The sequence below is a fragment of the Leucopleurus acutus genome, assembly GCF_964270905.1.
Source record: "Leucopleurus acutus genome assembly, chromosome: 14".
NCBI lineage: Eukaryota > Metazoa > Chordata > Mammalia > Artiodactyla > Delphinidae > Leucopleurus > Leucopleurus acutus.
This window is the reverse complement of record NC_139156.1, coordinates 34,467,023-34,596,404: the sequence shown is the minus strand read 5'-3', so window position 1 is coordinate 34,596,404 and position 129,382 is coordinate 34,467,023. Positions and strand designations below refer to the sequence as shown.

At 37.6% G+C, this 129,382-nt stretch overlaps 2 protein-coding genes across 3 annotated transcripts; one reads left to right on the top strand and one right to left on the bottom strand.

Moving 5' to 3' along the window:
* Positions 1-25,352: 25,352 nt before the first annotated feature.
* On the bottom strand, positions 25,353-26,129 carry FGFBP3 (fibroblast growth factor binding protein 3; the record flags this gene model as incomplete). The annotated part of the gene is made up of 1 exon (XM_082853928.1): positions 25,353-26,129. Exon 1 carries the CDS (start codon positions 26,121-26,123, stop codon positions 25,353-25,355), a length of 771 nt encoding a protein of 256 aa, XP_082710054.1. The 5' UTR covers positions 26,124-26,129.
* Positions 26,130-33,747: 7,618 nt separating this feature from the next.
* On the top strand, positions 33,748-129,051 carry BTAF1 (B-TFIID TATA-box binding protein associated factor 1). Of its 2 annotated transcripts, XM_082854206.1 has the most exons (38): positions 33,748-33,866; positions 45,892-46,015; positions 49,355-49,469; positions 51,199-51,345; positions 57,486-57,649; positions 60,367-60,503; positions 62,806-62,935; positions 63,212-63,280; positions 64,371-64,460; positions 65,155-65,250; positions 65,350-65,526; positions 66,227-66,367; positions 67,184-67,308; positions 70,023-70,143; positions 89,528-89,632; positions 90,740-90,889; positions 91,210-91,352; positions 91,618-91,792; positions 93,115-93,318; positions 98,546-98,972; positions 99,936-100,126; positions 101,825-101,978; positions 102,398-102,507; positions 103,892-104,093; positions 105,483-105,631; positions 112,742-112,894; positions 113,123-113,244; positions 113,334-113,501; positions 115,431-115,508; positions 115,640-115,769; positions 117,921-118,062; positions 118,209-118,339; positions 120,196-120,321; positions 121,773-121,925; positions 123,753-123,964; positions 125,217-125,376; positions 125,759-125,929; positions 127,404-129,051. In XM_082854206.1, the coding sequence occupies exons 1-38, from the start codon at positions 33,853-33,855 to the stop codon at positions 127,545-127,547; spliced, it is 5,550 nt and encodes a 1,849-aa protein (XP_082710332.1). In that variant the 5' UTR covers positions 33,748-33,852; the 3' UTR covers positions 127,548-129,051. The 2 variants fall into 2 exon arrangements, with proteins under 2 accessions (XP_082710332.1, XP_082710333.1); XM_082854207.1 differs by lacking the exons at positions 33,748-33,866; positions 45,892-46,015; positions 49,355-49,469; positions 51,199-51,345 and adding an exon at positions 51,911-51,980.
* The last annotated feature ends 331 nt before the right edge of the window (positions 129,052-129,382 follow it).

Here is a 129,382-nt window from a genome sequence, read left to right as displayed (position 1 = left end):
GTAGAAGAAAGATACCTGTTTTTTTTTTACCACTAGACCCATCACTTAGCACAGGCTGACACATAGTAATTCCTCAGTAAATTTTTGTTGAGTGAATAGTGATTAAGTGATTGGGCTCTAGATGGATCTGGATTTGAATTTTACCTTATCCCACACCAGTTTTACAGCCTTGAACATATTACATAACCTTTATAAGCCTTACAATACTTATCTCATAAGTTTATTGAGGGAACTAAATGATCTTCTATATGTGCCACTAAGTGCTGTACTTGGCAAAAACTGGTTATTGTAATTATATTATTATTTCCCTGAATCCCCAGGACCGGTGGTTGAGTTTTCTCACTTGTCGTGGAGATATAGAACATAGAATTTTAAAACAGCAAAATTTATTTGCCACTGGACTGCTCCCTTTGTTCCAATGAAACCTTAAGAAGCTCAAATATGAGGTATGTATGTCCCTAGGAGGCTGAGGATCTCAGTTTGAAAAAGACTGACAAAAGCACATAGACATTATGGCAACCTGGTTGGGGAAGGAAGACATACCCATAACCCAAGCCTGCATCATATTCCTACAGTACAGAAGAAACAAACTCCACTCAAATGAACTCATGATCAAAAGTCCAAAACAATCCACTGTGGGCATAAGTCAGTAGACACACCTTAGAGCTTTAGCACCCTCACGAACTTAATGTAGGATGATAACTATGGGATAAGAATATTTAAAATGATTGGCTGGGGGAGGAAAGCATAAAAACCATTAGTAAAGATGACACTGGAAAAGGCAAAGTAGATTTGAAAAGCTAACTCTTTTGGGGAACTAAAAAAATGTATAGTTAATGAAATTAAGAGCCCCGTGGACAGATTAAACCACAGATTGAGCATATATGAGGAGAGAATTGGTGAACTAGAAGATAAATCAGGAAGATACCCTGGTTATAGCAGAGGAAGGGATGGGAAATAGGAAAAGGCTAAGAAACATGGAGAATAGAATGAGAAGATCCAACATAAAGAATAGGGGAAGGAAGATATTTGGAGATTTTTCCAGAATTTTAAAGGAGGTATGGATCCTCAAGTTAGGAAAGTGTAACAAATATCTAGGAGAGTGAATAAAAACAAGTCTGTTTCTAGACATATAGTACAAAAGAAAAGAGAAAAATCTAAAAGGGACTAAGAAGAAAAGTTACCTGCAAAGGAATAACTACGCTGGTAGCAGGCTTTTCAATGGCAGCAATATAGGCCAGAAGACAATAAAATAAGTTGTAAGTGTTGAAAAGAATTGATGTTAAAAAAAAAAAAGAAAAAAGGATGTTAGCCTTGAAATCTATACAGAGACAAATTAGCATTCAAATGAGAGGATGAAAAACACATTTTCAGATTTTCCTGAAAGAACTCATAGGATTTATTCCAGAAAGAAGGCAGTTGAATCCAAAAGGAAGGAGTGGACTGCAAGAAGCGTGGTGAACAAAGGAATTGGTAAACGTGTTGGTAAACAGACTGAAATTATACTCGTGTAAAAAAAAGAGTAAGTACTAACTCATAAGGAATCATCTTCAAGATACAATAAATGAAAAAAGAGGTTGATGACTATGTATGATTTGGTACTCTATTTGTATAAAACAGGAAAAAGTACAATATACATTTGCTTCTTTATGCGTAAAACACCTCCGGGATACACACAAACTATTGGGAGGACACTTAGGTGCCAGGGTACAGAGGTGTTGAAGAGACTTTTCACTGTATAGTCTTTTATTCCTTTTGAATTTTATAGCAGGACTATTTTTTTATATTTATTTATTTATTTTTGGCTGCATTGAGTCTTCGTTGCTGTGCGCAGGCTTTCTCTAGTTGCGGCGAGCAGGGGCTACTCTTTGTTGTGGTGCACAGGCTTCTCATTGTGGTGGCTTCTCTTGTTGCGGAGCACGGGCTCTAGGTGCGCAGGCTTCAGTAGTTGTGGCGCACGGGCTCAGTTGTTGTGGCTCACGGGCTCTAGAGCAGAGGCTCATTAGTTGCGGTGCATGGGCTTAGTTGCTCCATGGCATGTGGGATCTTCTCGGACCAGGGCTCGAACCGTGTCCCCTGCATTGGCAGTTGGATTCTTAACCACTGAACCACCAGGGAAGTCCCTAGCAGGACTATTTTATCTATTTAAACAAAACTATAATAAAATAAGCATTGTCTATAAAAATACCGTAGGAGTAATAAATAGATAATGAGATTTTAAAAACAAGGTGGAATTTAAAGTACTACTTGACAATAATGTGGGAGATAGGAGAAACTTTAAAAGTGTTGATGAGCTTCAGAGTTTAAGTATGCATATTAAAATTTTAAGAATAATCACTAAAGGAGTAGAAATAGAACTGTAAAGATGAAAAAAGGTAAAAGAACACTCCAGCAAAAGTGGGGATCAGAGGTGACTCATGTACTTTTTTTCTCCCAAAAGGTATGAAAGAATCCTAAACAAGTCGGAAATTATCTGTAAAGGGGTAAGAACAGGCTGGACATTCCTGGAATGGTGGGGGCGGGGGCGTCAACGAGAGGACCAGACGTCAAGAATAGCATTAAGGCGCCAGTAAATAAGTGTAGTAATATTGGTGCAGGGATGGATTCATCTGACCAACTGAACAGAGTATAAATGGGATTTTTATATACACCAGAGGTAGCACTACAGATCATGTGGGAAGAAGGAGCTGTTCAATAAATTGTCAGGAAACAACTGGTTATGCATATGGGAAAAATTTGTATATCTGGATGCATACACAAAAATCACTTCCAGATGGATTTTATATGGGACTTAATATGAAAATCAAAAAAAAATTTTTTTTTTGAAAATCAAAATATTTTAAATGTTAAGAAAATACAGAAGAAGACTTTCTGATTTGGGGATAAGAAAGAGCTTTTAACTGAGCTTCAAAGAACACTTAACCCTAAAAGAAAAGATTGGTAAATTTGTATTAAAATTAAGAACATCAGTTCATCAAACGACCTTTGTAAAGAAAGTAAAGAGGCAGGTCACAAAGTGGGAGAAAATATTTGCAACACATTTAAAGGGCAAAGGATTCATATCCAGGATATATTAAACTAAGGGGGGAAATGAGTAAAAAAATAAACAGGCATTTCTCAAAATGGGAGACCCCAGTGACCACTAAGCATTCCAAAAAATGCTCAGCCGTATTGGTAATCAGGGAAATTCAAATTAGGTAACATGGTAATACCATTTTACACCTGCTGGAATTGACAAAAGTAAAAAACTTGAGACAATGCAAACTATTAGAGGATGTGGATCTCTTACACATTGCTGTGGGTCTAAGTGCTTTGGAAAACAATTTGACATTACCAGTAAAATGAAAGAGCCTAATTCTGGGTATATAAAGAGGAAGCAATAAAAGCAATGAAAATAATGTCACGTAGAAACAAAATAGGACTGGCACAAATAGGATACTATATGCTATTCTTGGATAGAAAAGTTCGATATTATAATGATTTTGGTTCTCCTTAAGTATATAAATTTGCCATGACCTAGTAACATACTGGATTGACATATACACACTACTATACATAAAATAGATAACTAATAAGAACCTACTGTACAGCACAGGGAACTCTACTCAGTACTCTGTAATGACCTATATGGCAATAGAATCTAAAAAAGAGTGGATATATGTATATGTATAACTGATTAACTTTGCTGTACAGCAGAAACTAACACAACTTTGTAAATCAACCATACTCCAATAAAAATTAATTTAAACAAAAAATACCAACCCTTTTGAGGGAAGAGGTGGGAACCTATGCAAACTGATTCTAAAGCTACTGTGGAAAAATAGATATACAAGGATTCTTATAAAAAGTTTCTGAGAAAAAAGTACTGAAGGGCTACTAGCCATATCACATATTAAAAAAATTTTTTTAACTATTAAACAGTAATACTGGCACATAAGCTAATTACTGGAATGGAATAGGGAGTCCAGAAATGGTCTCAGATCTACGGTAGGAAAGGTAGGATATTATGAGACTGTGGGGAAGATAATGGTCTTGCAACAACTGAGGAGCCATCAGGACAAAATTAAGTTGGACCCTTGTTTCATGCATCAGAATACTTCAGTTGAGTCAAGTATGTAATGATAGAAAGTGAAACTACAAAATTACAAGAAGAAAAACAGAACAATGTTACCAGTATTGGTATAGCAAAGACCTTTCTGATTATAACAAAACCCAGAAGCTTTGAACAGAGATTGATAAATCCAACTTCACACAAATTTTGTCTGCAAAGTTAAAAATGGCAAACTGTAAGGAATATTTGCAGCACGTAAACGAAGAATTTATTTTTTTAACATTAAAAGCTCTTCAGAATCAGGAATCAAAACACCAACAACCCAATAGAAAATGAGCAGTATACAGAGAACGAAATTTTTTAAAATGGCATTTAAAGAGGAGAAATGCAGCTTAACTATGTACCGTGGTGCCATTTTCCGCTTCTCCTCCTAAAAGAAAAGATGGAGTGATATTCAGAATATTTAACAGCCAGACACTGACCAGGCAGAAGAGACTGAAGACGCCTCTTCTGCCTGCTGTTAACCCTTTAGTTGAGGGATGGTGGGAGATTGTGGGGGAAGTAGGGCCTCTGGGCTGTCTCGGAGGCTCTAGATAGCAGGGAGGAGCGCTCAGGACTGGGGGCAGCAGGTAGTTACCAGCGGGCGCAGACGCATGCCGATATTTAACAGCCAGTACAGTCCCACTGGTGGAGGAAAACACCTCTCTTGCTTCATCGAGAAACAGCCTCTGGAAGGAAAACCGAGCAGTACTTGTCCAAATTTTAAATGGGGATACCCTCTGAGGAAGAGGACCTGTGGTAAGGAAATACATTACAGCATTATTTGGAAAGACAGTTATAAGCAGCACATCTCTCCATCAATAGGGGACTGGTTAAATAAATTACAGCGCATTTATACACCAGAAAGTCTGGAACCATGAAGAGAATGAGCCAGTCCTACATGTACTGATCGAGATAGATTATCGAGTGGAAAAAACAAAAGCAAGGTTCAGAACTGTGTATAGAGTCAGTTACCATTGTAAAATATAGAGAGGAAGTACCAACACACAGGCATAACTTGTGCTGAGGAAGAGATCCAGGTGGCAGGAGACATAGGCGTGGAATGAAAGCCAACTTTCTATTCTGTATCTGTTATACTTAGAATTTGGTACTTTGTGCACTCATTTAAAAATATTTGTCTAAAGATGAGATTTGAGTTAGGTAATATCTAAGAGGTTTTTTTAAGCTGTAAGTCTGGAAAAGTGTGACCAAAACTGAACTGAGAAATCCCCCAAGGGGGGTTGGGGGGGTGGGATGATTTGGGAGATTGGGATTGACATATATACACTACGATGTATAAATACATAACTAATGAGAACCTACTGTATAGCACAGGGAACTCTCCTCAGTGCTCTATGGTGACCTAAATGGGAAGGAAATCCAAAAGAGAGGGGATATATGTATACGTATAGCTGATTCACTTTGCTGTACAGCAGAAACACAACATTGTAAAGCAACTATACTCCAATAAAAATTAATTTTTTAAAAAAAGAAAGAAATCCCCCAAAGCTGCTGTGCCTTCAGTCTTCCTCTTCGTAGTGAAAGACCTCTCCGTCCGTCCAGTTGTTCAAGACAAAAACCTTGAAAGTCAGCGTCCTCTTTCCTTCACAGCCTACATCAGCTCACCTGGCCTTCCTGCTTTCACCCTTGTCCACTACCGACCCCTCTCCAACCCCACGCCCAGGTCCCTTAGTCTACTTTCAATTCAGGGGCCAGAGTGATCCTTTTGAAGCATAAGTCAACTATGTCACAAAACCCTGTAGTGACTCCCCATTTCACTTAGAGTAAAAAGTTTAAAATACCCAGGTTGACCCTACTCGATCTGCCACTGCACCCCTGTGATGCCATTTCTCACTCGACCCCTGGCCACTCCAGCCTTCTTAGCATGGGCATGCCCGCACCCTCAGGGCCTTTGCAGGGGCTGTTTCTGCAGCTAGAATGCTCTTCCCCAGCATTCTCTGTAATTCGTTCCCCACCTTCTTTCCTGGTTGTTCAGGTATCACCTTCTCAGGAAGGTTCTCCAGAACTACCTTATTTTATTTTATTATTTTTTTTTGCGGTACGCGGGCCTCTCACTGTTGTGGCCTCTCCCGTTGCGGAGCACAGGCTCCGGACGCGCAGGCTCAGCGGCCATGGCTCACGGGCCTAGCCGCTCCGCGGCATGTGGGATCCTCCCGGACCGGGGCACGAACCCGTGTCCCCCGCATTTGCAGGCGGACTCTCAACCACTGTGCCACCAGGGAAGCCCCAAAACTACCTTATCTTAAATGCCATTGCATACTCCCCATCTCCCTTAACTCACTCCCAGTCCTCCCTACCCTGCTCTATTTTTCCCTATTAAACTAAAAAGTTCTAAATTCATATAATTAACATATTTATTCTCGGTCTCTCCACACTAAAAGGTAAACTTCACAAGGGTGGAATCCACTGATGTAGCCCCAGTGCCTGGAACAGTGTCTGGCACATAGGTGGTGCTCGATAAACAATTGTTAAGTGAGTGAGTGGGCTTATATGATCTTCACTCTGTCCTTTTAAAGTCTACTCACCATTATATGGAGAAATGGTTAGTACTGGCATTACCAGCAGCAACAGTAAAAAGTTGTTTATATCAAATCCACTACCAGCAGTAACACCAATAATCATAGCTATCATTTTTTAAATTCACTACCAGTAATAATATCAATAATCACAGTTCTCAATTCACTATCAGTTGGATCAGTAATCACAATTACCATGTATTAAATGCCTGCATCATAAACCAGGTAATCCCACATGAAGGGAACTGGAGCTCCAGAGTTAAAGAAACTTCCCCAAAGCCAAGGCTGGTAAGTCTTTTCCGATTCCCTTTTGCCTGTTCTTAGCCCTCCTAAGTGGTGCTCTGCTCTTAGCGAGCAGTAAATCAGCCCTGGGGAGACAGGAGTCTTTCATATAGGCTCTTTGGGAGTGTCACTGGTTGCCTCTACCATATGGAGATTCAGGGTGGGTAGGTCTTTCCTGGGACGTCCAGTCTCAGATCAGGGGAATTAACGGCCGCGTGCCTGTCCTGGAGCCAGCACTCCTCCTCACCTCAAAAGATGTGCAGAATCTGTCAGAGGAGCTTTATGACTCTAAAGGCAGAAGACTGCACTACCATGCTTGGAGGCTTGACCCGAAAAGGAAGTTGATGAAAATCTAACTGCCTGCCTCAGTGCCTCACCTTTTGAAGCAGATGCTGGAAAGTATGCTTTTACTTAGAACTTCTAATCAGCTGAGTTGTAAACTGAACAATTGGAGGAACAGATGGATTCGGGATGGAGCTGTAATCTAGAGGTGGAAACTGATTTCTTTTGATAGTTTCAACCCTACATTTTTGGCAGGAGGAAATAGTGGGAACTCTTCTGGGGGAGTGTTCTGTCCCAGAAAGAGGAGAATGTTTCTGTTCTGACCACTGAATAAAGGGAGAATTAATCTAGGCAGAAATGACCTGCCTGAAGTTTAGTAGATTTCATTATAAAAAGGCTAGCAGATTCCAGTGGAAGCGAATGTAGGCAATTTGTATTTATAGACAGGGATGAAATAAACCAATCTGACGGAATTCTCTGCAAGCAGTTGTTTGGGAATAAGGTAGATCCATCTGCATGCAAAGAATTGTGAATGAATAAAGATCCATGGCTCAGTGGGCAGACGGGGCATAGGGGAGACCACCAGTCCAGATAATCAGACATTCACATTTCCCACTGTTTTGTTCTATTGTATCAAAATGTGAGAAGCTGCTTTCCAGGCTCCCACATACAAAGCTCTTTACTGGACTTTACTGAGGCATGATCCTGGCTGTTTTACTCAAACTGCCAACCTCAGAAGGAGCTTTGCTTGATGGCGTCTGACAGCTCAGCTGTGCCCCCAAGTAGATTTATGAGCTGAGAAAGATGGTCAAATTCACACCCTAAGCATTCCTGATAGAATTAGAAGGTCGGAGGTATGCCAGCATTTGTATACCACCCTGATGCAGCACACCATCTTTGTGTCTTCCCAGCCCTCCTGGGTGGGGTTTGGAGAGGAGAGCAGGAGGTGACACCCACAGTCCTCTCCCAGCTGGCAACACAGAGGGTCACCAGGAGATTCCAGATGATGTTATTTGGCATTTAACATGTTCTAATGGCAGCATCTCTCAGTCAGAAGGACTGAACTCTTTCAGGGCTGGATACCCGTCCACGACTCCCTCTGGAGAGAAAGAGCCAGTCTCTTCTCTGGGGTGGGAATGACTCCTCCAACCGTCCTGACAAGTACTGGGGGTGGGCCTTAAAACATCCATTTCAGTAATATTAATTACTGATTGTTGTGCTTGTAACAGTAAAGCACATTCACTGCAGAAAATCTGGGAAAGGCTGAAAGATACAGCTAAGTAAAAATCACCCATCATCCCATTACTTAGAAACAGCTTATCATTAACATTTTTGTGCATTTATTTACAATCTGTTTTCTATGCATATAGACAGGAAATTTGTTGGTTGTAACAAAGCCAGATCATATTGTTTAACCTGAATCTTTTAATATTATATGCAGAGCATTTTCCCATGTTGCTAAATATCTCCTTTTGGAAAAGCTTCTTTTTAATCACTGCATCCTGTTCTACCATATAAAGTATCTCAACTTAGGTTGCATTACCCAAAGTAATATGTTTTAATTCAGGGGACAATGTGCATGAACAAGTGTGTGACACACAAGCAAGATGCAGTATCAAGACTCTCCCCCCGAATTTGCACTACCTGATTCTAAAACATACTATAAGGCTATAATAATTAAAATATGTGCTATTATTATAAGAAGGGACAGTGAAAGTTATTGAAAGAGAATAAAAATGGTATTTCCAATCAATAGGGAAAGAATGAATTATATAAGGGTTCCTAATAGAAGTAATTAATTGTTTAGGAAAAATTAAAGTTAAATCTTTACATCATAGTCTAAAATAAATTCCATGTGGATCTAAAAGTCAAATATTTTTTTAAATAGAACTAAAAGATGATAAAGGTGAATATATAATCTCAAGATGAAGAAGCATAAAAGCAAAAGTTATAAATCAAAAGATTGAGATGTGATTACATTTTAAAATTTAAATTTGATATGTAAAAAATACATAGATACCAAAAAGAAATACAAAATAGATCAGAAATATGACAGGAAAAAAGTTCAACACTAGAACTAATAAGATGAATGAAAGTTAAAATAACATACCAGTTTTATCTATCAAATTGGCAACTTTTTTTTTTTAAGAATGATACTCTGTGGTGGAGGTGCTAAAAATGAGTATTTTTTTAAACTGCTGGTGGGAATGTGTATTGGTGTAACCCCTTTGTAGATTCATTTGTAAATCTGTAAATCATAAAACAGCATTTTCCAGGCTTCCTTTTCAGAGATTAAAAGAAATAAATACCACCTACTGTGTAGTGTTACATATCAGACTCCTTACCTAAATGATAACCATTAATTTTCGTAGCAGACCTATGAGGTTTTATCTATAATGATGCCCATTTTATAGATGAGAAAAATGGGGGTTAAATATTTGTCAGCTGGGGACTTCCCTGGTCGCGCAGTGGTTGAGAATCTGCCTGCCAGTGCAGGGGACATGGGTTCGAGCCCTGGTCTGGGTAGATCCCACATGACGCAGAGCAGCTAAGCCCGTGCGCCACAGCTACTGAGCCTGCACTCTGGAGCCCGTGAGCCACAAGTACTGAGCCCTCGTGCCACAACTACTGAAGCCCACGCGCCTAGAGCCCGTGCTCCACAACAAGAGAAGCCACCGCAATGAGAAGCCCGCGCACCGCAACGAAGAGTAGCCCCCACTTGCCGCAACTAGAGAAAGCCTGCGCGCAGCAACGAAGACCCAATACAGCCAAAATATAATTAATTAATTTTAAATATATATATATATATATATATTTGTCAGCTGTATGTATTTCATTGTTCTGACACTAATTCCCATGTGTTTTATTTTTTCTTTTGGTCTGATTAGACCCCAGTAGAGATAATAAAAGCATTATTCCCCACACCCCCAAATAAAGTTTAAAGGAAAATCCTTATGCATAGTCCTTCACCTGCCTTCTGAACTCTTCAGAGCTGCCCACTAGAGAGGGTGTGGGAGGAGTGATAACTCTGCACTGTGAGGCCCACTGACTGAAGAATCATCATCATCATAGCAGCCCACACTTGGGCCCCCAGTCATAAAGACAAGAAATAACTAGACGGTTATCTGTGTAGTTGAAATTCCACTGGAACCCTCTAAGGAATGGATGGAGGCTATGAGAAAACCCTGTGATTTAAGAAGTTTGGAAAATGCTTCTTGATTCCCCAGGACTCTTACCACCAAGGTATTCCATCCTGTCTCGTGGATAAGCCCTGATCACTCTATGGCATGTTTTGATATTGTATGCCTGCCACTGGATATTTTTTAAAGCATGTATTCAGGCTTCTTGTCATTTATTTCAGTATTAAAGTGTTGTTTGTGGTATGAAATGGGGTTTCAGAACAGTGCCCTAGTTCCTAGCCTTGTATCTATAGAAAATACATTCCATTTTTATGATTCAACTAAGGACTGTCATCTAGGAGTCATTTAGATTGTATTATCAAGTAGGAAGTTGTGTAACTCTTGTGTTAGGGGTTCTCAGTCCTGGTTGCCATTAGAATCACCTGGGAAGTTTAAAAAATGCTGCACGGTCCTCACTTCCAGATTCTGATTCAGTTTGCCAAGAGGGGACAATACAAGAATATTGGCATTTTTTAAAAAGATCCCAAGAAATTCTAATGTGCAGCCGGAGTTGAGAGCTGCAGTATTTGATCCCTTGTTCAGTTGCCTTTCCAACTGGGCTACTGGCTCCACGTAGACAGGGACCATGTCAGTCTTGTTCGTGACTGTCTTCCAGCATCCTGCCCAGTGCCGTGGACACATGTTTGAAATGAATGCAGTGCTATCCTTGGGAGTTCATTGATTCAAGGCCTGAGTGGCTTTTGGGAGGATGCTGGAGGCTCTGAGAACCAGTTTTTGCCAAGCTTGGAGGTAACTGGATGAAGCAGGTAAAGATAAGCACATGATGGGTGACCAGGGTATGTGGGGGGTTTACCAAGGGTTGGGGGCAGGCTCAGCTAGCCTTGAGTTTGAAATGACTGATTTAGTGTGAAAGGCAATTATCCCTTGAAGGACCCAGGACGTCAGCTGTGTGAGGACATTGAGATGTGGCGCCAGTTACGAGCTTGCAACAGAGACAGGAGTTGGCCAACCCTAGGGAGCTGTTGGGACACCCCTGTGTTCAGAACTGTGCTTCTGCTTTCCTTTAATTCCAAGCACGAAGTTGTGCTGTAAATCAGAGCTCTGGTGGCTACAGGCCCAGGGAAGATTGATGAGACTTGAGTAAGGGGGACAGATAAGAAAAAGGGGGGATTAATGCTAGCATGGAGCAGTTCTGAAGACTAGGAAGCTAGAGGGAAGAGATGCTGCTTTGGATTTTCTGCAAGTCGCTATTTGAAAGGATGAAGGGAGGCCCGAGGACTGGCTTCTTTAAAAGAGTGTGTTGTTCTGGCCCTGAAGCAAAGCCATAATGGCCATGCTGGTATAAAGGAGGGTGAAGCCAAAGTGTAATTTTTATATGTTTGTTTTAAAACATTATTTATTTAATTTGAGTAGGTATTATATTTACATGGTTCAAAAATATTAAAGTATAAAAAGATATTCAATAAAATCTCTCTTTTATCCCCATTCCCGTCACCCAATTCTCCCACGTTAGATAAATGCTATTATTTGTCTCTAGTGTACACTACCAGAGATTTTAATACATACACAAGCAAATATGAATGTATATATGTATATATTTTAACCCCCTTTTAAAATTCATATTATACACACTGTTGTGCATCTTCCTATTTTCACTCAACAATGTATCTTGTGCATCTCTGCATATTAGTACATGGAGAGCATCCTCAGTGTACTAATATGCACAATGCATGGCTTTTCATTTTGTAGGTGTGCCACAGTCTGTTTTACCAGTCTCCTACTGGTGGATATTGACAACGTTTCAAACATTTGCCATTACCAAAAAAAAAAAAAAAAAAGCTTCAGTGAACAACTATATGGTCATGTCATGTTTTGAATGTGAGTATACCTGTTTGATCAATTCCCAGAAGTGGAATTGCTGGTCAAAGGGTCAAAGGGAGTGATGGGGGATGCCCAAGGGTAGTTTAAAAAAGTAAAATGCACATAGTGAAAATCAAAAGGTAAGAAAAGGTATAGCATGAAGAGCAAGCCTCTCTCCCAAACCACTCCCTGCCACCCAGTTCCCTTCATTGAAGTAACCAGCATTATCACTTTTCCATATATGTATATGGGTTCCTTGTTTCTCTTTTCTTTTTTAACACAAATAGTAGTACACAAGACACCTTGCTTGCTTTTCTCTCTACAACATTTCTCCAAGATACTTCTAAGTCACTATCGTGTTCCCTCAATCCAAATTGAGGAATTTAGAATTTTCTAATCCTACTCCAGTGTGCTGCAGTTGTAATCATTCTTTTTTTTAATTTCTTTTCTCATCCAGCTAGAAGGCAGTTTAGCTCAAGTCTGAGATTCTCACACCGTTGAAAAAACTCTTAGAGGTTACATCTGTTTTTAAGACGTGTGTGATTTGGGAGTTGGTTTTATTTGCATCTCCATCTCTGTGAGCCATGGTATCAGGGAAGAAGGGTGATTCAAGGAGGTAAAACTTTAAATGAAGCCTCGCGTGTGCTCTGCACTCTCTGACTTTCTAAGTCCTGGTGGACACCTGTCATATCAGACTTGCCCTGTTCTACACATTGGTCTTCAGCATAACATATTGTTAGAAATAAGGATTTGGATCTGATATACCTTCTTGGATTTCAGAAGAGGGTAGTGAGGCCAAGAGAGTTTGAACAACTTATTTAAGTCCACCCAACTGGTAGGTGCAGGAACAGAACGAGGGTCTCCCAAGCAAGGTCCACATCCTTCTCTCCTCATGCCGGGACCCTCATCCACCTTCTCAGGACAGCTAGTGTCCTAAGTTGACAGCAGAGTGTTTAACCAGCTCCTCCAGATAACACCTGTGCATGTTATCACCACACCACCCAAACCTGAAGAACTTCCTAAAGAGTGGACACACTAGGCATTCCAGAAGAACCACTGGGAGGACTTCGGGGGAAGGAGGCAGTAGGTAGACATCTGACCTGTCCAGCAGCACACAGGGCTAGTTGGTGCAAGGCCAAGGAAGCACTAGACCCAAGAGCTCATAGGAACCACGAATCAAAGTGAAACACTCCTGGGTCTTGTCTGGGTAACAAGTTACCAAACGTGATTCTTACCAGAATCGCTTGGGCAATCTGCAGGTTAAAAATAGTCTCCCCCCTGATTCACTTTGTTATAAAGCAGAAACTAACACACCATTGTAAAGCAATTATACCCCAATAAAGATGTTAAAAAAAAAAAAAATAGTCTCCCCGGTGCTGCCCCAGATGGTCACTTTCGGAAGATCCAAGTGTGGTCCAGAAATCTGTATTTTTCATGAGCTCTGTGGGTTGTTTAAGTGGTTTAAGTGTAGGCACAGCTTGCCTACACTTACTTACAGGAATATTCTTTCGAGTGGCCTCCTCCTTAGGCTGTTCATGATTAATGTACTTAATGTACTTAATGTGATTAATTATTAATAATTTTGGCAGACGTTGTGCTTTTTTTAATAAAGGGGGGGAGCCATTTTCAAGATAGAAACGATAGTCCTTTAGCTGTTGCCTATGAAGCGACAATTACAGCATTTTTTCCCCAGTTTCAAAATGTTGCATTTTACCTTCTCTTTAAGGAAGGACCTGCCATTGTAAGTTTCAGACCCCAGTTAGTCCACCGGCATTCCTTAGGAGGGCCTGGTTTTCTTATACATCCGGAATTTGATTCACTTTTTCTCCAACTTCAATAGACATTTCCTGAATGTGTCCTAGAGACAGGCAGCGCAGAGGAGAAGATGGAAACAAGAACAATGACTAGCAACTACTACATGCCTGCTGAGCAAATGTTTTCCTTCAGAAAACTAAAAAACATCAGCTTCCCTCCCTTTGCTTTAGTAATTCCCCCAACTTTGCTATACATTGGGATTACCTGGGTTTTAAAATAATTTTATTTATTTTTTTAACATTTATTTATTTATTTATTTGGCTGCGCCCGGTCTTAGTTGCGGCACGCGGGATCTTCCTGGAGGCATGTGGGATTTTTAGTTGCAGCATGAGGACTTTTTAGTTGTGGCATGCATGCAGGATCTGGTTCCCCTACCAGGGAACAAACGCGGGCTCCCTGCGTTGGGAGCACGGAGTCGTACCCACTGGACCACCAGGGAAGTCCCTTAAAATAATTTTAAAAAACACTGTTGCCAGGCTCTCACCCCCAGACATTCTGATGTACGGGAGTGTGACCTGGGCCACAGGGATTTTAAAAAGCTCCCCAGGTGATTCTAATGTCCACGAAGTTAGGGAACCCCTGGCCTAACTTCTTTTCTCAGGTTTCAGCTCAGTATTTCTTCCTTCAGGAAGGCTTCCTGATTCCCCCTCTCTGACACCTCCACACACACCCATGACCCTGACCCAGTCGGGTGTCCCTGCAGCACCCTGGGCTCCTGCAGCACCTGGTACTCACTCTTTCATAATACTGGCCACCTTAATCAACGCTCTTCCTCAGGAATACTGGGAGATTCTGGAGGGCAAGACCGGTGTTCCACACACTCTTGAATCCCTGGCGCCTGGGGCATTGTGGGTTCTCTAAGTACTAGTTAAAGGAGTGATTTAATTTTCTATTGGACATTTCCTTTTACTCATTCTGTACATGCCAATTTACTTTTTCTGGTGATAATGTCATTTTGTATTGCCCACTTAATCACACTTTCTCTAATTTTCATGGTAATTGGATAGGTGATAAAAATAAAGGATTTACATTATTTTATGTTTTATATATTTTATAAAATAGTTTAGGAAATATTGCCAGCTGAAGCTATTTTTTAAATATGGTTTTTACAGAAAGAAGAATAAATTATCAGATTTGGTGGAGCATTATTTATGAAAATAATATATTCTTTTCATTTAGGTTTCTATAAACTTACAACCCAGTTCTATTATTTAAAAAAAAGTTTATATTTTATGAGAGGTGCTTTATAAGATTAGACAAGGGCAAATCAGGAAAAGTGTCTCTTTTTTGTTTGATTCATAGGGATTTAATGAAAGGGTGCGCGCACACGCACACACACATTTCTCAAGTTGTACCACGCTTTATTTCCAAAATTCAGACAAAGGAACAGATCTGCAAACACAGGCCCCCTGTCACATCACGAAAGGGGTCAGATTACTAGGCTAGTCGACGACGGGGGCCTTAAGAATCACGGTAATTGTCTCCACGTTCCTAGCCCATCATTTCTAGATTCTGCGACGACGTCCATAGACTTCTTAATGTCCCGCTTTGTAACCCCCGTCGGGCCGCGTGAATGGTGGGGAAGGTAACGTGACTGCAGAGCGCAGGGTCGGCCCCGGAGGGGCGCGAGCTTGGCCAGTGGGAAGGTTGGATGCGGAGCCGCGACATCACCCCACCGGCATCAGGCCATCGCCTCCATTCAGCGGCGGAATGTGGGCGGGCAGAGGATGCGCGGGCCCCTCGGCCTGCAGTTAACCCTGTGTGCGCCCGCGGTGGAGCATCACCCGGCGCGCGGAGCACCACCGGACGCACAAAACATCACCCGGGTCGCGGAGCACCGCCCGCTCCCGAGCACCGCGCGCAGTGCTATGGCTTGCCAAATTCATTTTCCTCTAAAATATACTTGTGTTCGTGGCTCTTTTTTTTTTTGCGGTACGCGGGCCTCTCACTGTTGTGGCCTCTCCCGTTGCGGAGCACAGGCTCCGGACGCGCAGGCTCAGCGGCCATGGCTCACGGGCCCAGCCGCTCCGTGGCATGTGGGATCTTCCCGGACCGGGGCACGAACTCGTGTCCCCTGCATCGGCAGGCGGACTCTCAACCACTGCGACACCAGGAAAACCCCGTGGCTATTTTAGTGTTGTCTTTTTTTTTTTTTTTTCAATCTTACATTTAATCACCACGGTTACATTCCTCAGGACCACATTTTCTCACTACAATTCAAATAATGTAGAAAACATTTTAAGGTAATCGTGGGGCCTGGGAAGCTTGCGTTGCACAGAGCCCACAGGAGAGAAGCGAGCAAGACAATGGCTCTGTCTCTCTTACTCTCTCTGTAACTTTATTATATTCCTAAGTAGAGGCGTCATCAGTTTCCAGTTGGTTTTCCTTCAGACTTTCTATTTAGGAAATATTCAAATCTACAGAAAAGTTGAAAATGTAATACAATAAGACAGATGAACATTCCTCTACCCTTCATCTACGTCCACCACTTGTTAGCATTTTGCAATTTAGCTTTATCATATATCTGCATAGAGAGATTTCTTTCTCCTGAATTACAAGAAAACTGCGCATCTCATAAGAGTTTGCCCTGAAATAATTCACATGCAGGAACTAGGCATAAGGACGTTTTTCTTCATAAACACAATACTGTTATCACACTTCGGATAATTAACTCTGCTTAAATATCATTTAAAATATAGGCCATATTTAAATGTTCTCAGTTTTTCCCAAAATGCCTTTTAACTAGATTTTTTTTTTTTTTTTTTTTTTTTTTTCCGGTATGTGGGCCTCTCACTGTTGTGGCCTCTCCCGTTGCGGAGCACAGGCTCCGGACGCGCAGGCTCAACGGCCATGGCTCACGGGCCCAGCCGCTCCACGGCATGTGGGATCTTCCCGGACCAGGGCATGAACCCGTGTCCCCTGCTTCAGCAGGCGGACTCTCAACCACTGCGCCACCAGGGAAGCCCTAACTAGATTTTTTTTAAAAAAATCCAGAATCCAATAAAGTTTCATGCATTGCATCTAGTTATGTTTTTTCTTTTTATAGTAATTTTGTTATATATTATTATTGTTGTTATTATTTTCAGCCTCCCTGGCATATTTCTGGAGTTTAAATTTGTGCACTGTGACCTACAGTGCAATATGGATCTTGAATATAGTTCCCTGTGCTATACAGTAGGACCTTGTTGTTTATCCATATTACACTTTATTTTTTAATCCCTTAGATCACTGAGAATGAGTACTAGTCAAGATTGTAATAGAAAATATCCAAATGGAACTCATAGCAGAAAAAAAGCTGAAGGGAAAAAGGAAACAGAACATTTTCAGAGTGATCTGTTTATTTTTTAAACCCTAAACTGTAGGACATGACCATATAAAATGTGCAAATATGACATTAGAAATTCTTTAATGAATATTTAACTACTTTTCAAAACAATGAAATCCGGCTAGAAAATTACTCTCATAAAATCTACAGCTCGAATAAGTAGATGAAGGTCTCGGCACCTCCAAAGTCTTTACTAAGTGGAGAAGTAATGACTAATCAAAGCAATGAAAAATTTAAAAGAATTATTCCTTTTAAATCACAAATCAAAACTTCAAATGCTACTCTGGACTATTAGCTGATAAAGAAAATTACATTTAAAATATAGGCCATGAAATCGGCAAACTAGATGAAAAAGAGGAGACCTCTGGAACGATTTTGGGGGGTTAGGATCCTGGCAAATGGCCCTCACATCCTTCCAGCATGAGGATGTTCCTAGCGCTACCCCCCAAAAAAGGTTAAGTTCAAGTAAATGATTATCCAAGTTTAATATTTCATTGTACATAAAAATTTCTTCAGATGGAGAAACTGACTTTTAAATTCTAAGCACAAATGCAAAGTATTCTGTAGCTCCTCTTACATGTTTCACAATTATGTCATAATTAGCTTTGACCAATGGAGGGACTTGTGAAAGGACACATTTAGATGCTCTATTAGAAGAACATGACTGTCACTTGTGCATTAAAAAAACAGACACACACAGACATGCAAACCCTAGAACTGAAAAAAAAAAAAGCTGAATAAACAATTAATAGTATTTCAATAGCTGATTCACTTTGTTATACAGCAGAAACTAACACAACACTGTAAAGCAATTATACTCCAATAAAGCTGTTAAAAATATTATTTCACAAGGACAACTAAACACCAATATAAAACATCCACATAATAGTCATAAAATAATAATACATATCCAGTATTCAGCTAGACATGATATTTTTCATGGCACTAACAGCACAACATTTACAGAAAATAACAGCAGATTTCTGGATTTGATTAAAATGATTTCAAAAGTTATAGCCAGAACAGTCCAAACTAATGTTTCATTAGTTTCACACCTGTTGTAAAAAGCACAGGTTTTCACTCAAGAATTGAAGAAACGAAAATAAAATGTCAACTGTAGGTATTGATTTAAAAGGTTGTTGGGGACTTCCCTGGCGGTCCAGTGGTTAAGGCTCCATGCTTCCACTGCAGGGGATGTGGGTTCAATCCCAGGTCAGGAAACTAAAATCCACCCCCCCACCTCTCCCCCTGCATGCCGCTCCAAGAGGACTAAATAAATAAATAAAATAGGCCTATACCATCTTAGTTAAGGGAAAGATGTGCAAACCAGAATTTTGGACAAAAATCCAGAAGCATTCTTGGTGTTCTACACCAGCACTGTCCAATAGAAATATAATGCCAGTCACATACGTGATTTATTTTTTAATTTAAGGGTTTTTTTTGCCTCACCATGTGGCATGCAGGATCTCAGTTCCCCAACTGGGATCGAACCTGTGCCCCCTGCAGTGGAAGCATGGAGTCTTAACTACTGGACCGCCAGGGAAGTCCCACATATATGTGATTTTAAATTTTCAAGTAGTTATATGAAAAAACATAAAAAGAAACAGGTAAAAGTAATTTTAATAATTTACTTTCTTCAACTTAATATCTCTAAAATATCACTTCCACATGCAAGCAATATTATAAAATTTTTTCATGTAACATCTTATATTTTTGTGTTGTAGGGGGAGGGGTACCAAGCTTTTGAGACCCAGTATGTATTTTATACTCTCAGCCCATCTCAATTCAGACTAGCCACATTTCAAATGCTCAGAACCTCATGTGTCTAATAGCTGCTATATTGGGCAGTGCAGTGCATAGTTTGACTTTATTTCAGGAGACAGGGTCTCAACTGTGCTAGTAGCAATGGCATTCTTTGGAACAATTCAAAGATTATATGCTCTATTTTCTGGATCTGCCCAGAGATGTCACATCTTGATGAAGTACACATTAAAATTGACCTTTCTGACACACAATGTGAGAGCCTATGAAATGGTGCTAAAGCAATGGGACTTAAGCTAGATAAGACAGAACATGTGTGAGATAAGTTAAGTGAAACAGATCTTCAAATGAAGAACAAATTGTAGTTGGTGATAGAAAATGAAATTAATTTAAAATGTGCTCTCTCCGTACTTATTTTTGGTATATCACTTGCTATTAATAAGGTTATCAAAAGCTTATAAGAACAACATATAGATTCAAGATTGCCTATTTCACTTTTAAAAAAATTTAAAATACTTTTTTAATTTTAGTGAAAATTGGTTATTTAAATTGAATGAAACCGCATGTGATATATGAACAAAAGTGACATTCTAATAAAACATAAGGAAATCAAAATGGAAAAGAATGTTTGCATGACTTTGAAGGAAAAGATTTATTCATAACTGATTCTAAACTAATTTCAATAGAGCCTATTTTCTGGCCTTTGTAGAGCAAGGTATCCTGTCAACTGAAGAGAGATTTGAACAAATTGGAAACTTTGAATTTAATATTGAATGGTTCTAGATATTGCTTTAAGAGATGAAACACTGAAGTATAAGTGATAGCAATTTATAGGATTAAATTAAAATGTTTTACAAATACATTAAATATTTTATGCTACTTTCTGTAATAATGTTAATTATCATTTGCAATTCCAACACCAGTGCTTGAATGTGATTTATAAAATTTCGGGTTCATTTCTGAATCTAAGAAATTCATTGACAAATTCAGTTGCTACTGCCTCAGCAGAATGAAGTTTCTCAAAATCAAAATGAATAAAAAGCCACCTAACAACTAAGATGACTCAAAAATTATTATGTAATTGGGCATTTCTGGAACAAATCTTGCCGTTATAATCCAAACAGCATAATTAGCAATTTTGCTGAAATGAAGACAAAAAATTACAATGTAATAACTTGTGAATTATATAAGTTACTATTATTCATCCATCGTTCACCGGCCCATCAAGAGGACCCCAGACACGCACCATGATCATTAAATTTCATTGTCTTTGACATTTTACCACTTTCAATCGTATAAGAATTATAGTTTTCATACGTATATATTTAAAATTCTGTTGTTCAAAGGTATAGCCAAGATAGGAGGATAGACTATATTCATTAGCTTGCGTTACGATTATTTAATATTTAGACATACCGTATGTGGACTTCCCTCCACTGGAACTCTTGCCACAGGCCCTGCAAATATTGGAGGAGGACCTAAAAAGGGAAATGCTACTTGGAGTGATGTCTCTGCCTAAATAATCGTAGTATTCCCACCCCTATTTCTACAGCTCTGAGAATCAATCCCTTACTCCCAAGGGGTCCCCTGGTACATTTCCAGAGAGACTCTAGTGGGACAGACCTTCTTTCAATGTGCTCCTGGGTTTAGTGCAACCCACCCCTCCCTGGGGACCTGGCACGCTTTCCTGGGGGTTAGGTGGGAAGTCAGTCTGAGCAACACCATGTAGTGCAGTGTGCCTTTGATCCCCACCAGCTGTTCCGCCTGGGAGGTTAATAAGCAGCCATTATTCCCCAACACATGCGGAGTTCAGACTTGGGAACAGGCCACCAACACAAGTTCACAAGCTCATTAACCCTTCTCACTCTTAGATCTGAGCTCTCACTTTCAATATTTAACAAGGGCCAGGAAGTCTATGAATTTCAATTAGGATCTAATGGCAAACTTTGAGATAAACAAGAGAATGGTAAACAAAGGGACTTTTATGTTATTGATATAGAATTTTGTGAAACTGCATTCGTTACCAAAATAACACACCAGTCATGTCTAAATGGTTTTCTAAGTTATTTTCAAAATTCAAGAAGATCATTGACATTAAACAATAGTTATTATTATTTTTTAACGGCAAATGAAACTTCATGACTATTAAAAGAGAAGGCCTCCTCTACTATTTTGAACAAATTTACCATTAAACAGTAGCCAAATTTCGAGGCTGCAGTCAAAGGGGCTCAGTCGAGGCCCCTTCCGGCCCATCCCCTCTTACATCCTACCAGCTGGTCTCATGAGGCTAATTATCCCTCCTGCAAATAACTTGACCTCTCCAGCCTTCAATCTGCCCCCAGCCTTCCTAAGGCAGCCCACCTGCTTCTAGGCATACGTGCTGTCCTCTTACACTGAGGTCCTTCATTCTCGGTGACTCAAAGTTTTTGTAACAGTGTAGGTGCCAGCCATTCACAGTTACTCAAAGTGATTTCACCCTCCAGATTTTCCTGAGGGTTTATGTTGTGGATTTTAACAGGGCTTTGCAGGAACATCCAAACCCATCTGAGAAGCTGGTTGCATACCCACATGGTGGAGACTGCTGGTGTGAGCTAAGGAATGAAAGACGTGACTGTCCTAATCAACTTCTTTCCTCTGGGCATACTGCAGGCAGTAAGTTTTCAAAATACTCCAATCCTCTGTGTGTGTGTGTGTGTGTGTGTGTGTGTGTGTGTGTGTGTGGTGTGTGTGTTCTGTTGTATAGTGTGTTCTTTTGCTTTGCTTTTTTAAAATTTAATCGAGAGCCCTTCCAAGCCTTAAGTAATAATAGGAAGGGAGAAAAGAGAGAAGGTAAAGAGCTACCTCTAAATGCTGGCAAACATTTCATCCTGTGGCACTCCCAAGGAATACTAACACATGATTAAACATAAACTGTGACATCTCACCCTCCTGGGGATCCCACACTGGCCATCTTCCCTTCACCTCTCTCCCCACATCTTAAAATCAATGCATAAGGGCCCTGTCCCTGTCTCGATTTGGAGAAGAATCGTTCTCATTGTGATCGTTATGCATGGGAACAAAAGAACATATGGATCAAAGGTTTAGGGTCCTCAGCCCCGCCACGATCACATGACCACCCAGCTCAGAGGCGGCAACAGTCAACTGAAGCGATGGTTGGAAGCTTCTGGCCTTCTATGGAGAGTCCCTGTGGTTACCTAGAAACAGTCCACTCACATCATTTACATTGTTTTGCACTGTGCTGCCAGCAGTCCTTGGGGAGATTCTATATTTAACCATTTCAAATTGTACCCTTAACCTCAATGAAAGCATCCTTTTTTTCTCTCTCTCTGAAACATACAACCCTGCACCCCTCCAGTCCCCAAATTCGTTTTGGTTTTCCTTTGGAATTTTAGAATCAGCTTGCCCAATTCTCACACCAAAAAATCCTTTTGGTAGTCTGTTGTTATCATGTTTAAATGTATAGATTATTTACAGATTGACATTTTTAAATGTTAAGGCTTCTTTAATCATAATCATAATCCACACATGTTTTCATTTACTCAAGTCTTTCTGTTCTGCCCTCAGAAGTATTTCTGTGTTCTTCACATAGCTCTTGTATATTTTTATTGAGTTTATTGAATTGGATTGCTATTATTAATGGTACCTTACATTATCTTTTTCTAACTGCTGTTGTCTGTATATAATGACCACCTAATAATTTTAATATGGCTGAAGCAGCTGTCTTGCTTTACAAAAGGGAAAGGAAGGCTCTGGTCTGCTTTTATGCCTGCTTTTAAAAATTGAAATGGGGGGGCTTCCCTGGTGGCGCAGTGGTTGAGAGTCCGCCTGCCAATGCAGGGGACACGGGTTCGTGCCCTGGTCCGGGAAAATCCCACATGCCGCGGAGCGGCTGGGCCCGTGAGCCATGGCCGCTGAGCCTGAGCGTCCAGCGCGTGTGCTCTGCAATGGGAGAGGCCACAACAGTGAGAGGCCCGCGTACCGGAAAAAAAAAAAAACAAAAAAAAAACAAAAAAAAAACAAAAAAAAAAATTGAAATGGGGAAGAGTTTGAATGTGGTGAGCCAGAGGTCACAGGAGGGACAAACTTGGGGTAAGTTCATTAAAGCTCTGCAGCTGTAAGCATCGGGCAGGAAGTAAGGAGAGATGCTCTTTGAAGTTGTAAGAAAACCATGGAGCTGGGAGGGCAGCTGTGGTCCCCAAGCCTCCAAGACCAGAAACATTCTCATCTCCTTTCAAGTCGCTGTCATCGAAGGACATCACACATACCCTCTTGCTTACGCGTCAGGGATACGAGCACTGTATTTTGTTCTCCTCATCAGATAATTCTCCCTTCTACAACTACACATTTCTTGCTTATTTCTTTCTATGTGGCTCCCAGCTGAGATGGAGAGTTTCTGATCACCATTTTGTGTAAGTGACCTGTAAGACTGAATCCCTTTGGATAATTCCCTGGCAGTCTACTGCAGGGGGGCCAAGTTCGTTCCCTGGTCGGGGAATTAAGATCCCTCAAACCTTGCATTCCTATCTTTAGGGGGTGGTCTCAAGCTACTCTGAGCTTCCTTTCCTTGGCCAAGATGAATTTTATCTAATGGTCAGTGTTACTCAGAATGTGATTCATAAACGTGGCATGAAACTATGGTCAATCTGAATGTTTTGCCAATTGTGTGAAGAATGTACAGAATAGGTAAAAGATAGTTTACATTTTCTAGGGGCTGGTCAGGAGGAAAAAGTTCAGGAGATCTTCAGTATCTGTAAGATTGTTGCATTTACCATTATTTTAAAGGAGAGGAGATGAGAAAAACAGAAGGTCAGCCAAAAACATTTATATCTGGTGGTGGCTTAAATGTCTCATGGGTTCAGCCCTGTAATATAAATGAATAAAGTCAATTTATAAGACGTGCAGCAGCAGTGGGAAAACCCAAGAAAATATATCTAATCTAAAGAGGTCAGCCAATATTCAGCATCAGCCAGTTGTTGCAATGTGGAAAGATGTGTCCAATATCATTAGATCTAATTTTACAAGAGAATTCAGAAATCTGGCTTTTTATATGAAATTATCTAATTTTTAAATGCTAGCAACAAATCCCAATTGGGAGGGAGGGAGGAAGAGTGGAAAAATGAGAGAACTGCATGCAGGCCAAACAGAGCAATGATAGGACCCAGGGTTTGTCAGTTTGTGATTTTTCCCTTATGCAGACTTGTTCTTGTCTTTCCCCAACAATTCAAGATGTTTTTAGGAACTAACTTCAAGGTATACTCAGAACTAGATCAAATGCAGTCAAAATTTCCATTGTCCTCCCAGTTCTTTAAATCTAGCCGTACAGTTTTTATTGAGCACCTAACACATGCAAAGTCTATCATTTCATCTTATTTAAAATGAAATATGTTAACAATTAATTACATGAGACAGAGAGATGACTTCCATAATGGTCCAAATGACTCTGAGATATGTACTTACATTTTAGCTTTTTTAAAAAATACGATCAAATACAAAGAGAATTGTTTTTTAAAACCTACTGGAGCACTCAACTCTTATAATTCACTTCTGAATTTGGAAGGTTAATAGGAAAGTTTCAGAACACTAGGCATCACTCTGTTTAAAAGCAGCACTTCTAAAAGAATTCAAAGGCAATCATTGCTGAAAACCTTTTCACTGGAGTCAGTTTTGAGCTCTGAATGGCTTCAGATCCATTGATCCCCTATAGGGATCATCTATGACAGGAGAGAGCACCCAAGTTCATACTAATTCCTAAAGAGAAAAAAAGTTGGTAATCTTGTCAGCTGAGTAGGTGAGATGGCACTGAAAATTCAACCTGGCTCAGGTTATCAGCTGCTCATGAGTATATTTTAATAGAAATGCGTTAAACAGTGTACATTGTATCCTGCTTCCCACACGAGAGTCACATCATTTTAGTCAATTTTTCCCACTCATTTTTTCAGCCTCTCTCTGTACCCATCTCTCTCCCCAGTCTACAGTTTTTACACATTTAGGGTATGCCTACTTCTGTTTCTACTAGTTCTTCTGCTCTTAAACAGGGTCGACTCTTTATAAATTTTAACTTCCCTGCTGTCTCAGACTCTCCATAGCCTTTATACTGTCATCCCAAGCCCCACCTCCACCCCCCAGACCCATTCTAGAACCTGGACTCTTCCCCACTCTCTATCCAGTATCTTGTGGCCTAGGATACCCTTAGCTTCCCCTCCCGGGCTGCGCACAGATCCCCTCCCTCCCTCTCCCCTTCCCTCCCCAGGCCCGCACCCTCAGCCATTCCAGAAATTGACAAAGAAGTTGCAGAGGGAATGCCACTTCTCAGCACAGTAGGTCTCGGTGAGCTTCGTGTTCTCGTCCAGCTCGTCGGGATCCGGCCGGGTCCCCAGAGATCGCTCCTCGTCTGGGTTCCATGCAGCCTTTCTCTTGCCTCCTTTGGTCTTCTTCTCAGAGGGCTTCCCTTTGGGCGGCGCGTTCGAGGGAGGCGGGGCCCCTACGGTGGGGCTGCGCGCGGTCTCTCGGGGCTGCCCCCGGCTCCTGGCCCGGAGCTTGGGATCCCGGGGAAAGCCCGCCCCAGTAGGGCTGACGAATGGGGATGCATGGGGCACCAGGCGCAGCTCCGCGCCCTGGCCCTTCTTGCCCGCGCACAGGCGGGCCTTGAGCGGCGCGGGGTCGTGGCAGGGCCGCCGCTTCCTGCGCAGCCCACCCAGCACCTGCTTCCAGTAGTGCGAGCGGCTGGCGGCATAGACCGGGCAGCGCCCCGGCTCCCCGCGGTAGGCACACTGGTGGCGCGCCCCGTCCGGGCCCTGGCAGCGCAGCGCTAGCTCGCTGCCCGCCGCGGGCCCTGGGGCGGGCGGCAGGAGATGCCAGCTGCACGCATGCCGCTCGGGGCTGACGAAGCGACCGGAGGAGCCGCCCGCGGGGCCCGGGGCTGACTCGACCGCGCTGCCGACCGCCCCCTGGTTTCTCCCGGCGCCCTCGAGGAGGTAGCCACCCAGCAGCAGCAGCAACGAGAGAGACGCTCGCAGCCTCAGAGGACTCATGGCTCGTGGTGTCTGCACTCAGGTCGGCTTTCCAGGTACCCCTGAGCGCTTCAGTGGTAGCAGGGCCAGGATAGCAGCATCCCTTAGACCTGGGGACAGAGGCAGAGACGGCTACTGACTGAGTCGGGCGCAGCCCTTGGCCCAAGCACAGGCACCCGCCAATCTTCCTCCCCAGACTTTCTGGGCCTCGGTTTTCAGTGGGCAGCAGCAGTTTGCGAGTGGCCCCTCTGAAGAGGTTTCCTGGGAAAAAGCCAATTACTGTCTAATCTTTTTGAAACTATTTGCGCATTGAGGTTTTTCTCCCCATTGCAAATATGATAGCAAAGCGATGCCCGATAATTACCACCTCCACCCCTTCCTCCACCCCTTCCTCCACCCCCTCCCTTCTCCACCCTCCAGTAAATTATCTACAATGTCATTTCAGATTATTCTTTGGAAAAACGCACTTTTACTGCACTTTGAACTTACCGAGTTCTGGGCGAGGTGGCGGAGCCTTGTTAAGATAGAGGGAATGACTGCAAGAAGGATTAGTCTGTTTTAGCCGGCTTCCAGTGAATGAACGTGTTATCGATGGAACGAAACAGGCCTCCCCGACTATGCCCCTCCCAGACTTCTCTCTCTCTCTCCCTGGGAGACTTCCCACCACCGTGCCACACACACACACACACACACACACACACGGACACACAGACACACAGATGTATGATAGAAGTGGCAATGTAACATGAAATATAAATCTTTTTTGCTTCCAGTGTTTAAAATAATCACGCGAATTTTAACAAATCATTCTTTTCTTTCCTTTTACATATTTTACTTGAATTTTATTTATTTTAATTGAATTATAGTTGATTTACAGTATTGTGTTAGTTTCAGATATACAGCAAAGTAACTCAGTCATACATATATATATCTATATTCCTTTTTTAAAAATTCTTTTCCATTATGGTTTATTACAAGATACTAAATATAGTTCCCTGTGCTCCACAGTAAATCTTTGTGTATCTATTTTATGTATAGGAGTGTGCATCTGTTAATCCCATACTCCTAATTTATCCCTCCCCCCCAAACCACTTGTTTTCAATGCTCTTTTAAAAATAGGCATTCATAACTATATTTGCAGTATTAGAAAAAAAGCTTGAATAGTGCTTCCTTCACCTACTTTTTATTGAGATATAGTTCATATACCATACAATTCACCCATTTAAAGTGTAAAATTCAATGGTTTTTAATATATTCACACATACGCGCAACTATCACCACAGTTAATCTTAGAACACTTTCATCACCACAAAAAGCAACTCTGTACCCTTTAGCTACTACACCCCCTCTCCTTTTACATATTTAATCATGTGAAGATAAAAGTTAAACAGAAAGATCTAAGTTTTAAGAGTTAAATATAATGAAATTAAACAAAACAACTGTCAATATCCTTAACTGGGCACGATTTACACTCTATTTTTTATATCATTCTGAGTTCTATATTTTTACCTACCATTTCTGATAGTTTTTCTCATCCTAATACTCTTAATCCTAATAACTGTTACTACTAATAAAAACGTAATATCCTCATTTATTGATGCATTATAATGTCCAGCATTTCATCCAGCGGTGAGCATTTGGTCTTTTGATTGTTTTTAGGTATTATAACTCAATTACAAACTTCTTACAAAAATTAGAAGTTTAAAAAATTATTTTGATTATAGTGTAATATTACCAATTCAAATGGTTAATCTTTAAGAATCAATGTGTTCTTGAATCTTAAGAATTTTACAGGTAAACAAAGCAATTTTTCTTTTACACTTTAGGATATTCCATTATCTTTTAAAAACTGTTCTCAGTAGTAAATGTGATCTTTTTTATTTCAAGAGTTTATACCTCTGACTATAATTGTTTAATACAAGTATTTTCCTAAAATATTCCCTCAGGACATCAAGAAGTCTCATTATATTTCCTAATGTCTTCTTGTGGGCAGTATTTTCTGTTACTGAACTCCCATTGGTATTGTATTTCAACAGTTACAATTTGATTACTACTATAAAAACCAAAATATTTTAGAATTAGAGTGTACTTAAATATGTTTTAGCACAGAGCAAATATACGGTAGTGTATATTGACCTAAGAAAGGATGTTTCTACTACTCTGGTGAAATCAGAGAGATTAAAGGACTTACCCAATGTCACACATCATTTAGTGGTAAAGCCACCTGACTTTCAATGATAAATGATCTTTACATTTCAGCTTTGTGTTTCACTATCACTTACAAAGTTAGTTATGTCTTAATTACACAAACTCAATTTATAGTGAAAAACAATTAGTACCAATGAAGTTAATAAACATTAACATAAATTTCATGAACAGAGTAGCTTATTAATACATTTCACAGATGGAAACCTTCTCTTTCCCAGAAAACCGTATTTGTATGAGCAAAGCACTATATACAGGCTTTTATCTGATGCTCTGGAATTACTTATAGCTATCGGCTACTGAACCAAATTGGAAGTTTTTCAGCTAAAGAGTGACATCTAGTGACATTTTTCACTAATTACAGTGAAAAAGTTTGCTACTGGAAAGTCATAATTATTAAAGGAGACATTCGAGACCATGCTTTCTGTCAGAAACATTGCCCCCAAAACAAACATAAGGGCACACAGATGTGCTATGCCATGTCAGAAAGGGGTAACGTCTTACTAGAAGTTACTTTTTATAAGTTGTGGTTAAATACACATAAAATAAATTGTACCATTTTTTTCTTTTTTGTATTTTGTTTTTAAAATTAACTTTTATTGGAGTATAGTTGATTTACAATGTTGTGTTAGTTTCTGCTGTACAGCAAAGTGAATCAGCTATACGTATACACATATCCCCTCTTTTTTGGATTTCCTTCCCATTTAGGTCACCACAGAGCACTGAGTAGAGTTCCCTGGGCTATACAGTAAGTTCTCATTAGTTATCTATTTTATACATAGTATCAGTAGTGTATAGATTTCAATGCCAATCTCCCAATTCATCCCACCCCCAAATTTACCATTTTAACCATTTTAGGTGTACAATTCAGTGACATTAAGTACATTCACACATGGTTGTGCAACCATCACCACCATCCAGCTCCAGAACTTTTTTCTTCTTCCAAAACTGAAACTCTGTACCCATTAAACAATTATTCCTCATTCCTACCTTCCTCCACCCCCTGGCAACCACCATTCTACTTTTTGTCTCCATGGACGGACTACTCTGGATACCTCATATAAGTGGAATCATACAGTATTTGTCCTTTTGTGACTAGCTTATTTCACTTAGTATAACTTCTTCAAGTCTCATCTATGTTGTAGCATGTGTCAAATTTTCCTTCCTTTTTAAGGCTGAATAATAATCCATTGCATGTATAGTGCAGTTTGTTTATGCATCCATCGGTTGATGAACACTTGGGTTGCTTCTACCTTTTGGCTATTTTGAATAATGCTGCTATGAATATGTGTGTATAAATATTTGAGTTTCTGCTTTCAGTTTTTTTAAATAATTAATTTATTTTTATTATTTATTGTTTTATTTTTGGCTGCGTTGAGTCTTTGTTGCTGTGCACAGGCTTTCTCTAGTTGCAGCAAGCGGGGGCTACTCTTTGTTGCAGTGCGCAGGCTTCTCATTGCGGTGGCTTCTCTTGTTGTGGAGCATGGGCTCTAGGCACGTGGGCTTCAGTAGTTGTGGCACGTGGGCTCAGTAGTTGTGGCTCGTGGGCTCAGTAGTTGTGGCTCGTGGGCTCTAGAGTGCAGGCTCAGTAGTTGTGGTGCACAGGTTTAGTTGCTCCGCGGCTGCTTTCAGTTCTTTTGGGCACATACCCAAAAGTGGAATTGCTGGATCATATGCTAATTTTATTTTTAACTTTTTGAGGAAACTCCATACTGTTTCCCATAGTGGCTGCACCATTTTACATTCCAACCAACAGTGCACAAGGGTCCCAATTTCTCCAGATCCTTGCCAATACTTGTTATTTACTTTTTTAAAAATATAATTTATTTATTTTTGGCTGCATTGGGTCTTCGTTGCTGCGTGTGGGCTTTCTCTAGTTGTGGCGAGTGGGGGCTACTCATCGTTGTGTTGTATAGGCTTCTCATTGAGGTGGCTTCTCTCCTTGCGGAGCATGAGCTCTAGGTGCGTAGGCTTCAGTAGTTGTGGCACGCGGGATCAGTAGTTGTGGCTCGTGGGCTCTAGGGCACAGGCTTAGTAGTTGTGGCGCATGGGCTTAGTTGCTCAACGGCATGTGGGATCTTCCCGGACCAGGGCTCAAACCCATGTCCCCTGCATTGGCAGGTGGATTCTTCACCACTGTGCCACCAGAGAAGCCCGTTATTTACTTTTTTTGTTTGCTCTCTTGCGCACGCGCGTGTGCGCTTTATAATAGCCACCCTACTGGGTATAGTTTTTTTTTTCTTTGTCTGTGTTGGGTCTTTGTTGCTGTGTGCGGGCTTTCTCTAGTTGCAGCGAACAGGGGCTACTCTTCGTTGCAGTGCACGGACTTCTCATTGTGGTGGCTTCTCTTGTTGTGGAGCACAGGCTGTAGGCGCGCAGGCTTCAGTAGCTGTGGCACACAGGCTCAGTGGTTGTGGTTCGCGGGCTCTAGAGCGCAGGCTCAGTAGTTGTGGCTCATGGGCTCTACAGCGCAGGTTCAGTAGTTGTGGCGCACGGGCTTAGTTGCTCCACGGCATGTGGGATCTTCCCGGACCAGGGCTCGAACCCGTGTCTCCTGCATTGGCAGGCGGATTCTTAACCACTGCGCCACCAGGGAAGTCCTGCCATTGATTTTTGAAGCCACCTTTCTGGTGATTAAAAAAAAATAATAATAGCTACAATTTATTTAGCACTTAGTATTTCTTAAGTGTATCATGTATCAACTCATTTGCTCCTTACAACAACTTTACAAAGTACAGGTTCATGATCCATTATTTACAATTCTGGAATTGAAAAAGGTCTGAATGATACTTTAAAAAAAATGCGTCTGGCAGCAAAACCTGACATAAACTGCCATGCATCTATTTAGAGTTTCTTATTTAGTCCTCTTAGTATGGCTATTCCTATGTTTTGCTGCAGAACTATAAATGTACTTGACCATGGGGTGCTGCCCTAGAAGCTGCTAGGGTGTGACATAATACGCACTGGATTACCTTTCAAAATCTAAAAAATTCTAAATTCAGAAAACCATCTCTAGCCAGGGTCTCAGATAAGGGTTGTGTACCAGTACTAATATTATCCCCATTTCATAGCTGAGGAAATTGAGACATAGAAGGTAAGTCATTTGCTTAAGGTTGCATAGTTAACAAAAAGAACACTCAATGTAGTTAATAATGTTTTTGAGTGCTTAAAGTTTCAGTCACTGGGTTAAATGCTTTATATTCATTATATCCTTACCACAACCCTATAAGGTGCTATTATTGTCCCCATTTCCCAGAAGCAATTGAAGCTTAGAAAGGTTATACAACTCCCTGGACACACAACTGTTAAGTGTGGTGAGGAAGGATTTAAAAACAAGTCAGTCTGACTTCAATATATTTGATTATTACACTATGCCTTACCAATCTGTAACACCAGCCTTTTCTTCTCTTCTATATGTCCTTTAGAACTATATATCTAATTACCTCTTGGATACTAAAGAGTAAGATTTTTTAAAATGTATATCAGATCATTTTACTCACATGTTTAAAACCCTCCTATGACTTCCTATTGCTTGACTAAAATCCAAATACCTTACAATGGCCCCTTTCTACCTCTCCCATCTTGTCTCCCAAGATAGCCAGCTTCTCTTAGGTTTTTACACTAGATGTATCCCCTATCTGGAAGGCTCCCCAGGTTTTCACATAGCTGGCTCCCTCTTGTCCTTCAGGCCTCAGATTAAGCTCCTTCTTTGTTTCCCCCTAATCACCCAGTCTGGGGTCTCTAATCACCCTCTCTATCCCATCATTCTGCTTTCCATAGCATACAAACATGATATTTTCTTGTTTATCTGTTCGCTCTCTTTCCTCCCATTAGAATGTAAGTTCAACTAGAGTGGGCACCTTATCTGTTTTTGGTTTCTTTAGACGCCCTAATCTCTAGTATAGAGTTTAGCATGTGGTAGGTACTTAATTTTGGCTGAATAAATGAATGTAGTGTACAATCAGTAAATGTACCTGCTTGTTAGTTTCAGTGGTGTTAGATGAACTGAGAAGGCAGATGGGAGGAGGCTGTGAAATATGAAGACATGTGAACATCAGCTTAATCAGATATTGTCTAATAGTATAAAACAGTGCCGAGGAGAGTGTCTGGCATAAAGCAGGGGCCAAATTAATATTTGTTTAAGAATGAACAGTAAATATTATTAGTAGCTTGGATCTTGGGCAAATTACTTAACCTTCCTGAGCTTAGTTTTCTCACCTGTAAATGAAGATTAAAACTTACTTTACAGGGTTGGCCTACAAATTATATGAGATAATGCATGCCAAATGCCTAACACATAGGTTCTTAAGTTAGTTTCTTTCCCTTTATGCTTTATAAACTCTTGTAAGCTTTTCTAGATACATGACCTCATTTTATTTCTATAGTACTTCTCATTAGCCTCATTTTATAGATGAAAAAGACTCAGGGTTGAGGCAAAGCCTCTACAGATAATAAGAAGCCAATGGATAAGTTTTATAAGCAGAGGAGTGACACGGTGAAAGCAGTGTTTCATGAAGATTAATCTGCTGGAGGCCTTTAAGATGGGCTCAGTTGAAGCTGGAGAAATATTACTTTGACTACTATCATAAAAATCAAGTTTAAGGTGATAAGGGCCTGCACTAGGTGACAGAAGAATGTTTAAAAGCCTAATAAATTAAGCGACTGAACAGCCACATAAGCAAATAAATAAATACATAAATAAATGGCTGAGAGTTTTCAAATATGGTTGAGAAAATCATGGTACCAACAACACAAGCAATTAAGAAATCAAACATGGCAAAATGGTTGACAGAATACCTTCCCTCCAATACCTAGGCAGAACATATGGCAGATAGATGGCAAACATTCGAGCCGTGTCTTCAGTGCCGTTGCAGATCTTTCTGGATTTCACCCCTCCCACTGGCATCGCCACCTGGACTAGAGCATGCTATGGTCCTGTGGATTCTGCTTTCTCTAGAAGCAGTCTGGTGAGATGGGGATCGGGGCAGTGAGGAATTAGAAGCAAAGGTTTTAACTCCCAGAACCTTGGCCAGATCGCTTCTTTTCCTTCTCTAGAAAATAAGTGGACTCATTTCTCCTCTCTCGCCTCGTATGAAGACTACCGACCCCCTCTAGATGAGCAAAGACAGCTTTTTTTGGCGGCCCGCACCGCCAGGCCGTAAGGGCTCATACTCCTACTCAGCGGCGGACCGGAGCCCCTGGCGGTGAGCTGGCGTCACTTCCGGCGCTCTGACGCTCAGTCCGGCGTGCCGACGCCTGCGTCAGCAAAGAGCGGGGTTGGGGGCAGCCGGTTTGAAGTCGTGCGGGTCGGAGGAGTGCTGCCTTTGCCGACGTCTCAGACCCCTGCTCCCGGGCCGCGGCAGGGACGAGCTCTGGTAGGCGGCGGGGCAGATGCCCGAGGGCCCGCGCCGGGACATCTTGCGCTGCACCGGCCGCTCCTATCTGCTCCGTGGCCTGGGCCTGCGCCGCTCCGCTCCCTGGAAACTAGCGCCTCGGCAGCGCGGCGCGTCGCTCGCGGGGAGCTCCGAACCGCCGGCGCCCGGCCATGGCGGTTTCCAGGTGGGTCTAGCTTCTCCCGAGCGGACGGGAAGGCGGCCCGGCGAGGCACGGTCTCCTCTCGGAGCCCCCACTCCTAGAAAGGAACGGTTCCTATTGTCACTGGGCTCGGGTGCCTTCCTCCCCAGACTCCGCGGTTCGCCCCTCGGTCTGCGGGGGTTTGGGCTCGGGTTACCCCTCGTAAATCGGTTCAAAAATGTCTTTTTTGTTGTTGAATAGACACTTTGGCGCGTTAGGGCTAGTTTTTCTCTTTCCTCACCATGTTTCTCTTCTCTGGTTTCTCTTCCCCCTTTCAGTTCTGGGAGAGTCTCTTCTCTTTCTGAGCATTTTAAGGCCGATCCCTAACCTCCATTTCACGGGAAAACTTGGTAGCAACTGTCGAAGTCAGGGAGAATTTGAGTTAATATTATCTACGTGGCCTTCTAATTATGTTAAAATTTTGCGTTTACGGCTTTAGGGATATGTTCTTTCCTGAGGACTTTTTCCTTACATTACAGTATAATTCTTCGCTTTGTTTGACAGTACACATTCAGTCGTCAGCATTGTAATCTTTAGCAAATTATTGTATTAGCATCATCTTCCTCACCTAAGGCGTGAAAGATGTATCGCGAGTCTTAAACTAGTTTGAAGCGATGCCCATCGATAGGAAACTGTAGAAAGGCCAGCAAGACATTTATTTGTATAGCTATAGAAGGAAAGTTCTCCTTTCCTCCAATATGAGAGAGTGGGGAGAGTACATTTTGTCAGAGGCTTGAAGTTAGTGGACGTGTGTGTGTAAGTAGGGGATAGTCCCTCTGATAGCAGTCAGGATTCGCCAAGTTTACTGTTAGTTTTCGTGAGAAATGGGTCCTTCTGCCACATAGACTGAAAGGGGAAAATGATGATAGTTCAGAAAACATAGTTTTTGTTCATTTTTCATAGTTAACACATTCCTGTTTTGCAAATGAAATGATAACCCATCCCTCACAGATTCCCTAGATAACTGATAAAAGAGTTCATGGGAGAAACCCATGGGAGTTGGGTGAAAGGGGTCCTAAGATACCTGTAGTGGGGCATCTAATTTTTATTTCATAGATTAGTTGAATCCGTTCAATATGAGGAAATTCTTATTTTGTGATATGTAAAATCGCCTCGAGAGTATACAAGTAGTATTTTCAATTTTTGCAAAGACAGAAAGGTGTACCATCTAATTTGTTACCCCCATATGACTATATAAATACATACATTATAAATACATTGATATACAAACTTAATATGGTATTCTGTTTATAAGGTGGTAAAACGTTTAAGGGAATGAGTAGCTCTTGAAATTTCGTTCCTGAGTAGACGGTATATGTTCACAGTATTGGTTATAGTTTTATAGAGACAAAATGAAAGATTAAAGAGCGCCTAATCTCCTTGGCCAATGTTAATCTATTTACAGAAGTTTAGAGCACCTAAACTTCTGAATGAATGAGTGAGTTTTGAAAGCAAGTGCTTTTTTTCTTGACATTGGATTTCAAAGGGTGGTGCTCTTTTTTTCTATAGATCTTTTTTATTTAGCTTGCCAAAATTCTATCAAATTCTGCTGTAAAAAGAAAGCCTGTCATGGTTTTATGAAAGAGCTAGTCCTGTGCTTATTTTGGTAATATAATAGGTTCACGGAAAACACTTTTGAGACACTTTCTGGTTTGGGGATACTGTCAGTCCTTGACTTTTTCATCTGAGGGTTCACTTTGGATAGCAAACTTTTAATTTCAAGCTGGTCTTCTCCATGCACTGAGCACCTGTCTTTATTAACTAAATTTCCTTTTGGTGTGGAATACAGACTCATTTTAATACTTTATTGTAGAAAAGGTGGAAGATGGTTCAAGAGATAAAAATCATATTTGCTAGAACCAAATCTAAAATATTTTTTGCACTGTTTATATCAATGTGTGTAACTGAAAAGAAACTGTAATGTTTTTAGAACCTTGTAAGTATTTCCAATAGAAGGGAAATATTAAGTTCAGATTGCAAGATCCAGAAATCTAGGAATAATATTTGACTTTGCTCTCCCTTCCTTTCCCCCAGTCTAGCTAGTCCCCACATCCAATCTTGTCAGTTCAACCTTTCTAATCTTTCTCTGGCCAGTCTTTTTCTTTCCATACTAATTACCACAGCCCTCCTCCATACCACCATCATCTCTAATCCGAGACACCTGTAACGGCAGCCACTCTGCTCTTCCTGCCTCCCATGGCATCTCTTTCTAATTTATTCTTCATTTCAGTTATATTATTGTTTGCTAATATGCTAATTTTAATATGGCCTTTTTTCTGCTAAAAACCCTTTAGTTTTCTGTTGCCTTAAGATAAAGGCCACATTCCGTAACCAACACATCTTAACAGATCATTTGTGATCTGGTTCCTACTTTACCTTTTTAAGCTTCATCTTGTCTCAGGTTCTCTGCATCTCTCTCTCTCTCTCTTCTCCACTCCCCTTCATTCTGAATCTTTGTTCTCACCTCCAAGTCTTTTTCTCTGGAACATTTTTCCTACCTCCCCCCTTCCCCCCAAGTCTGGCTAATTCCAACCTTAGTTTTTAGGTCTAAACCCTAAGCCTATACATATGTCACTTTGTTTGGGAGACCTTCTCTGGTTTTCCTTCATCTGAGCTCTTTGCACCAATGTGTACTCCTATCAGTCATATTTATCATACTTTGTAAGTGATTGTTTAATTGTTCTCTCCCCTGCTTGAGCATCAGTTCTGTGAGAGAAGGGAATGTCTTTGATCTTTCTATCTTCAGGAGAGTGCCTCGTTCCTGGTAGGTGCTCAATATATTTTTAAAAAAAAGGAATAAAAGAGTGCTTTTGTTTCTTGTTTTAATTCCTCTCATGATTTTTCTGTAATTTATATATAGTAGGGTATTTCTGGTGTTTTTCAATGAGTGCTTCTGAGTTTTACAGTTTTCCCTGAGGGAGAAAAACTTTATAGCTTTGACTGTTAGCCAGAATTATAATTTTAAAAATATAATAAACATTGTCAGAACTAGTTTTTTTTTTTTTTGCAGTATGCGGGCCTGTCACTGTTTCGGCCTCTCCCGTTGCGGAGCACAGGCTCCGGACGTGCAGACTCAGTGGCCATGGCTCATGGGCCCAGCCGCTCTGCGGCATGTGGGATCTTCCCAGACTGGGGCACGATCCCGTGTCCCCTGCATCGACAGGCGGACTCTCAACCACTGCGCCACCAGGGAAGCCCCAGAACTAGTTTTATAAGTTTATATAGCATGGTCTTTTATAATGTAAATTGGGTATAATGTAACCCTGCATTTTGTGTAATCAAAATTTTTAGACCCCACTTAGTTTTATAAAGGCCTAGTTTTAATGTACTTTGAATTATAAGAATGTAGCAGATCATGAAATGTATGGTCAACTCTTGATCCATGGATGAGTTAAATCTTGCCACAAACAAACACCCCCCCCAAAAAAAAAACCTTTGTGACTCTCTAAAATTGCAAATACAATTATAGCATTTGAAATTCCTGTAAAATGCAGTGAAATACTACTGAAAAATGTATGACTCCTTTAGACCCTAAATAAAAGAGAGCATACACATGTAGGAGAACAATGTTGCCCTTAAGATGTGAATACTGGAAGGTCAGCCAAGCTCACTCACTAGCTACTTGACTTGCTCCCATAAAATCAACCTCAGCAAAAAAACAAATTAGTATATATTACAGGCTTTCAGTGTTATTTGCAGACAGTTTGAATTATAATTGTTAAATCTTTGAATACTGTTTTATAGAGGCTCACAAGAGTCTCTCTCCCTGTATTATCTGTCATCTAGTTGGGGTTGAGTCACCAATAGTAAAGGCAACCTTAGAGGGATTGTTAAAACTTATGCTCATTACAGAAGGTGTAGGTGAAATGTGTGATGATGTTGGGTTCCATGGCTTAATACAGATTTTTTAAAAAGATTGTTTTTGATACCTTTGCCTGTTTATGCCACAATTGATTGACTGTTGTTATACATTGATTAGCTATTATGAACTTAGTTTTTCCTTGATCATATAGAGAAAATGTAAAAATATAATTTAGAGAATTTTTCCTGAGTGATCTCTGCTGTAAAGTTCATGTCTAAAATGTCGAGACGGTAATTATGACTTGACCGTTTTAGAAGTCGTGCCTTAAGTCTGTGACACATATTCTTTGCATTTAAAAATGATGCAGTGTTCAGAAAAGATTCAGGGGAAAAAAGGGAACATACCCTCTTCTGGAAGAAACAAATTGCTACATGTGAGCAGAACTTTGCTCAATTTTGATAATTCTCTCTGTGCATTGCTGATACTTCAGAGAAACATTGTTTCAATGGCCTGTTCTGCCAAGTAAAAGGAGGTTTCATGATGCGGGGGCAAATTACAGTGGGTCCTTGCTCTTGAAAATGGTAAAATAATCTTACCTATAGGACAGCACAGGTTGCTTATGTTTGCTAGGCCTATTCCTCCATCATTGCTAATTTCTATCCATTATAAGATTGACAGAAGGCACTGTTGTAAATTGTAATGTATCAAATATTTTGTTATTTAAAAAATGTAGGGACAAAAAGCTAGGAAAGGTGGAGGAGGCATTATATAAGTGTATCCATTTTAATCCCTGTGGTAAATTCCTCCCTGTTTTAGTTTATTTCTCAAAGTACTATACACATAACAAAATTCACTGTTTTAAAGTGTATAATTTCAAGTGAAGTTTTAAAACCACAGATATTTTTCCTGCAAAACCTAGATTTTGTCTTTAAGATAAAGTCATGCAAGAGGCGGAGATTAGAAAAAAATATGGCCCGAAGGACATAACGCAACTTGGTTGTCCTTTTTCAGCACTCATTTAACAAGTATTTACAGAGTGCTTTTTATGTTCTAGGTGCTTGGAGATACAGCAAAGAACAAAAATGGAGTTCCCATTCTCATGTAGTTTGTTTGTGTTCTAGAGTGGGAGTGGGGGGAATGTAAATTATCTAGCTGCACCTGCCCTTGCACCTGGCTTTGGTGTGGTTTCACATCTTCATATTTGTTCTTAGTGTCCTATGTGGTATTTCAAATTAATCTACTTTCTTGTTTAAAAAACATAACATTAACATAGTTTCAAATAACCCACAGTAGGAACTAGAAGGCATACATTTTAAAACATCAGTCTAGACAATTTCTTGGAAGTTGTTTCTTTTGACCATAACTTCCTTGCTTAATGATATTATGTAGGACTAAGTACAGTGTTCATATCATCTATTTATTTTCTTATTCCCTAAGTAACACAGAAAAGTTAAAACTTCAAATAGTAAATGTAAAAATGTATGACAAAATGGACAAACTTCACTGACCAATCCCTTTTAGTTAAGATTACAAAGCCATCTGCGTGAAGTATTCTGCCAGTAGACCTTCCATAAATTTTCAGAGTGATTAAATTTATTCTGAGAATATTGAGATTGGAAGTAGATTGAGGAAGTTATATCTTATACTTTTTTTTCATCCTCAAATTGCTTAGGAGTGGAAATGCAATATATATATGTTTATTAATGATGAAATAGTAATCTAGGACACATTTTATAGTGCAAAATGCATATGATTTCTTTTTATATTTTTACTTTATGAATTATCATAATGGGAACAGCTGAAGTTAGATCACGGTTGCCAGCATAACCTCTACAAACTCCCACGTACTTTCCTTTTTCTAGGCAGTCTTTTTTTTTAAACAACTTTTTTTTTTTTAAATTGAAGTATAATTAATTTTCAACATTATATTGGTTTCAGGGGTACAACGTCGTGATTCAGTATTTTATAGATTATACATCATTTAAAGTTATTATGTGCTGTACAATGTATCCTTGTTGCTTATTTATTTTGTACATAGTAGTTTGTGTCTCTTAATCCCACACACGTCTTCCCATTCCCTCTTCCCTCTAGGCAGTCTTTAGAGCAGTTTTCTGAAATCACAGGTTTGTAAAATAAACATGAATCATATCTTTTATAGTTATTTCTGTGAATTAAAATCCAAATTGAAAATGGGCCAGATTATCATCATCAGTAGATTCATAACCAGTGGATACTGTCAAATATAATTGCCTTATGTTTTATTAAAATTATTCGTCTACAGTCTTTGGTACCTTCCATTCGGCTTGACATCTGTTACCTCTTTCTCCTCCATCTGTCTATCCTTCGGCGAATGAAGAATGTCATTTTTTTCTATTAGCTGTTATGCAACATAAGGTTTAGCCAAAAGAAGTATCGTGGTAAGTACTGTGTTCCCTCAATCAGCCCTTCTTTTAACTTCGTTTTTCTTTTGATCACCTAGCCTTCAGACCTCTCCCTCATCAAGGGCCCTGTCTACCCTCCAACATAATTCTGACTCTGTCTCATGCCCTTTCCTGTCCCCTACCAGTTCATTATACCAGCCTTTTCCATTGTGGCCTGGCGCTGATGCTTACCCTGCTTGCCTCATAGCTGGCTATCTTGGAGTAACAGGTCAGATTGCCCTCTTGTGAGATCCTGGTCTGCACATCCCTTTGTTCTTCCTTTTGTGTGGCATCTAATCTGTTGTCCTGGAGAGAGGAATGGAGAACTCCAAAAGGGGCTTTGAGTCAAGAGGACTAAAGAAGCATTCTTGGGTCCCCATTCCTCTATTCAGGGAGGCAAATTTGGCTATCAAAAGGTGGGAGATGTGAGAATAAACAAGCCTGGAATTGGATGAGAGGGTGAGCTGATCTGCTACCCTCAGGGCAGTTGGCTGGTGAGGGAGCAGAGCTGACATGACATGGCATTGGGATAAAAGACTTCGAAGAAAGCAGGAGGAACTGTGTGGTTGTGAGGCAGAGTCAGCATTAGGTTAGAGAGGAGTCGAAGGTCTTTGAGCAGGATATGGTTCTAATGAAGCTGGGTAGCAGAGGACTAAAGGAAAGTTTAGGAAGGGTAGAAATTATTGAAGGAATACAGTGCCTACTGTGTGGTCTTTTTCCGCTTGCTCTTTGGAGCAAGTGTAACTGCCGTGATGTTCAGATTGCTAAAGTACTGCTGTGTTCATCTTTTCACTTAGTGAAACATTCATTGCCTTAGCATCACTTCTGTTATTTTTATAACTTGTTTTTATGTAATATAGCTATGACAGATTAAGGATATTTCTTGAAGGAAGCAAAAAAAATTGTAATATAACACCCTCTTTCTTTGCTTAAAAATGGTGCTTAAACCTGTCCCAAGAAACTTGAACTTTTCTTTATCTATAATTTTAATTACAGTAAATACCAAGTATTCAACAAATATTTGACTACTGTGCAAAGACACTGTGCATAGTATTGTGGGGGACAAAAAAGAATCATTGAAGAAGGTGAAGCCTAACGAGCATAAGATAACACGTGACAAATTAATGTATAATGCCAAAAAATGCATAATAAATGCCAAAATGGTTATTTAAGATGAGAATCCCTGTGGATTTTAGAAGAGGATATAATAGTATAGTAGTCTGAGATGGTTTCAAGAAGGTAAAGGACTTGAACTGAACCTTGAAGGGTGGGAGCTAGCTGAAGAACTGGACCAAGAAAGGCATTCCAAGTAGCGGAAACAGGGTAGACAAAATTGTGGAAACCAAAATGGACCCTGTTTGGGAGATACTTTTTTGTTTTTGATTGCTATCTGGTAGGTAAGGGTGAGCCATTGAAAGTTTTAGGGTAAGGTAATAATTTGGTCAAAGAGTGCTTTAGGAAGTAAATTTAGCAATGAGATCACATTAGTATTGAGTTATGCTCATCAGGCAGTTGAAAGTGTGGCACTGGAGCTCCCAGATGGGCTAGGTTTGGGGATTATTTTTACTGTGTTATAGTTTAAACAAATTACAGTTTCCTACAGGAGAAATGGGTGAGAGATGGGCAGCCAAGGATTGAATCTAGGAGAATGTTCATATTAAGAGTGTTAAAGACTAGGGAAACCACAGAAAGAATTAAGAGTTCAGAGAAGAACAGGGTAACAGAATGTTGTGAAAACTTAGGAAGGAAAATATTTTAAGAATGGGGTACTTGCTGAAATCACATGTCATAGAAGATTCATGAAAATTGGATTTACAAAAAAACACAACAACATTAGATTTAGAGCTTAGAAGTTCATTGGTGACCTTCAGGTGTGCTATTTTAGTAGTAAAGAAGGATAGAAACTTGATTTATAGGGATTAAGTTGGGTATGGTGAGGAGATAAAAGAAGTGATTTTAAGCACTTGTTCAAGATGCTTGGCAGCAAAAAGAAAGTGTTCTAGAAGATGGAAGTCAAGCAGTTTATCTTCTCATTAAAGATGGACCTCTGGATATTTGAAGATAGAAGGGAATAGATTACTAAGGCAGTGATTTAAGATATTGGAGAAAGGATAATTGAATGAGGGTAGAAGGAGATGGTAAAAAAAAAAATAGCGGGACTTTATGTAAGTCTTGAAGAAGAGTGAGGATTGTCTTTTCATCTGAAATTGAAAGAGGATAAGTGTAAAGCCCTTTAGAGGTAATGAGTAGAGAACAAGATAGTTCTCTTTCCATAATCTAGAGATCTAGTCAGTCCATTCCTTTTTAGGGAATAGGGAATGGCAACTGGGACTTGAGGAAAGTGGAAATGATTGGGGAAAACTATCAATTTTATTTTAACTTTTTACACATGGATTTATAAACAGGTTAGTATTGTCACTTCCTTAGAGTGTTCATTTTGCAGCCAGCTTTGCTTTTAGTCACAAAAGCAGAAACTCCATCATCAAAAAAGGGATTATGGGGACTTCCCTGGTGGTCCAGTGGTTAAGAATCCGTCTGCCAATGCAGGGGACACGGGTTCGATCCCTGGTCCGGAAGATCCCACATGCTGCAGGACAGCTAAGCCCGTGTGCTGCAACTACTGAGCCCGCGCACCATGACTACTGAAGCCCGTGTGCCTAGAGCTCTTGCTCTGCAACAAGAGACACCACTGCAATGAGGTGCCCACGCACCACAACGAAGAGTAGCCCTGCTTGCCGCAACTAGAGAAAGCCCGTGTGAAGCAACGAAGACCCAGCATAGCCAAAAAAAAAAAAAAAAGGGAATTATGAAGTAGTTTAAGTCTTTCCAGAGGTGCAGTCTAGGGAACTTTGCATCAAATAAGTCAAAGATATGACAAACACTGTGGTATATAAGGGAAGAAAAACCTATTAAAACAAATACAATGATGTGAAGCTATAAAATATGGCTAAATCTAGTTTAACCCTACAAAATAAGAGGTTAAGCAAAGTTAAGTGAGCTTATCTAAGTCTTCTAACAAGTGACAAAAGTAGTGCTTTGTCTCCTAACTTCCAGTCTAGTTTGTTTTTCCATTTTACCACTGTTTTCCTGTAAGAAAGTCCTGGGTTTATGTGAACTGTACACATACAAGAGAGCCCGATATTGTTATAAAGAATGCATGCATCATATGCAAATATAAGTCCACTGTTGCATAAATTTTACGTAAGACATAAATTTTATAATAAAACATTTAATCTTTGATAATTTTGCCTGCCATAGAATATAGATTTAAAATGAATATTTGCCTTGATAGAAAGTTGTTTATAGATCATTTAAAATTTCTTTTTGCAAATTTCATTGAGCAGAGGCATTCAAAATCAGAGTCATGGAAATAGGCATTTATTTGTTGTGAAGGTTCAGAGAGAGTTTCAGTAACTTTAACATCACAATCAGTTATAAAGATGAAAATACGTCAAAGAGCGTCCTTAGGGTTATGTATGGGATGTATAAGGGAAGTCATTTTATGGGGAAGGGATTTGGGGTCTGACTTAGTGTTAGAACTTTAAGAAAACCAGCTGTCAGAAAATTTTTTTTTTCTCCCTTTTGTCCCATTATCTGTGAGTCACTGTTCATCAAATCCTGTAGCAAGGCCTGAAGAATGAATGGGTAAAGACAAGTATTTAGATAGCCTTGAATGGATAAGGAGAAATATTGTGTCAAAAGGTGGGGTGTGTCTATGCACAGTGTATAAAATAAATTGATTTTTGCATGTTTTTTAGAAATAATTTCTGTAAAATCACTCTGTGTGCCATTCAGTATATTGGAAGCAAAAAATGTGTTGTATTACTCTTTTTTTCCCCTTTATTTCGCTGGCTTTAATTACCTCAGATATTTTTCTTGAAACATGTCCTTCTTATACATACCCTTAACTGAAAAATTTGAACGTCACCTCTTAGTGTTTTGTTCTGAAGCAGTTGAAAAGTTTTCATAGTACCCTTAGCCTTCTTGACTGAAAAAGATCTATTTTAGTTATATATATATATTTTTTTTTACCAGTTACAGTGATCTTGTGCTTATCAGTGACTGGCTAGTTTTATAAATACTACCCCTTCGAAAAGAAAAAGTAAGAAAAGGAAAAACCCTGCTTATTTCATTTGCCCCCTTATAGCTTTATATTTTCTCGTAAAAGGTTTTTAGAGCTTTGCTTTCTAAGTTTTTAGCTCTTTGTGAAAGAAAAATAATCCCAGAAGTAAAATACGAGTCTCTCTGCAGTTTATTAATACTTAATGCTCATGCTTAACTTTGGGACCTTGCTTGCTTTCCTTTCCTCATTAGATGACATTTAAAGGTGTATTCTCTAAATCTCCCCTCATATAGGATTGAGCACAATTAATATAACCTTGCCCCTTTTCACCCTTCATCTTGTTTGAAGTACCCATTTATTCTGGATATGAAGCCGCCTTCCTTTTATTATCTGTGGCATCCATTTGCCTCATTGAACCTGATGAGTACTGTGGTGGAAGGGCTAGATCTTCTACCATGTGGACTGCTGGTGGTAGTTACTGGTTTCTTTGCCTTTTTAAAATCTTAGGATTTTTCTGTATCTCAGAACAAGGGACACAGTTTTCCATTTCTCCCCACTTATTCCAGGTATAAGGCATTGTGGTTTTATTCCAAACTGTTCGTTGGATAAGTGGCAGAACTGGGATTTGAATCGTGGGGCTGTGGCTCTGGAATTTGTCCCATTATGCTATTTATCTTTACAAGCTCTTTCCTCAGAGATCTTATTGCTGTATCTGTCACTTCTATACGAATGACTCATATATCTATATATCTTTCGTCTCAAATTTCTCCTGAACGTCAGATCTCTATTTCAATTATCCTTTTTGGTCTCCCCCAGCTTTCCTGTTCCTGCCACTAATAAACTTGTCATCTTTTCTCAATAACATTTCTTCCACTAGTTATTCCCATATCTTTTAATGATATCTTCATTTCTAAAATTCAGAGTCTCAGAATCCTTTCATTTCCTTGACATTTCATGGAATTACTATATCGTGGTGTTTTACTTCTGCAGCGTTTTCCCCAACTTCTTTCTAGTCTTAGATTGTAGTTCAGGTGTGAAAGTTCTCTGAAAGTTTCCTTCCATTTTACTTCATGCTTCACACTGCTGCCAGACTAATCTCTCTAAAGCATAGCTCCAGTCCCATCACTTTCTTGACCCAAGACTTTCATGGCTGAGCTGTAATTCAAGGGTCTCCACAATATTAGCTGTATCTTCCACTGTTCTCTTAAGTGTACCCTGAATTACAACCAGGCTGTTTTACTCACTGCCCTAAATATAGTCTCCTTTTATTGCTGTTCCCTTCTTATTCCCTCTTCCAGATGTATCTCCCCCTTTTCCTTTTTACCACCTCATCACCAGTATTGAAATTTTTTTCTACCATTAAGGTCCAGCTCATACACCATTTCTTTTAGAAAGCCTTCTCAGTATTATACAGTTGGGGATGTAGTGTTTGTTGCCTCCATTCCCACTCCTCAAAGCACTTTGTATGTCTTTTCTGACATGTGTCTTATTGTATGTATCCATGCATGTACAATACTTGTATTGGACCCTATATTCTAGTTGTGTGTTTGCCTTACCCTTTCACTCCACCTCCATAGCAAGTTCCTTATGAGTAGAGGTTAGATTATCTCCTGGGACCCTACCATAAATCTTTCTTCATAGGTGCTTAATATGTACATTTACTGACTCAGACTTATACATATGAAGAAACATTTTAGAATAAGCATTATATTTTTGTTATTTTAGGCTTGATCGTCTTTTTATCTTACTGGATACTGGCACTACTCCAGTTACAAGAAAAGCTGCTGCACAGCAACTTGGAGAAGTGGTGAAGCTTCATCCCCACGAGCTAAATAATCTCTTATCTAAAGTAAGAACTCTTTTTTGTTTTCTTTTAGTATAATACAATTGTAGAAATTTATCCATGGGCAGGAACATAAAAGTAGAGAAAGAAATTGTCTTATTAGTGACACTTTGTGGTCTTCAAATTCCATTAAATATCTCAATATTTCTCCAGATATTTTAAAATTTTTGCTATTTTTGTTTGTCACAAGGTTTAAAATATTTTGTTTTTTGCATCAAGTTTGTTTGACAATATAGAACCTTTGGCCTGTGGCACAAATTTGAATCTGATCCAATTTGGTAACAAAGTAAGTTGTTAATCTAGTTTTTTAGTGGTCTGACTTGTTCTTAGCAGCTAATAATTATACTAGTTGGCAGTCTTCAAATGGATGAGTACTCATGGGTAATGGTGGAAATATATGAGAAGCTAGTTGTTACATTCTTAGTTATTAGCTCTTTGAAAGTGGAGCCTTTCTGCTTTGGTGGATAAGTATTTTCATAATCCTAGCCCATGTTCTTTCCCTAAGCAATGCTTTATTTTTACTGAACTCTGTGGGCTTGTAGAAGTGTGACTGTATGATAGTAAGTAGCAAATTCCATGAATTGAATTCTCTGGCATGCAAAGTAAAAACAGGAGTGCTTTGTATCTGTGTTTAGGGGGGTGGGAGCGGTGGATAGAGGATAAGGTGGGAAGCACTATGATAGCCCAGATATAGGAAGACTCAATATATCCCTGTTCCCACCAGTCTTATCTCATCCTTTCATTCTGATTTGTCCCTCCCTGCTTCCTATGAGTAGGAGTTCTAAGCCCTTTGTCATCATACACAAACCTGCACTCTATTGTTCCTATCATAGGGGCTAACAGCGATTCTCATTCCAGTGCACTCCCCACTTAGATACTATCAGAACTTTCTAACCAAGATGTCGATGAAGAGGTAGTGATTTGACATCTACAGGCTCCATATTCTCAGAATGGAGAAGGGTGCGTATGAGGCAATACCATACTCATGTGAAAGGTGTGGGGATAGAGAGGTATACCCATTTATTCTCATCCCAAGGGAAGAGATGGAGGACTGAATGAGCTGAAACTGGAAACAATGAACAAGACTAACTTGTGCTGAACTGAGAAAAGGTTTCCAGACTTCCAAGTTAGTTCTGGTCTTCTTAACTCAGACCCCACCATATGGCTGCCATCAAGTAATTCCAAAAGAGGCAAAGTTTGTTTTCAGCACCTTCTGACCTCCTATGCCCTCTCTGCCCTCGTGTTTTCCTATTGCCTTTGGTTTTATTTTTTTAAAAACAGCTTTATTGAAATACAATTTACATACCGTACAATTCACCCAGATAAAGTGTACAATTCAGTGATTTTTAGCATATTCACAGATATGTGCAACCATCACCACAATCTAATTTTAAAACATTTCTATCACCCCTAAAAGAAACTTCATGCCTATTACCAGTCACTCTCCATCACTCCCCCTCCCATAGCCAGTCCTAGGCAACCCCTAATCTACCCTCTGTCTATAGATTTGCTTATTTTGAACATTTTATATAAATGTGTGACCTTTTGTGATTGGTTTTTTCACTTAAAGTATTATTTTTAGGGTTCATTGATATTGTAGCATGTTTTGTTTTTCATTCTTTTTTATCGCCAAATATTGTTCCATTGTATGGATATGGATAATGCTGTATGGATATAGCACATTTTATTTATCTCTTCATCAGTTGATGGACATTTTGGTTGTTTCCACTTTTTGGCCTGTTACGAATAAAGCTGCTATGAAAATTTGTGTGCAAGTTTTTGTGTGGATGTATGTTTTCATACGTGGGTGTATACCAGAGAGCAGAATTGCTGGGTCATATGGTAACTGTGTTTATTTAACTTTATGAGGAACTGCCAGACTGCTTTCCAAACTGGCTCCACCATATTACATTCCCAACAGCATGTATGAGAGGTTGGATTTCTCCACATACTCGCCAACACTTAACTATTAACTGACTTTGTTTATATCCGTACCAGTGAGTATGAAGTGATATTGTAGTTTTGATTTGCATTTTTCTGATGACTAATGACATTGAACATCTTTTCATTTTTTTTATTGACCATTTCTATATCTTCTTTGGAGACCTGTCTGTTCAGATCCTTTGCCCATTTTTAAGTGGGATATGTGTTCTTTTATTAATGAGGTGTAGGAGTTCTTTATACATTTTAGATACAAGCCCCTTATCAGGTATGGGGTTTGCAAATATGTTCTTCTAGTCTGTGGATTGTCTTTTCACTTTCTTGATGGTATCCTTTGAAGCACAAAAGTTATTAATTTCAGTGAAGCCGAATTTATCTTTTTTTTCTTTTTTTAAATACATCGCTTGTGTGCTCTTGAGATCATATCTAAGAAACCTTTGCCTAATCCAAGTTTACAAAGGTTTATCCCCATGTTTTCTTCTAACAGTTTTATAGTTTTAGCTCTTATTTTTAGGCTTCTGGTCTATTTTGAGTTAGTTTTTGTGTCTTGTGTGAGATAGGGATTTTAAGTCATTATTTTGTTGCTCTAGTACCATTTGCTGAAAAAACCCCTTTTTTCCCATTGAATTGTCTTGGCACTGTTGTTGAAATCTGTTGACCATAGACACATAGTATTATTTTTGGACTCTAAATTCTATTCCATTGATCTATGTATCTGTCCTTCTGCCAGTACAATGCTATCTTGATTATTGTTGCTTTGTAGTAAGTTTTGAAATCAAGAAGTGTGAGGCTGCCAACTTTATTATTCTTTTTCAAAATTCTTTTGATGATTATGGGTCCCTTACATTTCCATATAAATTTTAGGATTAACTTGTCAATTTCTGAAAAAAAGCCAGCTGGGATTTTGATAGGAATTGTATTGAGTCTGTATTCAATTTAGAGGGTATTACTATCTTAACGATATTAAGTCTTCCAATCCATGGACATGAGATGTTTATTTAGGTCTTATTTAATTTCTTTCAGTAGTATTTTGAATTTTTTTGTAGTCTTCAATATACAAGTCTTGTACTTTTTTTGTTAAATTTATTAAGTATTTTATACTTTTTGATACTATTATAAATGAGATTATTTTCTTAATTTCATTTTCAGATTGTTGAAAGTGTACAGAAATACAGCTGATTTTTGTATATTGATGTTACATCTTGCTCTCTTGCTGAACTCATCTTTTCTACTAGTTTTATAACTCTTGTATTAAGTAATGGGACTTAATGAATAATATGCACTTTGCTTTTTACTATGTTAAAAACTATGTTATTTTTAAAATGCACTTAAGCATTCTGTTTTGGCCACTTTGAAAAAACAATATTTTTTGTTATATAACTATCTAATTTTTAATTTTTTAAGGTGTTGATATATTTAAGGAGTACAAATTGGGATACTCGGATTGCAGCAGGACAAGCTGTTGAAGCTATAGTGAAAAATGTACCTGAATGGAATCCAATGCCAAGAACCAAACAAGGTGCTTTTAAGTGGAAAAGTCGGTTGCAGTAAAAACTATACATTTTATATTTTAGTAATTTCACTTTTAAAGACTTAATTTTCATGCTTTTTAGGTGCAGTCTTGTCAGGAAATAATAATGAATACTGTGATTTTTCACCATGTTTTAAAAAACAGACAAACAAAATGTTTTCTCATATATGTTTTATTTATTTTTCTTTATTTTTTAAATTAATTTTTATTGGAGTATAGTTGCATTATCTCACATATATTTTAAATTATTCTACAGTATGCTTGATTTAGAGATTATTACTTCCCTCAAGGATTAATGTTCTAAAAAAAGAAATCAATACAATGTAAATATTTGAAACAGTCTATTTATTCTTGTTGCTGGGAAAATAGTGTAATTGTTTACTAAATTTAAGCACGATTATGTGTGGATATTTGGAGGGGTCAGTGTTTAGTGTTTTTTATGTGTCTTGTAGATGTCTTTTAGTGGAAATTACTTGTTTTCTGACTGCCTATTATATATGACATTTAAAAATGAATGTATGCTTTTACAAATAGATAAAGGTATACATTTTAATTAAGTGAGAATTTAATATGGTACAAATGCATTTCGTTTTCAAGTCACTTTGATAACATGACTTTTATCATATGTCTTAGCTCGTCTAAAATTTTTGCTTTAATTTGCCTCACCTATTATTTTGAGGGATTGTGTTAATTTGTCTTCTCTCATCAAAAGAAATATATAACCAGAAGAAGTTATAACTTGTTTTAGAAAAGAACCTTTTCCATTCCAGCCTATTACTCAAATTCTTTTCAAAACACATTTTTAAAAAAAAATTTTTTTTGTCCTTGCTGCGCAGCTTGTGGGATCTTAGTTCCCTGACCAGGGATTGAATTCACAACCCCTGGAGTGAAAGCGTGGAATCCTAACCACTGGACCACCAGAGAATCCCCCAAAAAACTTTAAAGTAGTTACAGTAGCATTAAAATATATAGTAAGGTTACTTGTTATCATTAGAAAACTTTAAGATATTCATAGCAGTTCCCTTTCAGTTTAGCAATTATACTTTAGTTTACAGATGAATTATATGCAAATGCCAGTTAAACGAACTATTAAGTCAGTGAACAATTACAGTACATTTAAAAATTTACAATGCCATAACCTTTTTGGGGGAATACAGAACATTTTATAGATAGTTTTAGACCCCAGTTGGATATTTAATTTTAGCAATTTGCCCGGAGATTGTAATTTGCTTTATATTATGAGAAAAGAGTCCTATTGATTGAGTACTTCCTTTATGTCCTAGATATTCCTCAGGTATAGGGAATGATGATGCTCACTAGTTTTATTTATGAGTATATTCTATGAATATGTTTATCTTCCAATTTATCACTATGATAAACTACCTTGGTATTTTTTAACTGTTTAACAGATTGCACGATTTTTAACATACGTATTTCAACATGGGGATGCATTTCTTCATATGACATTGTGCTTTCATAGTCAAAAAGTTATACACACACCCACTGACATTCTGATACTTTGTAGTAAGGGAGCCACCTACTAAATAATTTTTTCATAAATAATAGTTGATCATAAGTAAATTCACAGTAGCTTTTCTACTTCTTCCACATTTTACTTTTCTTAAAATACCCTCCCCCCTGCTCCCCCTGAAGTGATGCTATTTTCTTTCGTTCTATACTTTGGCTATATAATCAAATGTTTTTAAACCTCATCTAGAAACTACTTCAGAAGGTGCTATGGAAGATTCATCTACTACAGATCGATTGAATTTTGACAGATTTGATATATGTAGATTATTACAACATGGGGCATCACTTTTGGGATCTGCTGGTGCAGAATTTGAAGTACAAGATGAAAAATCAGGTATGTAGTAGTAGTCCTACAGAAAAAAGTCTGAAATGCATGCATTCAGACCAGTTTGTTACTTGGCGTGCTATGTTATCAGTCATGCAAAATCTAATAGATGTCATGAAATGCAAATTCACTGAAGTTTTCAGTTTGAGGTGTGGGGCATGCAGGTGGGGAAGGTAACCAGAAGCACTTTGTCTAAAGCTACTATAGGAATATTTTTCTTCCCTTAGTTGAATATGTACTATATATATATATATATATATATATATATATATATGCACCATTAATAGATACATATTAATATTTCAGTATTTCAATATAGAAATTGTAAAGTGGTACCCAAGAGCTTCAGTTGAATAGATTTTAAAAGCCAGGATTAGTACAGATTGTGGTAATGTTTTCACAATTCTGGAAATTTAAGAGGCTATGATAGTTTCCTTTTTATCATATGTTTTAAACATTTAAATAATTGGATCTACTTAGGCTGATGACCAAAGCAAAAACTAAAAATGAAAAATAAGTCTTAGATAGGTAATTGTCCCATTATCTTTAAACTTACAGAATCCATCTGGATATAAATAAATGTTTTGGCCATTCAAGATTGATGCCTTGAGTGGAAAAAACCTTGATGTTTTTAATGGATTTCTGTAAGTAAATAAGTTGCTTTTTTGACTAAAACCAAAACAGAACAGTGTTTTGTTTTGTTGCTAATTTATTATTAGTCAAAGCATATCTGTCTAAGTTAATGAAATGATCTTCAATTTGTTTATTTAAAAAAATGTCAAATACCCATTTTTTCTTTCCTAATATACTTTGTATTGAAGGATCTAGTGTCATTATTTATGGAGAGAATTAAGAGGAGAACTTGCTTAAGTTCCAGAAGAGCACAGTTTTTTTTTTTAATAAGGGAGGTAGAAGTCTTCAGAAACTTTCCAATTTGAAAAAGTTATCTCTAAGTTTACTAATTAGTAAGTTTACTAATCTTACTAGTGTACCCATGGACATGATGAGAGATCATTGGCCCTTATCTAAGGATAAAAGTCAGTGTCACTTTTGTCACTTAAAAAAAAGTACATGTTTGGGTCGTATCTTAAAGATTCTGATTTAATAGATCTGTGGAGAGTTTTGGGAAATTGTATATTAAAAGAAAAAGCCCCACAGGTGACTGATATGTAAGCAGGATTGGGAACCCCAGTTTTCTTGGAATTCAGTTTTTAATGCTGATAAGTCATAGCATGCTGAAGAGTGCTCATTAAAACCCTCTAATTAGGTTTTCTTTAAATATCTGCTCATCTGTGTTGGTCTCTACATATTTATAAATTACACATATTATGATTTGCATAGGTGCCAGTCTGAGTTTCCTTTGCAGTTGGTTATTTTCCCCAATAGTACTTTCCCTGGAATGAGAGGACCAATTTTGGGCTCTTTGTAAGTGTACTAAACTTATAATCCAGCAGCCTTCGTTTTGGATGCCTAGTGTTTTTCCCTCTGGGTAGAGTAGCCTTAAATTTTTTTTTTTAATGTAGCTTTAGAGAGATATAATTCATATACGATAGAAATCCCCATTTTAAAAGTGTCCAATTCAGTGGCTTTTAGTAGATTCACAATTGTGTGTAGTTAATTTTAGAACATTGTCTCAAGAAGAAATCCTGTATCCTTTAGCAACCACCCTACATCCTTCCCTTCTCTTCCCATCCCTAAGGACCATTAATTTACTTCCTGTAGCTATAGATTTGCCTACTATGGACATTTCATATAAATTGAATCATATAATATGTAGTCTTTTGTGACTGGCTTCTTTTTACTTAGCAGAATATTTCCAAGATTTATCCATATTGTAGTATATATATTAGTACTGTTTTCATTTTTTTCGTAAGTAGTAGTTACTACTGTTACAGGGTGTATCAGTTTTTAAATTGTGATAGAATATAGATAACATAAAATTTACCATCTTAATCATTTTTAACTGTACAGTTCAGTAGTATTAAGTACATTCATATTGTTGTACAGCCAATCTCCAGAACTCTTTTCATCTTGCAAAACCGAAACTTTATACCCATTAAACAGCAATTCCATTCCTTTTCCCCCTCACTCCCTGGCAACCACTGTTTTACTTTCTGTCTCTGAATTTGACTACTCGAGGTACTTCATATACATGGAATCATACAATATTTGTCCTTTCGTGACCGACTTATTTCACTTAACATAATCTTTCATGTTCACCTATGTTGTTGTATGTGTCAGAATTTCCTTCTGTTTTAGGGCTGAATAATATTCCAGTGTATGTTTATACCACATTTTGTTTATCCATTCATCCATCAGTGGACACTTGGGTTGCTTCTACCTTTTGCTTATTGTGAATAATGCTACTATGTACGTGGGTGTACAAATATCTGTTTGAATTCCTGCTTCCAGTTCTTTTGGATTTATGCCAAGAATTGGCATTATAGGATCATATGGTAATTCTGTTTTTGATTTTTTTTTTAGAACTGCCATACTGGCAGTTCCATGGTGGCTGTTCCATTTTACATTCCCATCAACAATCTATGAGGTTTCCATCTTCTCCACATAACCTTGTCAACGCTTGTTATTTTCTGGCTTTTTTGGCAGTAGCCATATTGGTAGGTGTGAAGTTATTTTATTTTCTGGCTGAATAACATTCCATTGTATGAATATCACATTTTGTTTATTCATTCATAGGCTGAAGACATTTGGGTTGTTTCCACTTTTTTGGCTATTATGCATAATGCTGCCAATAAATGTTCATGTAGAGATTTTTGTGTGGGTGTATGTTTTCATTTCTCCTATGTAGATACATAAGAGTGGACTTGGTGGGTCATATGGTAACTATGTTTTACCATTCGAGGAACTGCCAGACTGTTCTCCAAACTGGCTTCACCATTTCACATTCCTCTAGCAGGATACAAGGATTCCGATCTCTCCACATCCTTGCCAACGCTTGCTTGTTATTAACTGACTTTGACTATATCCATACCAGTGACTGTGAAGTGATATCTCATTGTAGTTTTGAATTGCATTTTTCTGATGACTAATGATGTTGAACATATTTTCATCTGTTTATTGACCATTTCTGTATCTTCTTTGGAGACCTGTCTATTCAGGTCCTTTGCCCATTCTTAAGTGGGATATTTGTTCTTTTATTAATGAGATATAAGAGGTCTTTATATATTCTTTGTACAAATCTCTTATCTGATATGTGATTTACAAATATTTCCTCCTATTCTGTGCATCTTTTCACTTTCCTGATGGTAACCTTTGAAGCATAAACGTTTTTAAGAAGTCCAATTTATCTTTTTCTTTTGTTTCTCGAGCTTTTTGATGTCATATGTAAGAAGCTATTGCCAAATCTAGGGTCATTTACCCCTGTGTTTTCTCTAAGAGTTTTATAGCTGTAACTCTTACTCTTAGGTATTTGATCTGTTTTGAGTTCATTTTTGTATGTTGTGAGGTTAAGGATCCAACATCATTCTTTACATGTGGCTGTCCTGTTGTCTCAACACCATTTGTTGAAAAGATTCTTCTTTCCCCACTGAATTTTCTTTGCACCCTTCATGAAAACCAGTTGGCGGTAGACATATAGTTTTATTACTGGACTCTCAGTTCTATTCAATTGATGTCTTTCTTTAGGCCAGTACCTCTTTGTCTTGGTCACCATTGCTTTCTGGTAATTTTTAAAATCAAGAAGGAGGGTGGGAGGGAGGGAGACGCAAGAGGGAAGAGATATGGGGATATATGTATATGTATAGCTGATTCACTTTGTTATAAAGCAGAAACTAACTGACTAAACAAATAAAAATTTAAAAAATAAAAAAATAAAATCAAGAAGTATGAGCCTTCAACTTTGTTGTTCTTTTTCAGGATTATTTTGGATATTCTCAGTCTCTTGCATTTCTATATGAATTATAGGATCAGTTTGTCAGTGTCTGCAGAAAGCCAGCTGATATTTTGATAGGAATTGTTTTGAATCAGTATATCAATTTGAGAAGTATTACTGTCTTACTATGAGGTATTATGATCTGTGAACATGGAATGTTTTTCCATTTGTTTAGATCTTTAATTTTTTTCACTAGTATTTTGTAGTTTTCAGAATATAAGTTTTAAGTTTTACTTTTGATGTTTTTGTTAGTAGAATTATTTTCTTAATTTTATATACAAGTTGTTTGTTTCTTTAAATCGTTTTCTTCCCCTCCCTGTTCTTTTTTTAAATTTTATTTTAAGAAGATGTTGGGGGTAGGAGTTTATTAATTAATTTATTTATTTTGCTGTGTTGGGTCTTTGTTTCTGTGCGAGGGCTGTCTCTAGTTGTGGCAAGCGGGGGCCACTCTTCATCGCGGTGCGCTGGCCTCTCACTTTCGTGGCCTCTCTTGTTGCGGAGCACAGGCTCCAGACGCGCAGGCTCAGTAGTTGTGGCTCACGGGCCTAGTTGCTCTGCGGCATGTAGGATCCTCCCAGACCAGGGCTTGAACCCATGTCCCCTGCATTAGCAGGCAGATTCTCAACCACTGTGCCACCAGGGAAGCCCCACCCCTCCCTTTCTTTAGGTGAGGGAACTTTGTATAGCTTTATCTTTGAATTCACTTATAAAACTATTATAATTTACCCTTTGCAAGTGTATGATTCTATTTTTTTTAATAGTTTCTGTTTCTCTAATGAGGTATTCTATCTTTTCATCATTGTGACAATATCCTCCTTTACATTTAGCATTGTTATATTAGCTGCTTAAAAAATCTTGTCTTCCACTTCCAACATCTGGGTCGTCTCAGTGTTGATCTCCATTAATTGTCTTCCTTTTGGGAATGGGTTACATTTTCTTGATTCTTTGTGTGTCAGTTAATTTTGGATTGTATTCCTCACATTATGAATGTTTATACCACAGGCTGGATTCTGTTATATTCTTCCAAAGAATGTTTTGATTTGTTTGGTTTAGTTAGTTGTTTTTGCTTACTTGTTTTAATAAGCATTTAATTTGGTGAAACTCAAACTCAGTCTCCTTTGTACTGGGCAACAACTCAAATCCCAATTCAATTTTTAGCTTTAGTTGGACTGTTTGGAGTCTGCCCTGTGCATGCATAGTTCAGAGGTCAGCCAGAGATTTGGCTGAGTTTACAGAATTTGGGCTTTCTCTCTGGTTCTCTCCTTTCTGGGTTTTTTCTCTCTACTTCCCAGTGGCTATAGTGATCTCTGACTCTCCTCTAATTCTGCAACAGACAGACTGGGTTTTTACACAACTTTTAAATGTAGGGCGTGGCTGCCCTACGTACCACGGACTGGGTCTACCTTTAGGCTAAAAACATTCAACAATGGGAAACTCACCTAATGCCATGTCCTTCTTCCAGGTATTGATAACTCCTCCAAGTATATGCCTACTTTTGATCTCTTTCCAGTGCCTTCAGGTGGTTGTTTATTATATTTTAGCTAGAATTTGTTATCTGTGGAGGAGTAGTCCAATAAGAACTTAATCAGCTATTATTGGAAGTTAATCATTATAGAATCATCTCTTGCAACTTAGCTAGTTTAAGCCCAAATTTTTATTTTTAAAATGATACCTTTTGATCTATTTTCCACTGAAATATTGGGAGATTTTTCTTGGGACATTCAAAATCTACTTTTATGCCTTTGTCTTTGTTATTTGGGCTATCAGGACTGTGTCATCTCAGAATACATAAAGGCCACACTTGGAATAAGCATGTATTTGTTGAGATCTTTTTCTGTAAAATAAAATCTAGATTTTTTTTTTAAAGCCTGGTTAGAGCTCTCAGAGAATGTATGAGATTAGCTATAAAATAATAAGATTGGTTTATTTTCATAGGAATAGATCTCATTATATATATACTTGATAATTGACAGTAGGGCAATGGGGTAATCTCAGTGAATTTTTGTTAGCTAGAGTGTTTTGTTAGCTAGAGTGTTTTGTTAGCTAGAACACTGTTTTCCAAGATCCAGTAAAATATTTACTCTATTAGGTAATAAAGTTTATGACATGTTCAGAGATTGTGAGTGTGGTTTGTTTTATTATCAAGAGAGGTATTCTAATGGTTAATTTTTTTTTAAATTTTAATTGAGTCTGATCTTCACGTATTAGAAAACTGCTTAACTGATTTGAAGAAAATGTATTTCTTCTTTGTTTAAAGGTGAAGTGGATCCTAAAGAGAGGATAGCACGCCAACGAAAACTATTACAGAAGAAACTTGGCCTTAATATGGGAGAAGCTATTGGAATGAGCACTGAAGAACTCTTTAATGATGAAGATTTGGATTATACCCCAACTTCAGCAGCGCTTGTAAACAAACAACCTGTAGGTAAAACCTCTGGTTGGTTGATTGCAAGTAATAATACAGGGGGTTTGCTTTATTTTGCTATGCAATTGGAATTTAAAAAAATGCGTTTTTTAATTCTACTCATTGTTGCTTAGTGTCACCATAATTTAGTGTCTTCATAAGTTGGATTTCTAGTGATAGATTCTAAGGAGACAGAAGTTGCCACCTACCTCATAGACATTGGACTATTAGATAAAAGGTATGGTACATCTTTTAGGAGACACTGGTGTTGAAAAATCCTAGTTGCATCAATTGCTCTTTCTTTGTTCTTCAATGAAGCACAAAAAAATATTTCAGAGGGTGGGAGATAGTAAGGGCTATCATAGTCAGATATGATGATACTAGAAATCTTTACAGCTATGATTCTTTTATTTGAGAAAGTAACAAACATGGTGAAAACTTTCAAACAATGCAGAAGGGCACACAATAGGAAGCAACGCTTTTTAAGTTATTTGTGCATTTTTCCTGAAATTTTCTCTGTATACATAAGTTCTTTTAAGCCATGTTCACCTTGTCTCACTTCATATGGCTTCATATATCAGTATATACAGATTGATCACATTCTTTTTTGACAGCTTCATGCTATTTATATGGCTGTACCATAATTTTGCTCTGTATTTTTCCTGTTCCTCTGTTTTTCCAGTTCCCAATGGATGCCTGTATGCTTCTTTTTTTTATACCATAGACTCTTTTTAAGCTCCAGTAAAAGCTGTGGCTCTTTCCTCAGAAAAATTCACATACATTTGAGATATTACCTTTCAGGGAGTTTAGCGCTCTTTCCTCCTGCCCCTGCAATATCCTTTTAGGGATCTGTGGGTCCCATTAAGAATTCCTGCTTTACATGAAACCCATATCTTCTCATTCCCTTGGCCTTTCCCTTTGCTTAAGAGGAGAAGGGTTCTATTTGCCTTTATACCAGTTGCCCTCTAAACCATTAGAATTTATAAACTAAATTTTTTGGCATTGAGGGGTATGTGATGATGGAACTTTTGCCGGCAAGGGGGCACAAAAGGCAGATTCTGGAGGGAAAAAGAAGAGTACAGAGGCAGAAAATATAATAACAACCAGGAAGTAATAGAAAGAAATGGGGTACAAAGGGATGCATAAGATATAAATAAAGAAGACAGGACTTTTCTGGTGGTGCAGTGGTTAGGAATCCGCCTGCCAATGCAGGGGACACGGGTTTGAGCCCTGGTCTGGGAAGATCCCACAAGCCGCATAGCAGCTAAGCCCGTGCGCCACAGCTACTGAGCCTGCACTCTAGAGCCCATCAGCCACACCTACTGAGCCCATGTGCCACAGCTACTGAAGCCCACGCACCTAGAGCCCGTGCTCTGCAACAAGAGAAGCCACTGCAATGAGAAGCCCATGCACTGCAACGAAGAGTAGCCCCCACTCACCACAGCTAGAGAAAGCCTGCGCGCAGCAACAAAGACCCAATGAAGCCAAAAATAAATGAATAAATAAATAAGTAAAATTTTAAAAAATAAGGAAGACAATAGAATAAAATAAAGGAAAACAAAAATGTAGTAATGTGATCACAGTGTGGTATTTCGACATGGTGTAGGGAAATGAATGGGTAGGTGTATTAGAGAAAATGGGCTATAGACAGAATAGTTGGATATGGGATGGCAGCAGCAAATTTGAGGTTTGCAGGATCCAAGTTTGGTTGCTTTAGATGTCGCGGACCTTTGGGAAGAGTTGCTGAGGTTAGTTGTTGCCATAGGGTCATCACTGCTGCATTGCCTTGTGTATATGCCAGTGGTCCCTGGACCAAGTCTGTAGCAGGGCACCCACACCAGTGAGCCTAATTGGTTGTAGAAGTGTAAATTTCAATTGAATCTTAATTGGTTAAGGGCAGAAAGGATTTTTAGTCTTGCACTCAAAGCATTTTTGTTCACATCCTTAATAATGTCTCCCATTAATGCAAAAGAGATCAAAAACAGTATGCAGTGAGTGATTAGAGGGAAAAAACATATAGGCTAAGTTAACTATAGGACGCTGGCCCAGTTACTAAAACTATATGGCTATAGTTATTTTTATTTTTTTCAGTAGAAGATGATTATCATTGTTTAAAAATTGACATTCTTTATTATAACTTTTGGATGGTAGTATGGTTTTTATTTTGTTTTTACCTGTGTTGGGTCTTTGTTGCTGTATGCGGCCTTTCTCTAGCTGTGGCGAGCAGGGGCTACTCTTCTTTGTGGTGCTTGGGCTTCTCATTGCGGTGCTTCTGTTGTTGCAGAGCATGGGCTCTATGCACGTGGGCTTCAGTAGTTGTGTCTCACATGCTTAGTTGCCCCACGGGCATGTGGGATATTCCCGGACCAGGGATCAAACCCATGTCCCCTGCATTGGCAGGCGGATTCTTAACCACTATGCCACCAGGGAAGTCCTAGTATGGTTATTTTGAAGTCTCACCTCTTCAAAGCCCTCACTGGGGTCAAGATCATACATTTTTGCCTTATCTGTGGCAAATGAGCATTTCCTGGCGATTGAAAGAATAGGGGAGAAGGAAGAAGAGAGTGAAATTATGGTACAGTCATACAGCAGAATAGCATGAAGCTGTCAAAGAAGAATGTAATCAATTTGTGTATGGTGAAATTTACAGACTTTAGTCCTCTTCTGAGGCTGAGACTATGGGTATATATTCTAACTTCAGAAGTTCAAATTCAGAATTCTTTTATTCTTTTAGACTCTCCAGGCAGCTGAATTGATTGACTCAGAGTTTCGAACAGGAATGAGCAATAGACAAAAGAACAAAGCTAAAAGAATGGCCAAGTTATTTGCAAAACAGAGATCCAGGGATGCAGTGGAAACTAATGAGAAGAGGTAATAATCTTTTTCTGCTTATTTAAAACAGTAATGTTGGTTAGCTTATCTGGGTCTGCTTGATTTCTAAAAACATTTTGATGACATTGTCTTTGGCTGTGGAGTACCATTTGGATTGTCTTTCTCAATTGTCAGAGAGTATTTACTATTATTAGTAGACTAGGGACTATTATTAGTTGTCCTAGGGACTAGGACAACTTTCCCAGAAAAATCTACGTATGCACATTTTTTTTTCTTAATAATTATGAGCCCTGAATGAGGATTGAAGATCTTCCAAGGGGAGTGCATTCCAGGTAGCAGGAACCAAGTGTAAATGCGTTAATCATGGAATATTCAAGAAACAGAAAGAAAGGCTGTATGACTGAGATGAATAGACAGAAGCAAGAGTAGTAGAGAATGAAGTCAGAGAGATGGCCTGAGGACTACAAGTTAAGAATACTACATTTATAAACTGGGTATTATATCACCTGTTCCCTGGCTGGGGGCTAATCCAAATAGTGGGTAATAATCCAGGCTTGTTTACCTAATTCTGTTGTAGGAAAGAACTCTGGGGGTAAAATCACTGTCCTCACTTTCTTAATGAGTTCATAAAAATGATACCTGTGTGGCTTGGAGTAGCATTTCTCAAGGAGTGGTTCAAAACAACCCCCTTCATAAACATTTTGAGAAGCTTGTTAAAATGTAGATTCTTGGGCCCCACTTAACTCTTAAATCAGAATCTTTAATGGTGTCCAAGAAATGTTTGAGGAAATGGTGCAATACATAAACACATGAGATCCTATGAAAATAAGCTTTTGTTGCAGATAACAGAACTTTTTGTTATTCTTTCCATTCATATAAAGCTAAAAAGTTAAGTGTTTACAGCATTTATTTAAAAGCTAGGCATATGGTGGGGTAAACAATAAACATCTACTTGGTATAAATTTTTACTTGGAGTTGTTTTTTTAAGCATAAAATCTTTATTGATCTTGTTAACTACAGGTTTTTTTTTTTTTTAAGTTAACAGCTCATTAGGATCGTGTAGTAACCTAGTAAGTGTTTTTACTGACTTCTATTCATTTAAGACTTTTACCCAAATATCTGAATATTGGAAATAATAGACCTTATTTTTCAGAGCCCATGACTCATTCATTACACAGATCTTTATTAAATACTTTTTATGTGCCAGATACTGTTCTACGCTCTCATGATACAGTAGTGAATAAAATAGGTAGGAACTCCTGTCTTCGTGGAGCTTACATTCTAGAGGGAAAGATAGATGAGGAATAAGATAAATAATTATTTTAATGGTAAGGGTTAATAAGGAAAAAAGAGGTAAAGCAAGGAACAAACAAGTGAATTGTATTGTGGGGAGGGTGTTTTAAATTTTAGATAGGATATGGTCAGGGAGAGATTCACAGAGGTTACTTTTCAGTAAAGATATGAAAGAAGTGAGGATGCTAGCCAGCCCTGGGAACATCTTAAAAAGACATTCCAAATAGAGGGAATAGCAAGGACAAAAGCCTGGAAGTAGAAACATGCTTAACAAGTTCAAAGACAGTAAAATGACCAACCAGTGTGACTAGATTGAATTAGAAATAATTAGAATAATAATAGTCTCCGATTTCTTTCATCACCTACAGAAAAAATGGTTGGCCAAGATTGCACTATTAAGGTGGAAGGTGGGGCCTGGTGGATATCTATAGAAAATAATGCTGTGTATACCTTAACAATGCTAATTCTTTCTTTCTGTTAATAATTCAATAAAGCAGTTACTTGTCTTCTCCTTTGTAATATTTTGTTATTAGTCTAGCCTCTGTTTTTGTTCTTTTAGTCATAAAATTTTCCTCACATTTTCTGCACACATTTTTCATCTTCTAATAGTCTTATCTCTATATTTTTCAAGAACTAGTAAGATTATAGTGTGTTGCTCAGTATATTAGTTTTTTTCAGGGTACAAAAGCCTAAAAAAAAAGTTATGCTGGGCCAGATTTAGGTTGTTAGGCCAAAAGAGTTTAAAATAAAAAGGAGAGGAGCTGGTTGTAGAGAGAAGGGGAAAAAAGAATACATTGTTAAATTTGAGATCCAGTCTGAAAGCAAGACGTCTTTGACCTTTTTACATTTATCAGTAAGAGTAGTAGGATAAAGTTTGCTCAAACATTTTTAAGCAGTTAATCTTAGTTATTTGATACATGAAATTGTAAGTAAACCATATAAGCAGAAAATGGCAAAACATTTGTTAAAATGATGGATTCTCTTACATTCATTGTGGTTAACATTATCCTTTATTAACTTTTTTTAAATGGTGACTTTTTTTTTTTAGCAATGATAGCACTGATGGGGAACCAGAAGAAAAGAGACGGAAAATAGCCAATGTTGTTATTAATCAGTCTGCAAATGATTCCAAAGTCCTGATTGATAATATTCCAGACAGTTCTGCCTTAATTGAAGAGGTACTATTGAAATGCCATAAAATGTCCTTTGAAATTATTTATAATTTTTTCATACTAATGTGTTAGTAGATGGTATATAATAATGTGTCACTTGAGAGAACTTTTATTATTAAAAATCTAAGTATCTTTACTTCATTAGTAAAAATTGTTAATTATTTAAAAATTTAAAAGCCTGACTATTATTATTAGTCCTACAAATAAATACACCGTATTACTTAAATTATTAGCATAAGATAGATCTTTTAAATTAGTAGTAATTCTGTTTTTCTTATTCAGACAAATGAATGGCCTTTGGAAAGCTTTTGCGAAGAACTTTGCAATGACCTTTTTAATCCCTCCTGGGAGGTAGGATTTCTTCATTACAGTTTCTCTCAGCTCTATTTTCTTGGCTAATGATAAGAACCATGTCAAGCACAATCTGTTTTGTCAGAGTTCCTGTTGTTGCCCTGTATCCTTCTCAGAACCACTGGTCAGGGCACTTCATATCACTCGCCTCTTAAATAGAAAGCTTTAGACTGATTTTCACCTTTTATACCCCTTTTGACATATTTCTTCGGTGAATTGTTCATTTCTTTTCATTCTTTTAGCTATGATATAAAGAGTTGCATGTCTTCCAGACAGTAAAAATTTCATCTGGAAGTGGACAATTTTGATTAAGACTAGTAGTTTCCAAGCAGTAGCTTAGCCTCAGAAATAGTTCTTCAAAGAAAATCTTGAACAGGTCTCATGTAAAAGAGATGAACGTGAAGTTCCTCTGGTTGAAATTGAGGGTTGGTAGTCTCAAACGATTCTGTCTCACTTCATTTGGCCTCTGAGTAATTTTAAAACACTGTTTTGGAATACCTTTAGCACTCTTTCTGCTCCTTGATGTACTTCTATTTAAAGCTATTCAAGTCTTAAATGGGGTCTTGAATAAGTGGGTGTAGTGTCAGTGGCATGTTTCCTCCCTTCCAGATGACACTGCAGAAGGCTACAGGGCTACAGTAAAGTATTAGTCATGAGACATTTTATTTGAATTGTCTTCCTTTGATGCTTAACACTGGTAGCTTTGGAACTTAGTATTGATGTATTTATTCCTAAAATATTGGTGTTTGCGCTATAAAGAACATTATATGATGCTTGTCTCTCCTTTCCTGTGGATGATGCTGAATGCAAGTAGAGGTTAGAGGAGTGACAGCCAGGTGGATTAATATCTCAGAAGGAATTTAGAATAGCTGTTTTCTTGCCTTGATTTTTAAAAAAATTCCACATAATCAAAATTGTGAAATAAATATATGTAATTCTTCTTGGACAATAGAAGAAAAACACATTCTTGTGAAGTACTGCTTAGTTCCAATTTCTTAAAAATCTAATATCCGTTTTTCATACTGAAGCAAAGGTAAACACTGTTTCTTAAGCATTTAACCTCTGATATTTGCTTCTTGGTTCTTATTAGGTTCGACATGGTGCAGGCACTGGACTTAGGGAAATCCTTAAAGCTCATGGGAAAAGTGGTGGTAAAATGGGAGACAGCACTTTAGAAGAGGTAAGTGTAAGTGTAGAAAATCAATAATTATCACCAAGTTTCAGTAGGTGGCCTCTTTTTCCAAGACAGGGAAGTAACAGAGCCATGAAGCAGAAATGAGAGGTAAATAATAAGAAACATGGAAAGGTGAACATAAGGAAAAAGATAAAAACGTTAGGAAGAGGTTTATTTATATTATTTATAGACAGGAAGAATGAGTTCAAGGGAAAGATATGTCTGGAGATATTGAGTGGAAAAATATGTAGAAGCATTAGTATTTGAGCAGGATATAAGGGATTAGAATGTAGAGTAAGGTGAATGAAAGGATAGTTTAAAGGTCAGTAAGTAATATGGTGTTAAAATGGAGACACTGGTAATAGGCTAGATAATAGATACATGATAGATATAATTAATATCAGAGCAGCCTTAAGTGGTTTCTTAATTTCTCTTGGAGTGCAAGTAAAATAATAGAATTCATGAATTTTAAAGATTTTGGTACAGTATATCTAATAATCATGGAAGAGAATGTGGTTAATATTAAAGATAGTAATTGGGACTATTCCATATTTTGGTTATTGTTCCTACAGCTAAAATAATCTGTCCCAGTATTTTGTTTCAGTTTACTATAGTATAATAGTTTAGTTTTAGTTTTTGGACCTAATATGTTTCCCTTAATATGTTTTAATACGTTATTAAAAAGTGATCATTTTAACAGATGATTCAACAGCATCAAGAGTGGTTGGAAGACTTGGTTATTAGACTCCTTTGTGTGTTTGCATTAGACAGATTTGGAGACTTTGTTTCTGATGAAGTAAGTATCGCCTAAGGGAGGCTTTACCCAATCAAATTTCAGATTCTTACAAAATAAGTTTTTTTGCAAATGTGAGTTATCTTACTTTCTCATTTGTAGGTTGTGGCACCAGTTCGTGAAACTTGTGCTCAGACATTAGGTGTGGTGTTAAAACACATGAATGAAACAGGAGTTCATAAGACTGTGGACGTGCTGCTTAAATTACTTACACAAGAACAATGGGAAGTTAGACATGGTGGTCTGCTAGGAATAAAATATGCTTTGGCAGTTCGTCAGGTAAACACTTCAGTTTTTGAAGCATGTATGGGAGAGTTTTTTCCCGCTCTTAGTTTATTTTCATTAATTAAATGAATTGGCCCTAGATTCTTAGTGTTACAGGTAAGCCAGTCCTTCAAGATTTGCCTTGTTGAGGTAGTATCATAGAGATAGGTGATGCTAATAAGAACAAATTAAAAGATAGGCTTGGAAACCTGTTTCTGTTTCATAGCAAGACCAGTTCTCGGCGAGATTCCTAGTGTATGATCACAGGAGTAGCCTCTGGGAGCTGCCTTTATTGGGGCGATTGAAAAGAGGGTAGTTTGGAGTAATGAGAAGCAGGAAGAGATGGCTTTCTTTCCCTCTTCTCTCGTATTCCCTTTGTTTGTCAGTGGTGTTGAATGAGAAATAGAAGTTAAGGTTCTAGCACAGGGGTGTGTATGTGTGTGTATTCACACTGGGAATTCATAGTCCCGCCTTGAAAACATGTTCTGATGTTTCAAGTCACAATGAATAATGAAGTACTTGATACTGTTGTGTTCTTTTTGAAATGAGATTAGTTACATAGGCATCTGTTGATGTTATTTTTCGTTTCCATTTACATGATTCTTTTTAAATAAATATTGGAATTTGTGCTTCCATATGTAAATTTAATAAAAGATGTTTAAGCACAATAATTGTACTATAGAAAATTAATCTGTTTTGATCTACTCTTTTACAGGATGTAATCAATACTTTATTGCCTAAAGTTTTAACTAGAATAATTGAAGGACTCCAGGATCTTGATGATGATGTGAGAGCTGTTGCTGCAGCATCATTAGTACCTGTGGTAGAAAGCCTTGTGTATCTTCAGACACAAAAAGTAAATATTTTTGCATTTTCTTCATGTAGAGCCTGTTTACACTTGAGGTGTAGCATGTTAGGAAAAACAGACTTTTTTCGCCATTCTCCATTTTTCTTATGACAAATAACCCTCTGATGCATGGAATCTCGATTATATATTATCCTTGGGAAGAGTGAACTGTGTCTATTTATCTTTCCCTTTCATGTACAGAATATGTAGGGAACTTCCTTGAGAAGGAAGGAACCATCCCTTCTTCATTTCATTCCCGGTTTTTAGGAATATGAGATTTTTGTTTGTTTTGATTTTGGTTTTGGCTTTTGGTTTTTTAATCTGGTTTCATCTTTGAAATGCCTCTTTTAAGATCTATCTGACTTCCTTTTGAATTATCAAAACTGGAACACATGTATTTGGGAGTGTGGCAAGCAGTACTTTGAAAGCTCAGAAACTAAATTTGTCCTTCCATGATGATTAGGAATGTATTAAATATATTAAATTACTTTACTCAGAGAGTCCTGACATGTGTGTCTACACTGTATTGGTTTCAAAGTTTAGTTTTTTACATAAAATAGAGTATTGGATAACTTATTTCCTGAATTCTCCATCCCATTATGAGCCTCATTAGAAAGGGCAGTGCCAAAGTAGAGTTGAGTGGCATTAAAAAGAGGGGTAGAGAATTGTTAAAGGCTTCTTAACTTTGCTCAAAACTGGCATTATCCAGGGTCATTGGGATTGTATATGTTGTTGAATCAGTAGTGACTCCTGAGATACAATTTGGCATGACTCGGGAATATTTCTTGCAAAATTAATAACTTTTCTTGATAACTAATCTTACAGGTACCCTTCATTATAAATACATTATGGGATGCTCTTCTGGAACTAGATGATCTAACAGCTTCAACAAATAGTATTATGACTCTTCTTTCATCCTTGTTAACTTATCCTCAGGTTCAACAATGCAGGTAATTATTTCTATTCAGTGGAATAAAGTAAAAAGTGTTTACATACATTTCCAGATAATTAAGCCTAAAAATACAATAGTCTAGCACCGTTTAGAACAGTACGGTAACTTGGGGATGCCAAAGACAGTTATTTCCAGGAGGACTTTTCTTCTTGACTGTCTAGCCACCAGCTCTTTTGGGGCGGGAACTTTGGTCATATTCTTGGGTTAGTTTATTTATATAATTCTTCGATTTGTTCATCCTGTAATAGTTAACTTTAGAAATACAATTATTACATATTATTTTCACCTCTAGCCCCAGACTATGGAATTTTAGCCTTTGTGACATTTAGTTAATAGAATTACTGTTGAACATCAGTTTTACTTTTTCCAAAATTTGCTACTCTGTAAACTTTTTCTTTGTGATGTTCACTTCAACTCTTGTTCTTGATTTCAGTAATCAGTCATCAGGAAGGGAATACATAATAATGTAATATAATGTCCAAAGTCAGAGTCTGGGTGAAGCCAAAACATAAACCAAAAATTTAAAGTGTTGTTTATTTTCCTATCCTGATATTTGAAATGAAGCTCAGCTAATTAATGTATTCCCTACCTTTTAGACTGGCTCCTGAATATTATTTTCTATTAATAGTATCCTTGGAGATAGAGAAGAAAATCGTATGCAACTTAAAAAAAAAAAATCACAGATGAGAAAGTTATTCTTCTTAGCCTAGTGAGAGTGTTCAATGAATGTTTGTGTGGTTATGATTATAAATGATTTCTGGTTCTGAGAGTGCATCTGTTTCCAATGAAAATCATCAATGTGTGAAAAATGTTTCAAATAATACTGACCTGCTGATAGTCCTTCAATGTTAAATTTAGGCTAGTAGGACAGCTCACAAATTGGAGTAGCAAAATAAATGCCTATAAAATGAAGAAAAAAGTTGAAGTGGTAGTGCATATATGGCGTTTCCTAATTTTCAGATGCTTTCATTGGTATAGGGATTAAATCAGTTAATCTATATGAAAGCCCTTCTCAAGCTTCAAAATGCAAGAGTTCTTAATTACTCTATATCAGGGGTTGGCAAACTTTTTTTGCCCAGATAGTGATGTTTTGGCTTTGTGGGCCATATGATCTCTGTCAAAACTACTCAACTCTGCCATTGTAGCACAAAAGTAGTCATAGATAATACATAAAGGAATGAACATGCCTGCGATCCAATAAAACTTTATTTAAAAAAACCAAGTAGAGTGGATTTGAACTGTGAGCCTTAGTTTGTTGGCACCAGCCCTAAATAAAGACTTTGGACTTTTAAAAAAAAGTAATCAAGTGGACAGTGTCTGGAAAGCTAGATAATGTAAACAAAAATGAAAAAATGTAGTGAAAATTCTGTTAATTCAATGAGAAATAATGTAGTTTTTTATTTTTTTTTTTCAAAATTGCCTTAGAAAATTTGCTTCATATGTTTTGATATTTGGCAGATACTTTCCAGCTTATGTAAGAAGAAATGCAGCATGTATTTGGAGCATGAACAGTTACACTATTAACAAGACCTGTTATAATGCTTTTATAATACATATTTGACTGTTTTATGTCCGTGTGTGCATGTGTTTTAAGTTATAATTTTATAAGTAAATTTACTAAATGTGTAAATAAACTTAAGAAGTGATGTTCATACAAACCTGCAAGTAATGAAAATAGCATTAAAAGATGGACGTCCTGAGAGGAACTAAAAGAACAGATAAATAGTTACAATGACATATTCTTTTTTCCTCATTTCTTTTTCTACAGAGGTATATATTTCAAGTGCTAGTTATAAATAATTTCCTAATTTGAGGTAACTTTTATAAATGACTCACGGATGTGACAGGAATCTTAGTCCAAGTTGTTAGCCTACACGTGGCTTTGCTTGCTTTCCCATTTAAAATCTAATCTGTGAGGGGCTTCCCTGGTGGCGCAGTGGTTAGGAGTCCGCCTGCCGATGCAGGGGACACGGGTTCGTGCCCTGGTCCGGGAAGATCCCACATGCCGCGGAGCGGCTGGGCCCGTGAGCCATGGCCGCTGAGCCTGCGAGTCCGGAGCCTGTGCTCCGCAACGGGAGAGGCCACAACAATGAGAGGCCCGCGTACAGCAAAAAAAAAAAAAAAAAAAAATCTAATCTGTGAGAAGGAAGATAATTTGAATTTTCCTAACTTAGTAATGCTAGATCAGGATAACAAATTTCAAATCTACTACCATACCATCTCTTGTTTCTTTTGATATGTGATAGAGATGGCCCCAAAGGGGGTTGTAAGTTATGTGCACCTATTGGTTACCCATTGGGGTTAGCCATGGGAAAGTAGTAAGGATTAGCAATCCTGATTTTGTGTAGGCTGACTACCAGCTAAGATACATGCCCCCATTTTCCTGAGTAAGAACAGACTGAGAATAAGTGCAGTTATATTGGAAAGTTCTAATTTGATAAAGGTTAATTCATGGCATTAGTGCCATAGAACAACCTAATGTTAATATTTCTCCTCTTCTTTATGACTGCATTTGCTCTGTCTGTACTGGTACTATGTAATAACGGTTTTGAATGAGGGTGTTAAGCGAATGTTCATATGAAAATTGTATTGTCTTTTTAGAATTTATTCATCAAAAATGATGCTAGGTCCACAAGGAATTGATACTTAGATAATGTATCAATAGAGCTTCAACTGAGAATGAGTAAGATTAATTTGTGTCTTCTTTATTAGTATTCAACAGTCACTCACAGTTTTAGTTCCACGAGTCTGGCCTTTTTTGCATCACACTATATCATCAGTTCGAAGAGCAGCATTGGAAACTCTGTTCACTTTATTATCAACTCAAGACCAGGTAAGAACTAATAACCATAGTAATTTTGAAATTTATATAAATTAATTTTGTAAAATAAATATGATCACCAGGTTACCCTTGCTTCACATAAAGATCAGGAGAATGCTAGGCCTAGTAAAATTGTATGGTGACTCTGTAGACACATAAGAATGTAATCACCATAAGGGCAGAAATATTTTAATATTTTGTTGTAGGTTGTATTCCCAGCACTTGGAATATTGCTTAACACATGGATGGCCCTCAGTGAGTATTTGTCGAATGAAAGATTGAATATTCCCTTCCTGTCAGAGACTTCTTGTTTATTCTTTTCTTGCTCTGTGTGGTTGACAGTTGGATGATTGGCAAAACTCATCCCAGGTTAGAAGGCTACATTTGAAGCTCTGCGGTATGACTCTAAAGACTGATAATAAAATTGCTAGGCACTTACCTTCTCTTAAGGATTACTCAATCTTAAGAGCATGATATTTCAAAGGATAGTATACTTCAGGAATAACACAATGAAATGCCTACAGAGAACCTTCAGGTAATATCACTGTGTGAATGGAATCTGTTAATGAGCTGAGGCGTCCTTGCCCTGTCTGTAAAAGGCTTCACATTCCTATTTTAAAAATAGCCCTAAAGGTCAAACAAAATACTAGAATTTAGGGAAACACCATAAGGAATCTATTCTTCTATCATGCTGTTATTTATAGATAGTACAGTTTGAGACGGTGGTCTTCAAAAAGCAGTGATTAATTTTTTAGACAATATCGTAGGGGTAAGTGTCTCTTTTGTGTTCACTAACCATGCATTCATATGTGAATTAGGAATATTCCATGTAGACCTACTTTAATCTACAACATGATGTTGTGTTGCACTACCATGAATCAATGTTTGTAAAGTTTCGTTTTACATTATCTTTTTTGTCTAATTACAGTCTTCTAAGGAAAAACTATCAGGTCTGTTTTATAATCCTTAGTTGATCAGGCATGGGTTCATATGACAAAACCGGCATGGGTTGTTCTGAGTTTTCACTTCATTTTTGTTTCACTTTTGTGAGTTTTGCCTAAATGTTTTTGATGTAAATATTCTTAAATTCACTTTCGGTAGACCTCTTGAAGTTATCAAATTTCTTCCCTTCATGTTGTTGTTGTTGTTGTTGTTTGGAGCAGTTTTAAGTTTATAGAAAAAGAGCGAAAAGTACATAGTTCCCATATGCCCCTACCCATATGCACACAGTTTCCCCTTTAGCTAAGATCTTGCATTAGTGTAGTACATTTGTTACAGTTGATAAACCAATATTGATATATTATTAACAAAGTCTACAGTTTACATTAAGGTTCACTCTTTGTATTGTAGATTCTATGGGTTTTGATAAATGTACAGTGTTATGTGTCCACCATTAGAGTAACACAGAGAATAGTTTCACTGCCCTAAAAAATGCCTGTGCCCCACCTATGCATTTCTACTTTTCCTCTCTTCAGAGCCTTAGCAACCACTGATCCTTTTACTGTCTTCATGGTTTTGCCTTTTGCAGAATGTCATATAGTTGGAGTCATGTAGTAAGTAGCCTTTTAAGAGAGGCTTTTTTTCATTTAGCAATACAGAATTAAGGTTCCTCCATATTTTTTTTGTGACTTGATAGCTCATTTTTTTTTATCACGGAATAATGTTCCATTGTATGGATGTAACACAGTTCATATATTCACCTATTGAAGGATATTTTTGTTTCTTTCTGTTTGGACCATTATGAACAAAGTTTTAAACATTCACGTGCAAGTTTTTGTGTGGGCATAGTTTTCAGTGAAATACCAAGGTACACAATTGCTGGATCATATAGTAAGAGTATGTTTAATTTTATAAGAAAGTGTCTTCCAAAAGTGGCTGCACCAGTTTACATTTCCACCAGCAGTGTGAGAGTTTGTGTTCCTCTACATCATCTCCCAGCATTTGATGTTGTCAGTGTTGTGGATTTTAGCCTTTCTAATAAGTGTGTAGTGGTATCTCACTATAGTTTTAATTTGCAGTTCCCTAATGATATATGATGTTAAACATCTTTTCATATGCTTTTTACCATCTATATTTCTTCTTTAATGAAGTGTTCAGATCTTTTCCCCATTTTAAATTGGGTTGTTTTCTTACTGTTGAATTTTAAGATTTCTTTGTATATTTTGTATATGAGTTCCTCATTGTTCTTTTAAGCCTTTCTGTTCTTTATAAGGTGATTAAGCCACCTGCAGTCTCTTTTAAACTTAACTTTTGTGGCATTATTTCTTTAGTAATGTCAACTTTATTTACATTATTAGGAAATCAGGTATTTCATATAAATCAGTTTTCTAAATAGTTGAAACATACTTTTTTGCCACCAAAAATAGTTACCCATTAAAATCATTGACAAACACTGGTTATCATCTTAAAGTATATTAAACATAAGTTAATTTTTTTTTTGCGGTACGTGGGCCTCTCACTGCTGTGGCCTCTCCCGTTGTGGAGCACAGGCTCCGGACGCGCAGGCTCAGCGGCCATGGCTCACGGGCCCAGCTGCTCCGCGGCATGTGGGGTCCTCCCGGACCGGGGCACGAACCCGTGTCCCCTGCATCGGCAGGCGGACTCTCAACCACTGCGCCACCAGGGAAGCCCATAAGTTAATATTTTTTGATGAAAGAGTCACCAAGATGATTTATTGGTCAATAGTGTGCTTGCTTATTACGGTATACCGTGGGAATATTGAGATACATGAGTCACACTGCTTCTTTTTCAGTTGCTTTTTCCTAGGTGTTTTTTTTTTTTCCTCTCTCAGCTGTCAATTGTGATTTCTCACTTTTGTCCATCTTAAAATCTGGCTCCTCCTCTCATGTTTCAAAATTTTTTGATTCCAAAATTGCTCCAAATCCCCTTCAAAATTGTTTTAGCCCTTCAGTGATTGGTTTGTTTGTTTTTTTAATAAATTTATTATTTATTTTTGGCTGCGTTGGGTCTTCGTTGCTACGTACAGGCTTTCTCTAGTTGAAGCAAGTGGGGGCTACTCTTGGTTGCAGTGCACGGGCTTCTCATTGCGGTGGCTTCTCTTGTTGCGCAGCACAGGTTCTATGAGCGTGGGCTCAGTGGTTGTGGTGCATGGGCTTAGTTGCTCCGCAGCATGTGGGGTATTCCTGGACCAGGGCTCAAACCCGTGTCCCCCGCATTGGCAGGCAGATACTTAACCACTGCGCCACCAGGGAAGTCCTCAATGATTGTTGATATTGGCTATTAAAATTATGTGGTTGTGAAAACATCTCTACGGTGTTCTGTGATGTTGATTTCTTTTTATTCGGGGCTTTATTTATTTATTTATTTAGGTCCTTTGACCAAATTTGAATTTGCCTTTACTGGCTTGTAAATGAATGCTTTGGCCTTAGCATGTGTAGAAGATTGATGATGATGACTGTCATTTCTTATACCAGAACTCTATTGTGTTTGTATGTGATTTGTGGTACGTCAGCCATCACTTATGCATAGGCCCTCAATATTTGTTAAATAAATTTATATAAAATTCAGTGCAGGGTGTTACGGGAAATTATCAATAAGAAAAAAATCCTACATGGTTCTTACTTTGAAAAAATTTATGATATGATTGTGATAAGACTCTTATGTAATAAGTTTAATAAACCTCTGCAAATAAATAATGGAAGACCAGAATATGATAGGTGTCAGGAAGCAGCATTGAAGGCTAGATTAAGTGCTGAAAGATCAGGAGGATTTGGGTGATAAGGTTAAAAAAAGTCATCTTCCCTTACTTCTTCCTATTTAACATCTAGTATCTTTAATACATACTTCTATAAGCATCTCATTTTTCTGAAAAATATGTCAGTTTCAAATTAGGCACGTTATACAGACTGTATTGAACAAAAGAGCTTTTCCAAAGAGTCTCCTCCTTTTAGACATTTAAATCTATCCTGCTTCCATATCTTCCGTCCAGTTATTCTGATATGTGCATAATCCTTTATTTTTCTAGGTTTTAATGTTTATTGTATTTCCTATGTCCTTTTGTGTTTGTTATCTATGCCTCTTCTTTTTCTCTTCTTAAAAAAATTTTAATGGTGTCACTAATGAAATTTCCCATTGTTACTATCTATCCTGTATCTTCAGAGTGTCTTTTTACTGAAAGCATTGCTGTCAGTGAAACTTAATATTGATGCATGTAGATTATTTTGTGCTTCGTCACTGCCCCGAGCCTTGCTCTCCAGTAGCCTCACCATTGGAGGCTGTAGTTATGGTGCATATCACCCACTCTTAGTACATTCCACTTTTTGGCCCCCACATATATCCTTTACTATTTTGTTTGATTTTTTGTTCTGTTTTTTCCCAAAATAATACTATAAAGCCAAACCCTTTCAGATTACTTTTCTTACTACCACCACCTCTTTTTCATTTTTTTAATTTTGGGAAATTATTTAAATAGAAAAAAGAGGGAATTATAAAACAACATTCATCTATCCACTATCCACACTTGGCATTTGTTATAATTCTTACTTGCTTCAAGTTTTTTTCATGAAAAATATAAAGAATAAATGGTAACCCCCTTAGAACATCACCTATTTTCTAATTTACCCATTTTCTTTCTTCTGTATATTTATAAAAAAATATTATTGTCCTTTCCCTAATAGTTGGCTCTTTAAGGTTTGGAATCAGTCTTTGTATATTTAGTTTCTACACAGTCATAGTATTTCTAAAAGGGGAGAATTTGAGTTAAGTCTCAGGATAATTTGGGGGACCATAGCCTCATTTACTTGCAAACTTGTTAGTAATTTGTCATTGCCTACTACATTAGAATTAAATTCCTTTCTTTCTTGTTCTTCTGTTATTTGGCTCTTGTCAGCCTTTTCCTCTGCTCTTCCCTAATATTGTCCACGTCTACCCCTGTATCCCAGTTGTAACCATGTTACGTTCTTTTGATGAGAGTATCTTTGTACATGGCTCATCACCAACACTACCTGCCCCCAGCCACACACACATTTTCTCTCCTAAATATTCGCTTCGTTTCTTCCTCACTGTAACTTTCCTTCAGGAAACAGGTCAGATTTCTAGGGCCATAAAGTTATTCTGACTTATACAACTCACTATGATTTTTCTTTATCTAAAACATTATTTAAATAACGTCATTATGCAGTGAAGAGCATTTATTTAATGGTTATGGTTAATCTTGTGATTTTGGCAACATTATTTGCTTTCTGAGAAGATAGCAGAGTAAACCATGTATGATGCTTTTATCTGTTATTGTGTTCCTCCCATGGCGTTACCTGATAGTTACTATAGATTGATTAATAGCTATGCACAGACTCTTGTAATGCAAGCCCATGGTCTCTTACCAGCAATTTTGAAATCCAGCACTTTTGTAATTTGGGTCAACTTATAAAACTACTTATTTGGCAGAAAAACCTGACCATTCTGAATAAGTCTTTATCCTACTTAATGTGCCTATTCACAAATTTTGCTGCAGAAATATTAATATATTTTATTCAGATGCTGCCTCAGACTCTATTGAGGATATTACATAACATATGGTATATACAACCTCATTACTGTTCTAAAATTTGAAAATATTCTGAATTTTAAAACATATTTGGCTCCAGGGAATTTGGACTACAGATGTTAGGCCTGTTGTGACAATAAAATATACCTTCATATAGCTTGCCTTACTTTTTTCTGAGCTGCATTCTATCACTGTTGTTTCCTCTTCAGTGGTTTAATGAAAAGATCCCTTAACTAAACAGAGAATCTGGGTTCTAACCTTAGCTCTACCATTTGTTAGCTTTATGACCTTGATCAAGTTTATTTAACCCTCTGGTGATAATCTCTATTGATCCTTTTTCAGAGTAATATATTGACCAAGTAAGATAATGTATATGAAAGTGCCTTAATTCTGTACAAATACAAATTATTAATAGTACAGACATAACAATAATAATTAACACACTTCTTGGAAATCTTTCCTAACAATTTCAAAATCTTATTTGTATTCTAGGGTGTAAGAATGATACGTAATTGTAGTAATAATAATCCAGGCTATTATTGAGAGCTTAACTTTATGCTGTGAATTTCAGTAAGCACTATAAATGGGGTGGCTATTGCCATTCCTATTTTGCAGATGAGGGAACTGATGATCAAAAATTAAGAAACCTTCCCAAGCTCATAGCTACACATCTCATAGTAAGCGACTCAACTCAGATTTAGATCCAATTCTTGCTGACTTTCAGCTTCTAGTTTTAGAAGACAAAATGGAATGTGTCTCTTGAATTACCTTCCCATTTCTGAATATGAAGTCACCTTAAGTCCAAGGTGAAAAAAACTTCAGAGCTAATTTACTAGTTAGCTCTGTTTTGGTTTCAGTTCCTAGTTTCTCAACCTATTCCCCTCAATAATTCCAAGGTAATTTGGTGTGGCCAAACCTCACTGTAGCTCAGTGCATCAGTACCTCATAAAGACTGATGCCTCTGTTCCATTGGAAGTATTTTGATTATCTTTAGTAATTTTGTGTTTTGTTTTGCTTTGTAAAACCAGAAGACTTTATAAGGAAGATATCCTAAATCTTAAAATTTATCCGATCATAAGTGTGTATACATAGCACAGGGAGATCAGCTCGATGCTTTGTGACGACCTGGAGGGGTGGGATAAGGAGGGTGGGAGGGAGGCTCAAGAGGGAGGGGGTATGGGGATGTATGTATACACACAGCTGATTCACTTTTGTTGTACAGCAGAAACTAACACAACATTGTAAAGCAGTTATACTCCAGTAAAGATGGGAAAAGAAAAGTGCATATGCAGATATACTCATCTCTAAAATGTTTTTGTGTAGAATCACAGTTAATATAGTTATTTATGAAATGATAAACTCTCATTTCTTTTATTTATTTATTTGGCTGTGCCATGCAGCTTGCGGGATCTTAGTTCCCTGATGACTGATCAAATCCGGGCCCCCGGCAGTGGAAGCTCAGAGTTCTAACCACTGGACTACCAGGGAAATCTCATTTCTTTTACACTTCCATGTGACATACCTTGGCATCTGTGAAAATAAATTGTTTAATCCCTGTGCCTTTATCTCTGTTGTTAACATAAGAAAGTATTGGCAAGCCTGGCTTCTCAGGGAGTATGAAATAAGAACTCTTAAGCAAACCAAATTAATTTCGTTTGGTAATGACTTAAAATCAAGATGTAACTTTTTTTTTTTGCTGAACTAGGAGCTTGACAAAGTGAAGTAATTGATCACTTGCTTTTCCTTTTTTTAAAAAATTATTTTTTATTAGAGTATAGTTGATTTACAATGTTGTGTTAGTTTCTGCTGTACAGCAAAGTGAATCAGTTATACATACCCATATATTCACTCTTTTTTAGATTCTCTTCTCATATGAGTCATTACGTGTTTTTCCTTTCTATAGACTATTTATTCATGCGAGTTTATCTATGAATGTATATGTCTATCAGCGAACTACTTTACTGGAATGTCTAGATTAATTAGTCTTGATAACCACTATCTGTTTTAACCAGAACTCGAATTCACGATCTAGGAAAATATGCTTCTGGACATTAATCTCTAGTTTAGCCATGTTTTGTTGACTGGGTCAACTTTTCCATTCCATTTGCATCAGTTACTTTGTGAGTCAATCCAGAATTTCAATACATACAGTATTGATTTTTGTTTGAAAGGCAAACATTAGCATGACGCTTATATTTAGCATGAAGACATACATGAGATTGAGTTGGAATCTGGGGCATATTTAGTCCAGGATGTAAGAAAATTTAACATATGCATATGTAGAGAAGGAAAGAAAGACCAAAAGAATAGAGCTGACTAAGACTTTGGCATTTGAGAACATTAGCATAATTAGGTATTGACCAGGTTTTATAAAGGTATGAGAAGAGGAGAGCAAAGTTTATATATTTAGTTGACTTTCAATAAATATTGGTTGGACAAATAAATAAAACAAGGCATTATAAATTGTCTATATATAGAATTGGGTTTGTTTTTGTTTTTGGCAGTGGGCCAAAATAGGATTTCAGACCAAATTAGTGGAAGAACACAGAACTCAGTATGATTCATCACTTTGTTGTAGCTTCTTTCCAGATTTTCTTCCCTGCAACCCCAGATCATTTGATATGGAGATAGAAATGATGATGCATTTGCCTGCAGGCAGGAATCAGGTGTTCATGGTAATGATAATCAGATTGCTGCTCTTTTTTCCACATCTGCCCACTTTGTGGGTGTGCTTGGGGGAAGATAAAAGAGGGGGCATAGCAAAATGGTACTGGCAAGATCTTATCCCACCTAAGATGCCAATTTTGCCAGTTAGGGATTTATTGCCAACTACAGTTGTGGAAAATTTTGCATATTACCAACTATTCCCTGTGACTTTGGACCATTCCCCTAAGCAAGGTAGATTTATTCAACAGATATTTTAGTGCCAACCGTGTGCCTACAATTTTCTAGATACTTATTGGTAAGAGACAAGGTCTCTGCCCTTCTGTTGAACTTAAGACAGGAAACTAAGCAAGACAGGAGAAGACAACTAGACAAGCCCTTATAATTATATAATGGTCATTTCATAAAACTATCAATACATAATGAGGTAAGTATCTGGTAGGGGAAGAAGACAGTGCTACTGGATCTCCACTAGCTAAAAGTGAAGTTGAAACTGAGACCTGAAGGATGAGTGGAATTTAACCAGGTGAAGAGCAGGGTAACAGAGGAAGGAACATGTGTTAAACTCTGGGAGTAGGAGTGAGCATGACGGCACTAAAGAGGAAGTGAAAGGAAATTGGTCCGGCTGAAGGATAGAGTGTAAGGGAGTATAGATGGCTAGAAGTTTAACCTTGATTTTCTGGTACAGTGACGTGTCTGATAGGCTTATTTTTGTTTGTCATCAGCTTTCCTTATTAGTTCCGTGAAGGCAGAACACAGGAGGGAACACCAATCTGAATAAAGGAGCTGGAACGAGACTGCCCCATTCTCATCAAATTAAATAACTGTCCTTCATTCCCCTGAGTAATTCCCATAAATGCCCTCCCCTCCATCTGACCCTCACTATAGAAATGTTGGGGACCACATTTAGCACTAACATAAAGCGCTAGCGCTAATATCATATTAATTATTTAACACAAAACAAAAGAATATTTTTAAAAGCCCTCTTAAAACATGAATTTACTTATAACTTGAGTTGTAGTAGTCCAGGTTATAGTTGATTTAAACCTGGTGAAGTAAACAGTCTGTGGTAGGAATTTTTCTGTATTTTAGATTGCACTCTGCTAGACTAATACTAAAGTCATCAGAACTTTCCAGACTTTGCCTAAGATTAGGAGGGAAATTTTTGGCTAGTAGACTCCTAGTTAGTAGCATACTAGAAGTCTATTGACTATTTTTTTAAATTTTGGAATGGAAAATCCCAAGGTGGATAATGTCTGAAGGACTGAAAGTACTACACCCCTCACTGTACCCTTCTCCCCAACCAATTTAATAAACTATAAATAAAAACAACATTAGGTTACCTGCCTAAATCATTGTCTACTGGAAGACAGGCACAAAATTAATGAAAGCAGGTGGACGAACTTTCAGATTTGCAAGAGGCAAGTTGACTCTGGATGGGCCAAATTGTACTTAGTGATATTTTGAGAAAATACTAATAGTGAGCTAAAGCATGTAACTTTTTGCAACCATATCTAAAAGGAGATGCTTGCACAGTTGTTTAGATGGACTGAATTTGGCCTATGGCTGTTTTCCCAACTTGTATTTTGTATCTTGTATTTTCTTCTAGGCAGACTTTATGTTTTGCTACTGGAGAATATGTGTTTTTTAAAATACTGGTTCCTGTGATAATGGTGATCTGCGTATGCTGGGTCGGGTTTTTTTTGTTTGGTTAGGTTTTTGGTTTCCCTTTATTTTTTTAATTTATTTTTTAAAATTGATTTATTTATTTTTGGCTGCGTTGGGTCTTCGTTTCTGTGCGAGGGCTTTCTCTAGTTGTCGCAAGTGGGGGCCACTCTTCATCGTGGCGCGCGGGCCTCTCACTATTGTGGCCTCTCTTGTTGCGGAGCACAGGCTCCAGAGGCGCAGGCTCAGTAGTTGTGGCTCACGGGCCTAGTTGCTCCGCGGCATGTGGGATCTTCCCAGACCAGGGCTCGAACCCGTGTCCCCTGCATTAGCAGGCAGATTCTCAACCACTGCGCCACCAGGGAAGCCCTCTCTATTTTTTAAATTTTATTTTTCTGTTTATTTATTGACTTCACTTTTTAGAGCAAAATTAAACAGAGTGCCCATCCATATACCCCCTACCCTCCCCCAAACACACCTTCTCCTACCATCAGCATCTCACACCAGAATGGTACATTTGTTACCGTCAGTAAACGAACGTTGACATTATCATTATCAGCTAGTCCATAGTTTATATTAGGCTTCACTATTTTTTTTTGGCTGCGCCACGCAGCTTGCAGGATCTTAGTTTCCCAACCAGGGATTGAACCCTGGCCCTTGGCGGTGAAAGTGCGGAGTCCTAACCACTGGACTGCCAGGGAATTCCCTAGGCTTCACCCTTGATGTTGCACGTTCATTGTGCTGAATTTGACAAATGTGACATCTCTCCGTCATTATTGTATCATACAGAATAGTTTCTCTACCCTAGAAATACTCTACCCTGTGCTCTTTCATCCCTTTCTTCCCCTGGTTGTTTTTAATAATTATAAAGTAGAATTTACTACAGTAAGAAAGATTATAGCCTGAGAAGGCTACTACAATTTATATTATAGTCATTGTTTGTAAATATAGGGGAAAACTCTTCCTCTATAGGTGTGGCTTTGGGATCTACAAGCAACTATTTGGATTTCCAGTGATGGGGTTAGGGGAGAATTAAGAGAGTTGGTAAATATGGTGGGGAGAAATGAGAAGAAATTATGGGAGAGTAATATCAAATTATTTGGTTATTGCTGTTACAGCTTTCCTAATTCTGTTAAGATTGTCCCTAATTCTCTCTGCTGAGAAAAGAAAGAGAACTTTTCTTCTTTCCAATTTCCCTTTCCCTTTCAATGGAAAGTAGTTAAGGCATAGCAAATCAGTGAGTAGGGTCCCCCAGCTGTTGATTTTGCAGTCTGTTTTAAACTTCTTTCAAACCATTTTGAGAAACATATTAAAAAGATAGGACCAGGGTTGTTAGTTTTCCACTGGCTAGAAAATTATAGGTAGCTTTCTGAGTTATACATTATCCCTAGATCTTCTCGCTTTCTGGAACTTCAGTTAAATTTTTCAAATTTCTCTTCAGTCTCTTCCAGACAACACAGTTTTTGCTTTAAAAAAAAAAAATTGTGGAAGGAGGTAGTGTTAAGTACTGTGAACTAGTTAATAGAATTTTTAGCTCTCAACAAGCTTGTAATTTTGAACAATAGACAACATGTGAGATTCCTTTTCTTAGAATTTTAGGCACACAATAGATATTTAATTAAGCACTATTTGATTGCTTGATTTGGGTTGGCTTTTGAATTGCTGAGAAATTCCTTAGATTAAGGTTCTAAACCTGGGCTTAAGGAAATCCCTGAACCCCCTGAAACTGAAAGCAAAATGTTACACCTAAGTGTGTATATAAGTGTATTTTTCTCAGAAAAGGTTGCGTATAGTTTTTTGTTGTTGTTGTTTTTCAAAGATATCTGTATTATCAGTGTCTGTTTTCTCCATACTTTTCTTTTCACAGACACACACACACACACTGTATTTTATTTCTACAAGAGATAAATAGACTGACATCAAGCATTGTAAATGGATGACCACAACAAAAGCAACAATGATTGCAATTACCAAACACGAAACACACTCATACTATGTCATAATATTGACATTCAGTCCAGTAATCCTCCACTGTAACAGCTCCTTTACTTTACAGTGAAAATTGATTTGTATATTTTTTGCCTCTGAGTCCTTGTGGGATTTTTTTTTTATTCAAACAGAAAGTCACAAAAATTATAATCATCCTCATCAGTTCACTCAGTCCCATGTAATTTTTTTTATCTTGATCTTTTGTTAGCACTTTTATGAGTTCATCAGTTTTCCATTAGAGTTCTGAAAATGCTTATTCATCCAGTTTAGCAGTATAGTCAATTACCAGAAACCTGTACTTGTCAGAGTCTTTTCCATGAATCCTTGAAGACGAAACCCTTTTATAGGAACATACTTGCAAAAGCATCAGAGTACACCCAGAACTGTCTGTAAATAACAAAAGACTTAAAAATGACCACAGTTAAAGATTTGATGAAAGTTCATAATAATGCAATTGACAAGGAAATTTAGTTATTTCTGAGATATACATTTTAAAGTAATAACTACAATTATGACTTATAACATTATACCAGAACGTATAAGATTTTTAGAAATTTCAAGTAATACCTGAAAAATTTATATTAACATATGTCCATACAAATAACCCAAAGAAAGTTTAGTATTAGTTGTTTTTTGTTTGTTTTTTTATACTGCAGGTTCTTATTATTCATCAATTTTATACACATCAGTGTATACATGTCAATCGCAATCGCCCAATTCAGCACACCACCATCCTCACCCCACCGTGGTTTTCACCCCTTGGTGTCCATACGTCTGTTCTCTACATGTGTGTCTCAACTTCTGCCCTGCAAACCGGTTCATCAGTACCATTTTTCTGGGTTCCACATACATGCGTTAATATACGATATTTGTTTTTCTCTTTCTGACTTACTTCATTCTGTATGACAGTCTCTAGATCCATCCACGTCTCAACAAATGACTCGATTTCGTTCCTTTTTATGGCTGAGTAATTCCATTGTATATATGTACCACAACTTCTTTATCCATTCGTCTGTCGATGGGCATTTAGGTTGCTTCTATGACCTGGCTATTGTAAATAGTGCTGCAGTGAACATTGGGCTGCATGTGTCTTTTTGAATTATGGTTTTCTCTGGGTATATGCCCAGTAGTGGGATTGCTGGATCATATGGTAATTCTATTTTTAATTTTTTAAGGAACCTCCATACTGTTCTCCATAGTGGCTGTATCAATTTACATTCCCACCAACAGTGCAAGAAGGTTCCCTTTTCTCCACACCCTCTCCAGCATTTGTTGTTTGTGGATTTTCTGATGATGCCCATTCTAACTGGTGTGAGGTGATACCTCATTGTAGTTTTGATTTGCATTTCTCTAATAATTAGTGATGTTGAGCAGCTTTTCATGTGCTTCTTGGCCATCTGTATGCCTTCTTTGGAGAAATGTCTATTTAGGTCTTATGCCCCTTTTTGGATTGGGTTGTTTGTTTCTTTAATATTGAGCTGCATGAGCTGTTTTTATATTTTGGAGATTAATCCTTTGTCCATTGATTCATTTGCAAATATTTTCTCCCATTCTGAGGGTTGTCTTTTCATCTTGTTTATAGTTTCCTTGGCTGTGCAAAATCTTTTATGTTTCATTAGGTCCCATTTGTTTATTTTTGTTTTTACCTCCATTATTCTAGGAGGTGGAACAAAAAAGATCTTGCTTGATTTATGTCAAAGAATGTTCTTCCTATGTTTTCCTCTAAGAGTTTTATAGTGTCCGGTCTTACATTTAGGTCTGGAATCCATTTTGAGTTTCTTTTTGTGTGTGGTGTTAGGGAGTGTTCTAATTTCATTCTTTTACATGTAGCTGTCCAGTTTTCCCAGCACCACTTATTGAAGAGACTGTCTTTTCTCCATTGTATATCCTTGCCTCCTTTGCCATACATTAGTTGACCATAGGTGGGTGGGTTTATCTCTGGGCTTTCTATCTTGTTCCATTGATCTATGTTTCAGTTTTTGTGCCAGTACCATATTGTCTTGATTACTGTAGCTTTGTAGTATAGTCTGAAGTCACAGAGTCAGATTCCTACAGCTCCATTTTTTTGTTTGTTTTTTGTTGTTGTTGTGTTTTTTTTGTGGTATGCGGGCCTCTCACTGTTGTGGCCTCTCCCGTTGCGGAGCACAGGCTCCGGGCGTGCAGGCTCAGCGGCTATGGCTCACGGGCCTAGCCACTCCGCGGCATGTGGGATCTTCCCGGACTGGGGCACAAACCCGTGTCCCCTGCATCAGCAGGCAGACTCTCAACCACTGCGCCACCAGTGAAGCCCTCCAGCTCCGTTTTTTTCCCTAAAGACTGCTTTGGCTATGCAGGGTCTTTTGTGTCTCCATACAGATTTTAAGGTAATTTGTTCTAGTTCCATAAAAAATGCCATTGGTAATTTGATAGGGATTGCATTGAATCTGTAGACTGCTTTGGGTAGTACAGTCATTTTCACAATTTTGGTTCTTTCAATCCAAGAACATGGTATATCTCTCCATCTGTTGGTATCATCTTTAATTTCTTTCATCAGTGTCTTACAGTTTTCTGCATACAGGTCTTTTGTCTCCCTAGGTAGGTTTATTCCTAGGTATTTTATTCTTTTTGTTGCAGTGGTAAATGGGAGTGTTTCCTTAATTTCTCTTTCAGATTTTTCATCATTAATGTATAGGAATGCAAGAAATTTCTATGCATTAATTTTGTATCCTGCAACTTTACCAAATTCATTGATTAGCTCTAGTAGTTTTCTCGTGGCATTTTTAGGGTTCTCTATATATAGTATCATGTCATCTGCAAACAGTGACAGTTTTACTTCTTCTTTTCCAATTTGTATTTCTTTTTCTTCTCTGATTGCCATGGCTAGGACTTCCAAAACTATGTTGAATAATAGTGGTGAGAATGGACATCCTTGTCTAGTTCCTGATCTTAGAGGAAATGCTTTCAGTTTTTCACCATTGAGAATGATGTTTGCTGTGGGTTTGTCATATATGGCCTTTATTATGTTGAGGTAGGTTCCCTCTATGCCCAGTTTCTGGAGAGTTTTTATCATAATTGGGTGTTGAATTTTGTCAAAAGCTTTTTCTGCATCTATTGAGATGATGATATGGTTTTTCTTCTTCAATTTGTTAATATGGTGTATCACATTGATTGATTTGAGTATATTGAAGAATCCTTGCATCCCTGGCATAAATTGCACTTGATCGTGGTGTATGATTCTTTTAATGTGTTGTTGGATTCTGTTTGCTAGTATTTTGTTGTGTAATTTTGCATCTATGTTCATCAGTGATATTGGTCTGTAATTTTCTTTTTTTGTAGTATCTTTGTCTGGTTTTGGTATCAGGTTGATGGTGGCCTCATAGAATGAGTTTGGGAGTGTTCCTTCCTCTGCAATTTTTTGGAAGAGTTTGAGAGGGATGGATGTTAGCTCTTCTCTAAATGTTTGATAGAATTCACCTGTGAAGCCATCTGGTCCTGACCTTTTGTTTGTTGGAAGATTTTTAATCAGTTTCAATTTCATTACTTGTGATCGGTCTGTTCATATTTTCTGTTTCTTCCTGGTTCAGTCTCGAAAGGTTATGCCTTTCTAAGAATTTGTCCATTTCTTCCAGGTTGTCCGTTTTATTGGCATAGAGTTGCTTGTAGTAGTCTCTTAGGATGCTTTGTATTTCTGCAGTGTCTGTTGTAACTTCTCCTTTTTCATTTCTAATTTTATTGATTTGAGTCCTCTCCCTCTTTTTCTTGATGAGTCTGGTTAATGGTTTATCAATTTTGTTTATCTTTTCAAAGAACCAGCTTTTAGTTTTATTGATCTTTGCTATTGTTTTCTTTGTTTCTACTTCATTTATTTCTGCTCTGATCTTTATGATTTCTTTGCTTCTGCTAACTTTGGGTTTTGTTTGTTCTTCTTTCTCTAGCTCCTTTAGTTGTAAGGTTAGATTGTTTACTTGAGATTTTTCTTGTTTCTTAAGGTAGGCTTGTATAGCTATAAACTTCCCTCTTAGAACTGAATTTGCTGTATCCAGAGGTTTTGGATCATCGTGTTTTCATTGTCATTTGTCTCTAGGTATTTTTTGATTTCCTCTTTGATTTCTTCAGTCACCTCTTGGTTATTTAGTAACGCATTGTTTAGCCCTCACGTGTTTGTGTTTTTTACGTTTTTTCCCCTGTAATTTATTTCTAATCTCATAGTGTTGTGGCCAGAAAAGATGTTTGATATGATTTCAGTTTTCTGAAATTTACTGAGGCTTGATTTGTGACCCAAGATGTGATCTATCCTGGAGAATGCTCCATGCGCACTTGAGAAGAAAGTGTAATCTGCTGTTTTTGGATGGAATGTCCTATAAATATCAATTAAATCTATCTGGTCTATTGTGTCATTTAAAGCTTATGTTTCCTTATTTATTTTCATTTTGGATGATCTGTCCATTGGTGTAAGTGAGGTGTTAAAGTCCCCCACTATTATTGTGTTACTGTCGATTTCGTCTTTTAGAGCTGTTAGCAGTTGCCTTATGTATTGAGGTGCTCCTGTATTGGGTGCATATATATTTATAATTGTTATATCTTCTTCTTGGATTGATCCCTTGATCATTATGTGTCATTCCTTGTCCCTTGTAACATTCTTTATTTTAAAGTCTATTTTATCTGATATGAGTATAGCTACTCCAGCTTTCTTTTGATTTTCATTTGCATGGAATATCTTTTTCCATCCCCTCACTTTCAGTCTGTATGTGTCCTTAGTTCTGAAGTGGGGCTCTTGTAGACAGCATATATATGGGTCTTGTTTTTGTATCCATTCAGCAAGCCTGTGTCTTTTGGTTGGAGCATTTAATCCATTCACGTTTAAGGTAATTATTGACATGTATGTTCCTATGACCATTTTATTAATTGTTTTGGGTTTGTTTTTGTAGGTTTTTTTCTTTTGTGTTTCCCACTTAGAGAAGTTCCTTTATCATTTGTTGTGGAGCTGGTTTGGTGGTGCTGAATTTTCTTAGCTTTTGCTTGTCTGTAAAGCTTTTGATTTCTCCATCAAATCTGAATGAGATCCTTGCTGGGTAGAGTAATCTTGGTTGTAGGTTCTTCCCTTTCATCACTTTAAGTATATCATGCTACTCCCTTCTGGCTTGTAGAGTTTCTGCTGAGAAATCAGCTGTTAACGTTATGGGAGTTTCCTTGTATGTTATTTGTCGTTCTTCCCTTGCTGCTTTCAGTTATTTTTCTTTGTCTTTAATTTTTGCCAATTTGCTTACTATGTGTCTCGGCGTGTTTCTCCTTGGGTTTATCCTATATGGGACTCTCTATGCTTCCTGGGCTTCGGTGGCTGTTTCCTTTCCCATGTTAGGGAAGTTTTCGACTATAATCTCTTCAAATATTTTCTCAGGTCCTTTCTCTCTCTCTTCTCCTTCTGGGACCCCTATAATGTGAATGTTGTTGCGTTTAATGTTGTCCCAGAGGTCTCTTAGGCTGTCTTCATTTCTTTTCATTCTTTTTTCTTCAGTCTGTTCCGTATCAGTGAATTCCACCATTCTGTCTTCCAGGTCACTTATCCGTCCTTCTGCCTGTTGATTCCTTCTAGTGTAGTTTTCATTTCAGTTATTGTATTGTTCATCTCTGTTCATTTGTTCTTTAATTCTTCTAGGTCTTTATTAAACATTTCTTGCATCTTCTCGATCTTTGCCTCCATTCTTTTTCTGAGGTCCTGGATCATCTTCACTATCATTATTCTGAATTCTTTCTCCAGAACGTTGCCTATCTCCACTTCATTTAGTTGTTTTTCTGGGGTTTTATCTTTTTCCTTCATCTGGTATATAGCCCTCTGCCTTTTCATCTTGTCTATCTTTCTGTGAATGTGGTTTCTGTTCCACAGGCTATAGGATTGTAGCTCTTCTTGCTTCTGCTGTCTGCCCTCTGGCAGATGAGGCTATGTAAGAGCCTTGATGGGAGGGACTGGTGGTGGGTAGAGCTGACTGTTGCTCTGGTGGGCAGAGCTCAGTAAAACTTTAATCCCCTTGACTGTTGATGGGTGGGGCTGGGTTCCCTCCCTCTTGGTTGTTTGGCCTAAGGCAACCCAACACTGGAGCCTACCTGGGCTCTTTGGTGGGGCTAATGACAGACTCTGGGAGGGCTCATGCCAAGGAGTACTTCCTAGAACTTCTGCTGCCAGTGTCCTTGTCCCCATGGTGAGCCACAGCCAACCCCCGCCTCTGCAGGAGACCCTCCAACACTAGCAGGTAGGTCTGGTTCAGTCTCCCCTGGGGTCACTGCTCCTTCCCCTGGGTCCCGATGCGCACACTACTTTGTGTGTGTCCTCCAAGAGTGGAGTCTCTGTTTCCCCCAGTCCTGTCGAAGTCCTGCAATCAGTTCCCACTAGCCTTCAAAGTCTGATTCTCTAGGAATTCCTCCTCCTGTTGCTGGACCCCCAGGTTGGGAAGCCTGATGTGGGGCTCAGAACCTTCACTCCAGTGGCTGGACTTCTGTGGTATAAGTGTTCTCCAGTCTGTGAGTCACCCACCCACCATTTATGGGATTTGATTTTACTGTGATTGCACCCCCCTACTGTCTCATTGTGGCTTCTCCTTTGTCTTTGGATGTGGGGTATCTTTTTTGGTGAGTTCCAGTGTCTTCCTGTCGATGATTGTCCAGCAGCTAGTTGTGATTCTGGTGTTCTCGCAAGAGGGAGTGAGAGCACATCCTTCTACTCCGCCATCTTGGTTCCTCCTCTGTGTATAGTTTCACCAGATTTTCAAAGGGTCCCTAACCCAAAATAGATTAAAAACATTGGCCTTGGGGCTTCCCTGGTGGTGCAGTGGTTGGGAATACGCCTGCCAGTGCAGGGGACACAGGTTTGTGCCCGGTCCGGGAAGATCCCACATGCCGCGGAGCAGCTAGGCCCGTGAGCCACAACTGCTGAGCCTGCGCATCTGGAGCTTGTGCTCCACATCGGGAGAGGTCGCGGCAGTGAGGGACCGGCACACCGCGATGAAGAGTGGCCCCCGCTCACCGCAACTGGAGAAAGCCCTTACACAGAAACGAAGACCCAACACAGCCAAAAATAAATACACACACAAAAAAAGAACAGTTTACTTAATTTTGTTGTGAACTCAAAGTTGAATTTTCTAGGTTAGATATCATCTTACAGTTCATTACTTGCATTAATGGTGAGCACATAGAACTTAAACTGTTTATTTAGCACAGCAGCAGTAATCTGATCATTTGTCAAATTTCCCTGACTGAGCAGTGATATATAATGTAACCAAAGAGTTGTTGCTGGTTAGAGCTTGCTCCCGTATAGAGGATGATTTCAATTTATTAGAAGCACAATTTAGTGTTGTTAATCATAATCAGACTTTCTCCAGCTTCCTAGCGATTGTGTGCCATTTAACTTCTCCAAACCATTGGAACAATAAATGCGGTATTGTTGCTCCAGAATCTTGTCAAAATTTATCACCAGTTGAACATTATTGATGAAGTCATACAGTCTTTTCATGGTAGTACTTCTGTTATTTGACTTACAGCTTTTTAAATAAGCTAACACCAAAGAATTATATGCTATAATTTTGATTTTGTTTTTGTTTTTAGAACTCTTCATCTTGGCTTATACCTATCCTTCCTGATATGCTTCGACACATTTTTCAGTTTTGTGTTTTAGAAAGCAGCCAGGAAATTCTGGACCTCATTCACAAGGTATATGGTGAATATATCTGTACTCCTTTCCCAGTATCTTGGTAGATGTAAAAAAATTTTCATAACTCTGTACTGTTGTTGATCAGGGATTTTAAGAAATTAGAAATCATCCAAGAGATTTGAATAGTCTGGAGATCTGCAAAATGAGACAAGGAAATAGGCTTCTTATGGAATATAGTAAAGTCCTGGTTAGCCCTGCTGCTTGTGTGACCTACCTGGCAAACGTTTTAAGCGCTTTCTTTGTAGCCTCAATACAGAAAATAAAATGAAGGAAAGGCTGCTTTTCTCCATCCCTCATTTTGCTGTTTATCAGCATGCTTATTGATCCTGCAGAGTATCTTTGGGATTTATTGGTCATATATAGAGTCTGATTGTCATAGTTTAGACTTGTACTTTTTTATTACTTAGCAAAATTGGTCATATGTGTTGGAACCTTTAAAGAATAGACATTTGATGTATTTAATAATATTTATGGGAGGAAATGGCACTGTTGTACCTTTAAAACCTGGTTAGTCTTGAATCACTGACCTCTGAGGTGGCTCATTGTTAACAGCCTTGGGTTAACATTGGTATTATTTCTACATGCTGGCCCTAGCCCATTTAATGCTAGGCATCAAAAAAGGTGCTTTATTGAGTAAGATCATGAATCAAGACTTATACTTTTCTTAATTTATACTAGGATATTACTACCTCTGAATTTAGCAGAGGTTATTTATAGGAGCTATTATATATTGAAGCGGTGTTGAATATAGGACTGCATATTGAGCTTTATGATACATACAAAGGATTTCAGAGACTTACTGAGATTTTGATAACTTATTTTTATGGGTATCTTTTTTTTTTAAGTGATTTTCATAAAATACTGAGGAAAATACTTTGTACTCCTTTTTTAAAAAACTTTCTCGTGTATTACTTTTTTTTAGTATATGAACCTACCTACCCAAAAACAGTATTTAAAAATAAGCCTCTATATTGAATTTTAAAATTAATCTCTGTGCTATTTCCTACTTTTTTTTTTTTTGATTCAGTATCCCTAAAAGTAAGTATTAGGTTTTTTTAGGCCTTGCTAGAAAAATTTCACTTTCTTGTTCCCTTTTCATTCTGCAGGTTTGGATGGAATTGTTGAGCAAGGCTTCGGTTCAGTATGTGGTAGCAGCTGCTTGTCCATGGATGGGTGCTTGGCTTTGCTTAATGATGCAGCCTTCTCATTTACCTATTGATTTAAACATGCTGCTGGAAGTAAAAGCTAGAGCCAAGGTAAGTGTAGAGGGACATAATGTATTTGTATGTTCAACTCATAATTATTATTATTTTTTTCAACTCATAATTATTAATACAGTAACCATGTAAGAAATCTGTATTGCTTTATTATAAGCATGATACCATTATTGTAACATAAGGAAAAATTATATCATTAGAACCTTGACAAAATGCATAGCAATTTTTATCCATTAAAATTTTGTGAAAAGAACTGTATTTTACTGGGATTATAACAAATGAGAGTGTTTTTGATGTTGTCTATTAAATTTTAATGGTTAATCTTTAATTATTGTTTTCTTCCCCCTTATTCCCTCTAGGAAAAAACAGGTGGTAAGGTGCGTCAAGGCCAAAGCCAGAGTAAAGAAGTACTTCAGGAGTACATTGCAGGTGCAGACACCATCATGGAAGACCCTGCCACCAGGGATTTTGTTGTTATGCGGGCTAGAATGATGGCAGCCAAGTAAGTATACATAAACTCAAAAGTCATTTAACCAAAAGATTCCTCTGATGTGTCTGTCAGTCTTTCCTCCATCACACTAGTTACAGAGTAGGAAAAAAATTAAAGCGTAAGAAAAAGTTTCTAATTTTTTTGAAGTTTTAAAAGTAAGATTTATATATTTTTATGAAGATAAGATAGGAGTTATGTCTTCCTTGGGAAAAGTTATAGCTTCAATAGGGGAAACTTCAAGCAATTCTATAGTAACTTCTTTTTTTCTCCCTCTTAGGTTGTTAGGAGCACTTTGTTGTTGTATTTGTGATCCAGGTGTAAATGTGGTAACCCAAGAAATTAAACCAGCTGAATCCCTTGGCCAGTTACTACTCTTCCATTTGAACTCCAAATCTGCCTTACAGAGAATTAGTGTAGCTTTGGTAATCTGTGAATGGGCTGCTTTACAGAAGGTAAGATTTTGCCCAAAAATAAATGAAGACAATTTAAACCAGTTTCCTTAGCTGTTAGGATTATTTTCATTATATTTTACAAACAGAAAAGTGAAAATTTTCTCTGTATAAAGATCCAACATTTATAGAAAAGTATTCAAATTATATTGCAATATTGTTTCTCATTTGCCTTTAACCCTAGACTTTTTTCTTAGAACCCCCAGTCTTGTACTTGAGAACTACAAAAGATAAGAGGCTTTGAGTGATAGAAATCCATTTTTATGACTAGTAGCAAGGGCAGATTTTTGGTCACAGGAAGAATAAAATCTCCACATTTAAACCCAAATCTTTATGTTTCCAAATAAGCCATTCCCTTACAGCCCCTTTAAGACGTATGATTTTGTGTAAGACTTGCTTCTGTAAATCAGAGAAACTTCCTGCTGGCTTTGTTTATTCCATTGACTGGAATTCTGGAAATTTAACTGTCTGCACTTGCTGTGAGAGCTGCTTGTTACTGCCTCTTAGCAGTTTGTCAGAGCTGTGTCTAAAAGTAATTGAGCCATGCTCTATTGCAACTGAAACCCCAGCTTTGCCTCTGGAAAGAAGCAAGGCTCATCTGTTTTTAGGCAGGACTCGGTGTACTGGAGAGGCAGTGATGCTGTGTTTTTGTGCCTCTCAGACTCAGCAGCAAGTGTTGACAGTTCGGTTTCTGGACCCTCACAGAGCTTCTCTGGACTTACTCTGTGAAGCCCAGGCTGATCACCCAGATCCCACAGAACCCCTCATGGCTCACCACTGAGGTCATTCCCCCTCTGGTTGGGGCAGGCAACAACCAGAGAGAGTGGGAAGGGTTAGTTAAATTTGGGGGCAGGTAAGTAGCCTTTAAATTATATATCCATTTCTACAGTATGGCATGTGAAGCTATGGGTTCAACTGTTAAGAAATCTAATGAGTTTTTAAATAACATTTTTAGTGCATGCTAAGTGTTCTTTTCTGACTGATTTCTTTTTACAGTTGTATATTTTAAAATCTGTGGTATATAATATATATGTAAACTTGGAATAAATTCAGAATAAAGTAAGAGTAATTAAGTGGAAAGTTTAATGGAATTGTAATAGTTCCATGTGCATGTGCTATAGTCATTCATATTAAAATTTTAGAGTAGTTTGGGTGTGATACCTTTTCTCTGTGCAACTAATAACTATGTTGTTCTGGGAGATAAGAGAATATAGGTTCAAAATCAATAGAAATTTAGACTTGGTAGTTTGCAAGTGAAGATTTATGCATTTCTGGAATTATGTTTACATATTTGCCCTGAATATTTGTTGTCTGTTATATTTTAGGAGTGTAGAGCTGTTACCCTAGCTGTGCAGCCACGTTTACTTGATATCCTTTCAGAACATTTATATTATGATGAAATTGCCGTTCCATTCACACGAATGCAGAATGAGTGTAAACAGCTTATTTCATCATTAGCTGATGCACATATTGAAGTTGGTAATAGAGTAAACAACAATGTTTTTACAATTGATCAAGCTAATGACCTGGTGAGTAAAGAAGTAACCTTAATTTTAGAGCATGAAATAAGGATAAGAACTTTGTCATGTCATGTTTACCACAAAAACACTAATTTGTTGAATCTATTTATGGCTTGGTAGCCTGTCATCACTACCCTTTAGAAAGGTTATTTCATTGTATTGACTTTTCTTGAAATAAGAGAATGGGGAAGGGATTTTTTTTTTTTTATCTCAGCTTTGACAAACCAATATACCTTTATTAGAAAAAACTGTTACATTTTTGTCACTTCTCAGTTTTGCTTAAGACTGGCAGAGTACAGAAAAAATTGATTCTCTAAGTTCTTGAGTACTTCTCCTCCCTTTTGCCAACTTACAATGAAAATATTCAAACATAAGAGAATTACACAATGAAGTCTCATATACTTACCAACTAGATTACACAGTTAACATTTTACTAAATTTGCTTTATCACATATATATGCAACTCTCTACCCCTCTATTCAACCATTAATCCTTCTTAATTTTTGGTGCATTTTTAAGTAAGTTACAGATAGATATCAGTACACTTAAACTAAAATTCAGTTTTTATGTTTTTTTCTCTTTTTTTGTGTCATTAACTAAAATTGAGTTTTTATGTTTTTTTGTTCTTCTTTGAGGTAAAACTTATGTACTATGAATTGTACAAATCTCCAATGGAACATATGATAAATTTTAACAGAAGCAAATACCTATGAAACCCAAACCTCTATCAAGATACAGACAGTGCCATAACACTTCCCAGTCAATCCCCTGCCCTCAAATAACCATTGTTCTGGTTTTTCCTTCACCATAGATTACTTTTGCCTGTTCTAGAATTTCATATACATGGAATCATACACTCTGTGCTGTTTGGTGTAAGGATATTTTTCAGCATGATGTTTTGTAAAATACATGTTGTTATATGTATCACTAATTCATTCTTTTTATTGCTGAGTTTTCTTTCATTGTATAAATATACCACAATTAGTGTAAGCCCTTCTCTGCTTGATGAACATTTGGGCTACTCCAAGTTCTTAGCTCAGAGCTGCTATAAACATTTTTGTACAAGTTTTTTAAAGACATATTTTCATTTCTCTTGGGTAAATACATAGGAGTAGAATTGCTGGGTCATAGGGTGAGGTGTTTATTTAGTTTTATAAAAAATTGCACTTCTCCCAAAGTGGCTGTATCATTTTACCTTCTAATCAGCAATATATGAGAGTTCTGCTTGCTCTACATCATTACCAACATTTGATGATGGTCACTCCTTGTAATTTTTGCCTTTCTGGTGGTTGTGTGATAGTGTCATTGTGGTTTTAACTTGTGTTTCCTTGATGACTAGTATGTTTAACACTTTTTTATGTCTTATTGGCCATTTGTTGATCTTCCTTTCTGAAATGTCTGTTTAAATCTTTTGTCTGTTTTTAATTAGGTTGTCTTTTTATTATTGAGTTGTAGGAGTTCTTTATATATCCTGGATACCAATCCTTTGTCAGATAGATGCTTTCCAAATATTTTCTCCCACTGTGTGGCTTGCCTTTTCATTTTGTTAATGGTGTCTTTGGATGAGCAGATATTTTTAAGTTTGATAAAGTCTAGTTTATCAGTTGTTTTCTTTTATGGTTATTGTGTTCTGTGACCTAAGGTACCTTTTCTTATCTCCAAGTGGTGAAGTTATTCACACACATTTTCTTATAAAGCATTGTAGTTTTAGTTTTTGTTCAGTCATCCATATTTATGTTTATATATAGTGTGAAGTAGAGATTGTGTTTTGTTTTTCATATAGATACCTAATTTTTCTATCATCATTTATTGAAAAGATTTTTCTTTGGCCATGGAATTTCTTTGACACCTTTGTCAAAAATTAATTGAAATGTAAGTGTGTGTCTGTATATGGGCTCTATTTGTTCAGTCTATTTGTCTGTTATGCTAGCACCAGTGTCTTGATTACTGTATCTTTGTACTTAGTAAGTCTTTGAGGTTAGGTGGTGTAAATGAGTTCTTCCTTTTATGAGTTAAAGAACCAGAAACTCAGCTGCTTCACTTGTGTTGATTGCTGTGAAAGAGCGTGCTTCATTTCTTATCCCCCTTTCTTATTGAAAAAATAATATAGATGAAATTTTTTTTGTTCTCACCTGTGAAAAAAAGCTAAAATTCCTTCAATTTTTTTTCTGAGTTTTTCTGATTGTTGTTTTTCTATAATTTCTCCTTTTTGCTTCCCCTCCCCCATATTTTGCCTTCCTGGAATAAAACCTCAAATTTTCTTTAAGGTCTGGGTTCCCTTCTTACTGTTTCTGACATTTCTTTCTAAAGCTATTACATGGACTCTTAAAGCTTTTCTTATTCAAACCTCTCACTCCCCAATGAAACTCCTATTCTGTTTCATCAGCTTCCTTAGTCCAGTGGTTTTGACCTGGGATATCAGAGTCTCTAGAAGAGCATATTTGAGGGAAGAGCAATTTTAAAAGATTAGTCTTGGCCTTGGCTAAGAGCCACTGCTATTTGTAACTTTCTTTGCATCCCTATTTTATTCTTACCTGCAAAATATAGGCGTTTCCTGAAGGTCTTCCTTTGTCTGTCACCATTCTCACAATTTAGTTCTTAACCATGTACTGTGCTATCTTCTCTTGATCTTTTATGTTCTTCAATTAGGCATTTTTGCTTGGATATCTCACTATCATTTCAAACTTAACCAAAATTGGGATTTATTTTTTAACAGAAAATAGCCCTTTTTAAGCACAGTCTCAAATCTTGTTAACATTTCCTTTCAGAAAGTTTCATATGTTTATCCTTTCTCTGTTTCCATCACCACAGCCCAGTCAAAGGCCTTAGTACTTTATGACTAGGTCCTGACTCATCTCTAAGGCTCCAGGCAGTCTCTGGTTCATGCCATCCTGCATGCTGTGCCACACTAATAAAATTCTTAGTGCCACTCCGAACACATCCCTCCCCTACTTAAAAACATGATTTTCTTTTTCCTTGATTTTAGTTTTTTTCTTACTTTCAACACCTTCTCTAAATTCCCCATCTCTTTTCTCCTCATTATTCTCAAACTTCCTCCACTTAAGCCTAGTTATTCTCTTGCAGAAGTACACCACCCTCACCCACTTTCTTTGCTTCACTCATTCTCACTTTGGTGTCTGAGCTCCTCTTTCCTTTGCCAGAAATTCCCTACCCTCCAGCCTCTGCTCATCCCAAGTTCATCTCTTGACATTCCTTCATCGCCTTGTGCTCAGGCCGTGGTAAGCTGTTGTCAGTTCCTTGGACAGTGCCTCACTTCGCACTCCCTACCTCACTCTGTTTGCCAAGATGTCCCCATAACTCCAGACTTATCCATTGTTTAAGAACCTAGCATAAGTGTTAACTGCCTCTGGCAAGCCTTCTCTACTTTTGTCCCCTCTAAGAAGAGTTAAGCTATCCTTGTGCTACCACAGCAACTTGCACTTACCTTAGTTTCATGTTACATTGTCTTGTTTACTTATGTATCTGTCTCCCACATTATTCTCAACATTTTTTGAGTCTATGAAGACATTGATACTCATCTCTTAGTATTACTCATTAAATATTTGTTGAGTGAATGAATTTGGGGTAATTGGAAAGCTTTTCCTAAATTGCCTAGAATCATTGAAAATTGACAGAAGCATAGTGTATTTAGGACAATGTTTTTAAACTTTTAGTAATGAAACCTGTTTCAAATAATCTTATGCAAAGCTTGAACACATAAAATAGACAAAGCAAAGTGGAAAGTATAAGCTAGAAGTGGTATGTGATCATGTTCCTTTGTAGAGAACAGATCAAGATGAAGCAGATACAGCTCAATTTAAAGTCTTTGGTATTTTATAATGATAAAAGAAGATCTTATTTCTGTGCCTATTTTGATTTTTATAATAGAGGTTGGCATTATCAGTCTTGTCCATAAGGGAATTGATTATTTCTAAGTCTGAAAAATTGGGTTCTCCATTAAAAAAAAAGGTAGGTTCTTTAATGTTACAGGCTTTTCTGACCAACATTGATCAGATTGGATTTATGGAGCCTCTTTATGATTGCAGTTACCTGTCAAACAAGAAGACTATTTTTGTTATGTAATCCATCACACAGTCTTTAAATGGTAATTTAAAAAATGTGTGCACAGAAACTTGTACATAAATGTTCATAGCAACATTATTCGTAATAGCTAAAAGGTGGAACCAACCCATCCAGTCATCAACTAATGAATGGAAAAATGCAACTGATATATCCATATAGTGTAATATTATTTGGCAAAAAAAGGAATGAAGTAATTATACATGCTACAACATCAGTGAACCTTGGAAGAATTATGCTAAATGAAAGAATCTAGTCACAAAAGATTACACATTATATTAGTCCATCTATATGAAATGTCCAGAATAGGCAAATCTATCAAGATAGAAAGTAGATAAGTGGTTACATGGGGGTGATGAAAATGTTCTAAAATTGTGGTGATGGTTGTACAACTCTGAATATAATAAAAACCATTGAATTGTACACTTTAAATGAGTGTATTGTATGTGAATTATATCTCATAAAGTTGTTTTAAGAAGATGTATTGAACAGTCTTTTAACGGGGCTTGTAAAGTAGTCTGATGCCACAGTCTTACAGCTTTAAGCAGCTCTTGGTAATTAAATAATTAATGACTATTGTACCATCCTCTCTTAACTGTTGGTTTATATTTGCTTACAGCGTTCTCATTTCACCAAAGTACTATGTGGGTATTGTGTGTGATTTTTCACTCAAACTTATTAGATATAATAAGTCTCTCAAGAAACTGTCTTTCTTAAACAATATAATACTAATGTTAAATTAAGTCAGATTAAAATAAAGTTTAGGGCTTCCCTGGTGGCGCAGTGGTTGAGAGTCCACCTGCCGATGCAGGGGATGTGGGTTCGTGCCCCAGTCCGGGAGGATCCCACATGCCGTGGAGTGGCTGGGCCCGTGAGCCATGGCTACTGAGCCTACGCGTCCGGAGCCTATGCTCCACAACGGGAGAGGCCACAACAGTGAGAGGCCCGCGTACCACAAAAAAATAAATAAATAAAAAATAAAATAAAGTTTACTTGGAAGGTTTTAGACATTTATTTAGTTTACTGAATAGTAAAATAGTACTAGATATCATGGAACTTAAAATTGAAACAGAAAGTTTGTTGTCTGCCCTTTAGGAGTTTACAGGCTATTTGGGGTTGATGTCCTTAATGATTTTTGATTTCTCTTTTTTAATAGGTCACTGCTGTTTTTAATGAAGTCACATCATCTTTCGATTTAAATCCTCAAGTGTTACAGCAGTTAGATAGTAAACGACAGCAGGTCCAAATGACAGTTACAGAGACCAACCAGGAGTGGCAAGTGTTGCAGTTGAGAGTGCATACTTTTGCTGCATGTGCAGTTGTAAGCTTGCAGCAACTTCCGGAGAAATTAAATCCTATTATAAAACCATTAATGGAGACAATTAAAAAAGAAGAGAATACTCTAGTGCAGAACTATGCGGCTCAGTGCATAGCCAAACTACTACAGCAGTGCACAAGAAGGACGCCCTGTCCCAATTCAAAAATTATTAAAAATCTCTGTAGCTCACTTTGTGTGGACCCATATCTAACTCCTTCTGTCACGTGTCCAGTACCAACACAAAGTGGCCAGGAAAATTCTAAAGGTATATATCTAAAGTTTTATTTGGGGTAGAGAAAGAATTAACCATTTAAATTTGTTTATAGTCACTTACAGGTATAATTTAAGCACAAATCCAGTTTATGGTGGAGCTTTTTCCCATTTTGAGAGAATTTGCACATATTGCTAATAAAATCACAACCTCTTAACTTAAATAAGTTATTCATAAAAGACCTGATATATAAAATGACTAAATTTTATGAGACAGGTGTTAACCCTTAACTTCTCTTTCAAGACCATAATTATAGGGTTTACTGTTAACAGAGCTAGAAAACTTAATTATATCCAGTGGTGAATAAACGTTCTTCCTGTAAAATTCTGGTTTCTCTAATTTAGTACATGTCTTATGAGATAAGTGAGCTCTGTTACCTTTGGCAAATAATGCTTAAACAGCTTTTCTATTTTCATCCAGAAAATTTATATGGAAAGTAACTGCTCTTTGTAGGCTAATCTCAAGGACCAATGTTTCTTCACATACCTTAGTCCTAAATTCCCCCCATCCCTGTCCCTGAGAGCTATGTGAGGCAGCAATATTTTGCAGTGGTTGGTGTTTCTGAATTCATGGTAACTATGGACTTTTTTTTTTTTAAAGAAAACTTACTTGCATTGTTTTTTAATGTTTCTTTTTATGCCTAGAAACATTCATTTTTAAAGAATTAATGTACTTTTAACTGAAGGTACATTCATTCTTGCATGTAATATTTCTTGTTGTTAATATGATGCTGCAAATTTGGTTGTATTAAGTATGGTCCTGTGCAAATATTAAAACATTCAATGTTATAAATTACTGATTTTTGTTACCATTTCATTGTCTAAAGAAAATATCATTGGCCTATAAAAATTGAGGCTTAAAAGACAATTTTAAAATGTGTTGTATCTCTTTTGGAGCAGGAAACATTTGGTCACCTATATTATGCTTTAAAAGTTATTTAACTTTTTTCCTTAATAGGATCCAACTCCGAAAAAGATGGAATGCATCATACTGTCACCAAGCACAGGGGTATAATTACACTCTATAGGCATCAAAAAGCTGCTTTTGCTATCACAAGTAGGCGAGGTCCTACCCCCAAAGCAGTAAAAGCTCAAATAGCAGATCTACCTGCAGGAGGTGGTGGAAATATCCTTGTTGAACTTGATGAGGTAAATAGTTTTTTTCTTTGAATACTCTGATTTTAAAACAAGTATCTTACAGATTGAGAGCTAAATTGTCATATCAGCTTCTAGAATCGTTATTTTAATATTTTTAAGTGAAAGAACTGGGGCTAATAACTTTTTGGAGTACTGCAGCAACAGGGTCCAGAAAAACGGAAAACTTCTTCAAATTTCTCATGCCTCTTATTATTTTTACCAGCTTAACTTGATGATTATCTTCCTAGGCAAGAAACCTTCTCAGTAGTGGGTACATAAGTCATTCTTGAATATAAACTAATTCCTATAACAGTGACTACAGAGATGTTAAGTAATAGTGAAAGCTAACTTTTCTCAGTCCTATCAATGTCAGGAATTGCTGTTGATATTCAGAGGATAAGTTTATACATGTCAAAGTTTTACCTGACTTTTAGTCAACTTGGAATTTATTAACTATGTGATGTGAGGTAGGAATCTAAATTTATTTGCCCACATGGACAGCCAGTTTATCCCACCGTTGAATCTTTTCCTCCCTGGTTTATAATGGCACCTCTGTTTTATGTCATGCTTTGTATATATAAGGATCTCCTTGGGCTCTCTATTCTGTTTCATTGGTCTACTTATTCTACAGTACAGTCTTCTTTAAAGATGATTTTAAAAAGTGTTTGGTTTTGGAAAATCTTACAGTCACATTGTTAACAATGGAATGAATGCTCTAGGTAGCTCTTTTGGTTGCAAGACATAGGAACTTAACCTGAGTTCAGCAATAAACTATCAATGCTAAAAGACATGTGTTTAATATATTTCTATAAAGTATAGGCCTATTTTAAGTTTCTTTTTTTAAACCAAAATCTTAGCTTATTGTGTATATTTCTTTTAAAATATTCTGTGAATGAAGGTTTTTTCACTATCTATATTCTTCCCATAATTTTAATCAAAAATTTACTGTGGTTTTAATATTTATACTTACATGGTTTACATAGTTCCTTCATTTAAAAATATATATGTATCTTTCTGGGGGGACAGTTTCTTTTCTATTTAATTATTATTAAATTACTGGGCTTCCCTGGTGGCGCAGTGGTTGAGAGTCTGCCTGCCAATGCAGGGGACACGCGTTCGTGCCCCGGTCCAGAAGGATCCCGCATGCCGCGGAGCGGCTGGGGCTGTGGGCCATGGCCGCTGAGCCTGCACGTCCGGAGCCTGTGCTCCGCAACAGGAGAGGCCACAACAGTGAGAGGCCCGCATACCACAAAAAAAAAAAAAAAAAAAATTACTGCTAAGTAAGAGGTTATTAATCTTGTGGTTAAATTAAATAGATGTTCATATTCTATCCCTTAAGCAAATATAAATAAGGGCCCATCATTTTATCTCCTTTTCCTCTCTCTACCTGTTTCTTTGGAGTGGAGAGAAGAAAAAAACATGTTACTTAGAACTGTCTCTAGAAACAGCACATATTTATCTATTCCTTATCTCCAACCCCCCGAAAGTATTTTACTTTGGATGTGAAAATCTAGTTTGGGATTTTATGCCCATGTAAGTTTAATTATTGAGAAATGTTTATAGTTATGGTAAATATGTCCAGTAATTGCTTAATTAGTTAATGGTAACACTGTGAATTCTTAGGTAGTGACTTTTAAATTATCTTAATAACATTTCAAATGCATTATACTTTTTTCTCAAATTTCGTTTTCAACTAACATTTAATTTTAGGCCCAGAAGCCTTACCTGGTACAACGGAGAGGAGCTGAATTTGCCTTGACAACTATAGTGAAGCATTTTGGTGGTGAAATGGCAGTGAAGTTGCCACATCTCTGGGATGCTATGGTTGGTCCATTGAGGAATACAATCGACATAAATAATTTTGGTGTGTACATATTTTTCCGAGTTGCATTTTAAACAGATTTCAGTATATATCCATTACGTATGTCCTTATAAAATAACAATGCCTATACCTGTTTATCCCAGGCCAGCTGGTAAGTTTTTAAATGGAAGGTTGGTAAAAACATTTATTTTCATGTCATTTTGCATACTTTTTGCTTTTTACTTTTTCTATTACATATTTAGAAACAGATATTTGAAATGGATCATTATGTTAAACACCTTTAGTTGCTTTAGGTGTAGTACCTCAGCAGTTAAATTAAGGACATGGTATTTCATTTTACATTATAAAGCAAAATAGACTCTCCCACAGTACCTGGGGGAGTGCTAAAACTTTTTGTGGGCTCTAGATTTTAAAGAATTATTTGCAAGGTAATATGCACTTAAATCAATATGTTTTAATAGATGGAAAGTCCCTCCTGGAAAAGGGAGATGGCCCTGCCCAAGAACTGGTGAATTCTCTGCAAGTTTTTGAAACAGCAGCAGTGTCAATGGATTCTGAGCTTCATCCCTTGGTAACTAACTAATGCAAGTGTAGTTTTTTTTCTAGTAAAACAAGTAGTCTTATTAGACTTAAGGCTTGAATGAAAAGTGCAACTTTGATGTCATCCCTTATAATTGCATTTTCTTTTATATGCTATATCTAGATTCCTTCTTTCCTGACAACTCAACTCTTATGGGCTTTGAGGCAGAGCTGGGTGCATGAATGATAGAAAACCCACTCTGGGAGCTTAGAATACAGGGCAGTAGGGACAGGGCTCTGATGACGCAGAAGCCAGGTATAAACAGGAAAGAAAGCCGCATCCCTATTCATCTATACCATCTTAACAATATAGTCTAGGAAAGGAAGAGTACAGGTAATAAAACCTCTTTCCAAGATAAATGTAATGGTAGAAGGAAGTTACCTCTCAGAGATGAAACTAGTCAGTGGCAAAGATAGAACCTGGGTTTATTTTTTGACTGTTAAAATATCTCTTACCAAAAAATTGGAACAGAGGGAGGAGGAACATAGACTAGAGAATTAATTGTCTGGTTTTTCCATTGAAGAAAGTATTACTCTTTCCGTATAACTGCAATAGGAAGCTCTCTGCAGTTTATAACATTGTGAAGGGTGCTATCTCCAATTCTCTATTCACATCTAATATAAGAGGGAGAATCTAGGAGAGAGTAGAGAAGAGTGAAATTTTTCTGTTTATATAGTAATAAAGCATATTCTTGTTAAATTTTGCGGATTTATCATTAGTAGAGAAGGGCAGAATCCTTTATATGCTCACCCTCCGTGATCAACAGCATGCATTCAGCTGAGCTGTAAGGCTAGTGTGTTGAGCAAGTACCTGGATCTCATGAGCATTAATCCTGGCTTCCATGCAGCAGACATTTAATAATGGGATATGTTGTGGTCTTGTGATCATATTGCCTTTGGTAAGCCAGGAAGTTAAAGTGGAAAATACCTACCAAAGTATAGTGCCCAGAACAAAATCGAGATCACTCAACCCCGTGAATAAAAAAGTATGTACCTAAAACTAAGCCATATTGGGAGGGGGCTGATGATGTGTGGTGTCATTTTCCCACCCTCAGTAGGAGATTTTTGCAAGTCCCTTTGATGCGTTCCCTGCTAATTTTGGAAAGAATTGAGAGTTCCCTGATGCGTAAGAGGATAGTGAACAGGGGAGACGTTCTGCACCTTTCTATTCTTTTTAAAAGCATTATAATAACAACTTAGATTTAAATTTTTATTGAGGATGTTTTGACAGTAATGGTTTGAGGTAATTGGAGATATTCCTGGATTTAGAGTTACTTAGAATATTGAGAACCTCTGAGTATGGGCCGTTATAGTTATATTTTGAACAGTAGATTCCCTAATGAGTGTTCTGATTATCTTAAACTTTTTGTTTTTAGTTGGTACAGCATTTGCCTCATCTTTATATGTGCCTTCAGTACCCCAGCACTGCAGTGAGGCACATGGCTGCTCGTTGTATAGGCGTCATGAGCAAAATAGGTACCATGGAAACAATGAATATTTTTTTGGAGAAGGTTCTTCCATGGCTGGGAGCAATTGATGACAATATCAAACAAGAGGGTGCAATTGAAGCACTTGCCTGTATCCTTTTTTATTTTGACAAACTATTCAGAAATTATATTCATTTTATTTAAGGATGACTAAAATAAAATTTATGCAAATGTGCACAGGGAATTCCCTGGTGGTCCAGTGGTTAGGACTCCGTGCTTTCACTGCTGAGGGGCATGGGTTCGATCTCTGGTCAGGGAACTAAGATCCCGCAAGCTGCGCAGTGCAGCAAAAACAAAACAAAACAGAACAAAAACAAATACGCACATAACCTGCCTTGTTCCAAAAAGAAACCTACTTTTTTAGATTTTATTTTGAAGTGTATTTTTATTACATTATAATACATTATAAATATATTTACATTTGATTATGAAAATATTCACACAGAAAGTCTGAAGAATTACTATTAATTTTAAGAGATCTTTTTACAGGCAAAAATTTTATGTACCTCATGAACTATTTATCTAGTAACTAATCTGTTTATTTGGTTTATAATCAATTTTTTTTAATATTAATCAGATATAGGTAGTTCTTATAAACATTATGTTCGCTTTGTTCATTACTTGGGTAGAAAATGACTAAGTATATACTAAATAACTAGAAATATACAGGCAAGCTTATTTATTTATTATTATTATCATTTTTTGCGGTACACGGGCCTCTCACTGTTGAGACCTCTCCTGTTGTGGAGCACAGGCTCTGGACGCGCAGGCTCAGCGGCCATGGCTCACGGGCCCAGCCGCTCCACGGCATGTGGGATCTTCCCGGTCCGGGGCACGAACCCACGTCCCCTGCATCGGCAGGCACACTCTCAACCACTGCGCCACCAGGGAAGCCCTACAAGCAAGCTTTTACCAAGGGTATGGCATCCACTGACATTCTTTTCTCGAAATAACCCGAAAGATATTTCGGTATAAGAGCAAGAAAGACGGGTGGAGATTAAATCAGTTAGAAACTCTGGCTCAGAAATGCTAAAGATTACAGGAGGACTGAACTCACTGGGCCTGCTATGTCCAGTTTAAGATTGTTGAGATATTGGTGGGAAATTTGGAATTAATCTTTGACGCTGAGTTGTGCTCCCTTGCTTGCAATTGTAACTCAATTTTGGTATGGGAATTCTAGAAACTTGTAGGAATTTCTCTATGGAAAAAAGTCTTATTAATAAAGTTACCTCCAACCTTCCTCATGATGAAAATGATGAAAAACATCATTTTATCTTCTTAATCATGAGAAAGTTACATAATGTTCACAAAGGAGTAACATTGTACAAATGCTGTTATAGTTGAATCATAGACCTTGAGGGACAGTCAGTTCTTCATAATACAGGTGAGAAAATGAGGAACTGTTTTAGAAGTCATGGTCTTAGTTTGTGAAAACATCTACCTTGGAACCAGTTGGAAATTTCCTTAATAACTTACTCAGGTGTAATGGAACAACTGGATGTTGGTATTGTTCCATATATTGTCCTTTTAGTCGTGCCTGTGTTGGGAAGAATGAGTGATCAGACGGACAGTGTAAGATTCATGGCTACACAGTGCTTTGCAACACTAATTAGACTCATGCCACTTGAGGTAAGTTGAAGATACTTGGTTTATGGACTTAATGTTTTCAGTAACTTCATAGTAATTGTAACCCTTTTTAAAGAACATGTCAGGTTTAAAAAAAGATTTGAATATGTTTATGTTATAAGTGTTAAGAATTTTATGCTTTAATGGGTAATTTTTTTTTTAATACAGTGTTTTAAATAAAACTATGGTTCTGGGACTTCCCTGGCAGTCTAGTGGTTAAGACCCCACTGCAGGGGGCATGGGTTCTATTGGGGAACTAGGATCCCACATGCCACACGACACGGCCAAAAATTTAAAAAACAAACAAACAAAAACTATGGTTCCTAAAAGAATGATAATTCATTGATGCTATTCTAGAAATAGAATTGTTCCTAAGTATCCCTGGTAACATCTATGTAAAGATTCTGTTCTGAAGTTTATGTGAAAGGTAAATTTGAAAGATGGTAATTGAAAGTGTAAAAAGCAAATGATGTCTCTGTTGGATTATGGAGAAAGCAGACTAGAAGGCTGAAGTTGGAGAATTTTGGAGTATATTCATGCTACAGAAATAACATATGTGGCCAGTGTGGGAAACAGAAGTGGCTTGAAGCAAGGGGAAAGCCAGGACCCTTCCGCTTAGCCACTTACATATTTTTATGGGATTTTTGTAATTCAGGAAGTAAGTATATATGCAGTTCATCCGTGGTGTAGTATGTCAGTAGCTCCTTTTGGATGTGTTATCCTTTTGGGTGTGTTTAGAGTATTACTGGCCAATAATACTCTATTTCATGGAGACACCACATTTTGTTTATCCATTCACCAGTTGATGGACATTTGGCTTATTACCAGCTTTTGGCTATTATAAGTAATGCTGCTATGAACGTGCACTTTATGCACTTATAAAGTCTTTGTGTGGATGTATGCTTTTATTTCTTTCCTTTAATTTATTTGTTTTATTTATTTATTTTTGGCTGCGTTGGGTCTTTGTTGCTGTGCGCAGGCTTTCTTTAGTTGCGGCGAGTGAGGGGCTACTCTTCGTTGCGGTGCACGGGCTTCTTGTTGCAGTGGCTTCTCTTGTTGCAGAGGACAGGCTGTAGGCACACAGGCTTCAGTAGTTGTGGTGCACGGGCTTAGTTGCTCTGCAGCATGTGGGATCTCCCTGGTCCAGGGCTCGAACCTGTGTCCCCTGCATTGACAGGTGTATTCTTAACCACTGCGTCACCAGGGAAGCCCCAGAACATGGATTGTTAACCACTGGACCGCCAGAGAAGTCCCTGCTTTTATTTCTTTTGAGCAGATATTTAGGAGTGGAATTACTGGATCATATCATGTTTAACTTTTTAAGAAACTGCCAAACTATTTTTCCCAGAGTAACTCTACCATTTTATATTTCCACCAGCAAAATATGAGCATAAGTTGGATGATAGCCTCTCTGAAAAAAAAAAATTGGCTATATCTGGTAAAGTTGAAGATTCCCATCCTAATGACCCATCAAATCTATGCTAGGTATATATCCTAGAGAAATTCAGAATACATCCAAGACACACCTTCAAGAATATTATTTATACCATTATTTATAGTAGTCTTAAAACCACTCAGATATTCATTATCTGTAGAGTAGGTATGTTAACTGTGGATTATTATACTGCAATAAGAATGAACAAAGTACAGATACATACGACAATTAGTGAATCCTTAACGTAAGATTCTATTTTTATGACGTTCAAAAATAGGCAAAAGTACATGGGATGCATACTTAGGTGATAAAGGTATAAAGAAAGGTAAAAAAGAAATTGCCATGAAAAGTCAGTAAGATGATTACCTCTTGAGGAAAGGAGAGTGGGTTATCACTGGGGGGAGCTTACAGGACCTTGTAGGATGATGGCAGGGCTGTTTTCTTTTTTTTTTTTTTAACATCTTTATTGGGGTATAATTGCTTTACAATGGTGTGCTAGTTTCTGCCCCATAACAAAGTGAATCAGTCATACATAAACATATGTTCCCTTATGTCTTCCCTCCTGCGTCTCCCTCCCTCCCACCTTCCCTATCCCACCCCTCCAGCCTGTCACAAAGCACCGAGCCAATATCCCTGTGCCATGCGGCTGCTTCCCACTAGCTATCTACCTTACTACGTTTGTTACTGTGTATATGCCCATGACTCTCTCTCGCCCTGTCACAGCTCACCCTTCCCCCTCCCCATAACCTCAAGTCCGTTCTCTCGGAGGTCTGCGTCTTTATTCCTGCTTTACCCCTAGGTTCTTCATGACATTTTTTTTCTTAAATTCCATATATATGTGTTAGCATACAGTATTTGTCTTTTTCTTTCTGACTTACTTCACTCTGTATGACAGACTCTAGGTCTATCCACCTCATTACAAATAGCTCAATTTCGTTTCTTTTTATGGCTGAGTAATATTCCATTGTATATATGTGCCACATCTTCTTTATCCATTCATCCGATGATGGGCACTTAGATTGTTTCCATCTCCGGGCTATTGTAAATAGAGCTGCAATGAACATTTTGGTACATAACTCTTTTTGAATTTTGGTTTTCTCAGGGTATATGCCCAGTAGTGGGATTGCTGGGTCATATGGTAGTTCTATTTGTAGTTTTTTAAGGAACCTCCATACTGTTCTCCATAGTGGCTGAACCAATTCACATTCCCACCAGCAGTGCAAGAGGGTTCCCTTTTCTCCACACCCTCTCCAGCATTTATTGTTTCTAGATTTTTTGATGATGGCCATTCTGACTGGTGTGAGATGATATCTTATTGTAGTTTTGATTTGCATTTCTCTAATGATGAATGATGTTGAGCATTCTTTCATGTGTTTGTTGGCAGTCTGTATATCTTCTTTGGAGAAATGTCTATTTAGGTCTTCTGCCCATTTTTGGATTGGGTTGTTTGTTTTCTTGTTATTGAGCTGCATGAGCTGCTTGTAAATTTTGGAGATGAATCCTTTGTCGGTTGCTTCATTTGCAAATATTTTCTCCCATTCTGAGGGTTGTCTTTTGGTCTTGTTTATGGTTTCCTTTGCTGTGCAAAAGCTTTGAGGTTTCATTAGGTCCCATTTGTTTATTTTTGTTTTTATTTCCATTACTCTAGGAGGTGGGTCAGAAAGGATCTTGCTGTGATTTATGTCATAGAGTGTTCTGCCTATGTTTTCCTCTAAGAGTTTGATAGTTTCTGGCCTTACATTTAGGTCTTTAATCCATTTTGAGCTTATTTTTGTGTATGGTGTTAGGGAGTGATCTAATCTCATACTTTTACATGTGCCTGTCCAGTTTTCCCAGCACCACTTATTGAAGAGGCTGTCCTTTCTCCACTGTACATTACTGCCACCTTTATCAAAGATAAGGTGTCCATATGTGCATGGGTTTATCTCTGGGCTTTCTATCCTGTTCCATTGATCTATCTTTCTGTTTTTGTGCCAGTACCATACCGTCTTGATAACTGTTGCTTTGTAGTATAGTCTGAAGTCAGGGAGCCTCATTCCTCCAGTTCCTTCTTTCGTTCTCAAGATTGCTTTGGCTATTTGGGGTCTTTTGTGTTTCCATACAAATTGCAAAATTTTTTGTTCTAGTTCTGTGAAAAATCAGGGCTGTTTTCTTAATCAGGCAGTAGTTAGAGAGCTGTTTGTTTTCTAATTTATTGATCTGTACCTTTGTTTATATATTTCTCTGCATGAATATTTTTTCCACAATATGTTAAAATAACCACCGTGACTAAAAAAATACTAGACTACTGTATCAAAAGACCCAAGTGACATTTCCTGAATTGTTTCCATCCTCTGCTTCCTAGGTCTTATTCATATCCTTTAACTTTTGGGCCTTGCATCATCTTATCTGTAAACTAAGTTGATTATGCTTTGTCCCCTTGGTCTTTTTTGGCATTGAAATCAATGAGTGATGAGAAACCATCATGTGTTCTTTGAGCAAAGGAGTAGATGATGAAAGCAGTGTTTTAGGAAAATCAGTTTAATAGCTGTTTGAATGTGGATTAGAATGTAAGTGCCCCCAGAGCCCAGATCCACTGTGAGGTGATAAAGAGTCTAAACTACTTGTTTTTTAAGGGAGAATAACAGTACTTGATAAGAAGTTGGCAAAGAAAAGAGATTTTGAACTTTAGAGATTGAGAAAAGATTGATAAGATTCCCTTTGATAGATGTGAAAATTACAAGGATGTGATGCATATTTTGCTTCCAGCCATGATAAAACAGATTTATCCTCCTACCTTAACTTAGAAAACCAGACAAAATGAATCAAACAATGGATTTCAGACATTGAACAACAAGGGAACAAATGAAATGCCCTAGCTTACTGCCTGGAGTGAGTTTCCAGACCATAGGACAGGGAAGTGAAACCTAAACAGAGGCTAGCAGAGTCAGAGTGCAGGGAGGACAAGATGGGTAGAATTTGCAAGGCAGAGTACCTGAGAGGAAGTAGCTGCACAGAGAGGAAGCTCCAGAGGTCCACACAAAGGCTAAGTATTCATTCATCTGGGCATATGTATGAGAATATGTTTGAGACTGGGGGGAAAAAATCAGAAAGGAGTAGGTGGAACAATTCCCAGAGCTCACACAGGGTCAAGAATAGGTATTTCCCCCAAGCTGAGTCAGAGGACCTACCATATCGGGCACTGAGTACAGTCCTTAGAAGTATATTGCCTGAGTAGTAGGACCAAATTAACCCTTGACAGAAGACTGATTTGAACCCACCTTAATAAAGGTTAAAAGCAAGCCTGAAAAGGATCAAATTGGTTTCAGGTAATTTAACTATATCCCCAAAAGAAAAAACTGTTTAACCCCCAAAAGTTCAGCACCCAACAGCGTAAAACTTAGGACGTTTAGCATCCATCAGAAAATTAGCCAGAGGGAGTTCCCTGGTGGCCTAGTGGTTAGGATTCCAGGCTTTCATTGCCATGGCCAGGTTTCAATCCCTGCTCAGGGAACTGAGATCCTGCCCCCCAAAAAAAGTTAACCAGGAGAAAAGTCAGTCAATAGAAGCAGACCCTGAAATGACCCAGATAATAGAATTAGTATACAAGGACATTAAAATATGCTCCATATGTTCAAGAAGGTAGAGGGAAAGCATGAGTGTGATGAGGAGCAAAATGGAAGACATAAGAACAACCCAAATTGAACTTCTTGAGTTGAAAGATATAATTACAAATAAAAACACACTGGATAGGATTAATAGCAGATTAGATGCTATGAGTTTGAAGATGCAGCAATAGAAACAAGAATGTCATGCAAGTTAATTCCTGTTTCACTTTATCTTGATTTGCTCTGTCCCATCTTCATAGGAAGAATCATGTACTTTTCAGTCAAGGATTCAGGGAATATAAACCAGTGGTTTTGATAGAAGCTTTAATTCCTTGCACTATTAGTAACTCTTGCTGCTTTTATAGGAATTGGGGTGAGGAAGATACTCAAAGGAAGGGTTCCTGGCACTAAACAGTATTTATGAATCCTAATCGTTGTTAGGAAATGTCCCTATTGTATGGCCTTATATCTGGTTGTCATTTATTAAAAGGTCCATGAGGATAAATGTTTGAAGATTTGTTACTTAAAAAGCACTGTGCAGAAAGGCTTCATTTTGATGGTTGTCATTATGGTATTAGATGTGTTAAAATGTTAGTTTCTATCTTAATTGACAAAGTTGTTAATTCTAAAACCTTTTGAGGGAATTCCCTGATGGTCCAGTGGTTAGAACTCCACGCTTCCACTGCAGGGGGCACAGGTTTGATCCCTGGTTGGGGAACTAAGATCCCTCAAGCCCTGCAGCGCAGCAAAAAAAAAAAAAAACCTTCTGAAAATATAACATGCAATCATCTTAAGACTCAGTGTATACACCTCACTCCTGATACTATTTCTGGTATTATAAGGAACTTATATTTTAATTGAATTTAATTGAAGTTCTTTTCTGAGAATTTTACATTTCTTAACTTTCACTTTACATTTCTTTTTTCTTTTTTTTTTGTGATACGCGGGCCTCTCTCACTGTTGTGGCCTCTCCCGTTGTGGAGCACGGGCTCCGGATGCGCAGGCTCAGCGGCCATGGCTCACGGGCCCAGCCGCTCACGGGCCCAGCCATGGCTCACGGGCCCAGCCGCTCGTGCCCACGGACCGGGGCACGAACCCGTGTCCCCCACATTGGCAGGCGGACTCTCAACCACTGCGCCACCAGGGAAGCCCTCAAGGACATTCTTAAGTGAAACCAACTTTAAAAAAAAGCTGGTGTTGACCACCTAGAGGGGTGGGATAGGGAGGGAGGGAGGGAGGGAGACGTAAGAGGGAAGAGATATGGGAACATATGTATATGTATAACTGATTCACTTTGTTATAAAGCAGAAACTAACACACCATTGTAAAGCAATTATACTTCAATACAGATGTAAAAAAAAAAACCTACAGCAAAAAAAAAATTATATAGTTAAAAAAAAAAAAAAGCTGGTGGATGGCTGTGAGGAATACTGCAGTGCCTACCAGTACACTTGGTGACATTGCCTTGATTCTTTCTGAGGCACAAGCAGTTTTGCCCATTATTTTTGTGCATCAGAGCAAATGTCAACACAGTGAAAAAAGTAATGTCTTTCTTTTGTTATGAAATAGTTGACGTCAATAACCCTTTGAAAAGGTCTTAGAAATCCTGAGAGGTCTGCAGACCACATTTTGAGAACCAATACCCTGGGGTATCATAACACTAAAATTGAGAAGCTCCAGTAACAGGATTTCACTTAAAATAAACTGTACAATTTTATTTGCCTCTTTATCAAGTAATGCCGTGGTACTGGAAAAAATAAATTGTAGCTGTGTTCTTTAAAATATCTCAAATGTGTTTATTTAGTAGTCTCATTATAGCACTTTTAATACCTGTCAAATTCTTAAATATTTGTCTTCCAGTCTTTAAAATCATACTATTTTTGAATTGCTTTTTTCTCTGCATTTTTATATATATACATATATATGTTTTATTTTTGGTATTTTTTATAATTGAAGTATAGTTGGTTTACAATATTGTGTTATCTCTGCATTTGTATTTTGATAAGATGTGAAATGATTTCATAATCTGAGGATGGAAAAATTAATAAATAGTAGCAAATAGTTTTAATACACTTTAAAAAACAATTTTAGGCAGGCATTCCAGACCCTCCAAATATGTCAGAAGAATTAATCCAGTTGAAAGCCAAGGAACGACACTTTTTGGAGCAATTGTTAGATGGGAAAAAATTAGAAAATTACAAGATTCCAGTACCAATCAATGCTGAACTCAGAAAATATCAGCAGGTAAAGTTTTATACTTATAAATAGTGACTATTCCTTGTAAATGTGCCTTAAAGAGTTTAAAAATTGATATAGTAATTCAGTTCTTCTGTCAAGTGTCTTATACCCATTTATTTCTCATTGCCTGTAAAAATACAGATTTTTTGGTCTGTGTAAACATGTTCTTTACAAGAAAAAATTTGTTATGATCTGTTCACATTTATCATTTTTCTTTTTCTCCCAACCTTTCAGGATGGTGTGAACTGGTTAGCATTTCTTAATAAGTATAAGCTTCATGGAATTCTGTGTGATGACATGGGTTTAGGAAAAACTTTACAGTCCATCTGCATTCTAGCAGGAGATCATTGTCACAGGTAATTTTAAATGTTATTTTAAAAGAAGGCTTTCAGATGCTGAGCAGTTTAAACAAACTGGTTAATTCATTGTGTTTTGCTGTCTAAAGGGCCCAGGAATATGCAAGATCAAAATTGGCAGAATGTATGCCACTTCCTTCCTTGGTGGTTTGTCCGCCAACATTAACAGGTCATTGGGTGGATGAAGTAGGTAAATTTTGCTCCAGAGAATATCTCAATCCATTGCATTATACTGGACCTCCCACTGAAAGAATAAGGTAAGAACTGTACAACCAAAAAATGTTTTATCTTTTGCTTTAAGTAGTTTGGAAGAATAAAATCGATTAAAAATGAATTCTAGTTAGCTTTTTTGGTTGTCAGACATAGGAACTTACTTATTTAAGAAAGGTGAGTGAATAATAAAGATATAATCAGTGAGACTCATCAAAATTCAAGGACTTTAGCCATTGTTAACAATCAGTTGGGCTTTCTAAGTTTTGGAGCCAGGAAACTGTCAGGAACCAAAACCATTCTCTACGCCTTTCTTGGAAGTCTTCTGATCATAGTATCTTCTAGGTGCTTCTGTTGTATCCTCATTTTCTACTCACTTTCCCGAAGTGCTCCCTCTTTCTTCTTCTCTCTCCTCAAAAATGTTTTTTGGTCCACAGTGGCTTGCTCTAGTTGCCCTGATACCACAGAAACACTAGAGTTCTATTAGTTTTACCTTCTTTCTATCGACTAGTACATCTCTGTTCCTAAATACAAATGTTGAAGAGTGGTATATCATTGATTTCAGTTCATCTTTTTTTAAAATAAATTTATTTATTTATTTTTGGGTCTTCGTTGCTGCACATGGGCTTTTCTCTAGGTGCGGCGAGCAGGGGCTACTCTTCGGTGTGGTGCGTGGGCTTCTCATTGCTGTAGCTTCTCTTGTTGCAGAACATGGGCTGTAGGTGCACAGGCTTCAGTAGTTGTGGCACACGGGCTCAGTAGTTGTGGCTCGCGGGTTTTACAGCGCAGGCTCAGTAGTTGTGGCATACGGGCTTAGTTGCTCCGTGGCATGTGGGATCTTCCCGGACCAGGGCTCAAACCCGTGTCTCCTGAATTGGCAAGCGGATTCTTAACCACCGTGCCATGAGGAAAGCCCTGATTTCAGTTCATCTTTTAAAGCTTGGATAGTCATAGATTGCTGATTAGTCCATAGATTTGCTGCCCTTCTGTTAATAATAGCTAACATATATTGAGCACTTACTGGCTAGGCATTATTCTAAGCAGTTTTATTTACATTTATGTAAAATTGTGTATTCTCATAATTACCTTATGAGGTATGGGTACTATTATTCCCAGTTTGCAGATGAGGAGTCTAAGACATGGGGTCTGGGAAGAAGGTCACTCAGCTAATTAAATGAAGATTGGAACACAGGCAGCTCAACAGCTTGTACTCTTAAAGAATTTATTGTAAAAGAATTCATCCATTTACAAGTGGTAGAAGCTCAGCTCAGACTAGCTTAAGCAAATGGCAAATTCATTAATTAAATTGAGAATCTCAGGGGGTGAATTCTTGCTTCAGGTACATCTAATTTACTATTCTTCCCCACGTATAACTTGTTCTGTTGATCTCTACTGGACTTCAGTCTACTGTTGGTAGGTAAGATGACCATGGGCATTCTCCTAGCTTGGCAACTATAATAAACAGAAATCTTTTCTCTCCCATCATGAATATATCAGTACTTGAGATGACTGACGGGCCTTGACTGGGTCATGCCCCCAAACCAGTCTTTGTGGTCAGGGGATAAAATATTGTGAATGGCTTGACCTGATTAAAATGCTTCATCTCTTTGGTGACTATGAGGATTTGTGATTGATAGCTCCCCCTCTACCCCCCAGCACAACATGGAATGGTGAAGGAATAGTGAGTGCCTCCAAGGAAGAGGTGTTGGCAAATAAAGTTAAAATGACCTCCACATTTTGAGTCAGGTACCTGTCTCTTTTCTAATCAGACTGAGTTAGGGCAACAAGGCCAAGTCATAAGAAGAATGGCCTTCAGGTATCAGGGTCATGGATGTAGAGTAAGCAGAAGGGAATATTGGGCTTAGTAGGTAGATTGAAAGCACTTTATACAATGGCATCTGTGGTTTTCCCCTTGAAAGCATATTATAAACTTTGCAGATTCCCCATTTTGTAATCTTATGTATTTTTAAATACAGGTTACAGCATCAGGTGAAAAGGCACAATCTGATAGTGGCTTCATATGATGTTGTGAGAAACGACATAGATTTCTTTAGGTAAGAATTAAACTTTTTTAAAGAAAGACTTAGTATCAAATTCAGAGAGACTTAGTATTTTCCTGCCTCAAAGACTTCATATTGTTCCTGACATACAGTAAAAGATGCTAACATTTTTTGTTTTTCTTCAGAAATATTAAATTTAACTACTGTATTCTTGATGAAGGCCATGTCATCAAAAATGGAAAAACAAAATTGTCAAAAGCAGTAAAACAACTGACTGCTAATTATAGGATTATTCTTTCTGGAACACCAATCCAGGTAATTATTTACCTTTTTTTTTTTTTTTTTTTTAAATATTTGCCATGTGGCGAGAAGGCTTGGCATTTGACAGTGAATTAAAGAGGTTTTTTTAGTTTATAGGAATGATAATTTCCAATAATTATCTTGCTTTTATAATGGTTCATTTGGTATGTAGCAGTATGTAAGCAAACTAGGTTTTAAATCTCATATTTAAAATGTAATTTTAGGCTATGTAAACATAAGTCTTATAAGTCTTATAACATAAGACATAAGTCTTCCACATTGGCCATCTTCCTTCTGCAGTATAATACAATCTGATTTAACATTGAAAAGCTAGAGATGATTCAGAGGTGACTCATCATATAGGAGAGGTATGAATACCTGAGATTAGGAAGCAATTGAAGGAAAGAGATTGTAACAGTTTATCTTAGAAAAGGAAGGAGATGGCTGAGTATGTAGATGCCTTTAGATATTTTTGAGAGATTCTCTTATCTTCCAGAGGAATCGGTTGCAAATGTTCACATCTAGCTTGGATAGCCAAGTCTGATGGGAAGATACCCTCCATCATTCTCCAGTTGGTAGGAGGGTAGACACCAAGTGACCTCTAAGATTGCTTCTGACTCTTAAAAAAATGATGGTTCTTTATGTATTTGTTACTTTTCTTTTAAATTTATTTTTGGTGATGGACTGACTACTAAAGTATTATGGTTTTGTCTATTAAGTAAACACTTCAGATTTTAATAACCACAAGAGAGAACGTAATTACAAACATATGAAAATTTAATGGAAGTAAGAAAAAGTACAGTTAAAAGGGAAAAAGGGACTTTCCTGGTTGTCTAGTGGTTAAGACTCTGCCCTCCCAGTGCAGGGGGCATGGGTTTGATCCCTGGTTGGGAACTAGGATCCTGCATGCCACATGATACAGCCTAAACAAATAGATAGATAAATAGATAGATAAATAAATAAGAGGAAAAAATCACTCTTTAGGTTTGTTTTTTTGTGTGTGTGTGGTACACGGGCCTCTCTCACTGCTGCAGCCTCTCCCATTGTAGAGCACAGGCTCCGGATGCGCAGCCATGGCTCACGGGCCCAGCTGCTCCGTGGCATACTTTTTAGGTTTGATATATCAAGATTTGTTTTGCTTATATGGAAACTTCACAGTATTTTAAAATTGATTATAGCTTTCACAACAAAAGAAGTATTTGTTTGCTTAAAGGCTCTCTTTTCCCCTTCCACACCTCAACAGTTTAGCTCTGAAGCTGTAAGGTGGGTGGGTTTCTGCACCAAACAGCCATGGTAGCCCATGAGTCATGGGGCAGAGCCTAGGTGGGATTAGAAGGGTTTCAGTATAGAATGGCAGCCCAGCATGGTGAGCCACTGCTTGAGCCTGGTGAGGAGGCCTTCTGGAAGGGGTAAACAGATGGGATGGTACCTTAGGATCCACACATACTGGGAAAGCATCTAAAATGAAAAAGTGTTGATTTCTTTTTTTCTTTTTTCATGAAACTCCAACAGAATTGGAAAGAACCTGTGCCTGTTCCTCATGCCCCATAAATACTGGGTAGACTTGACCTATAACCAAACTCTTCTAGGTTTTCCTGTGTTGAAGAAATGGTGGTATTGGCCAAATTTCTTAAATCTTGCTGCTAATCTGAGTCTCAAAGTTGAAAGAATCAGACATGTATTCATCTTTCTCCTCTTCTATTTACTACTTGATGGAACCTACCAGTAGGATTTAAATACCATGGACCAAGGCTTATTCTGGTGGAAGAGACTTGAAAGTTTCCTCCAAATAGGATAGAGTATTTTCTCCAAATTTTACACGTTAAAATACAGACTTATAGAGACTTCCCTGGCGGTCCAGTGGTTAAGACTTTGCCTTTGCAGGGGGTGCGAGTTTGATCCCTGGTCGGGGAGCTAAGATCCCACATGCCTCATGGCCAAAAAACCAAAACAGAAAACAGAAGCAATATTGTAACAAATTCAATAAAGACTTTAAAAGTGGTCCACATCAAAAAAATCTTTAAAATATGTGTATATATAGACTTATACCCAAAAATGTGGTGATAATCTATGTCATCACAGTGGGCTTTCATTAATGTTCCATTTTTAAGTATAAGGAAATAATCCTAGTACACAAGATAACTGGTGTTCCTTTCTTATATTCAGAACAACGTTTTGGAGCTGTGGTCATTATTTGATTTCCTCATGCCAGGATTTTTGGGGACTGAACGCCAGTTTGCTGCACGATATGGTAAACCTATATTAGCAAGTAGGGATGCTCGAAGCTCCAGTCGTGAACAAGAAGCAGGTATGAAAAAGAGATACAGTTATATACTCTGTGCAAGTGAATATAATTTATATCTAACTTTTGGGAAGCCATTTAATCTTATTATTAAGAGAAATTAATAATAATAATAATAAATAGAATTAAGTTAACTCTCTTATTATTAATAGGTGTTCTCGCGATGGATGCACTGCACCGCCAAGTCCTGCCATTTCTTTTGAGAAGAATGAAAGAAGATGTTTTGCAGGATCTACCACCCAAAATTATTCAAGACTATTACTGTACTCTTAGTACTCTCCAGGTTAGGAATCTGGTGATCGCAATTGTGGTTGGTGGTGGTATGTTTATTAGGGGAATGTTTTGAACAAGCCACAAAAGTATTGAATAAAGGGGATTTAGCCTTTGGTTTGTCACTCTAATCTAGCTTCTACTTCCTTAGACTTCAGGAATACTCAGTTTCAAACAGGTGTAGATAAAACCTAAATGAATCTGTTTGGATATGTAAGTACACATTTGGGTATGTGCATTTTGAATATAGCATTAAAACAAAATCCAGTATCATAATTGCTTTGTTATATATGTCTAGTTAATTGAAAAAGTTGGAAGGTTAAAATGATACAGAAGTAAGCCAATGTTTTATAAGGGCCAGAAGTCTGCCTATAATGTCATATCCTTGCAGCAGCATTATAGGTGTATACATCAGGGCTGAGTTGGGAAGTGGGACCTTGTCCCTTTTAAAGTATTGCCAGTAAATTTCCAAAATAAGTATTGGCTTCTGCACAGTTCTGATTCCGTACATAGAGACCATTATCAAAGGAATTTATTGTATGCCTTTCCTTGTGCAGTATTTTTGTAAGGGGAAACTGTCTCTTGTCTTAGTAAGATATGGCCTATAAGCAGAATTTCCTGTTTGAACGTTTACTTTGTGTTCTAGGTTAGTGAGCATCAGTCTGTTTCAGTATTAGAGTGGATTTAGTATGGTCAAATGAAAAGAAGATATACGGACATACCTGGAAAACTGCTTCTTTCCCTCCAGTGTATAGACATTTAACCTGTTAGTATTTATCTATACAACCTGAGTTTAGTGGACAGGACACTAATTTAGATGCTAAGAGCTCTGTGATCATTTATATTATCTACCTCATCTCTCTGAGCCTCCATCCCTCATTTGTAAAAATTGGATTAATATTTCTTGAAGGAAAAATTTTTAGAGGTAAGGAAATCAAGACTTTTTAAAGTTAAGTATAATAAAGAGAAGGTGCCATGTGAAGAAACCTGAGATGATATACTGGGGGTGGCACTATAACACCTCATGAAACACGCTTAAGCAGTCTGGAGGAAGGGGGCTGGGGAGGGAAGTGACATTTGGGTTCGTTTTGCATCTGCAGGTTTTTATTCTCTGACTTCTGTTCTCTAGCACTCTAGATTCTCTTCCCTTTCACATTGTTTTAGCATATACAAGGCAGGAACCCAGACTTCAAGATAATACTTTGAACTTGGTATGGGTTCTGCAGTTAGTATCCTTTTTTAAACTTGGTCTTTTGAAATATACCTATTAGGGTCTTGACCACATAACTTCACTTAAGGAAGATTTCCTCATTTACTTGTAAAGGTTAAAGTTCTCTTTTATTGGTAATGTATTTCTCTTCTTGAACAGAGTGGAAAAATTGGGTCTAGGACTATTTGACTATTTTTTAAAATATTTTAGCAGCCAAACAATGTGTTAAACTTGTTTTCTAAATGTAATTTAAAAGGAATTTACCAAGATGCAGTGGATCATCTGTAATCAAGTAGTGAAATATAGGTATCATAATTTATTTTCTTTGATGAGGGCTGATTTAAATTACTGCTTTTATTGGCCTTTGCTAGTTATGTGGGGTTTTTTTGGGTTTTTTTTTGCGGTACGCGGGCCTCACCGTTGTGGCCTCTCCCGCTGCGGAGCACAGGCTCCGGATGCGCAGGCTCAGCGGCCATGGCTCACGGATGGGCCCAGCCGCTCCGCGGCATGTGGGATCCTCCTGGACCGGGGCACGAACCCGTGTCCCCTGCATCGGCAGGCGGACCGTCAACCACTGCGCCACCAGGGAAGCCCGCTAGTTATGTTTTGAACAATTGAAAATAATTATACTTATTGCTTTCATGGGGGGAATTTTACAGGTTCAGCTCTATGAGGATTTTGCTAAGTCTCGTGCCAAGTGTGATGTTGATGAAACAGTTTCTTCAGCTGCACTTTCTGAAGAAACTGAAAAACCAAAGCTTAAAGCTACAGGCCATGTATTCCAGGTATATATTACAGTCCACTTTTTAAATGTTGTTGAACAATGTTCTTCAGTGCAGCAATTTTTACATGGAACACTGAAATACGGATTTATTTGGTTTTTTTCAGTATTGTGTATACATTCTTGAAGATAGGTAAAAGTACCAATTTAATTTATTTTCATATTCATAATTAGTAATTAATAAGTAATTTAATATTAAAATTAAAGTAAAAACCACAATATATGTTTGTATATTACATTAAAAGAAGGGTTTTAAAATAGAGAAACTTTTATTTTCTATTCAAAAAATATTTGAACATCTACCACAAGGCAGTAATTTTTCTATAACCTCAGGGGTTAATTAAAGCAGTGGACAAAACAGACCCCTTCCCTTGTAGAGGTGAAAATTGATTAAGTAAGTAAAATATATATATCATGTAAAAGAAAATAAAGGCAAGTATGGGGTTATACAGTATAGGAGTCACGGTAGGTTGTGGTTTTCAATAGAGTGATCAGGGATGTCACTGAGAAGGTGACATTTGAGCGAAGATCTGAAGGAAGACTGAGGCATGCAGATATGTGTGTGTGGGGGGGAGTGATTCCAGGCAGAGGATACATAAAGCACAGAAGTCCTGAGACACATGATGAATGTGCTTGAGAAAAAAGAGTATCAACTCACTTTTTTTCTTTCCCTTTTGAAATATTCCACTGTAGAATACCTTCCAAACCCCCTTGTCACCAATAAATTAAATACTTGTAGCAGTTTTAAAGATAGAAATGGGGAAAGGTGATTTTGAAGGCTTATACCTCTCCCACAGTTTCTGTCATAGTGCTTACCGGATACAGTTGAGACCCAAACTATAAGCCAAGTAAATGACAAAAGACAAAGGGTATGGCTGAATCAGAGAAAGAAAAAAAAAGACCTGAGGGGGTTCTGATTCTCAAACACAACCACTTGAAACACAACCACCTAGTTCCACCTTACCTTTCCCACCACCAGACCTGTTGAATCAAAATACTGTGTAGAGGGGAGAGATTTACAGATTTATAAGGTCCTCAAGAAGTTTTTATACCCACTGAAGTTTGAGAAACCTTTCTTTAGAAAATGATGTCTAGTTCTAGAATCATCTATCAGCATTATCAGGCACTTTGAGTGGGAAAGAGTTAGCTAGAAGCTAATAAATAAGACATTCTTTCACGAGAAGCTCATTGTCTAGTGGGGGAGACAGACATAAACAGTACAATTTATACAAGTTATAAATGCTGTCACAAAAATAAATACAAGTCGTGTAAGAAACACAGATGAAGACATCACAGATGAGGTACTTGAACTGTTTATTGAAGAATGAGCAGAGGAGTAGTGAGAAGGAGAAGAAAGGCATTTTAGATAGATGGACTAGCATAGGAAAGATACTGACATGAACATTTGTGGCATGTGAAGGAGACTTGTGTATACTTTCTTCCCCTTTCTTAAAGGCATTACAGTACCTGCGTAAACTGTGCAACCATCCAGCATTAGTCTTAACACCTCAACACCCAGAGTTCAAGAGTACTACTGAGAAACTTGCGGTTCAGAATTCTTCTCTCCATGATATTCAACATGCCCCTAAACTCTCGGCTTTGAAACAAGTAAGTAGGTCTTCTAAGTGTTAGATGTGTGTTGTACATTCTTGGTCTGTAACAGTAGGTAAATTTGCTTTTCCAAAAGATTACTGAGGTGTTTACTATTTCTTTTATTTTAAAATTTGGTTTGTTAAATTTTTGATACAGCTTTTTAAAAAATTGTGGTAAAATATATAACATAGTATATGCCGTTTTAACCATTTTTAAGTGTAGAATTCTATGGCATTAATAACATTCACAGTGTTATGTAACCATTACCACTATTTATTTCCAAAATTTTTCCATCAACCAAATAGAAACTCTGTACCTGTTAAGCAATAACTTCCCACTCCCCTTTCTGTAACCCCAGGGAACCTCGAATCTACTTTCTGTCTGTATGCATTTGCCTGTTCTAAATATTTCATGTACGTGGCACCATATTGTTGTTCTTTTGTGGCCGGCTTATTTCACTTATTTTCAAGGTTCATTCATGTTAGAGCACATATCAGCACTTCATTCATTTTTATGGCTGGATAATAGTCCTTTGTTGTTGTTGTTATTACCACCACCAGTACATTTTGTTTATCCAGTCATGTGTTGATGACACTTGGGTTGTTTCCACCTTCTGGCTATTGTGAATAATGCTGCAATGAACATTGGCTTGTTTGAGTCCCTCTTTTTAGTTCTTTTAGATATTAGACCTAAGAGTGGAATTGCTGGATTATATAGCAATTCTATGTTTAACTTTTTCAGGAACTGCCAAACTGCTGTGCACAGTGGCTGCAACATTTACATTCCCAAGCTATGTGCCAGGGTTCTGATTTCCCTACATCCTCACCAACACTTATTTTCCTTTTTTTTAAGTATAGCCATCACAATAGGTATGAAATGGTATCACATTGTTGATTTGATTTGCTATTCCTATTGACTAATGATGTTGTTTTTCATGTGCTTATTGGGACATTTGTATATCTTCTTTGGAGAAATGCCTGTTTAAGTCCTTTGACTGTTTTTTCATTGGGTTGTCTTTTGGTTGAGTTTTAGGAGTTTATATTCTAGATATTAAGCCTTTATCAGATACATGATTTGCAAATACTTTCTCCCATTCTGTAGATTGTCTTTTAACTTTCTTGGTCATGTCCTCCATGGTGTCTGATGAGAAAAGAGGTGTTCATCTCATTGAGAATCCCTTTTACATGAAGTCACTTTTGGGAATTCCCTGGCAGTCCAGTGGTTAGGACTTGGCACTTTCACTGCCGGGGCCCGGGTTTGATCCCTGGTCGGGAGACACAGATCCCACAGGTCGTGTGGTGGTGGGGGGGTGGTCACTTTTCTCTTGCTGTCGTCAAGATTTTGCTTTTTGTCTTTGTCTTTCAACAGCTTGATTATATGTGTCAGTGTGGATCACTGGAATTAATTTTTCTAGGAACTGCTTGCTCTGCCATTTGCTCATGTCACTCTTGGTATAGCTTTTAAAAATGGAGTTTTAAAAAATTCTGGAATTTGGAAAGGTTAAATTAAAGGAACCAATTTCAAGTTAATGTAAATGTTAATACCATTTAGTTTTTCTAGCCTTAAAAATTAAGATCTTATTGTAAAACCTGGACTTTATTGTTTTAGCTTTTTGTAGTTATTCTGGCTTAAATTTTATTGAGAATAAATAACGGATGAAGATTTTAGATTTCACATGGGCTAGTGTAGAAAGTGTTATAAATGAGAGCCCCAAATGCTAATCTGCTTTTCAGGTCACAGGTAAGTTAACCTTTTCTCACCACAAAGAGAAATATTTATTTTGGTGAGATTGACTGCCTACTTTTATTGGACATCTGTGTAACAAGTGATTCTTTTTTCAAGTTGCTGTTGGACTGTGGTTTGGGAAATGGCAGCACTTCCGAGAGTGGCACAGAGTCTGTTGTAGCCCAGCACAGGATACTGATCTTCTGTCAGCTTAAAAGCATGCTTGATATAGTAGAGCATGATCTTCTCAAACCTCACTTACCCTCTGTCACTTACTTGAGATTAGATGGTAGCATACCTCCTGGTCAGAGGCATTCCATTGTTTCACGGTAAGTGGCTTCTAAAAATCTTACAAATCAAGTTATAGTCAATTTATTATTATTACTTACATAGAAGTTTGCCTCATGAAGTATCTTCTTTGGCTAGATATTTGCAAATGTGTTTTTTTTTTTTTGTATAATTCAACCCAACTAAATCTTTACCTTTTTAAAATACAGAACTGCAGAAATATAATTGAATAGTTTGTTTAGTTAGGGGGAAAAAAGTGTGACTGTATTAGGAAAGCACTCCTAAGGGCATGAAAGAAATTTAAGGCATCAACAAAAAACAGAGGCAACTACTTTCCCCTCATCTGTTTATGGGAGTTGGGGCAGGAGGAAGCAAACAAGTGGCTTAACTAAGCTCTTCATCCTGAGCCCTCTGTCTCTGCTGAAAACAAGTTGGAAGCTGGCCTAGCTTGGAAGCAGAATCACTGAGTACAGTGTTTCTTACGTGTGGTCTGCTCCCTCTGCTTTGGAAATCGCAGGGGTTCATTTTTAAAAATGCATATTCCTAGGTTCTGTCCCAGGCCTGCTGACTTCAAGAGTGAGCATTTTTAACGAGCATCCCTAAGAGATTTTTAGGCACAAAACAGAGACCCACGAAGGGACTTTGAACCCAGGTTTGACTCTGACTCTACCATTGAGGCAGTGTTCTCTTGGGCCTGTTTATTATCCACACAGCCTGAGAGTCTCTCAAATAACAATAATAATATCTTATAGAGCTGCTGTAAGAAATAACATAAAGCATATAAAGTACAAAGCCCATTGCCTGACTCAGAGTGAGTAAGAAATGGTAGCTTAGTAATGTTAGTTTTTCTTTTTCCTAGAAGCTACCAGATGTCCTTTGTCAATATCTTCTAGGACTAGTACAATTTTAGCAACCCTCAGCACGCTAATCTTCCACCTTCCCTGACTGATCTAACCTTTCTCTACACTCTTCTGTCTCCATATGTTAAATGTTCATAGTTGGGTTTTGTCTTAATTATAATTAGTGTTCCATTTTTGCATCCATTTTGCAATTGGACTTAATTGCTAGGTGTGAAATTTCTGACATGTTCTAGAATACCTTCTTTCTACTACTAAAGATGTTATGTATATTAAAAGAAGATAGTCTGAACTCAGGTGGTCACAGAAATGTCTATGTCGTGGATTATAAAGCAGTGTTCTCATTTGTGCTCTTTAATTTTTATTATACAGTTCAGTTTCTGTTACTTGAACTTTAGGAAGAAATGTACTAATTTTTTAATATCTATGTTTTTAGGTTTAACAACGATCCATCCATAGACGTTCTCTTACTTACAACTCACGTTGGTGGCCTGGGGCTTAACTTAACAGGTGCTGACACAGTGGTATTTGTGGAGCATGACTGGAATCCCATGCGTGATCTACAAGCCATGGACCGGGCCCATCGCATTGGGCAGGTAAAAAGTCAGCACTCACAAGTGTTAACTTGTGCACTGGGAAGAATAACTCCCCCCAAAAGACAGGAAGCCTTGGTTTAAGTTCCTGCTCTTATGTTAGTAAGGGTTGTGACGTTAGGCAAGTCACTTAATTTTGTGGCACCATTTCCTCATGCGCTAAATGAGGTGCCTGGGCTAAGAAAACCTGGGAAACTGTCCATTCCTAATATTCTGTGATCGTCTACAAACATTTTAAGGTCATGGGCACAGATAAAACACAATCCTAATTCAATGGTAGTTAAGTACTTAGTACAAGTATGCAAGCCCTCTGACTTGGTAAATCTCAAAACTTACTTACCCATTTATTCATGCTACAGTTGCTTAACTTCTTTTTCTCATTCAGAAACGTGTGGTTAATGTGTACCGATTGATAACCAGAGGAACGTTGGAAGAGAAAATAATGGGTTTGCAGAAATTCAAGATGAACATAGCAAATACTGTTATTAGCCAAGAGAATTCTAGTTTGCAGAGTATGGGGACAGATCAACTCCTTGATCTGTTTACTCTTGATAAGGTAAAGAACTTATACAGTTTGTTGTATCTTTAATGTATTCACAGACTTCCTGGGACTGCTTGGTAAAAGTATTAAAAGGAGCAGCAAAAGTCATTCACTTTAGTATCACCTAGACAACCCTTTGAGGGAATTTTTGATGTCCAGATAAAACTCTCCAGGATACTAGGGCATGTCTGAAGGTCTGACTTTCTGATTGATGTCTCCAGTGTCTTCCCCAGGTTTTCTTTCCTTAGTCCCTACCTGCTAAAGGACAGCTGTTTCTGGAGTCAGCTAGACCTGGGTCTGTGTTTCTTGCGCTGCCTCCTATTAACTGGTGACCTTAGGCAAATTAACTTCTCTGACCATCTTCAGCCTTGGCAGAATAACAATGCCTATATTACTAGAGTTATGAAAATAATAAATAGTAGCTATTGTTGTTAATGTGGATGATGGAACTAATATATATCAGATAACAATCCATTATCAAAGGGTGCACCAGCTGGAAATATTGGTTGGTCTAATAATGTAAAACTAATAGGGTTGGATTTAAAGTCCTGTGTAGGTTCAGAAAATCAGCTGTACACTCAGTATAAATTAGGGTGAGAAATGGCCTTATATAATGCAATTAAACTAGCTGTAATAACAGAATTATAGTGTCCAAATGTGAGAGAAAGTAGTTCCACTCGACTCTGTGTGTGTTAAGCCACATTTAGAATACTGTCTGGTTCTGGGTGCTGCATTTTAAACAAACAGTAACAAATCAGTGAATCCCCAAAAGATGGCCAGAATGGAGAAAACTTCTTCAGTCATGTCACATAAGGGAGATTGAAAGAACAGGATCTGTGTAACCCAGAAAAAAAGGCTCAAAGAAACATGGATTGCTTCAAATGTATTTTATTCCATTTGAAAGAATATTCTTATGGGTGACTTTCAGTGAGCAGAAACTAGGCTCAAGGGGTGTTCCAAGGAAGCAAGAACTACTGCCATAAAGGATCTTATTGGCAAAATTTGAATATGGACTACATATGAGATCATGTTAATATACCAATATTAAATTTCCTTAATTTGATCTTTGTACTTGGGTTATGGGTTATGTAAGAGAATGTCCTTGTTCTTGGGATAAAGGGGCATACTATCCACAACCTACTCTCAAATGGTTTTGGGAAAGGCTGATAATTTAACTATATATCTAATACTAACATATACACAGGTGTGTATGTGTGTGTGTATATATATATATATATATATATATACACACACACAGTGAATTCTTTGCAATGTTCTTAAAATTCTTCTCAAATAAAAAGCGTAAAATGATAAATTATTAGGGCTGTGGGAAAATATGCTATTTTATGAGTTCACGAACTTCCCCATATTTTGAAGTGTTTAACTCTGTTGAAAAAGTGCAATGTTAGAAACAACTATGATATTTTAAAGGAAAATAAAATTTCTGAAATTAATCTTTCATTTTATCTTTCTGCCAATTTTTCTTAAGGATGGCAAAGCAGAAAAAGCTGACACCTCTACTTCTGGAAAAGCAAGTATGAAATCAGTTCTTGAAAACCTGAGCGATCTGTGGGATCAAGAGCAATACGATTCAGAGTACAGCCTGGAAAATTTCATGCATTCTCTCAAATAACTATCAGATATTGTAAATGCAATTGCTGCTAGTTCAGTAACATTTCTGCTGATATTCAGCAAATTTCAAAGTTTATGGTGAACTTTTTAGCTCAATGTGTAAATAGATCTGAAGAATATTCAGCATAACGCTGGTTCTTGTTTCACTGGGGGGAACAAGTTATTCTCAAACATTTGCACTGTATTAAATTTAAATGTTAATGTGAAATGGTTTAAATTTTACATGCTGAATAGCTGCAGAGCAGAGGAACCAAACCAGGTTTACATGTGCTACCATGAGGTGTTCTTACTGGGAACAAGCCTCCTATCTTTACATAGTAGTCACTTTGTACAGGATAATATCCATGAGTACGTTAGTGTTCATGTACATTTTTCCTTTTAAAGAGAACTTGTTTTTATAAATGATTAAAACTAGGGCTTATTTTGTATAAAAGCCTTTAATGAGCCATAATTTTAAGAATAATGACTACAATACTGGTCACTCTTGGAACATGAAAATCTTAGACAGTTAATTGAACCAAACCTTTGGTGGAAATCTTTATATATGTAATGCAAAGGCATAGTGTTGTTCAAATCTTTAACATCATTTTGTTAACTTTTAAAACATCAACTATTCTAAATACAGGTAATGTTCTATTTAAGGCTATCATAACATCCTATTAAGAGGGTGTTCTTTTAATTTATCTAAGGGCTAGGATATAGCCAGATTCTGAGGATATATCTACTCAATAGGTTTCAATCGTATATATATATATATATATATATATATATATATATATATATATACGCACACATATATATATATAAAATATATATTTTTTGTAACTATGAACCTATACAGTTTTCCAGAAGTAGATTTTACACTGTTTAGAATTTCAAAACCTATGGTGAAAAGACTGTTTATCGTAGTAATGCATGACTGTAGCATAAAAGGGAGAAATGATTCCTTTATACACACAAACATACATAAATACACATATCTATATGCACAGATGTACCTATCCTGCATCCGAAAGGGTGCTTGGTATTGGCACTAAAATCATGTAGTTATACTGGGCAGCAGTAATTGGGCATGAAGCTGATTAGTGTTAGAAAAGTGAGCTCAATAGTGAGGGTGGGTATATGTATATAGATATGCATGTATGTGTATGTATATAATTTTATATATTTCACACATAAATTAATACATGCCTGTGTGCATATATATGTATGGGATATATTTGTATATACATGTACAGGAAATAAACATCCCCCAGGTTTGTGGCTGGCCATACACATAGGCATTGGTTTCAAAACCATCAGACCTCAGCTGTAAAATAACTTTTTGTTAAAATAAAGTTATACTGTTCTGCAGCATTTAGACATGGATATGTGTCACATTTCAGTAGCTTTGACAACCATACTGTAACATTAAACATAGCATTCCACAAGAGAATAAAAAAAGATTTAACTGTAAAAATATGTGCAACTGTGTGTTATTTGTAGGAAGTGATCACTAGAAAAAGCAAAAGATTATTAGTTTAGATATGGTCAAAAATGCTCAAGATCTTTTTTCTTACTAATTAAATGGTTATTTTTTCATTATTTAGGACTTATAGTCAAATTTGGTGGAAGACAAAAAGGAAATTCTTGACTTTATATAGAATATCCACTGTACATAGCAGAGAGAAGCTGTCTGGGAATGTGACCACTCAGAGGCAAAAGTGGGGGGACTATAAGAGCATAATAGAAATTACAGAAAAGTAACAGCGTTGCATCACATATCTGTTCCAAATATTTAATCCCAGTACAATCGTATACCTCCCGATTAAAGGTAGACCTCCCAATTTCCCAGAA

Coding starts and splice junctions, on each gene's coding strand:
- BTAF1 (XM_082854206.1), top strand. Junction 89,633..90,739: donor TTCTGGACCTCATTCACAAG/GTATATGGTGAA, acceptor TTCATTCTGCAG/GTTTGGATGGAATTGTTGAG. Junction 98,973..99,935: donor TGGCCAGGAAAATTCTAAAG/GTATATATCTAA, acceptor TTTCCTTAATAG/GATCCAACTCCGAAAAAGAT.